This window comes from Staurois parvus, unplaced genomic scaffold, assembly GCF_062004578.1.
Source record: "Staurois parvus isolate SC_StPar_1 unplaced genomic scaffold, SC_StPar_1.0 ptg000174l, whole genome shotgun sequence".
NCBI classification, from domain to species: Eukaryota; Metazoa; Chordata; class Amphibia; order Anura; family Ranidae; genus Staurois; species Staurois parvus.
Window position 1 is genome coordinate 2064599 of NW_028317970.1, and position 122046 is coordinate 2186644.

Genomic DNA, 122046 nt, shown 5'->3' on the forward strand with positions numbered 1-122046 from the left:
TTTCCCTGTTTTCTCCTGGTGATCTGGCCAGTAACACACCTTCTGTATTAGAGCGCCCCCGCTGTGGAGGCAGCAGCATGGTCAGTCTGGGGGGAGGGGAGTGTTAGATGTATTAGCAGATTTAAAACAGTAACTAATTGAAGCCAAACTCCAGCTCACACTTCATAATCAGTTTCATCAAACAGTTTTTTTCTTTTGGGATAAAAGTTTTACATGAATAAATAAAAGCTGATCATTGTAAGCCCCCTGTCAGTGGTAAATGGTCTGCCTCATCCCTGGAACTGATACATTCTGCTGCAGAGTTTTATAAAACAGATTTACTGGCTAGATCACCAGATGAATATAGAAGAAAACGAATACTGTTTAGTCCTAACTTTTGTATCCCATATGATAAGTTGTACATTACATACAGTGAAGGGAAATGTGTATTTGCTCCCCGGCTGATGGTGAATGTTCGCCCCTCACACAGAAATGATCGGTCTAACAATGGAATGTTCGCCCCGCACACAGAAATGATCGGTCTAACAATGGAATGTTCGCCCCTCACACAGAAATTATCGGTCTAACAATGGAATGTTCGCCCCTCACACAGAAATGATCGGTCTAACAATGGAATGTTTGCCCCTCACACAGAAATGATCGGTCTAACAATGGAATGTTCGGTGTAACACTGAGAGACAGAATACAACAACAAATTCAGCAGAAATGCGTCTAACAAATGATGACTGATCTGCATGTTCATGAGGGAAAGAAGGATTTGATCCCCTATCATTCAGCAGGATTTCTGGCTCCCAGGTGTCTTTCATACAGCTAATAAGCTGAGATTAGAAGCAGTCTCTTAAAGGGAGTGCTGCTAATCTCATTGTGTTACCTGTATAAAGACACCTGTCCACAGGAGCAATCAAACCATCAGATTCCAAACTCTCCACCATGGCAAAGACCAAAGAGCTGTCCAAGGATGTCAGGGACAAGATGGTAGACCTACACAAGGCTGGACTGGGCTACCAAACTATGGCCAAGCAGCTTGGTGAGAAGGTGACAACAGTTGGTGCAATCATTCACAAATGGAAGAAACACAAAACAAGTGTCAGTCTCCCTAGGTCTGGTGCACCATGCAAGATCTCACCTCGTGGAGTGTCAATGATCATGAGAACAGTGAGGAATCATCCCAGAACTACACGTGAGGATCTTGTCAATGATCTCCAGGCAGCTGGGACCACAGTCACCAAGAAAACAATTGGTAACACACTACGCCGACAAGGACTGAAATCCTGCAGTGCCCGCAAGGTCCCTCTGCTCAAGAAAGCCCATGTCCAGGCCCGTCTGAAGTCTGCCACTGAACATCTGAATGATGCAGAGGAGGACTGGTGGGAAGTGTTGTGGTCAGAGGAGACCAAAATCCAGCTCTTTGGCATCAACTCAACTCATTGTTTGGAGGAGGAGGAATGCTGCCTATGACCCCAAGAACACCATCCCAACTGTGAAACATGGTGGTGGAAACATTCTGCTTTGGGACAGGACAACTGCACCGCATCAAAGGGACGATGGATGGGGCAATGTACAGTCTAATCTTGGGTGAGAACCTTCTTCCCTCAGCCAGGGCATTGAAAATGGGTGGTGGATGGGTGTTCCAGCATGACAATGACCCAAAAAACATGGCCAAGGCAACAAAGGAGGGGCTCAAGAAGAAGCACATTAAGGCCCTGGAGTGGCCTAGCCAGTCTCCAGACCTTCATCCGATTGAAAATCTGTGGAGGGAGCTGAAAGTTCGAGTTGTCAAACGTCATACACCAAACCTTAATGACTTGGAGAGGATCTGCCAAGAGGAGTGGGCCAAAATCCCTCCTGAGATGTGTGCGAACCTGGGGGCCAACTCCAGGAAACGTCTGACCTCTGTGATTGCCAACAAGGGATTTGCCACCAAGTACTAAGTCATGTTTTGTGAAGGGGATCCAATCCTTCTTTCCCTCATGAACATGCAGATCAGTCATCATTTGTTAGACGCATTTCTGCTGAATTTGTTGTATTCTGTCTCTCAGTGTTACACCGAACATTCCATTGTTAGACCGATCATTTCTGTGTGAGGGGCGACCATTCAACATCAGCAGGGGAGCAAATACACATTTCCTTCACTTTAGGCCTTAATTATTTTCCACCCATTTCCTCCCAGCTGGACATTTTATATCGGATGATGTGATTGGAGCACAGACTTTTACATGGTGATAATAATGTGATAACATCCTCCAACTTTGGACCCTTAAACAGAAAGTGATAATGAGGGAGGAGTCAATACCCCAATGATGGTGGTCTTCAGGATCAGTCCAGTCTTCATCTTGGTTGTTCTCCCCCCATCCTCACTCTCTGACCTCTGGTGGGGCTCAGCCCCGCTGTTCTTCATGACTAAATCATGGACTAAATAAGGAAGTGCAGTACTTCTTGTGTTGGGAAGATGGCGATGAGTGATAGAGGGGGTGGGGACCCTCGTCCTATAATCCCCTCATCACTGTCCCTCCTATAAAAGACAGTTCTGGTTGTTTCCTCACTCTCTGACTAAGGTCCATGAATAAAGAAATGACCTGGTAGGAGATCAGAGGAGCCATTTCCTAGTTCCCTTGAGGGTGGAATTGTAAACTCCTCAGAGACCAAGCTGCCTGATGTGGGCGGAGTCCTGGTTTGGGGGAACCAATCAGCTCCTGTCTAGTAATCCTCTTTGTCTTTGTATTTTAGTCCATGGCCGGGAGATGAGGAAAACCTCCGAGGATTGTCTCACTTTGTCTCCAGACTGTGAAGTAGAAGATGAGGATATCACACAGTATAGTCCAGGAGAAAACCCGGCTCCCTCCAATGTCCATCCGGCACCACCCAGTGTAGATGGACCATCGGATTCCTTGTATCCTGAGGAACCTCAGACTGTGCGGGACCAGGCCGGCCTTCCAATAGGGAAGAGCTTCTCCTGTACTGAGTGCGGGAAATGTTTCTGTTATAAATCCCATCTTAATGTGCATAAAAGAACTCACAGGGGGGAGAAGCCGTATTCCTGTCCTGAGTGCGGGAAATGTTTCCGTTTTAAATGTCGTCTTAATGAGCATAAAACATCTCACACAGGAGAGAAGCCACATTCCTGTCCTGAGTGCGGGAAATGTTTTTCACAGAAGTGCAATCTTTCCAGACATCAGAGATCTCACAAGGGGGAGAAGCCATTTTCTTGTCCTGAGTGTGGGAAAAGTTTTGTAGCAAAATCAGATCTTGTTAAGCATCAAAGATCTCACACAGGGAAAAGACCTTATATCTGTCCTAAGTGTAGAAAATGTTTCTCAGAGAAGTCTGATCTTTACAGACATCAGAGATCTCACACAGGGGAAAAGCCATATTCCTGTGCAGAGTGTGGGAAATGTTTTTCAGACAAGTCCAGTCTTTACAGACATCATAGATCTCACACGGGGGAGAAGCCATATGCCTGTCCTGAGTGCGGGAAATGTTTTTCAATGAGGTTCCATGTTTACAGTCATCAGAGAACTCACACAGGGGAGAAGCCACTTTCCTGTTCTGAGTGCGGGAAATGTTTTTCTGATAAGTCCAGTCTTCGTATTCATCAGAGATTGCACACGGGGAGAAACCATTTTCCTGTCCTGAATGTGGGAAATGTTTTTCAGAGAAGTCTAATCTTCACGCACATCAAAGATCTCACACGGGGGAGAAGCCATATGCTTGTCCTGAGTGTGGGAAATGTTTTTCACAGAAATCCAATCTTTACACACATCAGAGATCTCACACGGGGGAGAAGCCGTATGCCTGTTGTGAGTGTGGGAAATGTTTTTCAGTGAAGTCCAATCTTTACAAACATCAGAGATGTCACACGGGGGAGAAGCCACTTTCCTGTCCTGAGTGAGGGAAATGTTCCTCACTGAAGTCCTGTCTTCCTGCACATCAGGGGTCCCACACAACCCTGGAGGTGTATTAGTGCCTTGAGTGCGGGAAATGTCTTCTAGATGAATGTTGCTGGACATCCCAGCTCTCATGTGGGGAAGAAGCACACCCTGATATACACCTCAGATATACTCCATGGCTGATCTTCATCATGGAAGAAACAGTTCATAAGGAGATCAGAGGTCCCCAAAGACATGGATGAAGTGTGGGACCGGGTTGGCTATTGATAGCAGCTCAGTGGTTAGCCCTTCTGCCTGGCAGTACTCGGGTCATTAGTTTGAATCCCAACCATGGCACCACCTGCCTGGAGTTTGCATGTTCTCCCTGTGCCTGCATGGGTCTCCTCCAGGTACTCTGGTTTCTTCCCACATGCCAAAGACATGCTGGTAGGTATATTGTCCCCTAGTATGTGTATGTATGAATGTGAGTTAGGGACCTTAGATTGTACGCTCCTCGGGGGCGGGGACTGATGGGAATGAACAATTTATGTATAAATGGACAGTGCTATAGAAGTACCTGTAATAAATATGGAGTCATCGCCTCTCATTGGCTGAGTATATTTATGGTGGAAGCTTTCACAAACACTTAGAGGTTTAGTAAAAAAAAAAAAAGTTAGAAGGAATGTGAGTGACATTCGCCCGGCCATGACGAATATTAGGCATACTTTATTTCACACTCTGATTCCTTTGGCTCCATCTAGTGGCCATAATGTGGTATTGTGCCATTAGTGATTGCTGTATTTCAGGAAAAATCCACTATTATGTCCAATATTTAGAGGGCAATGTTATTACCAGGCTGCAGCTAGGGGGAGCTCTAATGTCACCCCAGCAGAGGGATCCCATCTAGCCCACATTAACCCTCTCACTGCCAGAGCTGTTTCTGCATGATTTTGCACACATGGGAAAATGCAGATTTTGGTCCTGAAGATGAGAGAAACCCCCAAACATCTATTCTGTGACATCAGAGGCCCTGGAGAATAAAATGGTGGTGATTGTTAAGGTGTTCCCCGTACACAGATTCCCCTTCATATCCGCCTTTATTTCCTCCTTTCCCCCATTTTCTATGTTGAGATCTTTTCTACAATACTTTGTTATAATAATGGAACACGTTGTGTATTGTATTGTACACCAATAATAATGACTCCGCCCCCACATTCCAGACAAGAGATCTTCCTGACCAATCGGATTTCTGCCTTTACTATTTCCTGGTTATTTTTGTAATCTTGTTAAAAGTGAAATTGTAATAAAAATGTATTGAATGAAAACAAAATGGTGTGTGTGTGCAATGATGACAGAGCTGTGTATCCAGAAACGGCTGGTCGGTGACACTTCCATATACAGCCCAATGAAGTGACAAGGAAGCCCTAGAACCCTTTGGAGGAACCCTGGCTGAGAAAGGCTGGACTAGGCAGTCACATATCTCTGCCCCCCTTGCAGGGTTCCCAACCCTCCGTGACTTTTATTACTGACACAACATGAACATTTACTGACGGAGGACATGTTTTTACTGACATCCTGAAAAATGACAGAACTCCTGTTAGGATTATTATTATTATTATACAGTATTTATATAGCGCCAAAGGGTTTGCTCAGCGCTGTACAGTAGCGGGGGGGGGGGGGACAGAACATGAGACAGGACAGTGACAATACAGTACACGAGGGGATCGAGGGCCCTGCTCTTTGGAGCTTACAATCTAGGAGGGAGGGGAAGGTGGCACAGGAGGAGATGGCTGTGGGGGATGGAGTGGTGGGAGGAGGGGAGGAGGTTAGTTGTTAGGTGAGGTCGGGTGTTAGGTGAGGTTGGGGTAGGCTTCCCTGAAGAGGAGGGTTTTCAGGGTGCGCCTGAAGGTGAGGAGGGTAGGCGACAGTCTGATGGATTGGGGTGGAGAGTTCCAGAGGATGGGGGAAGGCCTGGAGAAGTCCTGCAATCGGGCGTGGGAGGAGGAGACCAGGGAGCTAGAGAGTAGGAGGAGCGGAGGGCACGGGTAGGGTAGTATTTGGGTATCAGGTCAGTTATGTAGTTTGGGGCGGCATTGTGAATGGCTTTGTAGGTCAGAGTTAACAGTTTGAATTTGATGCGTTGTGCAACTGGGACCAATGAAGGGATTGGCAGAGGGGGGAGGCAGATGTGGAGCGGTTGGTGAGGTGGATGAGTCTGGCCGCTGAGTTTAGGATAGACTGGAGTGGGGATAGCGTTTGTTTGGGTAGGCCGGTGAGGAGGGAGTTGCAGTAGTCCAGGCGTGAGATGATGAGGGAGTTGCAGTAGTCCAGGCGTGAGATGATGAGGGAGTGTACGAGTTGTTTGGTGGTGTCTGGGGTGAGGAATGTGCGTATCTTGGAGATGTTGCGAAGGTGGAGCCTGCATGATCTAGATAGCAGTTGGATGTGGGGTAGGAAGGAGAGGTGGGAGTCCAGGGTGACACCCAGGACTTTGGCATGTGGGGTGGGAGTGATGGTGGCGTTGTTAGTAGTGATGGAGAAGATGGGGGGGGCACGGGGTGGGGGGGAAGACCAGGAGCTCGGTTTTGGATAGGTTAAGTTTGAGGAAATGGAGCGACATCCAGTCTGATATGTCGTTTAGGAGGTGGGCGATGCGGGCAGAGAGTGATGGGGTGAGGTGGGGGGTGGAGAGGTAAATGTGGGTGTCCTCGGCATAGAGGTGGTAATTGAAGCCGTGGGAGTGAATAAGTTTGCCAAGGGAGGAGGTATAGATGGAGAAGAGGAGGGGCCCAAGCACAGAGCCTTGGGGGAGGGAGGGGGAGGTGGCAGTGTTGTAGGTGACGCTGAAGGAGCGTTGGGAAAGGCAGGAGGAGAACCAGGAGAGAGAAGCGTCCTTGATGCCAAGGGAGTGCAGTTTGGCAAGGAGGAGGGGGTGGTCAACGGTGTCGAAGGCCACGGAGAGGTTGAGGAGCAGAAGGATAGAATAGTGGCCATTGGCTTTGGCGGTTAGCAGGTCATTGGTGATTTTAAGTAGGGCGGTTTCGGTGGCAGTGCAGGGGACGGAAGCTGGACTGTAGGGGGTCAAGGAGGTTGTTATCAGTGAGGTGGGCGCTTAGGCGATTGTAGGCCAGTCGCTCAAGGAGCTTGGAAGTGAAGGGCAACAAGGAGATGGGTCTAAGGTTGTTAAGGTTGGTGGGGTCAAGGGAGGGTTTTTTGAGTATGGGGGTGATGTGTGCGTGCTTTAGAAGGGAGGGGAAGGTGCCAGTGGAGAGGGAGAGATTGAAGATGTGGGTGAGGGAGCGAATGATGGAGGGGGGGTGACTGGAGGAGCTGTGAGGGGATAGGGTCCAGGGGGCAGGTGGTAGGGAGGGCTTCAGTGAAGACCTTAGAGACCTCCTCAGAGGTAGTTGGGCTGAGGGAGCGGAGTGTTGGGGAGGTGATGATGTGCGGGGCATTAGGTATAGTGGGGGGTAGTGCGGCTATGAGGTCGGGAGGGGACGGTTGAGGGGTTGAAGGAGGGCGGGAGGCTGGGTGGAGAGGTGGATTGCAAGTTGACAATGTCCTTACGGATTGCGTCAATCTTGTTTTGGAAGTGATTGGCAATCTCGTGGGCGGTGAGGTGCTGGGTGGGGGGGGAGAGAGCAGGGATTTGAAAGTGGAGAAGAGCCGGTGAGGACAGGTGGAGAGGGTGTTGATAAGGGTTATGAAATAGGCTTGCTTGGCGGCGTGAAGGGAGGTGGTGTAGGCGAGGTAGGCGGCGTAGGCGGCTTTATAGAGGAAGAACGCGCGAGGGGATCTGGTTTTGCGCCATAAGCGCTCCAGCGCGCAACTGCATCGTCTGAGGCATTTGTGTGGTCATTTTGCCAGGGTTGAAGCGGTCGGGGTCTAATGTTACGCGTGGTTAGGGGTGCCAGGGAGTCGAGGGCAGCTGACAGTGAGTCGTTGTATGCAGTAGTGGCCAGGTCAGGGCATGACAGAGGGAGGATACTGTCATACAGACGGTCAGCTGCTGGGTGGAGATGGGTCGGGTCCAGATTGAGGTGGTTGCGGGTGATGGTTAGACGCTTCGGGGGGGAGTTGAGGGAGGGTGAGATGGAGAATGTGAGGAGGTGGTGGTCAGAGAGGGGGAAGGGGGAATTAGTGAAGTCGTGGGGGGTGCAGAGGTGGGAGAAAATGAGGTCCAGGGTGTTTCCGTTGGAGTGGGTGGAGGACTGAGTGTGCTGTGTGAGCGCGAAGGAGGAGGTTAGAAGGAGGAGTTGGGAAGTCGCTGGGCTGTTGGCGTTGATCGGGATATTGAAGTCGCCTAGGATGATGGCCGGTAGCTCAGAGAGGAAGAAGGGAAGCCAGGCGGCAGTCATCTAGGAAGGGGGATGCGGAACCAGGAGGCTGATAGATTACCGCAATCCTTAGGGGGGTGGGAGAGAAGAGCCGGATGCAGTGGGCCTCAAAGGAGGAGAAGGATAGGGAGGGGGGGTTAGGGAGGACCTGGAAGGTGCTCAGCGGTGGTAGGAGCATACCGACCCTTCTGCCTCCGCTCAGTCTAGGTGTATGGGTCCAGACGAGGCCTCCATAGGAGAGGTCAGCAGGGGAGGTGGAGTCGGTGGCTTGGATCCAGGTTTTGGTGACCGCTAGGAGGGTGAGGGAGTGGGAGATAAAGAGGTCGTGGATGGAGGAGAGCTTGTTGCAAACCGAACGGGCGTTCAGGAGTGCAACCGAGAAGGGAGGGGTGGATGTGGGGAGCAGATATGAGATTGAGGGGGTTGCGGTGGTTGGTGTGAGTAGGGGGGTGCCGGGAAGGGGAGTGGGGAGATGGAGGGCCAGGGTTCGGGGAGATGTCACCAGCAGTTAGGAGAAGGAGGAGGGTGAGGAAGGTGGCATGGGAACGGGAGGACGTGAGGATGGGGAGAGTCTGTTATGCCATGACGGAGTTCATCAGTGTCCAATCGTAGGAGGGGAGAGGGAGTGGTGGGCGGCTGGGGCCGCAGCTGGCTGGTTGCAGTCTGTGGGTGCTGTAGGCCGGGCGTTCATGGGTGTTGTGGCACGGCGTCGGTGGGCACTGTGGTGCGGCGGCTGGACGAGCCGTAGGACGCGGTGATTGGAGGTGTTGTAGGCCCGGCGTCAGGGGTGCTGGAGTCCTGGCGTTGAGTGCACAGCTTCAGGAGGTGATGAGGGCCCAGCATCAGGAGGTGTTGGGTCGCCGGAGTTTCACCAGAGGGACAGCGCGCCGGAGGGCGGGGTGGTGGGCTGGTGGTCCCTGGTGGGGTGGTGGGCTTGCGATCCCAGGTGGGATAGTAGCCTGAGGTCCTTGGTGGTTTGCAGTCCCTGGTGGGTAGTGGGTGCCCCTGTTTGAGTGATGGATATTGAATCCATATAACAGGACATGTGATCACTGACAATCCCCAGAACAAGCCATCTGCCTGGTTTACACCTAATAATTCAATCCATGGGGAACACAAATCAGCCCAATGCCCATCACATGAAAACCAAGTTCTGCTCGGCATGTCATGGAGAGTAATGGGCATGGTCAGATGGGAGGGGCTTAGAAGAGGATGATGTCACAGACCCACCCCCTGATCACCTACCTCTAAATGAAGAAAGCAGCTGATTGGGTGAGTACACATTGCTGTGACCTCCATGCTTAGCTTCACAGTGCGGCAATTTTACCTTCACATGCCGAGTCTCACAGGTGGCACCGAGTGTCATACCATTGTGCTGAAATGTCATTGCAGCAACTCAGAATGTCCTCAGTAGTTTGTGTGACCCCCATGTGCTTGTATTCATGCCTGACAACATCGGGGGAGGTTCCTAATGAGACCACGGATGGTGTCCTAGGGGATTTCCTCCCAGATCTAGATCAGAGCATCACTGAGCTCCTGGACAGTCTGAGGTGCAACCTGGAGGCGTCGGATGGACCGAAACATGACATCCCTGAGGTGTTCTATTGGATTTAGGTCAGGTGAGCGTGTGGGCCAATCAATGGTATCAATTCCCTCATCCTCCAGGAACTGCCTGAATACTCTCCCCACATGATGCTGGGTATTGTAGTGCAGCAGGAGGAACCCAGGACCCACTGCACCAGGAGGAACCCAGGACCCCCTGCACCAGGAGGAACCCAGGATCCATTGCACCAGGAGGAACCCAGGATCCACTGCACCAGGAGGAACCCAGGACTCACTGCACCAGTGTAGGGTCTGGCAACGGGTCCAAGGATTTCATCCCGATACCTAATGACAGTCAGGGTGCCATTGTCTAGCCTGTAGAGGTCTGTGTGTCCCTCCATGGATATGCCTCCCCAGACCATCACTGACCCACCAACAAAACTGTCATGCTGAACCATGTTACAGGCAGCAGAACGTTCTCCACGACTTCTCCAGACCCTTTCATGTCTGTCACATGTGCTCAGGGGGAACCTGCTCTCATCTGTGAAAAGCACAGGGTGCCAGTGGTGGACCTGCCAATTCTGGGGTTCAATGGCAAATGCCAATCCAGCTCTATGGTGTCGGGCAGTGAGCACAGGGCCCACTAGAGGATGTCGGGCCCTCAGGCCACCCTCATGAAGTCTGTTTCTGATTGTTTGGTCAGAGACATTCACACCAGTAACCTGCTGGAGATCATTTTGTAGGGCTCTGGCAGGTCTCATCCTGTTCCTCCTTGCACAAAGGAGCAGATACCGGTCCTGTTGATGGGTTAAGGACCTTCTATGGTCCTGTCCAGCTCTCCTAGAGGAACTGCCTGTCTCCTGGAATCTCCTCCATGCTCTTGTCTCCTGGAATCTCCTCTGTGCTCTTGTCTCCTGGAATCTCCTCCATGCTCTGTGCTGGGAGACACAGCAAACCTTCTGGCAATGCCATGTATTGATGTGCCATCCTGGAGCAGTTGGACTGCCTGTGCAACCTCTGTAGGGTCCAGGTATGGCCTCATGCTACCAGTAGTGACACTGATCCGAGCCAAATGCCAAACTAGTGAAAAACAGTCAGAAAAGATGAGAAGGGAAAAAATGTCAGTGGCCTCTACCTGTAAAATCATTCCTGTTTTGGGGGTTGTCTCACTGTTGCCCATCTAAAGCACCTGTTGGTAATTTCATTAACACCAATTGAGTACTGACGTGATACTTTTTTTATTTGCACTAACATACAATTTTGAGGACAAGCGTTTGGGGTATGTCCCCTTATTCAGGGTCCAAGCAGTACTATTACAAAGTTTTAGCAGAATGTTAGAAGAGATGTGGGGATGAGAAAAAAAACAAATAAAAAAACAGAAAGACTAGAGATAAGACACAGTAAAGCAAAAGCAAAGACTGGGGGGGGGGGGGAATAACACTCACAGAGGGAGTCATAAAACTGTTGGATAATGATTGAGGAATCCCAGGTCCAAGTTAAGGCCGTTATCTCTTGTGTCAAATATAATTATCATTCTTAGTTCAAAACCTGGAATCCAATCATGATGAACACCAAAGCAGCTGAAACTGATGAACAACCCCCTCTGCTACTTACCTGACCAGATCAATATCCCAGGAGTTACATTGACTATGCTATACTCTGATTACAAAGTCTGCCTTTAATTGTTTTGAGCAGCGTATATCCGGGGGGTGGGGGGAACAGGGGATAAAAAGAGGGGTCTGTCTGTATATCTAGGGGGAGATCACAGCAGATAAAAAGAGGGGTCCAAATGTATTTCTGGGGGTGATCACAGGGATAGAGGGGTCTGTCTGTATATCTAGGGGGACATCACAGCGGATAAAAAGAGGGGTCCAAATGTATTTCTGTGGGTGATCACAGGGATAGAGGGGTCTGTCTGTATATCTAGGGGGACATCACAGCGGAGAAAAAGAGGGGTCCAAATGTATATCCAGAGGAAGAGATCAAAGAGGATAAAAGAGAAGTCCAAATGTCACAAACCCTAATAATGTGGTCAGAGTGTCAGTTGTAAATATGAAGAGTTGCCATCATTCAGATGGTTATCAGGACACAGCAGCTCCACATAAAATGAATGAACAATCATCACCAGGCAGAGTATCAGCTCAGTCTTCTGGTGCTAATAGCCGGTCCTTTATTGGGTATATATGGACAAATGAGAGGTTCCCCAGTATATAGGAAGGACAGACTACCTGTGGGAGTTCAGATCACATTTCTAGCTGGAGCTTACAGAGCTGATGGTCTCCCTGCAATACAAGGAGCCAATCAGGTCATATGCTGACAGAAGCATGCTGACAGGAGGAGAGAGCAGAGTGATGAGATGAGTTCATTACTCTGCTGCTTCTCCTTTCAGTGTCCATTCACAGGTTGTAGCAAGCCCAGGATGACCTGGGCTCAGATGAAGTGGGTTGAATGATGCTGGCTATCAGACGAAGGACATGTAGTGGCAGTAAAAAATAAATCTTGCTGGGGAAATGCCATGAAATAGAAAATAACGGGAAATGTAAAATGTGACTGTTGTCCCCAGAACAAGAATAGAGGGCAGATGGGAACACTTGTTCTGGGGCAACTATCTTAGAGTGCCCATACACAGTGAGATCAAACTGAACGATCAATGTCTGATTCAACAAAGCCATCCAGCCAAACAAAGATGGCGGAGCGATGAGCGAAAGGTTTCCATCGACCCAAGATGATTGGTTGTGTGGGAAGGAAAATAATCAATCGTACCGCATGAATCAATGACATTATTGTACCTGTAGATCAACAAGGGTGTGCAGAGATGCCAGGAACCTCCCTCAGTGATCATTGTTTGATGAATGAAGAAGAATATAAATCAGATGTGATTTTCCATCACAATGAGACGACCCGTCACTGTCTGTCACTCGTTATTCAGCCGTGCCGGCTTTGTCTCTGTTCATACATTTCCCATTCAATCCTTTAGTCAGATCAGTCATTGACCAATCAGTTGTATGGAGCCACGTACGGCCACCATAGGAGGGATGTTCTGCTGATTGGGTCAGTTTGTTCATTCTCCTCTGACGTCTGTCCTGATGAGCCAATCACAGCAGAGTGCACTACATGGCCTGCAATGCACCTAAAGGTAGAATAAAACACATCTGCCTTCCCCACACACTCATATGTTCCCAGTTATCACATACACACTGCAAGCAAACTGATTGGCTCTTTACGCTGCCTCTCCCTTTCCCAATCTGAGCTCTGCTGTAAAGGAACTGCACATGCGTTGGGTGCACGATCACGCGTGTTCCAGGTAAAATCTGCCGCTCTCTGGTAGATGCATAGGACTGCATTTCATTCCTAATGGTAATGGCCCCCCCACGCATCAATAAATGTGATGGTTTCATGTGTAAAACCCCGTGGTTCCGTGTGACGTGTTATAAAACAAGGTTTGAGGACTTCTTCACTGCATTTCTCATGAGGACAGCAGCCCCATCAAATGAATGGACTGCTGTATCCAGGACGTGCGCACGCATCAAACGCAAACATGTGACCTGGATTTACACTGATTGCATTTATAAGAAATACAAACACATAATGATGTACTAAAACCCCACTCCGGGGACACAAAACCTGCCGTGGGGCCCCCTGCACTACATGGGTTACTCTGGGGGTGCCAGAATACAGGGAATCAGTGACCTCATTCTGTGTGACAGCAGCCTCGCTCTAGTGGTCGGACCGGGTCACTGCAGCCCTCTCCTCCAAGCTGCTCATGTATGCTCGCCCCATTCACATCCAATGTATGGTTTATAGCCCCGCACTGTACTGATGATGCCTACTGAGGGACCGCCCACAGGGTGGAGCTACAGGGGTAAGAGGACAGTGCCGGAGAGGGGCTTATGGTAAGTAACCCCATTGGTTGCCCCTTGGTCTCACCCCTAGACATATTGAGTACTAACCCTTGTATTATGTGTATGGGGGGCACTGCAAGGATAGATTGGGGGCTTTAATGAATACACAGCTGCTGTAGAATGTCTGTAGTGGGTGAGAGGCTTCGTATTCGTCTTTCTCAGCCTATCCAGCTACAAGCATCTCAAGGCTTTGAAATCCACCATTCGTGAACTTCCTGGCAGCCATATATTCAGTGGTGGTTTCTACCGAGTCATCACCGAGGATCTGGTGAAATGAGAAGGGTTGTGGAGAGGACATGTGCTGACATTTAATATGAGTGATACCTTTCCTGGCAAGGCTCAGGCTACCAGCCGGTCAACACTGGTACATGTCCGGGAAATCATACCGGTGACCACAAAAGGACTCGGAACGAGGTGACCGCAGGTGAAGGGGCTGCCTATACCTAGAATTTGCAGAGATCTATAGTGACGTAGTGAGACCCAGTTATGTGGTCAAGGACTTGTGAGGTCAGAAGACAATGCCGGCCATAATCCTGAGAGCAAAATGACACCAATTATCATCATCACCCCCAGGTCCAACCTTATGGCTTCCAACACCCCCAGGAGTCCGATGTACACATGAACTCCGAGATCCCCGTATACCCGGCCCTGACGCTCACTCAAGCCTGCATTCACTCTTCAGCTGGGAGTCTTTGGTCGTTTTGCAGGCTCTGTTTTTGAACTTGTTTTAGCCAGTGGAAAGCAAGTTATTTGAGGGAAAAAAAAAAAAAGCAATATGTGCTTTCCATGTTTTTTTCAGGTGCTCCCATTGAAGTCTTTTGTGGCCAAAAAAACAACTGAAGCTTGTAGCTACAAGAAGCTCATGTATTTTTTCAAACAATGCTACACTCAGGTGTGAACAGGCACATCTGAAAACCATGGAATTGTGGATGCTGAGGGTTTTGGAGCTTGGAGATACTCTGGAGATACACTCAGGTATGAACAGGCACATCTGAAAACCATGGAATTGTGGATGCTGAGGGTTTTGGAGTTTGGAGATACACTCAGGTGTGAACAGGCACATCTGAAAACCATGGAATTGTGGATGCTGAGGGTTTTGGAGCTTGGAGATACTCTGGAGATACACTCAGGTATGAACAGGCACATCTGAAAACCATGGAATTGTGGATGCTGAGGGTTTTGGAGCTTGGAGATACTCTGGAGATACACTCAGGTGTGAATGGGACCTGATCCTTCTCTAAAGCTAGAGCTTGCCAAACAAATAAATATATGACTTTACTACAGCTGGAAAACACAGCAGAGGACATTGGGGGATACTGGGATACACTGGGAGGCATCAGGGGACACTGGGATACACTGGGAGGCATCATTGGATACTGGGATACACTGGGAGACATCATGGGATACTGGGATACACTGGGAGGTATCAGGGGACACTGGGATACACTGGGAGGCATTAGGGGAGACTGGGAGACATTGGAAAACACTGTGGAGCACCAGGGATACTGGGATAGACTAGGGGATGCTGGGATACACTGGGAGGCATCAGGGGACACTGGGATACACTGGGAGGCATCAGGGGACACTGGGATACACTGGGAGGCATCAGGGGACACTGGGATACACTGGGAGGCATCAGGGGAGACATTGGGAAACACTGGGGAGCACCAGGGATACTGGGATACACTAGGGGATACTGGGATACACTGGGAGGCATCAGGGGATACTGGGATACATTGGGAAGCATTAGGGTACACTGGGAGACATTGGGAAACACTGGGAGGCATCAGGAGATACTGAAATACACTGGGAGGCATCAGGGGATACTGAGATACACTGGGAGGCATCAGGGGACACTGGGATACACTGGGAGGCATCAGGGGATACTGGGATACACTGGGAGGCATCAGGGGACACTGGGATACACTGGGAGGCATCAGGGGATACTGGGATACACTGGGAGGCATCAGGGGACACTGGGATACACTGGGAGGCATCATTGGATACTGGGATACACTGGGAGGCATCAGGGGACACTGGGATACACTGGGAGGCATCAGGGGATACTGGGATACACTGGGAGGCATCATTGGATACTGGGATACACTGGGAGGCATCAGGGGAAACTGGGATACACTGGGAGACATCAGGGGAGACTGGGATACACTGGGAGACATCATGGGATACTGGGATACACTGGGAGGTATCATGGGATACACTGGGAGGCATCAGGGGACACTGGGATACACTGGGAGGCATCAGGGAATACTGGGATACACTGGGAGGCATCAGGGGAGACTGGGATACACTGGGAGACATCATGGGATACTGGGATACACTGGGAGGTATCATGGGATACACTGGGAGGCATCAGGGGACACTGGGATACACTGGGAGGCATCAGGGAATACTGGGATACACTGGGAGGCATCATTGGATACTGGGATACACTGGGAGCCATCAGGGGACACTGGGATACACTGGGATCCATCATGGGATACTGGGATACACTGGGAGGTATCATGGGATACACTGGGAGGCATCAGGGGACACTGGGATACACTGGGAGGCATCGGGGGATACTGGGAGGCATCAGGGGACACTGGGATACACTGGGAGGCATTAGGGGAGACTGGGAGACATTGGGAAACACTGTGGAGCACCAGGGATACTGGGATAGACTAGGGGATGCTGGTATACACTGGGAGGCATCAGGGGACACTGGGATACACTGGGAGGCATCATGGGACACTGGGAGGCATCAGGGGAGACATTGGGAAACACTGGGGAGCACCAGGGATACTGGGATACACTAGGGGATACTGGGATACACTGGGAGGCATCAGGGGATACTGGGATACATTGAGAGGCATCAGGGGATACTGGGATACATTGAGAGGCATCAGGGGACACTGGGATACACTGGGAGGCATCAGGGGACACTGGGATACACTGGGAGGCATCAGGGGATACTGAGATACACTGGGAAGCATCAGGGGACACTGGGATACACTGGGAGGCATCAGGGGATACTGGGATACACTGGGAGGCATCAGGGGATACTGAGATACACTGGGAGGCATCAGGGGACACTGGGATACACTGGGAGGCATCAGGGGATACTGGGATACACTGGGAAGCATCAGGGGATACTGGGAGACATTGGGAAACACTGGGAGGCATCAGGAGATACTGAAATACACTGGGAGGCATCAGGGGACACTGAGATACACTGGGAGGCATCAGGGGACACTGGGATACACTGGGAGGCATCAGGGGACACTGAGATACACTGGGAGGCATCAGGGGACACTGGGATACACTGGGAGGCATCAGGGGACACTGAGATACACTGGGAGGCATCAGGGGATACTGGGAGACATTGGGAAGCATTAGGGTACACTGGGAAACACAGGGAGCACCAGGGACACTGGGTCTCTGATCTCCTAGAAGACAGGAGGTCCCCATAGTGTACTATGGATGAAAAGGTGTGTTTATGAAGGAACAAATCCACTCACATTTACATGAAGAATACCGGCATGTAGTACACACAGCGGGGCCACGGCTCCCATGTCACTTCCGGTCTCAGCACTGACACCCGGCTCCGCCCACACACATCATCAAACCACGTGACTGCCTTAGTGGGATGTGGCCGGGGGCTGTCTGCCTCTGTATACAGTGGTGTCTAATTGTGAATTCCATACACACCGCAAATCATATTTACAGATTTTATTTAGTTTGATTATTATATAACTTATCACATTGTATGGTGTATGTCTGCACTATTCATTCATTACAGGCGCAGGATAATACACTCCTAACATTGTCACCCTTATACTATATAATTTATATTGTACATTACATACTTCTGACCCCTGCGCTATATACTCTATGTTGTACATTACATACTCCTGACCCCTGCACTATATACTCTATGTTGTACATTACATACTCCTGACCCCTGCACTATATACTCTATGTTGTACATTACATACTCCTGACCCCTGCACTATATACTCTGTGTTGTACATTACATACTCCTGACCCCTGCACTATATACTCTATGTTGTACATTACATACTCCTGACCCCTGCACTATATACTCCATGTTGTACATTACATACTCCTGACCCCTGCACTATATACTCTATGTTGTACATTACATACTCCTGACCCCTGCACTATATACTCCATGTTGTACATTACATACTCCTGACCCCTGCACTATATACTCTATGTTGTACATTACATACTCCTGACCCCTGCACTATATACTCTGTTGTACATGACATACTCCTGACTCCTGCACTATATACTCTATGTTGTACATTACATACTTCTGACCCCTGCACTATATACTCTATGTTGTACATTACATACTTCTGACCCCTGCGCTATATACTCTATGTTGTACATTACATCCTCCTGACCCCTGCACTATATACTCTATGTTGTACATTACATACTCCTGACCCCTGCACTATATACTCTGTTGTACATGACATACTCCTGACTCCTACACTATATACTGTATGTTGTACATTACATACTCCTGACCCCTGCACTATATACTGTATGTTGTACATTACATACTCCTGACCCCTGCACTATATACTCTATGTTGTACATTACATACTCCTGACCCCTGCACTATATACTTTATGTTGTACATTACATCCTCCTGACCCCTGCACTATATACGCTATGTTGTACATTCCATAGTCCTGACCTCTGCACTATATACGCTATGTTGTACATTACATACTCCTGACCCCTGCACTATATACTCTGTTGTACATTACATACTCCTGACCCCTGCACTATATACTCCATGTTGTACATTACATACTCCTGACCCCTGCACTATATACTCTATGTTGTACATTACATACTCCTGACCCCTGCACTATATACTCTATGTTGTACATTACATACTCCTGACCCCTGCACTATATACTCTATGTTGTACATTACATACTCCTGACCCCTGCACTATATACTCTATGTTGTACATTACATACTCCTGACCCCTGCACTATATACTCTATGTTGTACATTACATACTCCTGACCCCTGCACTATATACTCTATGTTGTACATTACATACTCCTGATACTATAAAGTTCAAAACTTTACAGCCTATATAAAAGGTTGTACATTACACAGGCCTTACTTATTTTGCTCCCATTTATAAAGAATACCCAACATTTGTCATTGCTCGGTGAATTCATGTCACATTCTTTTGGTTAACTTTTTAAAAACAGACCTCCGAGTGTTTGTGAAATCTCCCACCACAAAATGTACTCAGCCAATGACAGGTCAGGACTCCATTTTTATTCTTCTGCCATCAATGGCCAACCTGGTCCCACACTTGATCCATGTCTTTGGGGACCTCTGATCTCCTTATGAACTGTTTCTTCCATGATGAAGATCAGCCATGGAGTATATCTGAGGTGTATATCAGGGTGTGCTTCTTCCCCACATGAGAGCTGGGATGTCCAGCAACATTCATCTAGAAGACATTTCCCGCACTCAAGGCACTAATACACCTCCTGGGTTGTGTGGGACCCCTTATGTACAGGAAGACAGGACTTCAGTGAGGAACATTTCCCTCACTCAGGACAGGAAAGTGGCTTCTCCCCTGTGTGAGATCTCTGATGTCTGTAAAGATTAGACGTCTGTGAAAAATATTTCCCACATTCAGGACAGGAATATGGCTTCTCCCCCGTGTGACATCTCTGATGACTGGAAAGATGGGACCTCACTGAAAAACATTTCCCACACTCAGGACAGGAATATGGCTTCACCCCTGTGTGAGACCTCTTATGTGTGTAAAGATTGGACTTCACGGAAAAACATTTCCCGCACTCAGGACAGGAATATGGCTTCTCCCCCGTGTGTGATCTCTGATGTATGGAAAGATAGGACCTCAATAAAAAACATTTCCCGCACTCAGGACATGAATATGGCTTCTCTACCATGTGAGATTTCTGATGGTTGACAAGTACTGATTTTTTGGCAAAACATTTCCTGCACTCAGGACAGGAATATGGCTTTTCTCCTGTGTGAGATCTTTTATGCACATTAAGCTCTGATTTACACCGGAAACCCTTCCCGCACTCAGGACAGGAGAACCTCTTCCCGCACTCAGTACAGGAGAACCTCTTCCCGCACTCAGTACAGGAAAACCTCTTCTCTGTTGAAAGGCCGGCCCAGTCCCGCACAGTCTGAGGTTCCTCAGGATACAAGGAATCCGATGGTCCATCTACACTGGGTGGTGCCGGATGGACATTGGAAGGAGTCGGGTTTTCTCCTGGACTATACTGTGTGATGTCCTCATCTTCTACTTTCCAGTCTGGAGACAAAGTGAGACAATCCTCGGAGGTTTTCCTCATCTCCCGGCCATGGACTAAAATACAAAGACAAAGAGGATTACTAGACAGGAGCTGATTGGTTCCCCCAAACCAGGACTCTGCCCACATCAGGCAGCTTGGTCTCTGAGGAGCTTACAATTCCACCCTCAAGGGAACTAGGAAATGGCTCCTCTGATCTCCTACCAGGTCATTTCTTTATTCATGGACCTTAGTCAGAGAGTGAGGAAACAACCAGAACTGTCTTTTATAGGAGGGACAGTGATGAGGGGATTATAGGACGAGGGTCCCCACCCCCTCTATCACTCATCGCCATCTTCCCAACACAAGAAGTACTGCACTTCCTTATTTACTCCATGATTTAGTCATGAAGAACAGCGGGGCTGAGCCCCACCAGAGGTCAGAGAGTGAGGATGGGGGGAGAACAACCAAGATGAAGACTGGACTGATCCTGAAGACCACCATCATTGGGGTATTGACTCCTCCCTCATTATCACTTTCTGTTTAAGGGTCCAAAGTTGGAGGATGTTATCACATTATTATCAACATGTAAAAGTCTGTGCTCCAATCACATCATCCGATATAAAATGTCCAGCTGGGAGGAAATGGGTGTAACAAAAGAGAATCCATATTATCTGTATATATAGCAGTGGGGGGAGGGGGGAGAGCAGAAATCAGGAGTATGGAATGTACAACATAGAGTATATAGTGCAGGGGTCAGGAGGATGTAATGTTCAACATAGAGTATATAGTGCAGGGGTCAGGAGTATGTAATGTACAACATAGAGTATATAGTGCAGGGGTCAGGAGTATGTAATGTACAACATAGAGTATATAGTGCAGGGGTCAGGAGTATGTAATGTACAACATAGAGTATATAGTGCAGGGGTCAGGAGGATGTAATGTACAACATAGAGTATATAGTGCAGGGGTCAGGAGTATGTAATGTACAACATAGAGTATATAGCGCAGGGGTCAGTAGAATGGAATGTACAACATAGAGTATACAGTGTAGGGGTCAGGAGAATGGAATGTACATCATAGAATATATAGTGCAGGGGTCAGGAGGATGTAATGTACAACATATTGTATAAGATACAGCATAGAGGAGTATATAGTATCAGAATGATGTAATGTACAACATAGTGTATATAGTGCAAGGGTCAGGAGTATGTAATGTACAACATAGAGTATATAGTGCATGGGTTAGGAGTATGTAATGTACAACATACAGTATATAATGCAGGGGTCAGGAGTATGTAATGTACAATATCAATTATATAGTGTAATGGTAAGGGCTCATAATATTGGTATTCAGTAATTAAAGGTCCTTAAAGGGTTGTTTGCCTCCCATCTCCTGAGACTGCCCTCAGTGACTTGGGTCTGAGACACTACAGACATATCCCTCCACCCGGCACAGCCAGCAGATAACAGAGAAGGTCCCCTGGAAGAATCAGGCACAAGGCAGGAGACCCCAGTCACATGTCCTGGGTGCCTACATTATGCAATGCTTAGAGGAAAAATCAACATTTTTCTGCCGGCTGAACCCCAGAACCTCCATAAATCCAGTCTAGAGACATAAATTGTGTCTGCAGCACAGAGAAGGAAGATTATCCGAGAGAAATCCAGGAATACAGGACGGGGAACACAGCTCAGGAAAGTGACCAGGGGATTACAGGCTGATATCACCCAGTCCCCGCCCTACTCTGGACCAATCAGTGAGCAGTATGGGTGGAGGAATGGATTTAGTGTTCATGACCCACCTGTGCTGATCTCTGTAGGAGTGTCCTCCTCTATAAATGTCCCCGTTATTCCATCCTCCTCCATAGACTGCTGATCATCCCTCACATACGCCTCTTCTTCTTCTGATTTCACCTCAACTTTTATATCTATCAGATCTTCACCCTAAATCAAGCATATAATAGAAAAGTTCAGCTGTAAAATATAAGCTTTAATATTGTAACATCATACTTAAAAAAATCAAACCCTCACCTCAAGAAGTTCATGTTCTAAATGGTCAGTCCTACCATCCTTGTAACAGTGAGGGATGGTGTGACCTTCCTGTGTGGAATCCCGGGAATACAGAGGACGGGGACATCTCTCTGGTGGGTTCCCATGACTGGATCCATCTGTAGGAAACACACACACTGACTGAATCCATTGTTTCTATGTGTTTATCAGATGATGGGGGATCTAGGTGGATCCTCCGTACTGCTCTCTCCTTTACAATAAAGTCTCCTCTTACCCGGTGATGTGAGGGGCGGCTGATTGTCCATCATGACGTCCTTGTAGAGATCCTTGTGTCCTTCTAAATACTCCCACTCCTCCATGGAGAAATAGACAGTGACACCCTGACACCTTATAGGAACCTGACACACACAATGATACAGTCACCATCCAGACACATCCCTTGTCTGTTACTGGAGAATGTCCCAGAATTCCCGGCACCGCTCACCTCTCCTGTCAGCAGCTCCATCATCTTCTTGGTGACTTCTAGAATCTTCTGCATGTTGTGTCTCTCAGGGTTTAGGGAGTCACATGGAGGCACTGTGATGGTCATATGATCACCTGACTTCAGAAGAGGAAATCTCTGTATTGGGGAACCAATAGGAATATCATGTTAGACTCCCAGAATCCTCCTCACCTCTCCGGTCAGGTCTGTGTTTTATTAATAGAGATGAGAGTGATGTCATGTGACCTCCCAGAATCCTCCTCACCTCTCCGGTCAGGTCTGTGTTTTATTAATAGACATGAGAGTGATGTCATGTGACCTCCCAGAATCCCCCTCACCTCTCCAGTCAGGTCTGTGTTTTATTAATAGACATGAGAGTGATGTCATGTGACCTCCCAGAATCCTCCTCACCCCTCTGGTCAGTCTGTGTTTTATTAATAGAGATGGGAGTGATGTCATGTGACCTCCCAGAATGCTTCTCACCTCTCCGGTCAGGTCTGTGTTTTATTAATAGAGATGAGAGTGACGTCATGTGACCTCCCAGAATCCTCCTCACCTCTCCGGTCAGGTCTGTGTTTTATTAATAGAGATAAGAGTGACGTCATGTGACCTCCCAGAATCCTCCTCACCTCTCCGGTCAGGTCTGTGTTTTATTAATAGAGATGAGAGTGATGTCATGTGACCTCCCAGAATCCTCCTCACCTCTCCGGTCAGCAGGTAGATGATCTCCAGGGTGAGGTTTAGTATCTTCTCAGTCATGTGACTCCGGTCCTCCTCCATCCTCATTGGTGGGGTCATGTGATCTATACAGGTCTCCTTGTAGACGGATAACTTTGGGAAATGAAAGTAAGAATTACACTCACCGGCCACTTTATTAGGTCCACCTTGCTAGTTCCCAGAAAATCTCCCCCCCACCATGACATCACCAGCCTGAACCATTGATACAAGGCAGGATGGATCCATGCTTTCATGTTGTTTATGCCAAATTCTGACCCCACCATCTGAATGTCGCAGCAACCAATCTGCCCATTCTCCTCTGACATCAGCAAGGCATTTTCCTCCACACAACTGCAGCTCACTGGGATATTATCCCTTTTTCGGACCATTCACTGGAAACCCTAGAGATGATTGTGGGTGAAAATGCCAGGAGCTCAGCAGTTTTTGAAATACGCAGACCAGCCTGCCTGGCACCAACAACCACACCATATTCAAAGTCACTTAAGTCCCCTTTCTTCCCCATTCTGATACTCAGTTTGAACTTCAGCAAGTTGTCTTCACCACGTCTAGATGCCTAAATGCATTGAGTTACTGCCATGTGATTGGCTGATTAGCAGTTTGTGTTACCCAGCAATTGAACAGGTGGACCTGATAGGGTGGCCAGTGAGTGTATTTGGATGGTATTGGTCACACAATAATAGGATGTGGATGTGAGGGGGGAATAGGAGGGTTGCTGGACATCTAATCACCTCAATACCGGACACTTCCACCCCTTCCTGACCAGAACACTTTTCAGATGTCAGTGCTGTCGCAGTTTGGATGACAATTGTGCGGTCATATACAGTACTATTCTAGGCTCTGCCTAGTGTGGGCAAAAATTGTGTCCCATCCCAACGTGTCCAACTGCATGAAAATCCATCCAAATTCAATATAAATCCCTCATAAATACTGAATAGAAAAATAAAATCATCAATATTAATAGTTCTTTTATATCAGTTGATGTGCTTGTGCCTCTCCAATCACACTGCGCCAACCGACCGTGCGGAATAAAGTGCCTTGTGCTCCTCCAATCACACTGCGCCAACCAACCGTGCAGAATAAAGTGCCTTGTGCTCCTCCAATCACACTGCGCCAACCGACCGTGCGGAATAAAATGCCTTGTGCTTCTCCAATCACACTGCGCCAACCGACCGTGCGGAATAAAATGCCTTGTGCTTCTCCAATCACACTGCGCCAACCGACTGTGCGGAATAAAGTGCCTTGTGCCTCTCCAATCACACTGCGCCAACCGACCGTGCGGAATAATGTGCCTTGTGCCTCTCCAATCACACTGCGCCAACCGACCGTGCGGAATAAAGTGCCTTGTGCTTTCACCAAAGTGTGGATTTTGTGCTTCCCTCCAGTGCTCTCCCTCCAGTGTAACCCCTCCAGTACTCCCCCTCAGTGCTACCCCTCCAGTGCTCCCCTCCAGTGCTCCCCTCCAGTGCTACCCCTCCAGTGTACCCCCTCCAGTGTAACCCCTCCAGTGCTCCCCCTCCAGTGCTCACCCTCCAGTGCTCCCCCTCCAGTGCTCCCCTCCTCCACCACAGGATGTGGACTCTTACACTGGAATAGGAGTCCTATGTGCTGTGTCATGGTCCTGGTTAGTCTGGAGCTTGTAGTCCTCCTGGATGATTGTGTACAATTCCCCCCCCAATATATCATACAACTGATGGTTCATCTCATGATGTATGCAGGGAGGAGATAACAACAATCACCCACATGGTGTCATTCCATTTATTACAAACTTCCTTTACAGCAAACCATATACACTCACATTTGTATATAATATACAAGCAAAATGTCCGACCGAAAGTGTCCCATCCACATGAGTCCCACCATTCGGGAATTACATCACCGCAGCCGTCACTGACGCATTTCCCCTCCTCTAGGGGGCTGTAAGAGGATTGGCTGCTGGTGGTAGATGGTCTTATTTATACTGTGTGTCTCCATATCTCCGAGCCCACTTCCCCTTCCTGTCCTAACCCGGTGTCACCTCCGTTTCCTCCCGCAGCCTTGCGTGGTCATGCAACACTGAACCCAAATGACATTTGTATCATTTTTTAGACAGATAGAGCTTTCTTTTGGTGGTACAGTATTTATTCACCACTGGGGGGGGGGGGGGTCATTTATTGCTAAACAAACGAAAAAAGACTAAAAAGTTTGAGGGAAAAAAAAATTTTCTTTGTTATAAAATTTAGCAAAAAAGCTATTTTTCTCCTTCACTGATGGGCACTGAAAAATCTGCACTTATGAACAGGCACTGATGGACACTGATATGCTGCGCTGATGGGCACTGATATGCTGCGCTAATGGGGCTGCACTGATGGGGCTGCATTGGTAGGCACTGATATGCTGCACTGATGGGCACTGATATGCTGCACTGATGGGCACTGATGGGGCTGCACTGGTGGGCACTGATATGCTGCACTGATGGGCACTGATATGCTGCACTGATGGGGATGCACTAATGGGCACTGATATGCTGCACTGATGGGCACTGATGTGCTGCACTGATGGGGCTGCACTGGTGGGCACTAATAATCACAGTAAATGTCCCGTCACAGGAAAGCCGGTTATCGGTTTCCTTTCCTTTCCTCAGACAATGACAGCGCTGAGGACAGGAAATCCCAATAACCGGCTTTTGTTAACATGTGATCAGCTGTGATTGGATACAGCTGATCACATGGTAAACAGACAACATCATTGGATCTTTTCCCTGATCAGGGATGTGTTGAGCTCCCCACCAATCACCATGCTGCGTCCCCCTCCACCTGCACAGCAAGAGTGGGAGGACATCATACAACGTCCTTCCAGAAGGAGAGAGGTCCTGTCCGCCGTCATTGTACAATAGGCCGGGTGGGAACCAGTTCAGGACTTCTGTCCTCCTGGAAACACATTTAGTTTGGAGTGTTTAGTGTTTGATGCATATTTGAGGTCCCGGGACCCTCTTGTCCATCCAGATCAGAAATCCCCTTTTCTCTGTTGGGTTTGTTTGGTCTCTGAACTGGTTTTGATGAGTATTAGATCTGCAGACAAGGAATGATAAATATGATCCTTCCTATGACTTGTTTGCTCTGAGGCAGTGCTGTGAGGACAATGTCGGCTCATCATGAGGTCCAGGAAGAGAAACTTGATGACTTTTGGCTGGAGTTGCTGGATAATCAGGATAATTGGCAGAACTCCGGCTGCAAGGCTCCAATCTGTGGCAGCCTGCTGACTGACAGGAGTGATGTCACTGTCACTCTCTTCAGTAAGAGAAGAGATTGGATTGGATAGCAGGAGGATGCTGCTGGTGGAGTAGAGAGCTGGGGGGGAGGAGTCTGTTCTCTTCCCTCCAATGACAGCCCAGTGTGGGTAGGAGGACAGTAGGGGGTTCTCTTGGTTGGCAAGTATTTTCTGGTATCCAGGACATTGTACAGAGTGGTGGTGGGTTCCTGGGGCTCTGAATTCCAGCACCGGGCACTGCCAGAGCCTGTGTCATGGGAAGGTATTGGAGAGTCTCCTGAAGATGTTCAGCACTGACCCCTGACTACCTTTTAGGCAATGCTGCAGAAACAGACCTCCTCTAAGAAGAGTGCCCACCAAGGGCCCAGAGTCCTTCAACTACTCTTCCTCCTTAAGGCCCCGAGCTCCACTACCCTTCAGGTGCCCCAAAGTTCCTTATCTGTAGTACCCCCTAAGACCCCTCAGCTCCTCTACTTCCCTCAGTATTTCCCTCCCTCTGACACCAATGATGGAACATATTCTTCATGGCCGGCTGGGGAATGTTTCCTTCCTCCTGAGCAGCAATGTAAGGGGCTCTATGCTCCATACTCCTGACCCCGGCACTCCATCATTGTGTTGGCTGCATAGTGTAATGATTGCCCATTGGCTGCCTGTGTAGTGTCATCATTGCCCTTTGTAGGCCATGTATGGTCAGGATGGTCCTTGTCTTGTCTATTTATTGTCAGTGCTGTTTGTTTAGAGGACCATATTACTAGAATTTATCTCCACAATGAGGAGAATGTTCCGGCCCCGGAAGTGGGGGAATGTTCTGCCCCTGAAGGGGTTCATCTGGGTTCCCACACTATATATGTGTGTATCATCATCTGCTGGAGATAAAAGACGTCACAGTGACTATGGAGAAAGAGGACAGACATGACTATGGAGGAAGAGGATCTACGTGACTATGGAGGAAGAGGACGGACATGACTATGGAGGAAGAGGACAGACGTGACTATGGAGGAAGAGGACGGACGTGACTATGGAGGAAGAGGACGGACGTGACTATGGAGGAAGAGGACGGACGTGACTATGGAGGAAGAGGAAGGACATAACTATGGAGGAAGAGGACGGACGTGACTACGGAGGAAGGGGACGGACGTGACTACGGAGGAAGAGGACAGACGTGACTATGGAGGAAGAGGACGGACGTGACTATGGAGGAAGAGGAAGGACATAACTATGGAGGAAGAGGACGGACGTGACTATGGAGGAAGGGGACGGACGTGACTACGGAGGAAGAGGACAGACGTGACTATGGAGGAAGAGGAAGGACCTAACTATGGAGGAAGAGGACGGACGTGACTATGGAGGAAGGGGACGGACGTGACTACGGAGGAAGAGGACGGACGTGACTATGGAGGAAGGGGACGGACGTGACTATGGAGGAAGGGGACGGACGTGAATAGGGAGGAAGGGGACGGACGTGACTATGGAGGAAGAGGACTGACGTGACTATGGAGGAAGAGGACGGACGTGACTATGGAGGAAGAGGACGGATGTGACTATGGAGGAAGAGGACGGACGTGACTATGGAGGAAGAGGACGGACGTGACTATGGAGGAAGAGGACGGACGTGACTATGGAGGAAGAGGACGGACGTGACTATGGAGGAAGAGGACGGACGTGACTATGGAGGAAGAGGACGGACGTGACTGTGGAGGAAGAGGATGGACATGACTGTGGAGGAAGAGGATGGACATGACGGTGGGTTACTGAGTGTAAATAGAAAGTAACATCTTATTCCCTCCTAGATTGTAAGCTCCAAGGATCGGGGCCCTCAAATCCCTCTTGTATTGATCTGTATTGTCTCCCGTTATATTGTAAAGTGCTGAGCAAACTGTTGGTGCCATAAATCCTGTATAATAATAATAATAACATCTTATTACCTCCTCTGCTGCCATTTTCACCTTCTCCTCTCTACTTCCTGTCTGTACCTGACATCACTTCCTGTCTGTGCCTGACATCACTGCCTGTCTGTACCTGACATCACTTCCTGTCTTCCATAGAGACTTCCTGTCTGGGTAGAAGTGAGATCCCCACCTTGTGGAGCTCAGAGGAACTGCAGCCCCGAGAAGCGTCTGGTAGTGTGACCCCGGCCTTGTGCTGGGTGTGTATGGACTGTAGATCCTTATAGAGGGGTCACCTCCACTCCCACCAAGCAGGACAGAAATATATGACTGCTCGGGGGAGGGGTTTTGGCTCCTTTGATTTTGCAGTAACATTGATTGCAGATTTAGTCCTGTAGAACATCTGGTATATGGATACAAAGCCCCCCAGCTGGGAGTAAAGGGTGGAAATGGCTGGTGACCCCCAGATTTGGGCAATGATGTCATCACTATAAATGGATAAAACCCGCGCTATGTGTAACAACTCCAAACCTACAAAAACCTTCTAGCGGACTGCTGCTGTAACAAAGGGAAGGATTCCCTGTCATCTAGAAGAGCATTATGTGTCACAGCGCTGTCCTATTGTGTGTGCACAGAAATCATCACAAATACACTACAAATATGTGGAGACATTCAGAGATAAAGAGCTCGGGGCTCCAAATCCTATTCTCTGCACATCCACTGCTTCCACTTTACACCCACTTCATTGGTCTTATGGGGTTTATCAATAAATGAAGGAAACTGAACCGTGTGCAAATCCATCCACAACATAAAGTGCTTTGTGCTCAAGATGCTGCTCCCTGCAGATCCACTGCTTCCACTTTACACCCACTTCATTCATCTCATCAGATTTGCTGCTATAGGAAATCATCTCAAATCCTGTGCAAATCCATGGAGACAGACAATATTGTGTGCTCAGTATAGTGTTCTCTGCAAGTCCACCGCTTCCACTTTGCATCTACTTCAATCCACTTATTTTACTCTGAAAATCCACCAATCAGTGAAAAGTTGATAAGGTGTGAAAGTGCTCCGCCCTCCATACTGTGTCAGCTGTAGTGTAGCCCCGCCTTCTTCCACCTCTTGTACACGGGATGGTGAGGGCGCCCCCTAGTAGTGCTTCCCCCTCACCACACCAATAGGACTCCCAGCTTTTCAGCTCCCAGAGTCACAAACATCCTTCACACTCTCCTCATCTCCGATGGTAAAGGAACCGGATCCTCCTCGCTCACTCCTGCAAGTCTGCTGCGGGTTCTGTCAGTCTCCCTCCTAGACTCCGCCTCTAACCGCCATTCCAGCAGGAGCTCCGCCTCTAAATACACACTCAGGGAGGAGAGAAAGGGGAACCCGACATCATGTGACACCTTTTATTACATGGAAATACGAAAATCAACGGGACTAATGCAATCACATTTACTGCAAAATCAGAGGAGCCAAAATGTGTCCCCCGAGCAGTCAGGCTGCAGGAGATCTGCTGAGACATAGAGAGGGAAATGGGTGCTAATAGGCTGCAGGAGATCCGCTGAGACATAGAAAGGGAAATTGGAGCTAATAGGCTGCAGGAGATCTGCTGAGACATAGAAAGGGAAATTGGAGCTAATAGGCTGCAGGAGATCCGCTGAGACATAGAGAGGGAAATGGGAGCTAATAGGCTGCGGGAGATCTGCTGAGACATAGAGAGGGAAATGGGCGCTAATAGGCTACGGGAGATCTGCTGAGACATAGGGAAATGGGAGCTAATAGGCTGCAGGAGATCTGCTGAGACATAGAGAGGGAAATGGGCACTAATAGGCTGCAGGAGATCCGCTGAGACATAGAGAGGGAAATGGGAGCTAATAGGCTGCAGGAGATCTGCTGAGACATAGAGATGGAAATGGGTGCTAATAGGCTGCAGGAGATCCGCTGAGACATTGAGAGGGAAATGGGTGCTAATAGGCTGCAGGAGATCTGCTGAGACAATGAAATGTGTATGAAATGGATGGATGTGCAGACACTCCCAGAAGATGATGTCATTATGATTGGATTGATATATATTTTTGCATTGTCCCCCCAGAAGGATCAGGTTTGGCGGGATCGCTCTCATTAGCTATACATTTGTATTTTGTGTTCTGTGTTTGTAAGACTTTTCTATATGTAATAAGAGATGTTTGTTGAACAGTTGGTTACATAAGAGTTACATTTATTTCTTCTTCCTTTATTCAGTAATGTTTCATCTCCCGTAGTATCCCTGTAAGGTACATATTATACAGGAAGGGGGATTATGGGATGGATCTCGGGGCTGCAGTTCCTCTGAACTCCACAAGGTGGGGATCTCACCTATACTGACACAGGAAGTCTCTATGGAATGCAGACAGGAAGTGATGTCAGGGACAGACAGGAAGTGATGTCAGGAACAGACAGGAAGCAGAGAGGAGACATTGGTGGACATGGCAGCAGAGGAGGTAATAAGATGTTATGTTTTATTTACACCCAGTAATCCCCCATCATGTCAGTCCTCTTCCTCCATAGTCACGTCAGTCCTCTTCCTCCATAGTCACGTCGGTCCTCTTCCTCCATAGTCACGTCGGTCCTCTTCCTCCATAGTCACGTCGTTCCTCCATAGTCACGTCGGTCCTCTTCCTCCATAGTCACGTCGGTCCTCTTGCTCCATAGTCACGTCGGTCCTCTTGCTCCATAGTCACGTCGGTCCTCTTCCTCCATAGTCACGTCCGTCCTCTTCCTCCATAGTCACGTCCGTCCTCTTCCTCTATAGTCACGTCGGTCCTCTTCCTCCATAGTCACGTCCGTCCTCTTCCTCCATAGTCACGTCCGTCCTCTTCCTCCATAGTCACGTCCGTCCTCTTCCTCCATAGTCACGTCCGTCCTCTTCCTCCATAGTCACGTCCGTCCTCTTCCTCCATAGTCACGTCCGTCCTGTTACTCCATAGTCACGTCCGTCCTGTTACTCCACAGTCACGTCCGTCCTGTTACTCCACAGTCACGTCCATCCTCTTCCTCCACAGTCACGTCCGTCCTCTTCCTCCACAGTCACGTCCGTCCTCTTCCTCCATAGTCACATCCGTCCTCTTCCTCCATAGTCACGTCTGTCCTCTTCCTCCATAGTCACGTCCGTCCTCTTGCTCCATAGTCACGTCCGTCGTCTTCCTCCATAGTCACGTCCGTCGTCTTCCTCCATAGTCACGTCCGTCCTCTTCCTCCACAGTCAGGTCCGTCCTCTTCCTCCACAGTCACATCCGTCCTCTTCCTCCACAGTCACGTCCGTCCTCTTCCTCCATAGTCACGTCCGTCCTCTTCCTCCATAGTCACGTCGGTCCTCTTCCTTCATAGTCACGTCGGTCCTCTTCCTCCATAGTCACGTCGGTCCTCTTCCTCCATAGTCACGTCCGTCCTCTTCCTCCACAGTCACGTCCGTCCTCTTCCTCCACAGTCACGTCCGTCCTCTTCCTCCACAGTCACATCCGTCCTCTTCCTCCATAGTCACATCTGTCCTCTTCCTCCATAGTCACGTCCGTCCTCTTCCTCCATAGTCACGTCCGTCCTCTTCCTCCATAGTCACGTCCGTCCTCTTCCTCCATAGTCACGTCCGTCCTCTTCCTCCATAATCTCTGTGACGTCTTTTATCTCCAGCAGATGATGATACACACATATATAGTGTGGGAACCCAGATGAACCCCTTCAGGGGCAGAACATTCCCCCACTTCCGGGGCCGGAACATTCTCCTCATTGTGGAGATAAATTCTAGTAATATGGTCCTCTAAACAAACAGCACTGACAATAAATAGACAAGACAAGGACCATCCTGACCATACATGGCCTACAAAGGGCAATGATGACACTACACAGGCAGCCAATGGGCAATCATTACACTATGCAGCCAACACAATGATGGAGTGCCGGGGTCAGGAGTATGGAGCATAGAGCCCCTTACATTGCTGGGAAGGAGGAAGGAAACATTCCTTTGTAACAGAAAATGTATATAAATCTGAGGCTCTTTTAGGAATGTCTGGGGGTTTCAAAAATGAAAGGGGCTTTATAGCGACTAAAACATTTAATATGTGTAACATTGCGCTGTTTATCTCTTCCTCCCCTCCCCCGCCTGTCTCCAGCACCGCACCCGGGGACTAGCAGGGAGGGGAGAGACCTTGCAGTGTAATGAGAACCCATTGGCTGCTCCTCAGGAAAGGGGAGTGTCCAGCTTATCCTTTCTGGTCTCTCACTCCCAGAGACGTTTTTGCACATTTAAAAAATAATTTTAGCCCTAAAGATGACACAAAACCCCCAAAATATCGATTTTCTGAAAGTAGAGACTTTAGAGAATAAAATAGCGGCAGTTCTAATTTTTTATATCACAAAATATTATCACAAAGTCTAGGAAATGCCAAATTTCATTAAAAAATACACTTAAGCTGATTTCAGGGCACAAAAAGCAATAAATGACCCATTTATGTGTAACAATATAAAAGCCGAGGTTGCAGCGAGTAAATAGATATCCAACATGTCAAACCTTAAGTTGTGTGTGCTGAAATGGTGACAACCTTTAGTCCCCGGTATTATCTATAGGTGACACATTTATAGCCCCTTCTAGGTCATCAGTATAGAGTACGGAGGAGGTCTGCTCCTAGAATTATCCTCTCATTCTGGTGTGACCGGCGATATGTAACGTGTATCACAATCAATGTTATCACGTGTAGGCCCTCCAGCGTGTGCTCTTACCTTTGGGTGTGCATATATGTGGGGGTGGGGGGGAGGAGTTATATACTTGGGTGTAACTTTCATTTTTTACAATTAAAAAACATTTTTACTTAAGGGGACAAAGTCCTCTATGAGATAATTTTTGATGACAGGTTCTCTTTATTGAGACATCCAGGGTCTAAAAGACCCCCAATGTCTCCCATGTACAACATTGGATGTAATGTAGTGCACATCTCACCGCATTACATTCTTTGCCGGCCTCGATGGATGGGAAATCTGTCATAACATCACTTCTGGGTCAGGACAAGAAGGGAGTGAACGTGTCCACTCTCCTCCGTTGTTATTTACCTGGTGTGAGAGGCCAATGGAGAGAGGGCTTCCCTTGCAGCTAAGTTCCAGACTCCCCTGAGAGTGGGACAGCAGGAATCAGGCGCAAAGTGGCACAGGTCGCCTGTAGGAGTGCTTGTTGGTGGTCCACCCTGGAGCACAACTGATGCACTGAGATGAGGTCTGCAGACAGGAGGTGCCTGTGCGAGGTATGAAAGCCCTTCCGGGGAACAGAGGATTACTGGATAGCCAGTTCAAAGCCAAGGTCCGGTACTGGGTGGAGATCAGAACAGACGTAGTCAGATGGGATAACCAAAGTCATACATAGAGGGGCAAGAGAGAATATCCATTAGCCAAGCCGAAGTCATGCACAGAGGAACAAGAGAGAATATCCGTTAGCCAAGCCGAGGTCAGGTCAGGGTTTAAGCAGAGAAGACAGGTCCAGGAGCAAGCCGAGTCGGTAACAGGAAATCACAGTTCACAGTAGCACAGGAACAGGAAATCACAGTTCACAGTAGCACAGGAACAAGGTACCGGGGAGCCAGAGATCAACAGCACCTGAGAGTAGTGCAGGGCTTCCTTATAAAGGCCGTTTGCTGCCAATTTGAGCCAATGTGAACTGTAGCCATGCAAGGTACTGGCAGGGGTGTCAGGTCTCCTAACACCTCTGCCAAGGACAGAGCCCTGACAGTGCCCCCCCTAAAGGGCAGCCTCCAGATGCCTACTTGGGCCATCTTGTCTGGATATTTGGAGTAGAACTCCTGGAGAAGTCTTGGGGCATGTATGTTGTCTTTGGTTCCCAGGAGCCTTCTTCAGGAGTTACCCCTTCCATTTGATCAAGAACTGAATCTGCCTTCCTCGCTTCTTGCAGTGCAGGATTGATTCTATCTCGTATTCTGCATCCTCCCCAACTGTTATTGGCGGCGGCAGAGGTTCTACTCTTCCTGGAAATGGATCATGAACTGCTGTCTTGAGCAGAAAAACATGGAAGACTGGGTGAATCCCATATGATTCGGGAAGAGATAGCTCATATGCCACTGGATTGATTACTCATTGGATCTGAAAGGGCCCAATGTATCTTGGTCCCAACTTCCACGATAGGCAAGGAAGTTTTAGGTTGGCTGTTGATAACCAAGCCTGGTCTCCAACCTTCAGAGAAGGATTTCCCCTCCGTTTCTTGTCATAGTATCTTTTGTAGTCAGTTTGCAATCTTTGTACGGATTCCTGGAGAGCTCAATAGTTGTCCTGTATCCTGCGGATTCTGTCCTGAACTGCAGGTACCGAGGTTTCGAGTATGGTATCCGGCAGGCATGAAGGGTGAAATCCGTAATTAGCCCCAAATTGCGACAGATTCGTAGCGGAATGGACGGAATTGTTGTATGCAATTTCTGCTAATGGGAGTAGAGATGTCCAGTCATCCTGGGAAAAGGCGGAGAGACATCGTAGATATTGTTCCAACGTTTGGTTAGTTTGTTCAGTTTGGCCATTTCTTTGAGGGTGGTAGGCCGATGATAGGCAGAGTTCAACTTTCAGGGTTTTACATAAGGCTCTCCAGAACCTGGAGGTAAATTGAACCCCTCGGTCAGACACGATATTGCTGGACAGTTCGTGTAGCCTAATGATTTCCTTAATAAAAATATGTGCCGTCTCAGGCGCCAACGGAGTTCCTATCATTGGCAGAAAGTGGGCCATCTTGGATAGCCGATCTATGACTACTAGGATGGTAGCAAACCCCTCAGAGGGCGGCAAGTGTACAATAAAGTCCATTGTGATAATTTCCCAGGGATGATTAGGAATGGATAGGGGCCTCAGCAACCCCCATGCCTTGGCTTTGTCTCCCTTGCTACGTAGACATACTGTGCAGGATTTTACTTAAGTTCTGCAGTCCTGACTTAAGTTGGGCCACCAAAACGATCGCTGGATCAGGTCCATTGTTTTTCAGCCAGTTGATGGTCGTGGAATGTCTTGAAAACTTGGGATCTTACCTCCTGGGGTACAAAGATCTTATCCTTGTGCCACAGAAAGCCATCCTGCCTTCTTAATGAGTTTTGCTCAGGCACGGCACACAGATGCCTGTTCAATCAAAAGCTTCAGACTGGGCTGAATCAACAAAAACTTTTGGGCCGACAGGATGGTATTGGGGCAAAGTTTCAACTGAATCTGGGAACATACGTGATAGAGCATCTGATTTCCCATTCTTGGATCCTGAGCGGTAGGTCATGTGAAAATTGAAGATGGAGAAATATAGGACCCATCTAGCTTGCTGCGGTCTTAGGCGCTTGGCAGATCTTAAATATTCTAGATTCTTATGAACTGTGAAGATCATGATTGAGTGACTAGCTCCTTCCAAAAGGTACCTCCATTCTTTGAACGTCATTTTGATCTCCAAAAGTTCCCTGTTGCCTATATCGTAGTGCCTTTCAGCTTGGCTTAGTTTCTTAGAGCAAAAAGCTACCGTATGGAGGACAGCTTTTGGGCCTTGGCTCCTGTAGCCACCTCCGATGCTTCCACCTCCAGGATGAAGAAAGTGTTGGCTCTGTGGCTCTGGGTGTTGTAATACAGGAGCAGAAGTGAACTGCTTTTTTAACTGCTCAAAAGCTGTCTGTGCTTCTTGGCTCCAGAGAAAATGTGTATGCTGGCTAGTGAGTTGGGTAATGGTGGATATAATGGTTGAGAAGCCCTTGATGAACGTCCGATAAACGTTGGCAAATGTTGGCTGCCCCTGGAAGCTGCCCAATAGGGCAATCATATAATTGATGAGATGGTAAAGTGTCAGCTTTCTTTTTATCAAATACATCAAGGAAATGGTGGTAGGCAGGGGGAACGGATTGACTGGCATCTGATGTAGGCTGAACTGAGAGGCACACAGGGAAATTGGTGGGTGTGGGAGTGCCACAGTGCTGAATACAGTAATTTGATGGGAAGGTGACTTCTTTCTTGAGCCAGTTGATTTTTGGATTGTGAGCTTGCAACCAAGGTATTCCTAGGATGGCTGGAAACATGAGAGATCTCAGGATGTCAAAGCAGATGAATTCCTGATGGACAGAGTCAGTTGTGGCTAGGATGGGAATGGTTTCTTGGGTAACGGGTCCTGAGCTAGGAGCGGAGCGGTGCCATCTGCTAGGAGTACATCAAGCCTTTGTCTTTTAGGACAAAGAGGAATACCTAGGTTCTGGGCAAGGTTGATGTCCAAGAAAAAACTGCAGGCTCCAGAATCAATGATTGCCCACAACTTGACTTCCTTTCCAGCCACCTGTAATGACATGGGTAGAATGACATGGGTGGTTAAGGTTCTGGATAACTGGAGATATGAAGGATGAGGCTGGCTGGACTTACTTGGTCACACTGGGCAGTTGCATAAGAAATGGCCCATGGCCCTGTTACATAAATGTAAGATTTGAGTAGTTGAGATGTGATCAGTAGAAATATGTCATTGTAAATTTAGTTTCAGTCCATGTTATTAAAGATAAGTGTTCCGAATTCAGTCAGAGACATATGTTCACCAATTGGCATCTGAAAGGACAGAGCATGTCAAAAAAACGTTGTCACCTATGTAGCCAGAGATTGCCACCTTCTTGAAATCTAAAAGAAGAGCTCCAACCATTTCGGCTTCGGGAAGCAGCAGGAGACCAGGAGAGGGCTCCGCTTTGTCTGCTAGCTGTGATTTATATCCACAGATCAGAGGAATATATTTCTTCTTTCATAAAAGATACAATATTAGTTGCAGAGAGATGAAAATACTTCCTTCTGATTGGACACACTGTAAGCTACATCTGCATGTAAAACTGTATTTATAGCCTCTGTAGAATCCCAGAGAAATGCAGAAAACAGGTATATGGCACCTGATTGCAACAGCTGAACAGTGATTGGTACTGTCGCGATCAGATTGATGCGCCGGTGTCAGAAATTCTATCCCTGACTTGGTGATTCAAACCGTTCCTGGTCCAATCGACTTTGGGTACTTCAGTACCCAGAACGTCCTGTGGGCTGGTATAGGGTTGATTGGCCAAGGGCTAATGTCCAGTCTATGTCCATATTTCAATAAATTGAGGGCCATTTCTATTTTACTGGCGAATCACGGACATTCTCTAACTTGCTCCAGTCACAGGATAACTCTTAGTAAAAGTTTTATTTCTGCTTTTATTCCCTTTTATTTTATAGTCAATAGCCAATTGTGTGTCTTTTTGTATTTTCTGTATTATTTGTAACTTTTTATACTTTGTACATATTCTATGCACAGCTCACTTTCGGGATATTAAATCATAAAGTTAATAAGTGACTTCTGGATACTTAAGCTCGGGCTCATATCTCCGGAGAGATTATTGTATTACAGTGTCTATATATGCTCGATCTAACTTCATTGCCAATCTGTATTCAATTGCACTGTGTGTTGGCAAATTGCATGCAGATTGTAAAGTAGCAGATCTGCCAGACGGAGATCTGTGTGTGTGGTGGCCCAGCAGACCAGTCTGCCAACAAACTGTTGGATGGTGGCAAGCTACCGTTTGTTGTGTGACTGGTGTGGGGGGGTGTGGACAGTGGAATCGTCATTCACACCGGGGTTCTAGCTTGTAGGATAGCTGGAGGAATGCTAGAAGTGTGTGCCAATTGCTAGACTGCTCCCCAACCCTTAGATTGCACCAGATTGTATATAAGATTTGTATCTGCCTGTGTGTGGTCAGCCATCTGGATTGGAGTGGAGTCTCCCTCTAGTAGTGGCCAGATGCAGTGCGGGCTGTGAATGCGTATCATGGCCAGTCTTATATGCTCAAAGTAAGACCCCCTCATCCCTCTTTACCCAAGTCACGGCCGGACGTGCATGCCTCAGTTAGCTAGGCGCCGTGGGCATGTGTGTGCGGTGTGGATCCATGACAGCCCCGCAGTAAAGGCATAGGTTGCCTTGCCGTCTGCGTAATCTTTCCTCTGGAGATAAGGCAGGTCAGAGAAGGCCAATTTGCATGGGTTTTACTTCAGGAGTGCTGATAGGCGGAGAAATAGGGACAGAATCCACTGGTCTTGGAACCCTTGGCAAAACCCTTGGCAAAGGGTCTGGGTATGTTCAGAATGTCTCTCCTGTAGCCGTCGATCCAATTAGGTAGTGAGTTGAATTAGATTCTCCAAGGAGGAGGGAGCCTCCACCCTAGCTAATTCGTCCTTGAGGGACTCAGACAGACCTAGATGGAACTGGTATTTTAGGGCTGCGTCATTCAACCCGGTATTGGCGGACCATTTGCGGAATTCCACAATGTAGTCCTCCACATGCCGTCGGCCTTGTTGTAGAGCATGAAGGGTGGATTCAGCAGTAGAGGTCCTCTGGGGGTCATCATAAAGAGCTGCCATGGCTTCAACGAATGTGATCACTGAGTTTAGCGCTGGTTCTTTTTGTTCCAGTAAGCTGTGTGCCCATGATTGAGGTTCGTCAGATATGAGAGAAATGATGAACCCCACTTTAACTGCCTCAAGTGAGAAGGTCCTGGGTTGCAGTGCAAAATACAACTCACAAGCATTCTTGAAGGCTCGGAATTTACGTCGGTCCCCAGGAAGCGTTCCGGAATGGTAACCCTGAGTAGTACCACAGCGGGTGTAACAGTGGAAAGCGAACTGGCTGGTGCCACTATAGGGATAGGACTAGGCAATGGATTCTGGTCTGCAGAAGTCGTAGCAGTAGTGAGCGAATGAAGATGTCCCTCCAGCTGAAAATATTCCTCCTGCAGATCCTTGACCACTTGCGTAAGTGCCGTCATCTGTTGGCACAGGGCTTCTAATGCGGAAGCACCTCTCTCGGCCTCAGACATAATGGCTGATTGATACTGTCACGTACCTGGTGAGAGATGCCAATGGAGAGAGGGCTTCCCTTGCGGCTAAGTTCCAGACTCCCCTGAGATTGGGACAGCAGGAGTCAGGACCAAAGTGGCACAGGTCACCTGTAGGAGTGCTTGTTGGTGGTCCACCCAGGAGCACAGCTGATGCACTGAGATGAGGTCTGCAGACAGGTGGTGCCTGTGTGAGGTATGAAAGCCCTTCCGGGGAACAGGATTACTGGATAGCCGGTTGAAAGCCAAGGTCTGCGACTGGGTGGAGATCAGAACAGACATAGTCAGATGGGATAGCCGAGATCATACACAGAGGAGCAAGAGAGAATATCTGTTAGCCAGCCGAGGTCAGGTCAGGGTTTAAGCAGAGAAGACAGGTCCAGGAGCAAGCCGAGTCAGTAACAGGAAATCAAAGATCACAGTAGCACAGGAACAGGAAATAACAGTAGAACAGGAACAAGGTACTGGGGAGCCAAAGATCAACCAGCACTTGAGAGTAGTGCAGGGCTTCCTTATAAAGGCCGTTTGCCACCAAATTTGAGCCAATGTGAACTTCTGCAGCCATGCAAGGTATTGGCAGGGGTGCCAGGTCTCCTAACACCTCTGCCAAGGACAGAGCCCTGACATCTGTCCCCTCTACCCTCCGGCACCAGATGAACTGTGCCCACAGATGGGCAAGCAGAGCCAGAGAAGCATAGTAGGTACAGGAGAGGTTCACACACACGGGGTGGCAGAGGCTGGCACCTGAAAGGAGAGCCCTGCGGCTTGCCCTCAGCAGGGATAAAGATTAAAAACAATACTTGCCCGGCCCCCAGAACTACATATCCCGGGCGTCGGGTGATGTAAAGTGACCATCCCTGCATGATGAGCCGACATTGACCTCACAGCACTGCCTCAGAGCAAACTAGTCATAGGAAGGATCAGATTTATCATTCATTGTCTGCAGATCTAATACTCATCAAAACCAGTTCAGAGACCAAACAAACCCAACAGAGAAAAGGGGCCCCGGACCCCAAAATTGTAGTAAACACTAAACAGCCCAAACAAAATGTCTTCCCATGGGGGGAGTAGTTCTTCAATGTCCAGCAACCCTCCTATTCCCCCCTCACATCCACATCCTATTATTGTGTGACCAATACCATCCAAATCATTCTTACTTTCATTTCCCAAAGTTATCCGTCTACAAGGAGACCTGTATAGATCACATGATGGCACCAATGAGGATGGAGGAGGACCGGAGTCACATGACTGAGAAGATATTAAACCTCACCCTGGAGATCATCTACCTGCTGACTGGAGAGGTGAGGAGCATTCTGGGAGGTCACATGACATCACTCTCATCTCTATTATTAAAACACAGACCTGACCGGAGAGGTGAGGAGGATTCTGGGAGGTCACATGACATCACTCTCATCTCTATTAATAAAACACAGACCTGACCGGAGAGGTGAGGAGGATTCTGGGAGGTCACATGACATCACTTGCATCTCTATTAATAAACACAGACCTGACCGGAGAGGTGAGGAGGATTCTGGGATTCTAACATGATATTCCTATTGGTTCCTCAATGCAGAGATTTCCTCCTCTGAAGTCAGGTGATCATATGACCATCACAGTGCCTCCATGTGACTCCCTAAACCCTGAGAGACACAACATGCAGAAGATTCTAGAAGTCACCAAGAAGATGATGGAGCTGCTGACAGGAGAGGTGAGCGGTGCCGGGAATTCTGGGACATTCTCCAATCACTGATCATTATCAGTATCATTAGGATCTGTACATTCTCTGCATTGTTACCATTGATGTCATTTTTATTATATATTCAGAGTGGAAACCTGAGAGATCCTAAAGTTGAGGTTAAAGGAGAGATGAAAGAGGAGGAGGATGAGGATGGGGGGATGGAGGAGTCAGATCTTCTAAAAGAACACAAAGATCTGTACCAGGACACCATGGTGGAGTCATCCAGCTACAGGAACCCACCAGAGAGATGTTCCCGTCCTCTGTATTCCCGGGATTCCACACAGGAAGGTCACACCATCCCTCACCATCATCAGGTAGATGATGACAATTATTGGTAGTTGTGATTTATACACAGCATGTTTGTTACAATGAATGTTTTATTATATCTTTCAGAGTGGAATCCTCGGGGATGATAATATTGATGTTAAAGAAGAGTATAAAGAGGAGGATGAGGAGTATGGAGTGATGGAGGAGTTTTCAGAAGGACACAAGGATATGATGGAGCCACCTAATACCAGGAACCCACCAGAGAGATGTCCCCGTCCTCTGTATTCCCGGGATTCCACACAGGAAGATCACACCATCCCTCACTATTACAAGGTTGGTGGGATGGAGCATCTAGAACATGGACTTGTGGAGATAATATTTGTATTTTTCATGTGAGCTTATATTTATATATTATGTGAAATTTCTAATTTTCTTGGTTTAGGGTGAAGATCTGATAAATATAAAAGTTGAGATAAAAGCAGAAGAAGAAGAGGCGTATGTGAGGGATGATCAGCAGTCTATGGAGGAGGATGGAATAACGGGGACATTTATAGAGGAGGACACTCCTACAGAGATCAGCACAGGTGGGTCATGAACACTAAATACACGATATACTCTCTGTTGTACATTACATACTCCTGACCCCTGCACTATATACTCTGTTGTACATTACATACACCTGACCCCTGCACTATATACTCTATGTTGTACATTACATACTCCTGACCCCTGCACCATATACTCTATGTTGTACATTACATACTCCTGACCCCTGCACTATATACTCTGTTGTACATTACATACTCCTGACCCCTGCACTATATACTCTGTTGTACATTACATACTCCTGACCCCTGCACTATATACTCTATGTTGTACATTACATACTCCTGACCCCTGCACTATATACTCTATGTTGTACATTACATACTCCTGACCCCTGCACTATATACTCTATGTTGTACATTACATAGTCCTGACCCCTGCACTATATACTCTATGTTGTACATTTCATACTCCAGACTCCTGCTTTCCCCCCACTGCTATATATACACATAATATGGATTCTCTCATGTTACACCCATTTCCTCCCAGCTGGACATTTTATATCGGATGATGTGATTGGAGCACAGACTTTTACATGGTGATAATAATGTGATAACATCCTCCAACTTTGGACCCTTAAACAGAAAGTGATAATGAGGGAGGAGTCAATACCCCAATGATGGTGGTCTTCAGGGTCAGTCCAGTCTTCATCTTGGTTGTTCTCCCCCCATCCTCACTCTCTGACCTCTGGTGGGGCTCAGCCCCGCTGTTCTTCATGACTAAATCATGGACTAAATAAGGAAGTGCAGTACTTCTTGTGTTGAAGATGGCGATGAGTGATAGAGGGGGTGGGGACCCTCGTCCTATAATCCCCTCATCACTGTCCCTCCTATAAAAGACAGTTCTGGTTGTTTCCTCACTCTCTGACTAAGGTCCATGAATAAAGAAATGACCTGGTAGGAGGTCAGGGGAGCCATTTCCTAGTTCCCTTGAGGGTGGAATTGTAAGCTCCTCAGAGACCAAGCTGCCTGATGTGGGCGGAGTCCTGGTTTGGGGAAAACAATCAGCTCCTGTCTAGTAATCCTCTTTGTCTTTGTATTTTAGTCCATGGCCGGGAGATGAGGAAAACCCCCGAGGATTGTCTCACTTTGTCTCCAGACTGGAAAGTAGAAGATGAGGACATCACACAGTATAGTCCAGGAGAAAACCCGGCTCCCTCCAATGTCCATCCGGCACCACCCAGTGTAGATGGACCATCGGATTCCTCGTATCCTGAGGAACCTCAGACTGTGCGGGACCGGGCCGGCCTTCCAACAGGGAAGAGGTTCTCCTGTACTGAGTGTGGGAAGATTTTCTTTTCTAAATTCCATCTTAATGTACATAAAAGATCTCACACAGGAGAAAAGCCATATTCCTGTCCTGAATGCGGGAAGGGTTTCCATTTTAAATCCCATCTTAATGTGCATAAAATAACTCACACAGGAGAGAAGCCATATTCCTGTCTTGAGTGCGGGAAATGCTTTTCACGAAAGTCCGATCTTTACAAACATCAGAGATATCACACGGGGGAGAAGCCATATTCCTGTCCAGAGTGTGGGAAATGTTTTTCACAGAAGTCTCATCTTTCCAGTCATCAGAGATCTCACACGGGGGAAAAGCCGTATTCCTGTCATGAGTGCGGGAAATGTTTTTCACAGAAGTCCAATCTTAACAGACATCAGAGATCTCACATGGAAGAGATCCGTGTTCCTGTCTTGAGTGCGGGAAATGTTTTTCAGTGAAGTCAAATCTTTGCATTCATCAGAGATGTCACACAGGAAGAAGCCACTTTCCTGCCCTGAGAGGGAAATGTTCCTCACTGAAGTCCTGTCTTCCTGTACATCAGGGGTCCCACACAACCCTGGAGGTGTATTAGTGCCTTGAGTGCGGGAAATGTCTTCTAGATGAATGTTGCTGGACATCCCAGCTCTCATGTGGGGAAGAAGCACACCCTGATATACACCTCAGATATACTCCATGGCTGACCTTCATCATGGAAGAAACAGTTCATAAAGAGATCAGAGGCCCCCAAAGACATGGATGAAGTGTGGGACCGGGTCGGCCATTGATGGCAGGAGAAGAAGTTTTCAATGTATTTTCCATCAATGGAAGACATTCCAGCAGCTCAGATGTGATCCTAATAACATTGGTTCCCCCATTCACACAGGAGGAATGGACATGAACTCTCACTGAGGGAATTGCTATACAAACATTCTATGAATAGACCCCCAAATGTCAGGAGATGTTTCTATAAAGACGGGAAGTATGGAGCAGAGAAATGAATAGACCTCCCAGCAATGTTATTACCAGGCTGCAGCTAGGGGGAGCTCTAATGTCACCCCAGCAGAGTGATCCCATCTAGCCCACATTAACCCTCTCACTGCCAGAGCTGTTTCTGCACAAATGTTAAAATGCTAATTTTGGACCTGAAGATTAGTTTGTTAGTTTGTACACCAATAATAATGACTCCGCCCCCACATTCCAGACAAGGGATCTTCCTGACCAATCGGATTCCTTCCTTTACTATTTCCTGATTTTTATGCTTCAATCTTATTAAATGTAAAATTATAATAAAACATTTATTGAACAAAAACTATTGTGTGTGTCGGTGCAATGAGGGCAAACTTCAATATAGAACATTGCTCCTCGGTGACACCTCACACCCTTCAATAACGGCGCAGAGTGCGGGGGTCAGCAGTATATCATATACAGCCCACCATACAGAGTGCAGAGGGGGGCTGTAGTGTGCCCCCCCTCCTGATCCATACCAGGCCACATGTCCACAACATGGGGGTCACCTTACCAGGGGGGATTAAATCAACCAGAAAATGTCTGTGTTTATATGGCAAGGAGAGTGATGAATGTTCCCAATTTCCATCTGTCAGAGATGCTGCCGATCATTTAACTACATGTTTGATGGCCATTCCCACCCCAACCTCGGTTTTGTTGGACATTTTCAGAGTAATGACTAATGATACTGATGTAAGAATGGATGATGGACCATCTATGTCATTGTATGAGGACTGTCAGAACTGTCCAGGTCCATATAAAGGCTGGGAATATATGACTGGTATGAAAACGTTGAATGTTCCCCCAGGAGATGTGTTACAATATGACGTGTGATTCTGAAGAGATTCCCCGGTGTTGGGATCTCAGATTTCCATATGGCCCACATCACACAACCCGATCTCCTCAGGACAGGATTTTCTGTACGTCTAATAGAACATGTAGTTCAGTACATAACCCAATGAGCTGTCATCATGTTCTATCACAGCCCAGCCACAGTCAGCAGGTCACACTACCTTTAGGATGGTTGTTTTCTTGTGGAAATCCCACATATTCATATATTCCAGGAATATTACTGGAGGGCCTTGTACTTGGAGCCGTCTGAGTATGATATTGCCTGAGCATCCTAAAGCGATGGAGAAGGATCTAAGATCAAGAAGGAGGACCGAGATTGTATCAGAAGATTGTATATCAGACATCACACTGCTTTCCAAATCTGAGTACACTAGTTTAGTTGGATCTATTGTAGGAGGACCAGCATTACCATTATATAACACAAGAACATAGTTACATAGTTAGTCTGGCTGAAAAAAGACAAAAGTCCATCCAGTTCAACCATTAACAAAAAAAAGTTATAATCCGACATCCACAGTTGATACAAAGGAAGCTAAAAACCCAGCAAAGCACAATCCAATCTGCTCCTGCAGGGGAAACAATTCCTTCCTGACCCCCCGAGAGGCAATCGGATATTCCTGGATCAACGTTCCCTATAAATGTTAGTAGAACTGTTAATCCTTTAGCATGTAGTATGGCAAAAAGTCTGAATCGTACTTCTATGGCTTTGCAGGAACTGTTGCCCGACCTCCAAGGAACCCGTAAAGCTGTTCTTCAGAATCCAGTGACTATAGATTGACACAGTGCACCACCCGCTCCTCCTCAGTACACTCCACTCCATTGGCCTCCATGACTCTGCTCTCTCCTGGTTCTCCTCTTACCTTTCTCAGCGCACTTTCAGTGTCACATACAACTCCTCCTCCTCCGCTCCGCTTCCTCTTTCTGTTGGGGTACCCCAAGGTTCTGTCCTTGGACCCCTCCTTTTCTCTCTCTATACCTCCTCCCTGGGCCAACTGATAACCTCCCATGGCTTCCAATACCACCTCTATGCTGATGACACCCAGATCTATGTCTCCACTCCCCAGCTCACCCCCTCAATCTCCTCACGTATCACAAATCTACTGAGCGACATATCAGCATGGATGTCACATCACTACCTTAGACTCAATCTTTCCAAAACCGAGCTGTAATATTACCTCCCTCCAATCCCCAGCTCGCGACTTTACCATCAAGATCAACAACCCAACCATTGGTCCTTCCCCTTATGCCAGGGTGCTAGGTGTAATCCTAGACTATGACCTCTCCTTTGGACCCCACATCCACTCACTGGCTAAATCCTGCCACCTCAACCTCCGGAACATTTCCTGAATCCGCCCCTTCCTGACCAATGACACCACAAAACAACTTATCCACGCCTTGGTTATATCCCACCTCCATTACTGCAACTCCCTCCTCACTGGTCTACTGTTACACAGGCTATCCCCCCTTCAGTCTATTATGAATGCTGCCGCTAGACTCATACACCTTACCAACCGATCAGCTACTGCTGCTAGACTCATACACCTTACCAACCGATCAGCGACTGCTGCTAGACTCATCCACCTTACCAACCGATCAGTGACTGCTGCTAGACTCATACACCTTACCAACCGATCAGTGACTGCCGCTAGACTCATATACCTTACCAACCGATCAGCGACTGCTGCTAGACTCATACACCTTACCAACCGATCAGTGACTGCTGCTAGACTCATACACCTTACCAACCGATCAGCGACCACTGCTAGACTCCTACACCTTACCAACCGATCAGTGACTGCTGCTAGACTCATACACCTTACCAACCGATCAGAGACTGCTGCTAGACTCATACACCTTACCAACCGATCAGAGACTGCTGCTAGACTCACACACCTTACCAACCGATCAGAGACTGCTGCTAGACTCACACACCTTACCAACCGATCAGAGACTGCTGCTAGACTCATACACCTTACCAACCGATCAGAGACTGCTGCTAGACTCATACACCTTACCAACCGATCAGTGACTGCTGCTAGACACATACGCCTTACCAACCGATCAGCGACTGCTGCTAGACTCATACACCTTACCAACTGATCAGCGACTGCTGCTAGACTTATACACCTTACCAACCGATCAGCGACTGCCGCTAGACTCATACACCTTACCAACCGATCAGTGACTGCTGCTAGACTCATACACCTTACCAACCGATCAGTGACTGCCGCTAGACTCATACACCTTACTAACCGATCAGCGACTGCCGCTAGACTCATACACCTTACCAACCGATCAGTGACTGCTGCCAGACTCACCCACCTTACCAACCAATCAGCGACTGCTGCTAGACTCATACACCTTACTAACCGATCAGTGACTTCTGCTAGATTCATACACCTTACCAACCGATCAGCGACTGCTGCTAGACTCATACACCTTACCAACCGATCAGCGACTGCTGCTAGACTCATCCACCTTACCAACCGATCAGTGACTGCTGCTAGACTCATACACCTTACCAACCGATCAGTGACTGCCGCTAGACTCATATACCTTACCAACCGATCAGCGACTGCTGCTAGACTCATACACCTTACCAACCGATCAGTGACTGCTGCTAGACTCATACACCTTACCAACCGATCAGCGACCACTGCTAGACTCCTACACCTTACCAACCGATCAGTGACTGCTGCTAGACTCATACACCTTACCAACCGATCAGAGACTGCTGCTAGACTCATACACCTTACCAACCGATCAGAGACTGCTGCTAGACTCACACACCTTACCAACCGATCAGAGACTGCTGCTAGACTCACACACCTTACCAACCGATCAGAGACTGCTGCTAGACTCATACACCTTACCAACCGATCAGAGACTGCTGCTAGACTCATACACCTTACCAACCGATCAGTGACTGCTGCTAGACACATACGCCTTACCAACCGATCAGCGACTGCTGCTAGACTCATACACCTTACCAACTGATCAGCGACTGCTGCTAGACTTATACACCTTACCAACCGATCAGCGACTGCCGCTAGACTCATACACCTTACCAACCGATCAGTGACTGCTGCTAGACTCATACACCTTACCAACCGATCAGTGACTGCCGCTAGACTCATACACCTTACTAACCGATCAGCGACTGCCGCTAGACTCATACACCTTACCAACCGATCAGTGACTGCTGCCAGACTCACCCACCTTACCAACCAATCAGCGACTGCTGCTAGACTCATACACCTTACTAACCGATCAGTGACTTCTGCTAGATTCATACACCTTACCAACCGATCAGCGACTGCTGCTAGACTCATACACCTTACCAACCGATCAGCGACTGCCGCTAGACTCATACACCTTACCGACCGATCAGCGACTGCTTCTAGACTCATACACCTTACCAACCGATCAGTGACTGCTGCTAGACTCATACACCTTACCAACCGATCAGCGACTGCCGCTAGACTCATACATCTTACCAACCGATCAGTGACTTCTGCTAGACTCACACACCTTACCAACCGATCAGCGACTGCCGCTAGACTCATACACCTTACCAACCGATCAGCGACTGCCGCTAGACTCATACACCTTACCAACCGATCAGCGACTGCCGCTAGACTCATACGCCTTACCAACCGATCAGCGACTGCCGCTAGACTCATACACCTTACCAACCGATCAGTGACTGCTCCTAGACTCATACGCCTTACCAACCGATCAGCGACTGCTGCTAGACTCATACACCTTACCAACCGATCAGTGACTGCTGCCAGACTCACCCACCTTACCAACCGATCAGTGACTGCTGCCAGACTCACCCACCTTACCAACCGATCAGCGACTGCTGCCAGACTCACCCACCTTACCAACCGATCAGTGACTTCTGCTAGACTCATACACCTTACCAACCGATCAGCGACTGCCGCTAGACTCATACACCTTACCAACCAATCAGTGACTGCTGCCCCTCTCTGCCAGTCCCTTCACTGGCCTCTGCTCAGTGTTCTCCATCCCTCTCTGCCAATCCCTTCATTGTCTTCCACTAACCCAGGGGTAGGCAACCTGCGGCACTCCAGCTGTTGAAGGACTACAAGTTCCATCATGCCTCTGCAAGTCATAGCTATAACTGTCAGTTTTGTAATGTTACAATGCCTCATGGGAAATGTAGTTCCACAACAGCTAGAGAGCCGCAGGTTGCCTGCCCCTGCACTAACCCAACATATAAAATTCAAATTACTAACCACAGCTTACAAAACCATCCACAACACTGCCCCGGCTACATCACCAACCTCATCCACAGATATCGCTGGCTCCTCTCCTCCCAAGACATCTTGCTCTCTAGCTCCCTCGTCACCTCCTCCTTCTACACTCTGTTGTGGGCTTTTGAATCATGTCTCAAGAATATGACTTTTATCAAGACATAATATTATATGGCAAACAGCTCAGCAATAGCCGGATGCTAAGAGTTAATTTTGTCTTGGTTGAACCATCTAGCTAGAGAAATGTAATGGGTAAAGGGATTGTTTTTCTTTCCTCCTAGAGACAATACTATTTTAAAGTTCTCAGGTGATCAAACACCATTATTCAGACTTCAATAAGCAGGTAAACATATACAAGGTCTGGACATGACAATAGAGGAACCAAACTGATTGTCTGAGAGCTTACCCAAACCTTGTAGAGTGTGATGAACCAACAGACCTCTGAAACTATTACTATCTACTATTGTTCACCAAGGGTGAAAGCATTAACAATTGTTTACTATGAGTCCGATACAAGGGCTAGGCAAACAGAGATTTTTTCCCTACAACAGAGGAAATGTTGATGCTGAAACCAAGGGGTGAAATTCAGGACATTTAAGTTTAAAAGTTCACTGTATATCATTACAAAAATGTACTACAAAAACAGATTATGAATAAGATGTCATAGACTTTAAACACCACTAAATACTCAGCAATGGGAACTATATATCACTAACTTGAGTATTGAGATGATGGGAAGTAAGATGTATTATAAACTAGCATTAGTTACATGTCTTATCAAGAAACAAACAGGATGATACTTCAAGGAGGAATAACCGAATATACACCTATATTCCATGGTCCCTATTTAGAATAATATAGGTATCACTGCTATATCTGGAAAGAGCCGTATATTTTATTCCTGAAATTACCTGAAGATTTCACCCAAGGTATGAGTCATCTCAAGTGCTCACATTGTTCTGTGATACATGACCGCCACCTGGCGGGCAGGTGAGAAATAGCTTATGTACACACATTTCTCAACTAGCCAATCAGGAAGCCTGGTGGGAAGGTATCTTAGAACAATGGACTAGTGGATATAAAAAGCCCATGTGCTGTAACAGAAAGAAAAACCTCATGAAAAAGAAGAACCCTCATAAGACCTCATGGAAAGACCTGACATCTGAAGAAGATCTCTGCTGAAATAACTACTCTTCCATCTTTTCAAACTTCCTAAAACTTTAAACCTCTAAACTTATAACTTCCTACATTCTCCCCTATTGAATCTCTCACTTGCCTATATATCAGTCTAAAGGCGTTCCACTGCCAGCTAAATCCACGGGAGAGTTGCCTAGTCTGACGTCCGGGTGTGGTGAGATGTTTATTTGATTTTGTATTAATTATTTCCTCTGTTGTGTAGAATCATAAAATTACCATAGTGTATTACAACAATATTGGATAGTTAGATATATGTAGTCAGATACTGTGTTACTGTTAAAAAAAATTGTTGATTGCCATATTATAAATTTTTCCATATTTCATAATTTATTGAATATTAATAACCAGAGTATCACATATCAAGGGCTTACTTCTTGCAAGCCTATGGCCACGGCATGTAAGAATATAACCTTTGAGATATTCGAAATTATTAATTATTAATAAATTTAATAAAAATCATATCATTTAAATTTGTGATTGATGTAATTAGTTAGAGACATTATTAGTGTGTCTTACATTGGTAGGATATATTTTTGATTGTGTGTACCAATATTCATTTATCACCAGTCTTTTGTGTTTTGTGTTAATATATATATAATTTTTGTACATAAATAAATTTTTATATTTATCTATTATAAGGCAAATTTTGTGTGTATGGTACGAAATCATATTGGCTAAAAGAATTCAAGGTATAATAATAAGTGGTGATCGAATTATCAAGGTGTCCAAATTATTGGTTTACTAAATATTTGCCGTATTTTAACGGCTGGAGGCACTGTAATATTTCATCTAAGGGAAAGGGACACGCCCTTTATAAATAATATATCCTTACATAAACCACCACAACATAAATTTGGAGGCGCTGCTGAGAGCCATAGAAATCGTACCATAACACAAAACGCACTGGTGATTGTATATTTGTACACGTTATCAAACATATATTTTGTATCAAAATGGCATCCAGTAATCACGGATCCACCTCTTCCAAGCATAACGAGGAAAATATGGCGGCTCAAGGCATTGAGCAGGAAGTTATGAAGCCAGCCCGGAAAGCTGCCGGTGCTTGGCAGAATTATGTTGAATGTGGAGTAATAGATTATCTCCGCAAGAGATTGAATTTGGGGGATAGCAATAATGAATTTGTGGATGAAGAGAAGGAGCAGGCCATGAATACCTTTGAGGACCTGTTCAACCAAAAGGGCCAGGTTGTTGGGTTTTTAATAGCATTTGCTGGAGCAGAAAGTGATAGAAGCCGTGACAGACTTCTCCTAGAAGCTTGGCCCATGTTATGGTTCATGACCGCTGGAGCTGCCCAGCAGACCAGGACTCTAAGGGAAGAGTTGTCAGAGGCCCGCCTCTTGTTAGAAAGCAAAAATCAGGACATTGAGTCTTTGAAAGGGAAGCTTGGTCATGCCGGTGTTCGTTTAGACGAATCCGAGAAACATTATGATAGATTGGTCGGAGACTTTCGAAGTGCTCAGGACCTATATGAAAGAAACTTTCAGGAATTAAAACAACTTCAAAAGAAGTATCAGGACTTAAAAGATGAGGTGGAGTACTTCAGATCAGAGAGGTTATCTCCTGTCAAAATTAAAGTTCACCCAGGGGATAAGCATGACCAGTCAGAACTTACCTTGATAAAATCTGAGCAGAAAACTCTGGAGGAGCAGATTATAAGGTTGACGGCCCAAATAAATTCTGGGGTCCAAAGACGGACCAACCCAGTCAAGCCAGAGGCTGATGAGCGGAGATACCCGCATCACAGCGAAGTATCTGATAGTGAGTCAGGGTCAGAATATAGGTCACCTCCTAAGCTTTCAAGATACACTCCAGAGCGCTCTGAAGAAAGATATGAGGTTTCATATAGGCAGGAAGGGAAATCCCAGGGGTCATTCAGGAGATATGACACCCCAAAGGTCATTAAGTTCCTGAAGGACACTGTTCCTATGTTTTCTAAGAAAGGGTCCCTTGAAATCACCGAACACATGAAAACATATGAACAGACGTTAGAGATTCTGGGCATTAGAGATGACCACACCAAAATAGAATTGCTGCCATGGGTGTTTGAGGAGAAATACCGGCAATTCTTTGAGACCTTGAGGGCCTATTCCAATCAGTCCTGGAGAGAGGTTAAACATAAGTGCCACATGGAATTTGGGCCTTATAAAACTGTAACCTCTGCCAAGGCTGCGGCCTACAATTTAAAGTGTGGTCCTCACCAAAGCCCTGCAGAATTTCTGGCTGTCCTCAGAAATGCTTATTTCCTGGCTGAAAAGGATCCCAATCCTAACCAGCCAGAATTCAAGACACTATTCTATGAAGCATTACCTGCTTACATAAAATTGGGACTTGCAAAGGATTACAGAAAGGGATGCTCTCTTGATTGGTTGGTGAGAGAGAGTGACTATTTATTCTCGATCCAACAGTCCAGTGAGGGCGGGATAAAAAGAGAACCTAAAAATAGCCCCAAGATAGTAGCAGCCACTACCGTTTCCCCTCCAAATCCAAATGTGCAGGCAGAGAAGAAATCATATGCGGAAGTAGTCCGTGGGGGTAAAACCAATGGTTCCCCTAGATTTGCACCTCAAACCCAGCAAGTGAAGGAGGTCCATAACTTTGCACCCCAAAACCAGTGGGTGAGAAAGGATAGGCAAAAGCCAGGGAACTACGGTAGTGGAAGTGAGAAGAATAAAAAGTATGGTAAGGGCCAGTACAGTGATGAAAATCAAAGGAGGCAATGGTATCCTCAGAGGTTCTATTATCCTCGCCAAAACCAACATGGGAATTTTTATGGGAACCCCAATTTCAACAGGAACCATAATTACAATAAGAATCCCAATTTTAATAAAAACTCCGATTTCCAAAGATTTCCTCCACGCCAAGAACACCCTCAGGCTCAAAGGGGGGATACAGTACCCCAGGCTCCCTTTAATAACAGGGAGACCCCAAAACCTCAGAGAGAACAATGGCGTCGGGACCAGAGCAGTAGTTCTGACTCTGAGTCTCATTACCAGTCTCGTCCAAAATACAAGCGCAAGTATAAGAAGAGGGAGAATCAACAGAATGACTCCTCTGAGCGTATTGGACAAATAGAGGCACAGGTCAGCAAAATGGCTGAACAAATGAACAGGCTTGTCACTCAACTTCCATCCAATCCTTTTTTAGGAGCAGCTCCTGTGACCAACCAAGGGTCACAGAATTAACAGGCAACCAAGCCTTAAACCAACAGGGGAGGACACTGAGTCAAATGACAGGAGATGTGTGCCCCGTCCCTGACACGCCTACTAATAGAGAATCTAGTTCTCAGGCAAAGGGGGACCAGTTGTTGGTTATTAATGATTCTCCTGTTTTTCAGTGTCCATCTATTGCCCCTAATATAGTCGCGGCATCGGAAGTCATCAGGATTGACAAGCCAGACGGAGCACCAACTTCTAGTTGTGCTTCTGTCTTGAGACAGTCCAAGAATCCCACCAGGGAGGATAAGGGTAATGTGTCCACCACATGCGGTGAGATAAGAGCCAGTCATATGTTATTGAAGGGCCCACAGATCTTCAACCACACTAATTTCATGTGTGAGCTGACTGAATCTGATGGGAGATATTATGCCACGGTGCAGGTGCAGGATGCCAGTGATCTTTCGATTGTCGGCTTAATAGACACTGGATCCCAAGCAACCATCATGTCACAGGAGCATTTTGACAAAGTGGCGAATGTCATGCCCACCAAGCCAAGACTTAAAAGTTTTGACAGCTCATTGATTGGTGTAGGTGGAGACCCTTTACAAGTCATGGGTACCGCCTGGCTTAAACTGAAACTGGGTAATAAGGAACTGAGACACCCCATCATCATTGCTAGCATATCACAGCACCACATGATAATTGGGATGGACTTCCTAAAAAGGCTGAACACCATAGTTGACTGTGTGAACCAAGTCCTGTGGTCACAGGTAAATACCCCAATTAAATATGGGAAACTTAAAACTCCCCATTCCCGACAACACTGCCACCTGGTGGAAGAAAGGCCTGGATCATTAGAAATCCATTTCAGGAACAGCCAACTTCCTGATGTAACGGTTATCAAACCTGATGACTGTAACCCTATCAGAAGAGATGAGGAACACATTTTTAGAATTCCCCAAGATAAAATCAAAGATATTTCCCTCCAAGATGACATCCTTACGATATCTTTTCATCAGGAGGATAAACCAAGAAAAGGGGGAGATCACACCCAATTCTTGACAGGTATTGAAAGGGTTAACAGCGACTTGTTTATCCCCATCCGGATAAATGGTCTTAATAGGTCAAAATATGCCAAACTAGATTTGAGACAGGAACACAGCTTTGTAAGCCATGGGTTGATAAAACACCTGACCGAAATGGAAATGATCCGTTTCTCCACACCTCAGCGTCATTGGATTTCAGACTCCCTTGATGACTCTGATGATCACAATTCAATGGCTAGGTGTCTCTTAAACGTCACTGTAGGAAACAAAACAGCCGCCCATGTGTTCCTAGTCTTGGATAATTCCCAAACTAAAATTTATTTTGGCAACGATATATTACATCGCTTTGCAATGCAAGTCGACCTAATTAATGACTGTTTATGGAGTCGACTAAAGGGGGACCCCGAAAAATACCAAAATCTGGACTTAGCTTTAAAATCCCAGCAACAGATGCCTTATGCTGTTGAAGTCCAGGTAGCCCAAAAGATTACAATTCCTAAGGGCATAAATAATTTCATACTCCCCATCCAAGTTAAAAAGGGACATAGACTGAAGGGGTCAGATGCATTAGTATGCCTCTCCCATAAAATGCAGGGGGAGGGACTGAACATTACACACACGCCCCTAGTCAACACACATCAATCCCCGATGTACATTTACGTACATAATCTGTCCAATCAGGACATCGTCTTACCCAAAGAGACCCTTATTGGTCTAGCGGTAGAGACTGAATATTATACCTTTGGGGTTACTAACCAGGTGATTGGACTCATCCCCGATGAATATTTGTCGGAGGAACAATTAATTGAACAAACATTCCATTCATTACCAGAGGGTATTTTCACCATAGAGTCCATTTATCCATTCGATTCTAAAGATGGCACCTGTCGAATCGAAGAGACATCAATTGTCTTTGATCACCCAATCAAAGAACAAGAGTACCCCAAAGAACCTGGATGGCAGGAGAACACACACACACATCACATACCCAATGACCTCACCACGAAACTTGAAGAGGCATATGAGATAGGTCAGCCGGAAAGCTTTCCTGGATTCAAGGAGTTAGTGGAAGAGATGGTGGCCCTCGCCGACGCGTGTGCCAGTGATCTCGACCGACAATTGCTCCGAGAGCTTCTCCTTGAATTCCAAGAGATCTTTGCCAAGGATTCTTACGATTGTGGGACTACTGACCTACACATCGCTAGGATCCAAACAGATCCAGATGCCCCACCAGTATTCGTAAGACAGTATAGGTTACCATTAGCTTCCTATGAATCTCTAGCTGAGATTATCAGGAAGTTACATGAAAGGGGTATAATTAGGCCCATCCACAGCTCCTACAACCACCCGATCCTGGGTATCTTAAAACCCAATGGACAATGGCGTTTGTGCGCTGATCTCCGTCAGCTAAACAAACGTGTGTACATGTCAGGATGGCCTGTCCCATACATAGACCAATGTCTAGCCCAGCTCCAAGGATCCCAAGTTTTTACAGCCTTGGATTGTGCACAGGGGTATTGGACCATAAAGGTGAGCGAGGAAGACCAATACAAACTGGCCTTCAGTTTTGGGAATCGACAATATTGTTGGGTGAGAATGCCTTTCGGATTCATAAATTCCGGACATGAATTTGCTGTGTTCATGCACAAGGCCATGCCAGACGCCTTCGAAAGGGGGACGTTGGCATATGTGGACGATATCCTGATCAAAAGTACTGATATGGCCAAACACATTACAGAACTTCGGCACGTCCTGGGCCAATTAAAAGCAGCAGGAGTAAAACTGTCCTTACAAAAAGCCCAGTGGTGTCGCACGAAGGTAAACTTCCTAGGCCATGAAGTTACTGCTGAAGGTTTGAACCCACAAAAGAAGAAAGTTGAGGCGGTTCTGAACTGTAAAGTCCCTACTAACCTTAAAGAATTGAGATCCTTCCTAGGTATGGTAAACTACTCGCGTAAGTTTATTGACAATTACGCCGAGATAAGCAAGCCACTGCTTCACCTACTGAAGAAGGATGTCGAATGGTCGTGGGGTAAGAAACAGGAGGACGCCATGAAGGAATTAAAGGAACGTCTCACACAAGCGCCGTGTCTCGGATATCCCGAAGGGGGTAAAAATTTCTATCTAGAGACAGGGTTTACGCAGGTAAGTATGAGTTCTGTTCTTTACCAGAAACGTGATGATGTCAGTATGGTGATTGCCTATGCCAGTAAAACTTTGTCCCCGGTTGAAGTAAAGTTCAGTGACTGTGAAAAAGCTCTATTGTCCACCGTGTGGGCATTACAGAATTTTCGCAGTTACATTCAGGGAGAGAGAATCATTGTTGAAACGGCACACCAGCCTTTACAGTATTTAAAGAGTGAACGTATCAAGGGAGGAAATGTGTCTAATAGCCGCATCACTGCTTGGACTTTGTCTTTGCAAGGGTGGCCTCTTGAAATTCGGTACAAACAGAACAAGGAAAGTCCAGTAGCCCAGGGCCTAGCCGAGCTCCATGATTGTTCCGCAACTACGCCTGTTATGGAGGCCCCGGACACTGACTTTCTGGAAGAACAACTGTTCTCTCCCTACAAGGTTTATGATGAAGAATACTGTAAACAGCTGCCGTGTGTATATGTGGATGGTTGTGCTTTTCATCACAAGGATGGGGAACAGCTCCAACTAGTGGCAGGTATTGGAATCGTTTGGACCCAAGGTGTCACCCCAATTTCTGTGGGATACAAACTTGGACCAAAGAGCAGTCAGGTTGCTGAACTTACTGCAATTCTTAGAGCAGTTGAGATGGCTATAGAGTTCAACATCAGAGAGTGTGCCATCATAACCGATTCCAATTATGTCAGGAATAGTTTTGTGGAGTATTTCCCTAGGTGGAAGCGAAACAACATGAACAAGAGTAATCACAAACCCGTGAAACATGGTAAGCTCTTTTGTCACATCGATGAACTGGTAAGGTCCAATGATCTCACCCTGCACTTCAAGAAGACCAAAGGCCACTCCAAGGTTCTAGGTGCCGAGAAGGAAGGGAACGATCTGGCCGATTCTCTAGCCAAGGAAGGGGCAATCACCGGTGAACTGATAGACATTGACCAATTTTTAGGTACCGTACAGGTTGAAGCTGTCACCAGGCAACAGGCCAGAACAGCTGGTGATCCAAATGCAATCCAGTGGAGTCACGATTCTCCTAGTGAGGATTTAATTACTGCCCAAAAAGAAGACCCAATAATTGGCTTGTTTTATAGTCATATAGAAGATCCCAACCAAAATCCCATAAATAAGGAAGTATATAGTGGGAAGGAGGATTTACGTATCTTAATGAAATCCAAATCCCAATTCTCTTTATACCAGGGATTGTTGATACGAACCTCAAAGGGTGGCGTACAACAATGGGTCGTCCCACTTAAATTTAGAGGTTTGATGCTACAGCATGCCCATGATGCTCCCACTTCCGGTCATCGTGGAGAGAAGATCACGTATGAGATCCTGCGAGATTATGCCTACTGGCCTCATATGTTGCGTGATGTGAAGGAGTACTGCCAAGGTTGCCTAATATGTCCCCAATTTCAACCTACCAAGCCAACTCACAGAGCACCTCTCCAGAAGAGGGGGATATGTATGCCTTGGTCAGACCTTCAGATGGATTTTATTGGGCCAGTAACAAAATCTTCACGAGGAAATCGGTATATGTTAACAGTTACATGTTTATTCACCAAGTATGTCGAATGTATACCAGCACCAAATAACAGCTCCGAGACATGTGCTGCATTGCTAATAAATCATGTATTTTCTCGTTTTGGTTTACCTCAGAGGATAGAGTCTGATAGAGGATCGCACTTCACTAGCGAAGTGATGGCCAAATTGTGGAAAATTTTGGGGGTTAAAAGGAAATTGCATATCGCCTATCGGCCAGCCTCTAGTGGTGGTGTAGAACGATACAATCAGACCATCGTTAACGTCCTTAAGAAATTTGTTAAGGAAACAGGCAAAGATTGGGATGTCAAACTCCCGCTGGTCCTGATGGCGTTGAGGGCTACTCCGAATACAGTTACAAAAATGTCATCTTTTGAACTGATGACAGGTAGACGGATGGTACTGCCCCAGCACTTATTGTATCGCACTACAGATCAAAATTTGATCAATGCTACCACCACACACCAGTACATAGAGGATTTACGTAAACATCTGCAATATGCTTTTGCCTTTGCCCAGCGAAATTTGGAAAGAGCTGCAACTAGTGCTAAGACATACTATGATCTCAAAACCTCCAAGAAGGAATATGAGATTGGTGACAAGGTCTATCTATACAACTTTGCAAGAGACCAGATCAAGGAACGGAAATTCCTTCCATCTTGGAAAGGTCCGTTCTCTATCATTGATAAAATCTCTCCGGTCGCATATAAATTGCAGGTTACCCGGTATGGTGAAATCAGTGATAGATGGGTGCACATCAATCAATTACGTGCTTGCCATCCAAAGTCTCAATTGCAGTTGTTGGAAGACTAAACCCACCAATTCCTATCTGGAGATATTGAGATCATTCTTAAATTTCCTTTAAACATATTACTCATTTTTGCCTTACAGGATCCAGTAATATAATTTTATGTATATCCCATACTTAAACTGTTCATTTTAATAATTTAGAAAGGAAGGCCCAGACTATGACCAGACCGGCGATCGGAGGTGTCAATGACCGGACCCTAGAAGGAAGCTATAATGTCCTGTGGGAAAGACCAGATGCCAGAGATCGATCCGGAGACGATAACCTGATGTCCCAGGCCACCAAGGGCTAGTCCAGAGGAAAAGACCCGCCTAGGAGACCGTCTAAGAGACCTGTCGTGCGGAGGACCCATGGACCCCAAGGTGGATGTGTCAGGCCAGGCCGGCCTCATCACAAGACCAGGATCGTCATCGGAAGTGTCCATCTAAAGACGCCGAGTCAAGTTGAGGACCAACCAGCATCACCGCTGCCATTTTATTATAAAAAAAAAAAAAAAAAAAAAAATTTTATTTTTTTTTTATTTCATTCACTTCACCGGAGAAGACGAACAATCACTCTAGCCAAAAGCCCCACTCATGTTTTGCGACACAGACACCCCTATACACGTGCCTGTACCCCAAACAAAGGGGGATTTTGTTGTGGGCTTTTGAATCATGTCTCAAGAATATGACTTTTATCAAGACATAATATTATATGGCAAACAGCTCAGCAATAGCCGGATGCTAAGAGTTAATTTTGTCTTGGTTGAACCATCTAGCTAGAGAAATGTAATGGGTAAAGGGATTGTTTTTCTTTCCTCCTAGAGACAATACTATTTTAAAGTTCTCAGGTGATCAAACACCATTATTCAGACTTCAATAAGCAGGTAAACATATACAAGGTCTGGACATGACAATAGAGGAACCAAACTGATTGTCTGAGAGCTTACCCAAACCTTGTAGAGTGTGATGAACCAACAGACCTCTGAAACTATTACTATCTACTATTGTTCACCAAGGGTGAAAGCATTAACAATTGTTTACTATGAGTCCGATACAAGGGCTAGGCAAACAGAGATTTTTTCCCTACAACAGAGGAAATGTTGATGCTGAAACCAAGGGGTGAAATTCAGGACATTTAAGTTTAAAAGTTCACTGTATATCATTACAAAAATGTACTACAAAAACAGATTATGAATAAGATGTCATAGACTTTAAACACCACTAAATACTCAGCAATGGGAACTATATATCACTAACTTGAGTATTGAGATGATGGGAAGTAAGATGTATTATAAACTAGCATTAGTTACATGTCTTATCAAGAAACAAACAGGATGATACTTCAAGGAGGAATAACCGAATATACACCTATATTCCATGGTCCCTATTTAGAATAATATAGGTATCACTGCTATATCTGGAAAGAGCCGTATATTTTATTCCTGAAATTACCTGAAGATTCCACCCAAGGTATGAGTCATCTCAAGTGCTCACATTGTTCTGTGATACATGACCGCCACCTGGCGGGCAGGTGAGAAATAGCTTATGTACACACATTTCTCAACTAGCCAATCAGGAAGCCTGGTGGGAAGGTATCTTAGAACAATGGACTAGTGGATATAAAAAGCCCATGTGCTGTAACAGAAAGAAAAACCTCATGAAAAAGAAGAACCCTCATAAGACCTCATGGAAAGACCTGACATCTGAAGAAGATCTCTGCTGAAATAACTACTCTTCCATCTTTTCAAACTTCCTAAAACTTTAAACCTCTAAACTTATAACTTCCTACATTCTCCCCTATTGAATCTCTCACTTGCCTATATATCAGTCTAAAGGCGTTCCACTGCCAGCTAAATCCACGGGAGAGTTGCCTAGTCTGACGTCCGGGTGTGGTGAGATGTTTATTTGATTTTGTATTAATTATTTCCTCTGTTGTGTAGAATCATAAAATTACCTTAGTGTATTACAACAATATTGGATAGTTAGATATATGTAGTCAGATACTGTGTTACTGTTAAAAAAAATTGTTGATTGCCATATTATAAATTTTTCCATATTTCATAATTTATTGAATATTAATAACCAGAGTATCACATATCAAGGGCTTACTTCTTGCAAGCCTATGGCCACGGCATGTAAGAATATAACCTTTGAGATATTCGAAATTATTAATTATTAATAAATTTAATAAAAATCATATCATTTAAATTTGTGATTGATGTAATTAGTTAGAGACATTATTAGTGTGTCTTACATTGGTAGGATATATTTTTGATTGTGTGTACCAATATTCATTTATCACCAGTCTTTTGTGTTTTGTGTTAATATATATATAATTTTTGTACATAAATAAATTTTTATATTTATCTATTATAAGGCAAATTTTGTGTGTATGGTACGAAATCATATTGGCTAAAAGAATTCAAGGTATAATAATAAGTGGTGATCGAATTATCAAGGTGTCCAAATTATTGGTTTACTAAATATTTGCCGTATTTTAACGGCTGGAGGCACTGTAATATTTCATCTAAGGGAAAGGGACACGCCCTTTATAAATAATATATCCTTACATAAACCACCACAACAACTCACCTCCAGGACTTCTCCAGAGCCTCTCCCATCCTCTGGAACTCCCTACCACAGCATGTCCGGTCAGCCCCTCACCCTCTCTGCCTTTAGGCGATCTTTGAAAACTCACTTCTTCAGGGAAGCCTACCCCACCTCCACCTAAGAATTGTACTTGAATCACCTCCACCAGATCATCCCCCACAGCTATCACCTTTTATATCCCCTCCCCCTTCCTTCAGATTGTAAGCTCCACGAGTCGGGCCCTCCTATTCCTTCTGTACTGAAATGTATTGTAATTTTACCGCCCCCCTTATATTGTACAGCGCTGCGCAGACTGTTGGCACCATAAATCCTGTATAATAATAATAACCCCAGCTGGGAGTAAAGGGTGGAAATGGCTGGTGACCCCCAGATTTGGGCAATGATGTCATCACTATAAATGGATAAAACCCGCGCTATGTGTAACAACTCCAAACCTACAAAAACCTTCTAGCGGACTGCTGCTGTAACAAAGGGAAGGATTCCCTGTCATCTAGAAGAGCATTATGTGTCACAGCGCTGTCCTATTGTGTGTGCACAGAAATCATCACAAATACACTACAAATATGTGGAGACATTCAGAGATAAAGAGCTCGGGGCTCCAAATCCTATTCTCTGCACATCCACTGCTTCCACTTTACACCCACTTCATTGGTCTTATGGGGTTTATCAATAAATGAAGGAAACTGAACCATGTGCAAATCCATCCACAACATAAAGGGCTTTGTGCTCAAGATGCTGCTCCCTGCACATCCACTGCTTCCACTTTACACCCACTTCATTCATCTCATCAGATTTGCTGCTATAGGAAATCATCTCAAATCCTGTGCAAATCCATGGAGACAGACAATATTGTGTGCTCAGTATAGTGTTCTCTGCAAGTCCACCGCTTCCACTTTGCATCTACTTCAATCCACTTATTATACTCCAAAAATCCACCAATCAGTGAAAAGTTGATAAGGTGTGAAAGTGCTCCGCCCACCAAACTGTGTCAGCTGTAGTGTAGCCACGCCTTCTTCCACCTCTTGTACACGGGATGGTGAGGGCGCCCCCTAGTAGTGCTTCCCCCTCACCACACCAATAGGACTCCCAGCTTTTCAGCTCCCAGAGTCACAAACATCCTTCACACTCTCCTCATCTCCGATGGTAAAGGAACCGGATCCTCCTCGCTCACTCCTGCAAGTCTGCTGCGGGTTCTGTCAGTCTCCCTCCTAGACTCCGCCTCCGACCGCCATTCCAGCAGGAGCTCCGCCTCTAAATATACACTCAGGGAGGAGAGAAAGGGGAACCCGACATCATGTGACACCTTTTATTACATGGAAATACGAAAATCAACGGGACTAATGCAATCACATTTACTGCAAAATCAGAGGGGCCAAAATGTGTCCCCCGAGCAGTCAGGCTGCAGGAGATCTGCTGAGACATAGAAAGGGAAATGGGAGCTAATAGGCTGCAGGAGATCTGCTGAGACATAGAGAGGGAAATGGGTGCTAATAGGCTGCAGGAGATCTGCTGAGACATAGAAAGGGAAATGGGTGCTAATAGGCTGCAGGAGATCCGCTGAGACATAGAGAGGGAAATGGGTGCTAATAGGCTGCAGGAGATCCGCTGAGACATAGAAAGGGAAATGAGTGCTAATAGGCTGCAGGAGATCCGCTGAGACATAGAGAGGGAAATGGGAGCTAATAGGCTGCAGGAGATCCGCTGAGACATAGAAAGGGAAATGGGAGCTAATAGGCTGCAGGAGATCTGCTGAGACATTGAGAGGGAAATGGGAGCTAATAGGCTGCAGGAGATCCGCTGAGACATAGAAAGGGAAATGGGTGCTAATAGGCTGCAGGACATCCGCCGAGACATAGAAAGGGAAATGGGTGCTAATAGGCTGCAGGAGATCCGCTGACACATAGAGAGGGAAATGGGAGCTAATAGGCTGCAGGAGATCCGCTGAGACATAGAAAGGGAAATGGGAGCTAATAGGCTGCAGGAGATCTGCAGAGACATAGAGAGGGAAATGGGTGCTAATAGGCTGCGGGAGATCCGCCGAGACATAGAAAGGGAAATGGGAGCTAATAGGCTGCGGGAGATCTGCTGAGACGTAGAGAGGGAAATGGGAGCTAATAGGCTGTAGGAGATCCGCTGAGACGTAGAAAGGGAAATGGGAGCTAATAGGCTGCAGGAGATCCGCTGAGACGTAGAGAGGGAAATGGGTGCTAATAGGCTGCAGGAGATCTGCTGAGACATAGAGAGGGAAATGGGAGCTAATAGGCTGCAGGAGATCTGCTGAGACAATGAAATGTGTATGAAATGGATGGATGTGCAGACACTCCCAGAAGATGATGTCATTATGAGTGGATTGATGTATATTTTTGCATTGTCCCCCCCAGAAGGATCAGGTTTGGCGGGATCGCTCTCATTAGCTATACATTTGTATTTTGTGTTCTGTGTTTGTAAGACTTTTCTATATGTAATAAGAGATGTTTGTTGAACAGTTGGTTACATAAGAGTTACATTTATTTCTTCTTCCTTTATTCAGTAATGTTTCATCTCCCGTAGTATCCCTGTAAGGTACATATTATACAGGAAGGGGGATTATGGGATGGATCTCGGGGCTGCAGTTCCTCTGATCTCCACAAGGTGGGGATCTCACCTATACTCACACAGGAAGTCTCTATGGAATACAGACAGGAAGTGATGTCAGACACAGACAGGAAGTGATGTCAGACACAGACAGGAAGTGATGTCAGGTACAGACAGGAAGCAGAGAGGAGACATTGGTGGAAGTGGCAGCAGAGGAGGTAATAAGATGTTATGTTTTATTTACACCCAGTAACCCCCGTCATGTCTCTCCTCTTCCTCCATAGTCACGTCCGTCCTCTTCCTCCATAGTCACGTCCGTCCTCTTCCTCCTTAGTCACGTCCGTCCTCTTCCTCCATAGTCAGGTCCGTCCTCTTCCTCCATAGTCACGTCCGTCCTCTTCCTCCATAGTCACATCCGTCCTCTTCCTCCATAGTCACGTCTGTCCTCTTCCTCCATAGTCACGTCCGTCCTCTTCCTCCATAGTCACGTCCGTCCTCTTCCTCCTTAGTCACGTCCGTCCTCTTCCTCCATAGTCACGTCCGTCCTCTTCCTCCATAGTCACGTCCGTCCTCTTCCTCCATAGTCACGTCCGTCCTCTTCCTCCATAGTCACATCTGTCCTCTTCCTCCATAGTCACGTCTGTCCTCTTCCTCCTTAGTCACGTCCGTCCTCTTCCCCCATAGTCACGTCTGTCCTCTTCCTCCATAGTCACGTCCGTCCTCTTCATAGTCACGTCCGTCCTCTTCCTCCATAGTCACGTCTGTCCTCTTCCTCCATAGTCACGTCCGTCCTCTTCCTCCATAGTCACGTCCGTCCTCTTCCTCCATAGTCACGTCCGTCTTCTTCCTCCATTGTCACGTCCGTCCTCTTCCTCCATAGTCAGGTCCGTCCTCTTCCTCCATAGTCACGTCCGTCCTCTTCCTCCATAGTCACATCCGTCCTCTTCCTCCATAGTCACGTCTGTCCTCTTCCTCCATAGTCACGTCCGTCCTCTTCCTCCATAGTCACGTCCGTCCTCTTCCTCCTTAGTCACGTCCGTCCTCTTCCTCCATAGTCACGTCCGTCCTCTTCCTCCATAGTCACGTCCGTCCTCTTCCTCCATAGTCACGTCCGTCCTCTTCCTCCATAGTCACATCTGTCCTCTTCCTCCATAGTCACGTCTGTCCTCTTCCTCCTTAGTCACGTCCGTCCTCTTCCCCCATAGTCACGTCTGTCCTCTTCCTCCATAGTCACGTCCGTCCTCTTCATAGTCACGTCCGTCCTCTTCCTCCATAGTCACGTCTGTCCTCTTCCTCCATAGTCACGTCCGTCCTCTTCCTCCATAGTCACGTCCGTCCTCTTCCTCCATAGTCACGTCCGTCTTCTTCCTCCATTGTCACGTCCGTCCTCTTCCTCCATAGTCACGTCCGTCCTCTTCCTCCATAGTCACATCTGTCCTCTTCCTCCATAGTCACGTCCGTCCTCTTCCTCCATAGTCACGTCCGTCCTCTTCCTCCATAGTCACGTCCGTCCTCTTCCTCCATAGTCATGTCCGTCCTCTTCCTCCACAGTCACGTCCGGCCTCTTCCTCCATGGTCACGTCCGTCCTCTTACTCCATAGTCACGTCCGTCCTCTTCCTCCATAGTCACGTCTGCCCTCTTCCTCCACGGTCACGTCCGTTCTCTTCCTCCATAGTCACGTCCGTCCTCTTCCTCCATAGTCACGTCCGTCCTCTTCCTCCATAGTCACGTCCGTCCTCTTCCTCCATAGTCATGTCCGTCCTCTTCCTCCATAGTCACTGTGACGTCTTTTATCTCCAGCAGATGATGATACACACATATATAGTGTGGGAACCCAGATGAACCCCTTCAGGGGCAGAACATTCCCCCACTTCCGGGGCCGGAACATTCTCCTCATTGTGGAGATAAATTCTAGTAATATGGTCCTCTAAACAAACAGCACTGACAATAAATAGACAAGACAAGGACCATCCTGACCATACATGGCCTACAAAGGGCAATGATGACACTACACAGGCAGCCAATGGGCAATCATTACACTATGCAGCCAACACAATGATGGAGTGCCGGGGTCAGGAGTATGGAGCATAGAGCCCCTTACATTGCTGGGAAGGAGGAAGAAAACATTCCTTTTAAACAAAAAATGTATATAAATCTGAGGTGCTTTTAGGAATGTCCGGGGGTTTCAAAAATGAAAGAGGTTTTATAGCGACTAAAACATTTAATATGTGTAACATTGCGCTGTTTATCTCCTCCTCCCCTCCCCCGCCTGTCTCCAGCACTGCACCCGGGGACTAGCAGGGAGGGGAGACACCTTGCAGTGTAATGAGAACTGATTGGCTGCTCCTTGGGAAAGGGGAGTGTCCTGCTTATCCTTTCTCCCTTTCACTCCCAGAGCCATTTTTGCATTTTTTGCACATTTAAAAAATAATTTTAGCCCTAAAGATGACACAAAACCCCCAAAATATCGATTTTCTGAAAGTAGAGACTTTAGAGAATAAAATAGCGGCAGTTCTATTTTTTTATATCACAAAATATTATCACAAAGTCTAGGAAATGCCAAATTTCTGTAAAAAATACACTTAAGTTAATTTCAGGGCACAAAAAAAGCAATAAATGACCCATTTATGTGTAAAAATATAAAAGCCGAGGTTGCAGCGAGTAAATAGATATCCAACATGTCAAACCTTAAGTTGTGTGTGCTGAAATGGTGACAACCTTTAGTCCCCGGTATTATCTATAGGGGACACATTTATAGCCCCTTCTAGGTCATCAGTATAGAGTACGGAGGAGGTCTGCTCCTAGAATTATCCTCTCATTCTGGTGTGACCGGCGATATGTAACGTGTATCACAATCAATGTTATCACGTGTAGGCGCTCCAGCGTGTGCTCTTACGTTTGGGCGTACATATATGTGGGGGTGGGAGGCCTTAAAATTTTTTAAAGGGAAGAGTTATATACTTGGGTGTAACTTTAATTGTTTACAATTAAAAAAAAAAACATTTTTACTTAAGGGGACAAAGTCCTCTATGTGATGACTTTTCATGACAGGTTCTCTTTATTGAGACATCCAGGGTCTAAAAGACCCCCAATGTCTCCCCTGTACTGCATTGGATGTAATGTAGTGCACATCGCACCGCATTACATTCTTTGCCGGCCTCGATGGTCGGGAAATCTGTCATAACGTCACTTCTGGGTCAGGACAAGAAGGGAGTGAACATGTCCGCTCTCCTCCATCCCCTCTACCCTCCGACACCCGCTGACCCGGGCCCACAGATGGGCAAGCAGAGCCGGGGAAGCATAGTAGGTACAGGAGAGGTTCACACACATGGGGTGGCAGAGGCTGGCACCTGAAAGGAGAGCCCTGCGGCTTGCCCTCAGCAGGGATAAAGATTAAACACAATACTTGCCCGGCCCCCAGAACTACATGTCCCGGGCGTCGGGTGATGTAAAGTGACCATCCCTGCATGATGAGCCGACATTGACCTCACAGCACTGCCTCAGAGCAAACTAGTCATAGGAAGGATCAGATTTATCATTCCTTGTCTGCAGATCTAAAACTCATCAAAACCAGTTCAGAGACCAAAGAAACCCAACAGAGAAAAGGGGCCCCGGACCTCAAAATTGTAGTAAACACTAAACAGTCCAAACAAAATGTCTTCCCATGGGGGGAGTAGTTCTTCAATGTCCAGCAACCCTCCTATTCCCCCCTCACATCCACATCCTATTATTGTGTGACCAATACCATCCAAATCATTCTTACTTTCATTTCCCAAAGTTATCCGTCTACAAGGAGACCTGTATAGATCACATGATGGCACCAATGAGGATGGAGGGGGACCGGAGTCACATGACTGAGAAGATACTAAACCTCACCCTGGAGATCATCTACCTGCTGACCGGAGAGGTGAGGAGGATTCTGGGAGGTCACATGACATCACTCTTATCTCTATTAATAAAACACAGACCTGACCGGAGAGGTGAGGAGGATTCTGGGAGGTCACATGACATCACTCTTATCTCTATTAATAAAACACAGACCTGACCGGAGAGGTGAGGAGGATTCTGGGAGGTCACATGACATCACTCTTATCTCTATTAATAAAACACAGACCTGACCGGAGAGGTGAGGAGGATTCTGGGAGGTCACATGACATCACTCATATCTATTAATAAATCACAGACCTGACCGGAGAGGTGAGGAGGATTCTGGGAGGTCACATGACATCACTCTCATCTCTATTAATAAAACACAGACCTGACCGGAGAGGTGAGGAGGATTCTGGGAGGTCACATGACATCACTCATATCTATTAATAAATCACAGACCTGACCGGAGAGGTGAGGAGGATTCTGGGAGGTCACATGACATCACTCTCATCTCTATTAATAAAACACAGACCTGACCGGAGAGGTGAGGAGGATTCTGGGAGGTCACATGACATCACTCTTATCTCTATTAATAAAACACAGACCTGACCGGAGAGGTGAGGAGGATTCTGGGAGTCTAACATGATATTGCTATTGGTTTCTCAATAGAGATTTCGTCTTCTGAAGTCAGGTGATCATATGACCATCACAGTGCCTCCATGTGACTCCCTAAACCCTGAGAGACACAACATGGAGAAGATTCTAGAAGTCACCAAGAAGATGATGGAGCTGCTGACAGGAGAGGTGAGCGGTGCCGGGAATTCTGGGATATTATCCAATCACTGATAGTATCATTAGGATCTGTACATTATCTGCATTGTTACCATTGATGTCATTTTTATTCTATATTCAGAGTGGAAACCTGAGAGATCCTAAAGTTGAGGTTAAAGAAGAGATAAAAGAGGAGGAGGATGAGGATGGGGGGATGGAGGAGTCAGAGCTTCTAAAAGAACACAAAGATCTGTACCAGGACACCATGGTGGAGTCATCCAGCTACAGGAACCCACCAGAGAGATGTCCCCGTCCTCTGTATTCCCGGGATTCCACACAGCAAGGTCACACCATCCCTCACTATTACAAGGTTGGTGGGATGGAGCATCTAGAACATGGACTTGTGGAGACAATGTGTGGATTTTATATGTGATGTCACAATCATAAATCTTACATTTTACAGATGATATTTTCTCTCATTTCCTTGATTTAGAGTGGAGATCCAATCGATATAGAATTTGAGGTGAAAGCAGAAGAAGAAGAGGCGTATGTGAGGGATGATCAGCAGTCTATGGAGGAGGATGGAATAACGGGGACATTTATAGAGGAGGACACTCCTACAGAGATCAGCACAGGTGGGTCATGAACACTAAATCCATTCCTCCACCCATACTGCTCACTGATTGGTCCAGAGTAGGGCGGGGACTGGGTGATATCAGCCTGTAAGACACAATTTATGTAACTAGACTGGATTTTTGGAGATTCTGGGGTTCAGCTGGCTGCAAAATGTTAAGTTTTCACCATTAGCATTAACCTAGGCACCTGGGACATGTACTTTGGGTCTCCGGCCCCATATCTGGTTCTAGCAAGATCTCTGACAGAACATTTCTCCCAGGGTTCCTTGCTCTGTTATCTGCTGGCTGTGCCGGGTGGAGGGATATGTCTGTAGTGTCTCAGACCCAAGTCACTGAGTGCAGTCTCAGGAGATGGGAGGCAGCGGTGTGGGATCTCTGCAACTTGTCTACAGTAAACATTTAATCTTCCAATGATTACTGAATACCAATATTATGAGTCCTGACCCTTACACTGTATAATTTATATTTTACATTACATACTCCTGACCCCTGCACTATATACTCTATGTTGTACATTACATACTCCTGACCCCTGCACTATATACTCTATGTTGTACATTACATACTCCTGACCCCTGCACTATATACTCTATGTTGTACATTACATACTCCTGACCTCTGCACTATATACTCTATCTTGTACATTACATACTCCTGACCCCTGCACTATATATACTATGTTGTACATTACATACTCCTGACCTCTGCACTATATACTCTATCTTGTACATTACATACTCCTGACCCCTGCACTATATACTCTATGTTGTACATTACATACTCCTGACCCCTGCACTATATACTCTGTTGTACATGACATACTCCTGACCCCTGCACTATGTACTCTATGTTGTACATTACATACTCCTGACCCCTGCACTATATACTCTATGTTGTACATTACATACTCCTGACCCCTGCACTATATACTCTATGTTGTACTTTACATACTCCTGACCCCTGCACTATATACTCTATGTTGTACATTACATACTCCTGACCCCTGCACTATATACTCTGTTGTACATTACATACTCCTGACCTCTGCACTATATACTCTATGTTGTACATTACATACTCCTGACCCCTGCACTATATACTCTATGTTGTACATTACATCCTCCTGACCCCTGCACTATATACTATATGTTGTACATTACATACTCCTGACCCCTGCACTATATACTCTATGTTGTACATTACATACTCCTGACCCCTGCACTATATACTCTGTTGTACATGACATACTCCTGACCCCTGCACTATGTACTCTATGTTGTGCATTACATACTCCTGACCCCTGCACTATATACTCTGTTGTACATTACATACTCCTGACCTCTGCACTATATACTCTGTTGTACATTACATACTCCTGACCCCTGCACTATATACTCTGTGTTGTACATTCCATAGTCCTGATTTCTGCTCCCCCCACTGCTATATACACACATAATATGGATTCTCATTGTTCCCCCCCATTTCCTACCAGCTGGACATTTTATATCGGATGATGTGATTGGAGCACAGACTTTTACATGGTGATAATAATGTGATAACATCCTCCAACTTTGGGCCCTTAAACAGAAAGTGATAATGAGGGAGGAGTCAATACCCCAATGATGGTGGTCTTCAGGATCAGTCCAGTCTTCATCTTGGTTGTTCTCCCCCCATCCTCACTCTCTGACCTCTGGTGGGGCTCAGCCCCGCTGTTCTTCATGACTAAATCATGGACTAAATAAGGAAGTGCAGTACTTCTTGTGTTGGGAAGATGGCGATGAGTGATAGAGGGGGTGGGGACCCTCGTCCTATAATCCCCTCATCACTGTCCCTCCTATAAAAGACAGTTCTGGTTGTTTCCTCACTCTCTGACTAAGGTCTATGAATAAAGAAATGACCTGGTAGGAGATCAGAGGAGCCATTTCCTAGTTCCCTTGAGGGTGGAATTGTAAGCTCCTCAGAGACCAAGCTGCCTGATGTGGGCGGAGTCCTGGTTTGGGGGATCCAATCAGCTCCTGTCTAGTAATCCTCTTTGTCTTTGTATTTTAGTCCATGGCCGGGAGATGAGGAAAACCTCCGAGGATTGTCTCACTTTGTCTCCAGCCTGGAAAGTAGAAGATGAGGACATCACACAGTATAGTCCAGGAGAAAACCCGGCTCCCTCCAATGTCCATCCGGCACCACCCAGTGTAGATGGACCATCGGATTCCTCATATCCTGCGGAACCTCAGACTGTGCGGGACCGGGCCGGCCTTCCAACAGGGAATAGCTTCTCCTGCATTGAGTGTGGGAAGAGATTGCAATCTAAATCTGGTCTTAATGTGCATGAAAGATCTCACACGGGGGAGAAGCCTTATTCCTGTCCTGAGTGCGGGAAATGTTTTTCAGACAAGTCCAATCTTTACAAACATCAGAGATCTCATACGGGGGAAAAGCCATATTCCTGTTCTGAGTGTGGGAAATGTTTTTCAGTGAAGTCCAGTCTTTTCACACATCAGAGATCTCACACGGGGAACAAGCCGTATTCCTGTACTAAGTGTGGGAAATGTTTTTCAGTGAAGTCCAGTCTTTTCACACATCACAGATCTCACACAGGGGACAAGCCATATTCCTGTCTCGAGTGTGGGAAATGTTTTTCCCAGACGTCCCATCTTTACAGACATCAGAGATCTCACACGGGGGAGAAGCCGTATTCCTGTCCTGAGTGCGGGAAATGTTTTTCAGATAAGTATCATCTTTCCAGACATCAGAGGTCTCACACGGGGGAGATTCCATATCCCTGTCCTGGGTGCGGGAAATGTTTTTCACAGAAGTCTGAACTGTACATACATCAGAGATCTCACACGGGGGAGAAGTTGTATTCCTGTTCTGAGTGTGGGGAATTTTTTTCCACAGAAGTCACATCTTTACATACATCAGAGATCTCACACAGGGGAGAAGCCGTATTCCTGTCCTGAGTGCGGGAAATGTTTTTCAGTTAAGTCCCATCTTAACACACATCAGAGATCTCACACAGGGGACAAGCCACTTTCCTGTTCTGAGTGCGGGAAATGTTTTTCAGATAAGTCCAATCTTTACATACATCAGAGGTCTCACACGGGGAGAAGCCATATTCCTGCCCTGAATGTGGGAAATGTTTTTCGCAGAAGTCCCATCTTTCCAGACATCAGAGATTTTACACAGGGAGAAGCCACTTTCCTGTCCTGAGTGAGGGAAATGTACCTCACTGAAGTCCTATCTTCCTGTACATCAGAGGTCCCACACAACCCTGGAGGTGTATTAGTGCCTTGAGTGTGGGAAATGTTGCTGGACATCCCAGTTTTCATGTGGGGAAGAAGCACACCCTGATATACACCTCAGATATACTCCATGGCTGATCTTCATCATGGAAGGTACATTAGACCAGGAGATCAGAGGCCCCTAGAGATGTAGAAGAAGCAGGAGATCATAGGTCCCCAGAGAAATGGATGAAGTGGTGGAAGAAGCAGTAGACCAGAAGATCAGAGGCCCCCAGAGACATGGATAAAGTGGTGGAAGAAGCAGTAGACCAGGAGATCAAAGGTCCCCAGAGACATAGATGAAGTGGTGGAAGAAGCAGGAGATCATAGGTCTCCAGAGACATGGATGAAGTTGTGGAAGAAGCAGTAGACCAGGAGATCAGAGGCCCCCAGAGACATGGATGAAGTGGTGGAAGAAGCAGTAGACCAGGAGATCAGAGACATGGATGAAGTGGTGAAAGAAGCAGGAGATCAGAGGTCTCCAGAGACATGGATGAAGTGGTGAAAGAAGCAGGAGATCAGAGGCCTCCAGAGACATGGATGAAGTGGTGGAAGAAGCAGGAGATTAGAGGCCCCCAGAGACATGGATGAAGTGGTGGAAGAAGCAGTAGACCAGGAGATCAGAGGCCCCCAGAGACATGGATGAAGTGGTGGAAGAAGCAGTAGACCAGGAGATCAGAGGTCCCCAGAGACATGGATGAAGTGGTGAAAGAAGCAGGAGATCAGAGGCCTCCAGAGACATGGATGAAGTGGTGGAAGAAGCAGGAGATTAGAGGCCCCCAGAGACATGGATGAAGTGGTGGAAGAAGCAGTAGACCAGGAGATCAGAGGCCCCCAGAGACATGGATGAAGTGGTGGAAGAAGCAGTAGACCAGGAGATCAGAGGCCCCCAGAGACATGGATGAAGTGGTCACAATACAATAGTACGATGGAAATCTATCAATCTCTTATGTTTCACCACAAATTGAAAAAATAAAGCAAGTGTGAAGCCAAAAACAATGAATTGTGTGGTTCTCTGATGAGGGAAATGACAGATGTGGATGCCACGACACTTCTTCATGATGAAGCACACAGCACATCAGGGTACAACACTGGGGGGCTTCCCAGAATCCTATGACCCCCAATTCAGAGGGATCACCCAGCACTTGTCTATCAATCCAAGATCTCCAGCTTTCCTCCAACCCCCATCTCAGACGATGGCAGTGCTTCGTCCCATCAGATCGCTGTGCAGATAGACTGTGATATAGTAGAAAAGACACTCTCCATGGTGTCATCAAACACCAATTAATACATTTTGACTGAAATTTATGATGAAATTTGTTTTTTTATTGTTTAATAGTAAAAAGTCCAAAATATTTTTTTTTCTCAATTGTCTCGTGACACTCAGGATCATTAATCAGGAATTAATAATTGGCCGGGGCCCCTATACCGTGATGGGGTAAATCCTCAGAAGGTGGAGGGGTTAATGTGGTAAATGGCTTGGTCAGGAAGGGGGGTACATCCTCAGAAGGGGGAGGGGTTAATATGGTAAATGACCTCGTCAGAAAAAAGGGGTACATCCTCAGAAGGGGGAGGGGTTAATATGGTAAATGGCCTGGTCAGGAAAGGGGGGTACATCCTCAGAAGGGGTTAATATGGTAAATGGCCTGGTCAGGAAAGGGGGGTACATCCTCAGAAGGGGGAGGGGTTAATATGGTAAATGGCATGGTCAGGAAGGGGGGTAAATCATCTGGAAGGGGAGGGGTTGATGTGGTAAATGACCTGGTCAGGAAGGGGGGGGGTTAATCCTCTGGAGGGGTTAATGTGGTAAATGGCCTGGTCAGGAAGGGGGGGGGGGTTAATCCTCTGGAGGGGTTAATGTGGTAAATGGCCTGGTCAGGAAGGGGGGGGGGTAAATCCTCTGGAGGGGGAGGGGTTAATGTGGTAAATGGACTTAAAATGAAAAGATGACAATCAAGCTATCATATAAACAACTCGCTTTCCAGAATCCAAGATGGCGGCAGTGGGATCACGTATGTGTAGGGTCATGTGTTCCATGTTTGCCCCGGAGAGGAAGAGTCGTAGTCTGTACACGGAGTCCTAGCGTGGTTTATTTCCTTCTCATGGATGAAGTGTGGGACCGGGTCGGAGTATATTTTGTGGTGGGAGATTTCACAAACACTTAGAGTTCTGTTCATAAAACAATGAGTTGAAGGAATGTGAGCCGTGTTCACCCAGCTGGGACGGGTTTTGGCCATGTTTTATTTCACATCATCATTGGCTCCATCTAGTGGCCATATTATTGTATTGCACTATTTTTACATCAGGAGGTATTTCAGGGAAGATACAGCATTATGGCCACTAGATGGAGCTGACGATTATAGGAAATCACTTTAACCTCTTAAGGTGGAACTTCACTCTCCCAATCAGCATTGACTATTTCTAGTCCTTACACTGCTAGCATCGGTATATAGATAGGAAAGTAGATTGTATTTACTTGTTTTGAATGTTTTTTTTTTACATATTGTTACTCACTTCCTGGTTTCCTGCCTAGGAAAATGATGTCATACACCCCAACAGTCTTCGGAAGGGGAGGGAGGGTTCTCCGCTCAGCCAATGCCTAAGCTAAGGGCTGATGGATTCCAGGAAGTAAATGCTACAGGAATCATCTGCCCTTACTCAAGATGGCTACTGACAGAAATGCTGGGGGGATGTTTTTCAAAATGATTTCTCAGCAAAATAAATCCTGAAGACACGGATGGATGGATGGATGGATGGATGGGGGAGTTTGCTTTGAATATTACCAATGAATTAAATAGTATTTTTGGTTTGTGGTGTTCAGATGAAGTGCAGATCCACTTTAACCGCTTGTCAACTGCGTATAACTGAATGACGGCTACAGCATGGTTGTCCAGTCCTGGGAGGGCAACATATGATGTCCTCACAGAGACGCACCCTTGGGGCGTGCACCCGGTGATCTCTGCGTCCTACGGACACAGCTGATCATGTGATGTGGTAAAAAGCCAATCACAGCGGCCTTTTAGCACGTGATCAGCTGTGTCCAATGACAGCAGATCACCGGGAAATGCAGTTGCCGGTTATTGGCTGCACTTTCCTCACACTGTCACAGCATGAGGAAAGTACTGGCAATAACTGGCAACTGTCAGAGGATGGATCGGCACCGATCATCAGTAGTGCCTACCAGCTGTGCCCAGCAGTGCCACCCACCTGTGCCTAGTAGTGCCACCCACCTGTGCCCAGCAGAGCCACCCATCAGTGCTGCCCAGTAGTACCACCCATCAGTACCCATCAGTCAGTGCCGCCTATCAGTGCCCATCGTTGTTGCATATCAGTGCCGCCTATCAGTGCAGCCTCATCAACGCACATCAGTGGAGGAGAAAACTTACCTGTTTATAAAATTTTATAATAGAAACAAAGAAAACTTTTTTCAAATGTTTTGCTCTTTTTTTGTTTATATCGCAAAAAATAAAACACCCAGCAGTAATTAAATACCACCAAAAGAAATCTCTATCTGTCTCAAAAAATGATAACAATGTCATATGGGTACAGTGTTGCATGACAGCGCAATTGTCATTCAAAGTGCAACAGCGCTGAAAGCTGAAAATTGGCCTGGGCAGGAAGGGGGTATAAGTGCCCAGTAGGGAGGCGTTATTTTTTGCTATTTGGCACTACGCTACTTGGTAATTGCTCAGTCATGCAACAATGTGTGCAAATTAAATATATATATAGAATTTGTTTCACATAAATAGAGCTTTGTTTTGGTGTTATTTGATGCCCACTGAGGTTTTTATTTTTTATTATATAAATGAAAAAAATGAACATTTAAGAAAAAAACCCCAATATTTTCTGTTATAAAACATCCAAAAGGAAAAAAAATGTTTCCTTATAAATTTCAGCCAAAATGTATTCTGCTATGTCTTCGGTAAAAATAAATCCTAGTTTTTTTGAAGTTGGCAGTTTTGGTCCCAATTTTTGGGAAAATAAAGAAATTAAATAAATATTTTTTCACGTTTTTTTCTACAAACTCACCAGCGCAGTACAGCGTCATCACATGACTGGTGTGGTGGTGATCAGGGACCTGACTGGTGTCAGTACGATAAAAAACAGAACCAAAAAAAACCAATAAAAACATTTAAAATTTTTTTTACTTTTTTTCCCTCAGAGTAGTGTCCATAGCAGCACTGTACTACTCTAGGGGTGATCAGGGATTCTCTTTACAATGATGATCACCGTGTCAGCAATGCTTTATACAGAGTGTCATTCATGACAGCTATGAATACTAGTGATCTGTGATTGGCTACCACTACATGACATAGTAGAGGGTGCTGTGATGGGCCCAGGTACCATGTGATAGCTGTGGGCCAATCACAGCTCACTAGTATCAGAATGAGATTCATTCATACCATGTTTGGTGACATTGTGATCCTGATATTAGCACAATGCTGTATCCAGGGTACACTTCAGTACAGAATCATTATCATCGGATTATTATACAGGATTTATAGAGTGACAACAATCTGCGCAGCGCTTTACAACATGATGGGAGACAGTACAGCTACAATACAATTTGGTACAGGAGGAATCAGGGGGCCGGCTCGTGGGAGCTTACAATCTAAGAGGGAGGGTGAAGTGATACAAAGGTCATAACTGGGCAATGGGCCGATGGAGGAACTAAAACACAGTGTATTCATTGGAAGCAGGAGAGGCTTCTTTACAGAGAAGGATTTCAGGGATCCTCTAAAGGTGGATAAAGTAGGAGATAGTCAGACAGATTGGGGTAGGGAGTACCATAGGATGGAAGAGGCTCAGGAGAAGTCCTGGAGGTGAGCATGGAAGGCAGTGAAAAGGGAGCCAGAGAGCAGAAGGTCTTGAGAGGACCGAAGAGATCGATTTGGTTGGTATTTTGAGACCAGGTTGGTGATGGAGCTGGGGGCAGAGTTGTGGATGGTTTCGTAAGTTGTTAGTATTTTGAATTTGATTCATTGGGTGAGCGGAAGCCAGTGGAGAGGACAATTCAGCAGAAGAGGCCATAGAGGAAGAGGAAGGGGAGGGGGTGGAGCAGACAGATGTGGCAGAATCACCACCAGGTTTTTGGAGGCATGGTGGTGGAACAAGCTCCAGAACTGAACCCTGTCCTGCATCCTTCCCAGCTGCTAGCAGAGTCACCCAGTGTGCCGTGACAGATATGTAACATCCCTGACCACGCCTGCTGGACCACGTGTCAGTAATGTGGACCTTGCTGCTGACCTCCTTGTCCAACAAGGCCAAACCATGACCTTCCACATGATGGCACAGAGCTGGAATGGCCTTGCATGAAACAAATTGTCTTTTCGGAACCTGTCACTGTGATACAGAACATTCTGCAAATTCCCGGAAGGGGGAAGAGTCCACCAGATGGAAAGGCAGCAGTTGTAAGGCAGCAATTTGGCCAGGATAGAATGTGGATGGGTGGGACAGTCTTTTTTTCACAGTTCAGCAAATGGGGTAGTGAAATGTTCCTGCTGAAATGAACAGGTGGTGTCCTGCTGTCAGATGGGCCACCCACTGCTGTACCATCACTCCTCTCAGTGGAGGCTGTTGAGAAGACCTGACGTTTTACAGTAGAGATCCCAGATGAGGAGCAAGGAGAAGTCTGCACTTTTTCTGGGTCTTTCAGGTGCTGTTACCAGCGGGCTACATGGCAGCTCATCATACGTCTTGTCAATCATGTGGTGCCCAAGTGGCTGGCGTTTTGGCCACGCTTGGTCTGCTTCAGTCAAAGACTGCAAACAGCAATGCTGCACATGTGTTGAAGAAAGCCCACACCAGAGAACTTGTGGAAGTCTGCATGGAGTCAGCAGCGCCCCCCACCTGTGGAGCTCTGTCGTGTGATGCCATTGGTTGGCTGCCCTTATGCCTGTCCCTGGAGGACCTCCTGCCTTGTTGGAGTTCTGCCTCCTCCTCACTGTCCTCCTCTGTTCTCTCAGGCACCCAAGTATGGTCAGTGACCTCATCATCCCCATCCTCCTCATCAATGGAGCCAACTTGGCAGTGTGCTGCGGCTGGGGGAACAGGACTGACAATTTCTTTTCCCTCACTGGCGCCCCCTCTCTCTAGGCTCACGTCACTCCTTTCCTCATCCTGGGAACCAACATCACAGCATTCAGATTGCTGCACATCCTCCAGCAGCATGGGACTGACACTATGATCCAATCATTCTGGTGACTCCTCCATGCATGATGGTGGGGCTACGGAAAGAGCAGCTGTGGTGGACAAGGAGCCGGAGGAACAGGACACTTTGGCAGCTGTGGTGGAAGGCAAAATAGTATGAGCCTGGATGACAGAGGATGAGGATGACTGACATCCACTCCACCACCTCTTCTGCATGTTGTGGTTCAATAATACGGCCAGCACTTGGGCCAATCATGGCTCTTCCTGAGAACTCAGCTGTTATTGGCCAAAGCATTGCACCTAACCTGTGGTCAGGTGCAATGCTTTGGCCAATCACAAAGCATGTTTTACATTGGGCACAAGGGCAAACTTCCTGCATAATGGTGAACACTCAAACGGCTAATGTTCGATTCGAACTTATGTTTGACTTGAACCGTCACCCCATCCCTACTCAAAATATTATTCTCTGCGGATCTACTGCTTCCACTTTACACCTACTTCATTGATCTTGTGGTGTTTGCCAGTAAATTAAGAATACTGAACCATGTGCAAATCCATATACAACAAAGTGCTTTGTGCTCAGGATGCAGTTCCCTGCAGATCTACTGCTTCCACTTTACACCAACTTCATGTAGCACTACCTCAGAAGGAGCTGAATGTTGCCCCTGGTTTCCCTTTGCTTTGCCCCACAGCAAGGCAAACACACACACTTCTGCTCGTTGTCTCCAATGACCAGTCTAGGGGATGTTTTGTGTTTGGAGTTTATTGTAGAACTGGGGATAGGGATGGGGAATGTAGTCGGATCCTCCAGAATCAGAACTCTTCACACTGAGGACATCTAGCTGATCTCTTAGTAGAACACTTGTGAAGTCTCGGCTGACAGTAGATAGCAGACTTCTCAGTAACAAATAGCAGCAAGTAGTTGTAGGAGAGCGAAGTCCCATTAGCAGTAGCAATACTTGGACAAGCTCTGCAGAACACTAGGCAGGGCTCCCTTTCTCAGACCCAGGCTGACTATCAAGCACCAGAGGGGTAACAAGCACACAGAGTCCCCCAGATCTCTCAGAGTTTGCACTCACAGGTCCAAGGACAGAATGGTTGCCTCCTTCCAATCTTCCAAGCCACTCTCTCCAGTGATACCAGACAGAGCTTTGGCAGACAGCTCCCCTCAGTCAGCTTACTGTAGAATCAGGGTCACTCTCTCTAACTTCAGGCCCTCAGGTCACCCACCCGAGGCCACATAACAGCAAGTGCCAGGCGAGGCAGCCTGCCTCCAGCCTGACTGGTGCAATCCTCTCCGAGGAAAGACACTGAACCCATGTGATCTCAGAGTATAAATACCACTCCCAGCATGCAATGGGGCCACCCTCCCCTGCAATTGGCCAGGACTGTATCCATATTCATGCTGGTCATTTGTCTAGCCAATTCCCATGTTCTGGAAGACTCTCATAGCTTCCTGAAGGCAGGCAGAACTCAGACCAACTCCAACAGAACCAGAGCAGCATGAACAGACCTGACTAATCAATCACAGCTCTCTGTAATGCCGAATACCGACTGAATTTACCTGACAGCCTCTCTGGTGAGCAGAGAAACACAGCTATGCTTTACCTGACTACACATCCTAGACCTGACCAGGAGGGGGCGCTACATTCATTCATCTCATCAGATTTGCTGCTATAGGAAATCATCTCAAATCCTGTGCAAATCCATGGAGACGGACAATATTGTGTGCTCAGTATAGTGTTCTCTGCAAGTCCACCGCTTCCACTTTGCATCTACTTCAATCCACTTATTTTACTCCAAAAATCCACCAATCAGTGAAAAGTTCATAAGGTGTGAAAGTGCTCCGCCCTCCAAACTGTGTTGGCTGTAGTGTAGCCCCGCCTTCTTCCACCTCTTGTACACGGGATGGTGAGGGCGCCCCCCAGTAGTGCTTCCCCCTCACCACACCAATAGGACTCCCAGCTTTTCAGCTCCCAGAGTCAGAAACATCCTTCACACTCTCCTCATCTCCGATGGTAAAGGAACCGGATCCTCCTCGCTCACTCCTGCAAGTCTGCTGCGGGTTCTGTCAGTCTCCCTCCTAGACTCCGCCTCCGACCGCAATTCCAGCAGGAGCTCCGCCTCTAAATACACACTCAGGGAGGAGAGAAAGGGGAACCCGACATCATGTGACACCTTTTATTACATGGAAATACGAAAATCAACGGGACTAATGCAATCACATTTACTGCAAAATCAAAGGGGCCAAAATGTGTCCCCCGAGCAGTCATATATTTCTGTCCCCCTTGGTGGGAGTGGAGGTGACCCCTCTATAAGGATCTACAGTCCATACACACCCAGCACAAGGCCGGGGTCACACTACCAGACGCTTCTTGGGGCTGCAGTTCCTCTGAGCTCCACAAGGTGGGGATCTCACTTCTACCCAGACAGGAAGTCTCTATGGAAGACAGGCAGGAAGTGATGTCAGGTACAGACAGGAAGTGATGTCAGGTACAGACAGGAAGCATATCGGAGACGTTGCTGGAAGATGCAGCAGAGGAGATAAGAAGATGTTATTTCCTATTTATACCCAGTAACCCCCCTGTCATGTATGTCCTCTTCCTCCATAGTCATGTCCGTCCTCTTCCTCCATAGTCACGTCCGTTCTCTTCCTCCATAGTCATGTATGTCCTCTTCCTCCATAGTCACGTCCGTTCTCTTCCTCCATAGTCATGTATGTCCTCTTCCTCCATAGTCATGTCCGTCCTCTTCCTCCATAGTCACGTCCGTCCTCTTCCTCCATAGTCATGTATGTCCTCTTCCTCCATAGTCATGTCCGTCCTCTTCCTCCATAGTCACGTCCGTTCTCTTCCTCCATAGTCATGTATGTCCTCTTCCTCCATAGTCATGTCCGTCCTCTTCCTCCATACTCACGTCCGTTCTCTTCCTCCATAGTCACTGTGACGTCTTTTATCTCCAGCAGATGATGATACACACATATATAGTGTGGGAACCCAGATTAACCCCTTCAGGGGCAGAACATTCCCCCACTTCCGGGGCCGGAACATTCTCCTCATTGTGGTGATGTGTCACCTTCTCACCTCATCAGTCTATACTCCCAATATCCCTCCATCCAGAGTCAGAGAATCCTATGACATCACACTGACCTCACAGCTCCTCCTCCCAATGTCCCTCCATCCGGAGTCAGAGAATCCTATGACATCACACTGACCTCACAGCTCCTCCTAATGTCCCTCCATCCAGAGTCAGAGAATCCTATGACATCACACTGACCTCACAGCTCCTCCTCCCAATGTCCCTCCATCCGGAGTCAGAGAATCCTATGACATCACACTGACCTCACAGCTCCTCCCCCAATGTCCCTCCATCCGGAGTCAGAGAATCCTATGACATCACACTGACCTCACAGCTCCTCCCCCCAATGTCCCTCCATCTGGCTTTTTTCTGATGCTCTTAGGATGTGGGGTCCCTTGGTATCCTCACATGTAAAGTGGGACTGTTGATCCTGCGTTGTATGTAATGACATCAGAATGCTGCAACAAGCCTATACCCTGCGTAGTGTGGGGGTCCTGTGGGGGGGGGAAATTATACCTCAGCCTGAAGTGGGGCTTTAATAAAATGGAGACCTGAATGGAGAGGTGAGGAGGATTCTGGGAATATCATTTGATGTGACTATTTGTGTTCAGATGTAGAGTTTTCCTCCTGTGAAGTCTGGAGATCATATGACATCACATTGCCTCCACCTCCCTCCCTGATAGAAGAGAGAAAGAAGAAGAAGATTCTAGAAGTCACCAGAGAGATCACTGAGCTGCTGACAGGAGAGGTGAGCGGTGCCGGGAATTCTGGGACATTCTCCAGTAACAGACAAGGGATGTGTCTGGATGGTGACTGTATCATTGTGTGTGTCAGGTTCCTATAAGGTGTCAGGGTGTCACTGTCTATTTCTCCATGGAGGAGTGGGAGTATTTAGAAGGACACAAGGATCTCTACAAGGACGTCATGATGGACAATCAGCCGCCCCTCACATCACCGGGTAAGAGGAGACTTTATTGTAAAGGAGAGAGCAGTACGGAGGATCCACCTAGATCCCCCATCATCTGATAAACACATAGAAACAATGGATTCAGTCAGTGTGTGTGTTTCCTACAGATGGATCCAGTCATGGGAACCCACCAGAGAGATGTCCCCGTCCTCTGTATTCCCGGGATTCCACACAGGAAGGTCACACCATCCCTCACCATCATCAGGTAGATGATGACAATTATTGGTAGTTGTGATTTATACACAGCATGTTTGTTACAATGAATGTTTTATTATATCTTTCAGAGTGGAATCCTCGGGGATGAGAATATTGATGTTAAAGAAGAGTATAAAGAGGAGGATGAGGAGTATGGAGTGATGGAGGAGTTTTCAGAAGGACACAAGGATATGATGGAGCCACCTAATACCAGGAACCCACCAGAGAGATGTCCCCGTCCTCTGTATTCCCGGGATTCCACACAGGAAGGTCACACCATCCCTCACCATTACAAGGTTGGTGGGGCGGAGAGCATGGACGTGGGACAATATATGGATTTTTTATGTGACCTTATATTTTACAGATGACCTCTTCTATCATTTTCTTGGTTTAGGGTGAAGATCTGATAGATATAAAAGTTGAGGGTAAAGCAGAAGAAGAAGAGGCGTATGTGAGGGATGATCAGCAGTCTATGGAGGAGGATGGAATAACGGGGACATTTATAGAGGAGGACACTCCTACAGAGATCAGCACAGGTGGGTCATGAACACTAAATCCATTCCTCCACCCATACTTGTCATGCTTCCCTTCACATTGATCCAGCACCAGGTTTTGCCTCCTGTCCGTGTTGCTCGGGTTCCTGCCTATCCCCCCTGAACCTAGGTATTATCAAGTCTTTGCACCTGTGTATTAGTGTTCCAGCAACGTGTCTTCATGTGGAAGCCGCACCCCTCTGGTTCCTGTGGTGGTCACTGGTACTTGAGTATTCCCATATTCTGTGTGCTGTTTGATCCTGTCTTTGTTCTCAGTGTTTTCCCTCTGGCTGTGCAGTTATATTCTCTTTGGTTTCTGTCCGTGGATCCCCTCATTTCCTGTTGCTGTGTGTGTCCTTCTCAGCATTGTTTCCTGTTGTTTGCCTGCAGCCCTTTCCATCTTGCTGAGTCTCTCTCTCTGCACCATTGCTCAGCATCCCTCCCTCTCCTGCACTTTACACGTGTTCCCTGCATCCTCTCCCCCGGAGCCCCTTCCTAGGTTGCTGCAGTAGGTGACCTTGGTTCCTGGTATCCTGTGTGTACCGCGTGTCCTTCCAGCATGCTATTTGGTTGCACTGTGCCTGCACGGGTGTGTTAGAGAGCTGCAACCTGGGGGCTGCCATGCAGCACAACATCCACCCCTCCAGTGGCTCTGGTGAAGACCGGATGGCCCCTTAGATCCTACAACTCTTGTGTGCGGTCACACTGCTCCTGTATATGTGAGGACCGGTACCCAGCTACACCTGTTTAGTTGTTTCCACTGGCCCACTATAGATCCTGAGGTTACAGTCCCAGGTGGTCTTCTCCTCTGATCATGACAATACTGCTCTCTGATTGGTCCAGAGTAGAGTAACCACTGTAATATCAGCACATGGGACACTATTTATGTATCTAGACTGGATTTATATCGATTCTGGGGTTCAGCTGGCAGCAAAGTGTTCATCTTCTCTCATAGGTGTTGTTCTACCTAGGCACTTGGGGCATGTGTCTTGGGGTTCTTACCAATGGCCGGATCTAGCAAGATCTGTGGTCTGCTGGCTGTGCCGGGTGGAGGGATATGTCTGTATAGTCTCAGACCCAAGTCACTGAGTGCAGTCTCAGGAGATGGGAGGCAGCGGTGTGGGATCTCTGCAACTTGTCTATAGTAAACATTTAAACTTCCTCTAAATACCCATAATTTGAGTCCTGACCCTTATATTGTATATTATATAGTATATTGCATGTTACATATACCTGACCCCTGCACTATCTACTCCATGTTGTACATTACATACTCCTGACCCCTGCACTATATACTCTGTTGTACATTCCATACTCCTGACCCCTGCACTATATACTCTGTTGTACATTACATACTCCTGACCCCTCCACTATATACTCTATGTTGTACATTACATACTCCTGACCCCTGCACTATATACTCTATGTTGTACATTACATACTCCTGACCCCTGCACTATATACTCTATGTTGTACATTACATACTCCTGACCCCTGCACTATATACTCTATGTTGTACATTACATACTCCTGACCCCTGCACTATATACTCTATGTTGTACATTACATACTCCTGACCCCTGCACTATATACTCTATGTTGTACATTACATATTCCTGACCCCTGCACTATATACGCTATGTTGTACATTCCATAGTCCTGACTTCTGCTCTCCCCCTCCCCCCACTGCTATATATACACATAATATGGATTCTCTTTTGTTCCCCCCATTTCCTCCCAGCTGGACATTTTATATCGTATGATGTGATTGGAGCACAGACTTACATGGTGATAATAATGTGATAACATCCTCCAACTTTGGACCCTTAAACAGAAAGTGATAATGAGGGAGGAGTCAATACCCCAATGATGGTGGTCTTCAGGATCAGTCCAGTCTTCATCTTGGTTGTTCTCCCCCCATCCTCACTCTCTGACCTCTGGTGGGGCTCAGCCCCGCTGTTCTTCATGACTAAATAAGGAAGTGCAGTACTTCTTGTGTTGGGAAGATGGCGATGAGTGATAGAGGGGGTGGGGACCCTCGTCCTATAATCCCCTCATCACTGTCCCTCCTATAAAAGACAGTTCTGGTTGTTTCCTCACTCTCTGACTGAGGTCCATGAATAAAGAAATTACCTGGTAGGAGATCAGAGGAGCCATTTCCTAGTTCCCTTGAGGGTGGAATTGTAAGCTCCTCAGAGACCAAGCTGCCTGATGTGGGCGGAGTCCTGGTTTGGGGGAACCAATCAGCTCCTGCCTAGTAATCCTCTTTGTCTTTGTATTTTAGTCCATGGCCGGGAGATGAGGAAAACCTCCGAGGATTGTCTCACTTTGTCTCCAGACTGGAAAGTAGAAGATGAGGACATCACACAGTATTGTCCAGCAGGAAACCCGGCTCCCTCCAATGTCCATCCGGCACCACCCAGTGTAGATGGACCATCGGATTCCTCGTATCCTGAGAAACCTCAGACTGTGCGGGACAGAGCCGCCACAGGGAAGAGCTTCTCCTGTACTGAGTGCGGGAAATGTTTTTCAGATAAGTCTAATCTTTACAGACATAAGAAATTGCACACTGGGGACAAGCCACATTCCTGTCCTCTGTGTGGGAAATGTTTTTCACAGAAGCCCCATCTTTACATACATCAGAGATCTCACACGGGGGAGAAGCCTTATTCCTGTTCTGAGTGCGGGAAATGTTTTTCACAGATGTCCCATCTTTACACACATCAAAGATTGCACACTGGACAGAAGCCATATTCCTGTCCTGAGTGCGGGAAATGTTTTTCAGGGAGATCCGGCCTTAACACACATCAGAGATTTCATACAGGAGAAAAGCCATATTCTTGTTCTGAGTGCGGGAAATGTTTTTTTGCAGAAGTCCGATCTTTACAGACATCAGAGAACTCACATGGGGGAGAAGCTACTTTCCTGTCCTGAGTGAAGGAAATGTTTTTCACAGAAGCCCCATCTATATAAACATCAGATGTCAAACAGGGCTGCAGTCACTTTCCTTTCCTGATTGAGGGAAATGTTCCTCACTGAAGTCTTGTCTTCCTGTACATCAGGGGTCCCACACAACCCTGGAGGTGTATTAATGCTTTGAGTGCGGCAAATGTTTTCTAGATGAATGTTGCTGGACATCCCAGCTCTCATGTGGGGAAGAAGCACACCCTGATATACACCTCAGATATACTCCATGGCTGATCTTCATCATGGAAGAAACAGTTGATAAGGAGATCAGAGGTCCCCAAAGACATGGATGAAGTGTGGGACCAGGTTGGCCATTGATAGCAGGAGAAGAATAAAAATGGAGTCCTGACCTTTCATTGGCTGAGTACATTTTTTTCAAACATTCTATATTGAGTTTTCTAAAGAGATATACAAAGAAGCAATATGTCTGGGGTGAAAGAGGAGACGAGCACCTCATACTTCTTGCCATGACTTCTGAATAAAAGATAAATCACAGTAACCAATGAAATAATTATAATCTCTCCAATAAAGAAAGAGGAAGGAATCTTCTGGCAGGAACTGACCTGGAGGTGTGACCGGGTGTGATACCTGATCAGAAAACATGGATGGACTCTCCTGAGACTTTGTTCCCAACTCCAATAAGTGAGAGGAGCAGAATGTCATAATGTTCCTAGATGTCATGATAAAGCCAAGGAAGTAAGGTTCGGCCATGAGTGCGCACAGACACATCAGGAGAGCAAAAGAATGACAACGTCATGAACCAGAAAACCAAGGTATACACGGCCAGATGGGGAGCAAGTAACACCTGTTATGTATGCGTGTCCTCAATGCGTGTTCTATACACGGCTGTCTAATCTCTACAATGTAACCACCTTCACCAACCCATCCATAGAAGTAAAAGAAGACAACATAGAGGATTGCTCCAAGGATGTAAGTGTTGCTGCAATAAAAGTGTCCCATCTATTATGGAAATGTTTGACTGAGGCTTGGTTGTTGAGCTCCATGTCTAACTTCTCTCTGTAAATCAGAAGACGTAGATCTTTTTCAGTGTCTGTGATGGTGGGGGACAAGGCGATAGTCCATTTCTTAGGAATAGCCCTGTGGGCCACCAGTAAACATAATAATATCCACCGCAAGTTCCTGCGGGATTTGTGGATGTGGGTTTTCTCAGCTGAATGGAGAGTTGTAGAAGAACTGGGTCCATGGGGAGTGAGCAGCCACAAACTCCTGAGATGTAGGCTAACACTTGTTCCCAAAAGGTTGAGATGCGGGGCCATTCCTGAAATCGGTGGAAGAGAGAGGGCGGTGCTCACTACATAGTGGATTTGTGGAGAGTTCTTGGTGGATAGAAATGGGATGATGGTCCCATGGAAGAGATTAAATTGAGACTCTCTCCAGGATTCATTCACCACAAGCCTTTGCACTTTGTTCTATCCTTCCAGTATGTTGCCCCCCGGTTCTCCCCCGGTATGACCTTTCTCCAAGATTTCACAGATGTGGGATGTAGCAGTTTAGTAAAGAGAGAGTGTAAAGGTCGATAGATGTCAGATATGGAGTATTTCCATTCCTGTAGGAAGCGATCCGATATGGAAGTTTGCAAACACTGTTGCTTGGCTGGGCAGCACGAGTTTATACAACCTGAGAGGTGTAGGTAGTAGAGAGAGGGATGGCTTGGCAGGGCATAAGTTGATGCAAGGGTTGGGAAAGATTTCAAAGTTCCTGATGGTTCAAATATGCGTCATACAGGGAGGCAACGCAGGAGAGCCCCTTAGAACTCCAAATGTTGAAAGCCGCATATTGAACAGCTTGTGGAAACATTGGATTGCCTCTTATGGACAAATATGGGGAGACATGGGGTGACAGGCCCAGTTTGCTCTGTATGTCCCTCCATGTAAGAATCAGATCCCGTATCAGAAGGTTGTGTTGAATACTTGAGGGGAACAATTGTATTTTGCAATGCAGGAGAGCAGCTAAGTCATATGGTTGCCCCACTGCCAACTCCAAAACATAATTGGTGTATGAGGAAGCCTGAAGTATCCAATCTGTCCCTATACACAATAAACAGGCAAGGTCATACAATGGAATATTGGGAAAGTTTGCTCCACCCTCCTTTTTTTTTGCTCCCCCTGTTTAAGCAGTAACAGAATTGTTGAAGAGGGTACAATAGGCGAGCAAAGCTCACCATTTTGAACAGGTGGCATCCCCCAAAAAGCGATAGGAGAAGGTACATCCATGTTTCCATCTCATTTCCTATTTTAGATATCAGTGGAGGGTAGTAATGATAGACCGAGGATGGCTCCTTCCCTATCGTAATGCCTGAATATGTGATCTGAACATTTGCTACGTGAAGAGAGACTGCTGGGCCCAGGGAAGGGTGTTGGTTCGACATAAGGAAAGTATTCCACTCTTAGCAGAATTGATTGGAAGGCCAGAGCACTGTAGGAAGCTTGTGAAGACCTGATGGAGAATGTGAATATCTGCCACAGGATCCGCCATAAAATATAAGAATATCATCGGCAAATAGGACTACACAGAGTTCTTCTTGACCTGTCTGAATCCCATGTATTGGGGCTCTGGAGGAAAGGTAACGGGAGAAAGGTTCCAGGGCAAGGTTGAAAAGAAGAGGTGAAGGGGGGGCAACCCTGGTGAGTACCCTTCGTGCAGCAATATTTCACCTGATATGAGACCTGCAGCTACCACCCTGGGTGAAGGTGCAGAATCCATACTGCTGAAAAGCCATCAGAAGAACCAGAGCAAGCCAATGATAGCTGACATTATCCAAGACTTTTCCAGCATCCAATGTAATAATAGCTCGATCCTCAGATGGGTGTACCTTGCCTTGTTCCAGCTCTGCAATAACTTTCCGAATGTTGGAAGCCACTGGTCTACCATTAATATAGCCAGCCTGGGCAGTATGGGTAAGGGAGGGTAATATTGCAGCCAAGAGGGATGCTACTATTTCAGAGAGTATTTTAGTGTTCACATTTAGGAGGGATAGGAGTCGGTATGCCTCCGGTTCAAGTGGGTCCTTGCCCTTATTAGAAATCCGTTTTATATAGGCTTTGTGACCCATTGGAAGGTATGGGCCCCCCTCCCAAACCTCGTTATATACTGTCAGTAGTTGAGGGATGAAGAGAGTCCATCATCTTATACAATGCTGGTGTGTAGCCATCAGGACCAGGTGATTTCCCACTAGGTAAGCCTTTAATCACCTCAGACTCTTCCTTTAATGAAATAGGGGCATTTACAGATTGTAGGTGGGAGGGGCCAATAGTGAGTAAATGAAGTGAGTCTAAGACTTGTGTGGTCACCTCAAGGTCTTGGATCTAGATATAGAGCGGCACAAATATCTTCCAGTATTTTATTGGTTTCTTCTGAGGAGGAGACAAGGGTAGCAGAAGTATCCTTTAGGGAGGCTACATGAGTTGGTTGGAGAGACCCTTTGCTTACCCACCTTATCACCATATTTACACAATTGTGAATCAGCAGAGGAACAATTTACTGTATATGTTTACCCAGCCAAGTCCTTCCTGTGTTAGCGCCTCCACTCTGCTACCCAGCCGAGTCCTTCCTGTGTTGGCGCCTCCACTCTGCTACCCAGCCGAGTCCTTCCTGTGTTAGCGCCTCCACTCTGCTACCCAGCCGAGTCCTTCCTGTGTTAGCGCCTCCACTCTGCTACCCAGCCGAGTCCTTCCTGTGTCAGCGCCTCCACTCTGCTACCCAGCCGAGTCCTTCCTGTGTCAGCGCCTCCACTCTGCTACCCAGCCAAGTCCTTCCTGTGTTAGCGCCTCCACTCTGCTACCCAGCCGAGTCCTTCCTGTGTCAGCGCCTCCACTCTGCTACCCAGCCGAGTCCTTCCTGTGTTAGCGTCTCCACTCTGCTACCCAGCCGAGTCCTTCCTGTGTTAGCGCCTCCACTCTGCTACCCAACCGAGTCCTTCCTGTGTTAGCGCCTCCACTCTGCTACCCAGCCGAGTCCTTCCTGTGTTAGCGCCTCCACTCTGCTACCCAACCGAGTCCTTCCTGTGTTAGCGCCTCCACTCTGCTACCCAGCCAAGTCCTTCCTGTGTTAGCGCCTCCACTCTGCTACCCAGCCTAGTCCTTCCTGTGTTAGCGCCTCCACTCTGCAAACCCCAGGAGATGTTCACCTGTCCTTCACTCCAGGCCAGGACCCCCAGAAATCCCCCCTGTATCCATCTCAGGCTCTCTCCTTCCAGTCACAGGGCTTTTCAGAGGACATCTGACGGAATGAGGACATGTTATTACCACCCCCACCACCTGATTTCACCATACAATGACACACTACCACATTGTAATTGTGTGCATTGTACGTAGTGGTGGTGTGGCCCCATTGAGCCTAGTGGGGGAGCTTGATAAGAGGTGCTGCTTGTCAGACTCTGCACCCCGAGGTAATAATGCTGCAGACACGGCCTGTTAATAGCCCCATCTGGCTGTTATTTTACAGTTTGAGAGCAGAAACACTGGCTCAGCTGTCCATTTTTACCACCCCCAAAACCCAACTGAAAGAGACCAATCTCATGAGCAGTGGTATCTAAAATAAATTGAATAACTAGCGCTAACTATGGTGAAATGAAAAAAAAATTACAATTAAATACTGTAGCTGCTAGTGCACACAACCCATGTCTCAGTGCAGCAAATTATACAATCATAATGTGAAGTGAAAAAATGCTGCGCTACATGAAACAATGGCACAATCCTTATATAACCAAAAAACAAAGTGAAAAAATAAAAAAAATATATATTATAAGATAAAATAGTAGAAAAAAATATTAATATTGAAATTAAAAAAAATAAAAAAATAAATATATATATATAAAAAACAAAAAACACAAAAAATAAAGAATAGTTTTAAGTATGAATAAAAAAAAAAGTCATTCAAAAAATCAAGTTCAATCAATAAAGTGTTCATTCAGTGAGCCCTCCTTTTGGATAATGAAAAATATGTGCATCTGTTATGAATTCCTGTGCAGAGACATCCTCCACCATGTATCTGCTCACCATCCTCCGCCATGTATCCGCTCACCATCCTCCGCCATGTATCCGCTCACCATCCTCCGCCATGTATCCGCTCACCATCCTCCGCCATGTATCCGCTCACCATCCTCCACCAGGTATCCGCTCACCATCCTCCACCGTGTATGTGCTCACCATCCTCCACCGTGTATCTGCTCACCATCCTCCACCGTGTATCTGCTCACCATCCTCCACCGTGTATCTGCTCACCATCCTCCACCGTGTATCTGCTCACCATCCTCCACCGTGTATCTGCTCACCATTCTCCACCGTGTATCTGCTCACCATCCTCCACCGTGTATCTGCTCACCATCCTCCACCGTGTATCTGCTCACCATCCTCCACCATGTATCTGCTCACCATCCTCCACCATGTATCTGCTCACCATCCTCCACCATGTATCTGCTCACCATCCTCCACCATGTATCTGCTCACCATCCTCCGCCATGTATCTGCTCACCATCCTCCATCATGTATCTGCTCACCATCCTCCACCATGAATCTGCTCACCATCCTCCACCATGTATCTGCTCACCATCCTCCACCATGTATCTGCTCACGTCACGCAGTGTGACCGCACATTGTACAATGTTACCGTCTAACTGCACTTTTGGTCCCATATGGACTCAGAAGATCAGCTTGCTGAATGAAGACTCCAAAGTAATCTCCCTCCTGATAAGCGTCTTTGTATCAGCCGTATTCCTCATTAAAAATAACTCAACATGGTGCTTTATCCTTTTATACTTTTATCAATTAGACATAAGAAATGCCCTCACGTTCCGGAGGTGTATATTGCACCATGTATGATGAAGATCCAGTGATGTACTGATCAGACACAAGGTGGCAGTATCATCTCAGCAGCAGAGTCCTGCACATGCTCAGAACAGACACCGTCCATCGGAGAGGAGTGTGCGGATGACGTCATGACGTTGCCATTCATCCGGACAGCGGTTGTAGTACTCTACAAACGGCTCTTGGAAGGACATTACAGCAGGCAATAGCATTCACTAAGGGGCCCCGTGCTTTGCCTTGCCTCATATGACGAATGGTGTCTGTTCTGAGCATGTGCAGGACTCTGCTGCTGAGATGATACTGCCACCTTGTGTCTGATCAGTACATCACTGGATCTTCATCATACATGGTGCAATATACACCTCCGGAACGTGAGAGCATTTCTTATGTGTAATTGATGAATAAAAGTATAAAAGGATAAAGCACCATGTGGAGTTCTTATTAATGAGGAATACGGCTGATACAAAGACGCTTATCAGGAGGGAGATTACTTTGGAGTCTTCATTCAGCAAGCTGATCCTCTGAGTCCATATGGGACCAAAAGTGCAGTTAGACGGTAACATTGTACAATGTGTGGTCACACTGCGTGAGGTGAGCAGATATATGGTGGAGGATGGTGAGCAGATACATGGTGGAGGATGGTGAGCAGATTCATGGTGGAGGATGGTGAGCAGATACATGGTGGAGGATGGTGAGCAGATATATGGTGGAGGATGGTGAGCAGATACATGGTGGAGGATGGTGAGCAGATACATGGTGGAGGATGGTGAGCAGATACATGGCGGAGGATGGTGAGCAGATACATGGCGGAAGATGGTGAGCAGATACCTGGCGGAGGATGGTGAGCAGATACATGGCGGAGGATGGTGAGCAGATACATGGCGGAGGATGGTGAGCAGATACATGGCAGAGGATGGTGAGCAGATACATGGCGGGGGATGGTGAGCAGATACATGGTGGAGGATGTCTCTGCACGGGAATTGATGACAGATGCATATATTTTTCATTATCCAAAGGAGGGTTCACTGAATGAACACTATTGATTGAACTTGATTTTTTTAATGACTTTTGTTTGATTCAAGCTTAAAAATATATTTAACTTTTTGTGTGATTTTTGTTTTATATATATTTATACTTACAGTGAGGAACAGAAGTATTTGAACCCCCTGCAATTTTGCAAGTTCTCCCACTTAGAAATCATGGAGGGGTCTGACATTCACATTGTACGTGCATTCCCACTCTGAGAGACAGAATTAAAAAATAATTCAGGAAATCCCATTGTATGATTTGTAAAGAATGTATTTGTCTCGCACTGCTGAACAGAAGCATTTGAACACCTAAGAAACAGCAAGAATTCTGGCTCTCAAAGACCTGTTACTGCGCCTTTAAAAAGTCCACCTCTACTCCACTCATTCATCTAACTTAGTAGCACCTGTCTGAGCTCTTTAAAGACACCTGTCCACCCCACAGTCAGTCAGACGCCAACTACTACCATGGGCAAGATCAAAGAGCTGTCAGAAGACACCAGAGACAAAACTGTGGACCTCCACAAGGCTGGAAAGGGCTATGGGGCAATTGCCAAGCAGCTTGGTGAAAATAGATCAACTGTTGGAGCAATTGTTAGAAAATGGAAGAGCCTTGAGCAGAGGAATGACGTTGCAAGCTGACTGAGGCTGGGTGCAACAAGTCTGACCATGTCTGCAGTATGGGTTGAACAAAGCTCAGCTTACACAAAGCCTGTCTGGTCAAAGACTGCACTGCGTTTATACAGTCTCTTAGTACCTGTTGTGAACATGCAGAATAACGCTCCAGAAAGTAATCCACATCATCCTCTAATAACCACACCAGGGACTCTACCTGGTCGGCACTAAATGGCGGCAAAAATTCATCCCTGCTTTCGGGGGTACCAGATGAAACCAACTCTGCACAAACCTCAATCAATGGTTGCACCTCAGAGAACTCTGTGCCCTGATCTACTAGGCAATGAGCGATCCTTATGCACTCTAGTAGTTGATCCCGGGGATACTCCTTCAGAGTCTGATAAGCATAATCTCTGTCATCAAAGACTAGCAGAGACAAATACACAACCTCATCAAGATCCATCCTTCCCAGCAACAAGCCAAGATGGCTTCCCTGTGCAGCCACTTCTGGTCAGGATTGGCCTTGGATTAATGTCAGGGCAGTTCAATCAGAGTCAGGGATCAAGCAGGATCAGACAGGAAGCAGACAGGATGCAGGTACAGGGGCTCTTGGGAAAACATACACCAAGTCGCTGATTGCAAGTCTGGCCATTCCTTATATGCACCTCCTGCAATCAGCCTCGGGTGTTTTGGCGGACTGCAGAAGTGAGCCTCTGGTTGCTGAGAGCACCCGCTGGCCAGTCCTGGTACTGCAAACCACAAGGCAGGTGAGTCCCACCACTATTGGTGAGTCCATTCCTGACAACTACATTCTGTACTCTGGGATGTAAATCACATACTCCTGACCACTACACTCTGTACTCTGGGATGGAAATCACATACTCCTGACCACTACACTCTGTGCTCTGGGATGTAAATCACATACTCCTGACCACTACACTCTGTACTCTGGGATGGAAATCACATACTCCTGACCACTACACTCTGTACTCTGGGATGGAAATCACATACTCCTGACCACTACACTCTGTACTCTGGGATGGAAATCACATACTCCTGACCACTACACTCTGTACTCTGGGATGGAAATCACATACTCCTGACCACTACACTCTGTACTCTGGGATGGAAATCACATACTCCTGACCACTACATTCTGTACTCTGGGATGTAAATCACATACTCCTGACCACTACACTCTGTACTCTGGGATGGAAATCACATACTCCTGACCACTACACTCTGTACTCTGGGATGGAAATCACATACTCCTGACCACTGCATGTTGTTTGCAGGGCTGTATGAAGTAGTCTCCTGACCCCTGCACTCTGGGCCATTATTCATGGTGAACCAGAAACTGGATGACCTGTAAAGGCTTGTAAAGTTGTCAGGGATCGCGGGACCTCTCCCGGCGCACGCGCACTTGCGACAGCTCACGCCTGGACACAGGCACTAGATCCCGGCGGGCCGCGGCTGACAGGACGCCGCGCATGCGCAATAGGAGCCGCGGGCACGCCTCGGGCGGCCAATGACAGCCCGGGGGCGCGTCCTGGCCGGCCAATGACAGTGCAGGGCGCACTATTTAAAGATGCCCTGCACTGTCACAGATTGCCGCAAGGTCTATCTGTGATCCTGAAGTTCCTGTACCTGATTAGTGACCCTGATTGCCCTGGCTACGCTGCCTTCTCCTCTGCTTTGACCCGGATTGCCCTGACTACGCTGCCTTCTCCTGTGCTTTGACCCGGATTGCCCTGACTACTCTGCCTTCTCCTTTCCTGACCCCTGGCTTGTTTGACCATTCTGCGGACTGACTTATCCTGCTGACCCTGCATGTGACCTGACTATTCTTCGCCTGCTGATTCGGTACCTCGCTTACCCCACGGGACCACGGCTCGTGACCATCCTGCTAGGTCCCGCCGTCCTTCTCACAGCTGGCTCTCCCGGTACCTGCATACATCCCCGGAGGCTCCCTCTGCCACTGGTGGCCCTGCTCGGAGGTCGTGACCTGGCCCTGGTCTGTTACAAGTCCATCCCCACCATCAGGGGCCCTGGTGAAAGCACAGACTGGGCTTAGACTCTACGCTCTGGGTAGGTCTGTCAAGTGGGCAGCCTGAGGCACCACCTGGCGGATCATAACAAAAGTGTTTCCTGTGAGAAATGTTTGGGCCCCAGAGATCCCCATCGTTGCCCCGACACACACAATTCTTTTCACTCAAATTCTTTATTATAGTTTTACTTCTAACAAGATTGTAATCATAGAATCAGGAAATAACAAAGGAAGGAATCTGATTGGTCAGGAAGATCCCTTGTCTGGAATGTGAGGGCGGGGTCATTATTATTGGTGTACAATACAATACACAACGTGTTCCATTATTATAACAAAGTATTGTAGAAAAGATCCCAACATGTGACATGGCTGAATGAATGCTGGTCATATTAGTTCATCTATTCTCTAAGTGGGGCGGTATCTATTGGGCCAATCCCTTTTACAAACCACACATAATATCGCCCTTCAAAGTGAAAACAAACAATTTGCACAAAATCAAAGAGTAGAAATATTTTCCGGTGGATCCCCTCTACCCAGACCCCATATGTAGACATAGAACAACAAACTGTGTTCCCTCTTGTGCCGCACTCCTCCAACCACCCAAACCCACACAGAAGCCAAGGGAAATAATGAGAGGAAAGTTCCCCCTAGTTTGGGGCGGAATTCTCCTTCCCTCCTGTTGGGGGATGGGAGAAGGATGGACTGAAGACAGAGAGACGCTTCGGGGTCACCACTGTTCTGTAGAGCCTTGAAATGAAGGACATCAACTTCAGAAGTTCTTGTTGTCTGTGTAAAGTTCCCCGATAACGAGATCTGGGCTCTCCCGGCTTCTAGCTCTGTAACCCGCTATATCATTATCAGGAAACGCAACTCCGACACCCAAGAAGGGCTGAAGTTGTGTCCTTCATTTCCAGGATCTACTGACCACTCTGCACCCCGACATTTACTGCACTTCATCCATGTCTTTGGGGGCCTCTCATCTCCTTATCAACTGTTTCTTCCATGATGAAGATCAGCCATGGAGTATATCTGAGGTGTATATCAGGGTGTGCTTCTTCCCCACATGAGAGCTGGGATGTCCAGCAACATTCATCTAGAAGACATTTCCCGCACTCAAGGCACTAATACACCTCCGGGGTTCTGTGGGACCCCTGATGTACAGGAAGACAGGACTTCAGTGAGGAACAATCACCTCACTCAGGACAGGAATATGGCTTCTCCGCCATGTGAGATCTCTGATGTTTCGAAAGACCGTACTTCTGTGAAAAACATTGGCCGCACTCAGGACAGGAATATGGCTTCTCCCCCGTATGAAATCTCTGATGTCTGAAAAGACTGCACTTCCGTGAAAAACATTTCCCGCAATCAGGACAGGAATACGGCTTCTTCCCCGTATGAGATCTCTGATGTTTGTAAAGACTGGATTTCACTGAAAAACATTTCCCGCACTCAGGACAGGAATACGGCTTCTCCCCTGTGTGAGATCTCTGATGTGTGTAAAGATGGGACTTGTCTAAAAAACTTTTCCCACACTCAGGACAGGAATACTTCTTCTCCCCTGTGTGAAATTTCAGATGTCTGTAAAGACTGGAATTCTGTGAAAAACATTTTCCACACTCAGGACAAGAATACTTCTTCTCCCCCGTGTGAAATCTCAGATGTCTGTAAAGATTGGACGTCTGTGAAAAACATTTCCCGCACTCAGGACAGGAATACGGCTTCTCTCCTATGTGAGATCTTTTATGCACATTAAGTTTGGATTTAGAACAGAAACCCTTCCCGCACTCAGGACAGGAATACGGCTTCTCCCCTGTGTGAGATCTCTGATGTGTGTTAAGATTTGACTTATGTGAAAAACATTTCCCGCACTCAGAACAAGAATGTGATTTCTCCCCCGTGTGAGATCTTTTATGCCTATTAAGGTGGGATTTAAAATGGAATCCCTTCCCGCACTCAGTACAGGGAAACCTCTTCCCTGTTGGAAGGCTGGCCCGGTCCCGCACAGTCTGAGGTTCCACAGGATACGAGGAATCCGATGGTCCATCTACACTGGGTGGTGCCGGATGGACATTGGAGGGAGCCGGGTTTTCTCCTGGACTATACTGTGTGATGTCCTCATATTCTACTTTCCAGTCTGGAGACAAAGTGAGACAATCCTCGGAGGTTTTCCTCATCTCCCGGCCATGGACTAAAATACAAAGACAAAGAGGATTACTAGACAGGAGATGATTGGTTCCCCCAAACCAGGACTCCGCCCACATCAGGCAGCTTGGTCTCTGAGGAGCTTACAATTCCACCCTCAAGGGAACTAGGAAATGGCTCCTTTGATCTCCTAACAGGTCATTTCTTTATTCATGGACCTTAGTCAGAGAGTGAGGAAACAACCAGAACTGTCTTTTATAGGAGGGACAGTGATGAGGGGATTATAGGACGAGGGTCCCCACCCCCTCTATCACTCATCGCCATCTTCCCAACACAAGAAGTACTGCACTTCCTTATTTACTCCATGATTTAGTCATGAAGAACAGCGGGGCTGAGCCCCACCAGAGGTCAGAGAGTGAGGATGGGGGGAGAACAACCAAGATGAAGACTAGACTGATCCTGAAGACCACCATCATTGGGGTATTGACTCCTCCCTCATTATCACTTTCTGTTTAAGGGTCAAAGCTGGAGGATGTTGTCACATTATTATCACCATGTAAAAGTCTGTGCTCCAATCACATCACCTGATATAAAATGTCCAGCTGGGAGGAAATGGGGGGAACAAAAGAGAATCCATATTATGTGTTTATATAGCAGTGGGGGGAGGGGGAGAGCAGAAGTCAGGACTATGTAATGTACAACATAGAGTATATAGTGCAGGGGTCAGGAGTATGTAATGTACAACATAGAGTATATAGTATAAAATGTCCAGCTGGAAGGAATTGTGTGTATCCAAAGAGAATCCATATTATGTGTATATATAGCTGTCAGGGATCTCCACGATCCCCGTAGCGATGGTCCCGGCGCAGGCGCAGTGCGCCGCCCTGTGCAGGGACACGGGCACTAGGTCCAGGCCGGCCGCGGAGTTCGAGTTCGCGCATGCGCAGTAGAAGCCGCGGCCGCCCGCTGGGCACCAATGGCAGCGCAGGGCGGGATATTTAAATGGGCCTGAGCTGTCATTCAGTGCCTTCTGGTCTCCTTGTATCCTGTGAACCTGTGCCCTGTAAGTTTTTGACCCAGATTATACCTGACCTTGCTATATCCTCCTGTCCTGACCCTTGCTTTGCCTGATCTCTCTCCTGGATGCCCCCTATTGGATCTGACCTGCTGTTGCTGACCTGGCGTGTGACCCGACTATTCTCTGCCCGCTGCCTTGTACCGTACTGTCCTCTCTGTTACCGACCCGGCCTGTCTGACCTTGCTCATCCATCCATCCCTTGCAGTGGGGTCTTCAGACCTCCTCATATCAGACTCTTTCCCGTGGGAGCCCTCGGCGCATACCACTACCACTGACGAACATACCCAGTAGCCACGACCTGGTCTCGGGGTGCTCCAAGTCCATCCCCACCATCAGGGGCCCTGGTGAACAAGCTCCCTGGGACTTAGATTCTGTGCGCCGGGGGGCGCCTATTCAGTGGAGTGCTAGTGGTACCGTCGGGCGGTCCCTTACAATAGCAGTAGGGGGAGGGTGGAGAGCAGAAGTCAGGACTATGGAATGTACAACATAGAGTATATAGTGCAGGGGTCAGGAGTAAGTAATGTACAACATAAAGTATATAGTGCAGGGGTCAGGAGTATGTAATGTACTACATAGAGTATATAGTGCAGGGGTCAGGAGGATGTAATGTACAACATAGAGTATATAGTGCAGGGGTCAGGAGTATGTAATGTACAACAGAGTATAAAGTGCAGGGGTCAGGAGTATGTAATGTACAACAGAGTATAAAGTGCAGGGGTCAGGAGTATGTAATGTACAACATAGAGTATAGAGTGCAGGGGTCAGGAGTATGTAATGTACAACATATAGTATATAGTGCAGGGGTCAGGAGTATGTAATGTACAACATAGAGTATATTGTGAAGGGGTCAGGAGTATGTGATGTACAACAGAGTATATAGTGAAGGGGTCAGGAGTATGTAATGTACAACAGAGTATATAGTGCAGGGGTCAGGAGTAAATAATGTACAACAGAGTATATAGTGCAGGGGTCAGGAGTATGTAATGTACAACATAGAGTATATAGTGCAGGGTTCAGGAGGATGTAATGTACAACACAGAGTATATAGTGCAGGGGTCAGGAGTATGTAATGTACAACATAGAGTATATAGTGCAGGGGTCAGGAGTATGTAATGTACAACATAGAGTATATAGTGCAGGGGTCAGGAGGATGTAATGTACAAGTTATATAGTATAAGGGTCAGGACTCTCAGTATTAGTATTCTGTAATCAGTGGAAGCTTAAATGTTTACTGTAGACAACATGTAGAGGTGAGTTGGGATTAAACCATCAAGAAACAGGTTAGATTGGATGTGACGGTGTACGTGGTATACTTGGACAGAGGGGTGGCTGTGGAATTGGTATACTTGGACAGAGGGGTGTTGTTGGACGTGTTATACTTGGACAGAGGGGTGGCAGTGGACATGATCAACTTGGACAGAGGGGTGGCGTTGGACGTGGTATACTTGGACAGAGGGGTGGCTGTGGACGTGGTATACTTGGACAGAGGGGTGGCGGTGGACGTGGTATACTTGGACAGAGGGGTGGCGGTGGACGTGGTATACTTGGACAGAGGGGTGGCGGTGGACGTGGTATACTTGGACAGAGGGGTGGCGGTGGACGTGGTATACTTGGACAGAGGGGTGGCGGTGGACGTGGTATACTTGGACAGAGGGGTGGCGGTGGACGTGGTATACTTGGACAGAGGGGTGGCGGTGGACGTGGTATACTTGGACAGAGGGGTGGCGGTGGACGTGGTATACTTGGACAGAGGGGTGGCGGTGGACGTGGTATACTTGGACAGAGGGGTGGCGGTGGACGTGGTATACTTGGACAGAGGGGTGGCGGTGGACGTGGTATACTTGGACAGAGGGGTGGCGGTGGACGTGGTATACTTGGACAGAGGGGTGGCGGTGGACGTGTTATACTTGGACAGAGGGGTGGCGGTGGACGTGGTATACTTAGACAGAGGGGTGGCTGTGGACGTGGTATACTTGGACAGAGGGGTGGCGGTGGACGTGGTATACTTGGACAGAGGGGTGGCGGTGGACGTGGTATACTTGGACAGAGGGGTGGCGGTGGACGTGGTATACTTGGATAGAGGGGTGGCTGTGGACGTGGTATACTTGGACAGAGGGGTGGCGGTGGACGTGGTATACTTGGACAGAGGGGTGGCGGTGGACGTGGTATACTTGGATAGAGGGGTGGCTGTGGACGTGGTATACTTGGACAGAGGGGTGGCGGTGGACGTGGTATACTTGGACAGAGGGGTGGCGGTGGACGTGGTATACTTGGACAGAGGGGTGGCGGTGGACGTGGTATACTTGGACAGAGGGGTGGCGGTGGACGTGGTATACTTGGACAGAGGGGTGGCGGTGGACGTGGTATACTTGGACAGAGGGGTGGCGGTGGACGTGGTATACTTGGACAGAGGGGTGGCGGTGGACGTGGTATACTTGGTACGGCTAATGTGTAAGGTAAAGTCTATGGGCTGGAAAAATATGAATGTAAACGGTTAGAAAACTGGCTAAAAGATCGTATTCAGAGAGTAGTGGTTAATGATTCATACTCTGAATGGTCTAGGGGTGTCAGTGGTGTACCCCAAGGTTCAGTGTGATTAGTGGGGTACCCCAAGGCTCAGTGTTATTAGTGGGGTACCCCAAGGTTCAGTGTTATTAGTGGTGTACCCCAAGGTTCAGTGTGATTAGTGGGGTACCCCAAGGTTCAGTGTTATTAGTGGGGTACCCCAAGGTTCAGTGTGATTAGTGGGGTACCAAAAGGTTCAGTGATATTAGTGGGGGACCCAAGGTTCAGTGATATTAGTGGGGTACCCCAAGGTTCAGTGTTATTGGTGTAGTATAGAGGTTCAGTGTTATTAGTGGGGTACCCCAGGGTTCAGTGTTAGTGGGGTACCCCAAGGTTCAGTGTTATTAGTGGGGTACCCCAAGGTTCAGTGTTATTAGTGAGGTACCCCAAGGTTCAGTGTTATTAGTGGGGTACCCCAAGGTTCAGTGTTATTAGTGGTGTACCTCAAGGCTCAGTGTTATTATCCGGTTCCTGCCCGGCCTATGGCAAGATGGTGGCCGGGTGAGCACCTCCTCCCTCCGGGTGAACGCCATATGGCGTCCATCCAGGTATGCGCAGTTTGCATGCCTGCAAAGCCGTGCAGCGGCACGATCTGTCACCGGCCATTTACCTCGGACACGGCCAATGACAGATCTGTGTACCGGCCCCATTGTCAGTACCATGTGACCTGCTGTGACCAATCACTGTAGGTCACATGACAGTTGTATACAATGGATGGCTTCATTTTCTTCCCAAAAAAAGAACACACATTTTTAAATAAAGATATGTTTTTCTTTGTTTCTGTTATTAAAGTTTGCAAATGAATAATTGTTCTTCATAAATTTAGGCCGAGATGTATTCTGCTACATGTCTTTGGTGAAAATAACCCAAATTAGGATTTATGATTTAGTCTGAAGGGAAGTTATAGAGTTCACAAACTATGGTATATATCGAATATTGATCAATCCTGAAGTACTGACAGCCAATCTAATTTATTGAGGTCCAAGAATGTCAGAACAGTACAGATATCCCCCAAATGTCAGGACAGTACAGATATCCCCCAAATGTCAGTACAGGACAGATATCCCCCAAATGTCAGTACAGGACAGATATCCCCCAAATGTCAGGACGGTACAGATATCCCCCAAATGTCAGGACGGTACAGATATCCCCCAAATGTCAGGACGGTACAGATATCCCCCCAAATGTCAGGACAGTACAGATATCCCCCAAATGTCAGGACGGTACAGATATCCCCCAAATGTCAGGACGGTACAGATATCCCCCAAATGTCAGGACGGTACAGATATCCCCCAAATGTCAGGACAGTAGAGATATCCCCCAAATGTCAGGACAGTAGAGATATCCCCCAAATGTCAGGACGGTACAGATATCCCCCAAATGTCAGGACGGTACAGATATCCCCAAATGTCAGGACAGTACAGATATCCCCCCAAATGTCAGGACAGTACAGATATCCCCCAAATGTCAGGACAGTACAGATATCCCCCAAATGTCAGGAAAGTACAGATATCCCCCAAATGTCAGAACGGTACAGATATCCCCAAATGTCAGAACAGTACAGATATCCCCAAATGTCAGGACAGTACAGATATCCCCCAAATGTCAGAACAGTACAGATATCCCCAAATGTCAGAACAGTACAGATATCCCCCAAATGTCAGGAAAGTACAGATACCCCTAAATTTTAGTTTGGGTACAATGTTGCATTACCGTGCAATTGTCATTCAAAGTGTGAGAGCGCTGAAACCTGAAAATTGGCCTGGGCAGGAAGGGGGTAGAAGTGCCTGGTATGGAAGGGGTTAGTGGGGTACCCCAAGGTTCAGTGTTCTTAGTGAGGTACCCCAAAGTTCAGTGTTATTAGTGGGGTACCCCAAGATTCAGTGTTGGGACCCCAACTTATTAATATATTTATAAACAATATCGGGTCTGATATTAAAGATCCCAAGGGAGGATATGATCTCCATGTATAATACATAAGGGGGGATATGATCACCATGTATAATACATAAGGGGGGATATGATCTCCATGTATAATACATAAGGGGGGATATGATATCCATGTATAATACATAAGGGGGGGATATGATCTCCATGTATAATACATAAGGGGGGATATGATCTCCATGTATAATACATAAGGGGGGATATGATCTCCATGTATAATACATAAGGGGGGATATGATCTCCATGTATAATACATAAGGGGGGGATATGATCTCCATGTATAATACATAAGGGGGGGATATGATCTCCATGTATAATACATAAGGGGGGGATATGATCTCCATGTATAATACATAAGGGGGGATATGATCTCCATGTATAATACATAAGGGGGGATATGATCTCCATGTATAATACATAAGGGGGATATGATCTCCATGTATAATACATAAGGGGGATATGATCTCCATGTATAATACATAAGGGGGGGGGGGGATATGATCTCCATGTATAATACATAAGGGGGGGGGGATAAGATCTCCATGTATAAAACATAAGGGGGGGGGGATATGATCTCCATGTATAATACATAAGGGGGGGGGGGGATAAGATCTCCATGTATAATACATAAGGGGGGGATAAGATCTCCATGTATAATACATAAGGGGGATATGATCTCCATGTATAATACATAAGGGGGATAAGATCTCCATGTATAATACATAAGGGGGGATATGATCTCCATGTAAAATACATAAGGGGGGATATGATCTCCATGTATAATACATAAGGGGGGGATATGATCTCCATGTATAATACATAAGGGGGGATATGATCTCCATGTATAATACATAAGGGGGGATATGATCTCCATGTATAATACGTAAGGGAGGATATGATCACCATGTATAATACCTAAGGGGGGGTATGATCTCCATGTATAATACATAAGGGGGATATGATCTCCATGTATCATATATAAGGGGGGGATATGATCACAATGTATAATACATAAGGGGGGATATGATCTCCATGTATAATACATAAGGGGGGATATGATCTCCATGTATAATACATAAGAGGGGATATGATCTCCATGTATAATATATAAAGGGGGGATATGATCACCATGTATAATACATAAGAGGGATATGATCTCCATGTTTAATACATAAGGGGGTATATGATCTCCATGTATAATACATAAGGGGGATATGATCTCCATGTATAATACATAAGGGGGGATATGATCTCCATGTATAATACATAAGGGGGATATGATCTCCATGTATAATACATAAGGGGGGATATGATCTCCATGTATAATACATAAGGGGGGGATATGATCTCCATGTATAATACATAAGGGGGGATATGATCTCCATGTATAATACATAAGGGGGGATATGATCTCCATGTATAATACATAAGGGGGGATATGATCTCCATGTATAATACATAAGGGGGATATGATCTCCATGTATAATACATAAGGGGGGATATGATCTCCATGTTTAATACATAAGGGGGTATATGATCACCATGTATAATACATAAGGGGGATATGATCACCATGTATAATACATAAGGGGAGATATGATCACCATGTATAATACATAAGGGGGGATAAGATCTCCATGTATAATACATAAGGGGGGGGATATGATCTCCGTGTATAATACATAAGGGGGACGATATGATCTCCATGTATAATACATAAGGGGGGATATGATCTCCATGTATAATACATAAGGGGGGATATGATCTCCATGTATAATACATAAGGGGGATAAGATCTCCATGTATAATACATAAGGGGGATATGATCTCCATGTATAATACATAAGGGGGATAAGATCTCCATGTATAATACATAAGGGGGGAAAAGATCTCCATGTATAATACATAAGGGGGGGGGATATGATCTCCGTGTATAATACATAAGGGGGGGGATATGATCTCCATGTATAATACATAAGGGGGGATATGATCTCCATGTATAATACATAAGGGGGATAAGATCTCCATGTATAATACATAAGGGGGGATATGATCTCCATGTATAATACATAAGGGGGGATATGATCTCCATGTATAATACATAAGGGGGGATATGATCTCCATGTATAATACATAAGGGGGGATATGATCTCCATGTATAATACATAAGGGGGATAAGATCTCCATGTATAATACATAAGGGGGATAAGATCTCCATGTATAATACATACGGGGGATAAGATCTCCATGTATAATACACAAGGGGGGGGGGGGATATGATCTCCATGTATAATACATAAGGGGGGGGGGGATAAGATCTCCATGTATAAAACATAAGGGGGGGGGGATATGATCTCCATGTATAATACATAAGGGGGGGGGGGATAAGATCTCCATGTATAATACATAAGGGGGGGATAAGATCTCCATGTATAATACATAAGGGGGATATGATCTCCATGTATAATACATAAGGGGGATAAGATCTCCATGTATAATACATAAGGGGGGATATGATCTCCATGTATAATACATAATGGGGATATGATCTCCATGTAAAATACATAAGGGGGGATATGATCTCCATGTATAATACATAAGGGGGGGATATGATCTCCATGTATTATACATAAGGGGGGATATGATCTCCATGTATAATACATAAGGGGGGATATGATCTCCATGTATAATACGTAAGGGAGGATATGATCACCATGTATAATACCTAAGGGGGGGTATGATCTCCATGTATAATACATAAGGGGGATATGATCTCCATGTATAATACGTAAGGGAGGATATGATCACCATGTATAATACCTAAGGGGGGGTATGATCTCCATGTATAATACATAAGGGGGATATGATCTCCATGTATCATATATAAGGGGGGGATATGATCACAATGTATAATACATAAGGGGGGATATGATCTCCATGTATAATACATAAGGGGGGATATGATCTCCATGTATAATACATAAGAGGGGATATGATCTCCATGTATAATATATAAAGGGGGGATATGATCACCATGTATAATACATAAGAGGGATATGATCTCCATGTTTAATACATAAGGGGGTATATGATCTCCATGTATAATACATAAGGGGGATATGATCTCCATGTATAATACATAAGGGGGGATATGATCTCCATGTATAATACATAAGGGGGGGATATGATCTCCATGTATAATACATAAGGGGGGATATGATCTCCATGTATAATACATAAGGGGGGATATGATCTCCATGTATAATACATAAGGGGGGATATGATCTCCATGTATAATACATAAGGGGGATATGATCTCCATGTATAATACATAAGGGGGGATATGATCTCCATGTATAATACATAAGGGGGGGATATGATCTCCATGTATAATACATAAGGGGGGATATGATCTCCATGTATAATACATAAGGGGGGATATGATCTCCATGTATAATACATAAGGGGGGATATGATCTCCATGTATAATACATAAGGGGGATATGATCTCCATGTATAATACATAAGGGGGGATATGATCTCCATGTTTAATACATAAGGGGGTATATGATCACCATGTATAATACATAAGGGGGATATGATCTCCATGTATAATACATAAGGGGGGATATGATCTCCATGTATAATACATAAGGGGGATATGATCTCCATGTATAATACATAAGGGGGGATATGATCTCCATGTATAATACATAAGGGGGATATGATCTCCATGTATAATACATAAGGGGGGGGATATGATCTCCATGTATAATACATGAGGGGGATATGATCTCCATGTATAATACATAAGGGGGGATATGATCACCATGTATAATACATAAGGGGGGATATGATCACCATGTATAATACATAAGGGGGGGATATGATCTCCATGTATAATACATAAGGGGGGGGATATGATCTCCATGTATAATACATAAGGGGGGGATATGATCTCCATGTATAATACATAAGGGGGGGATATGATCTCCATGTATAATACATAAGGGGGGGTTGCTGTAGGAAAGTCCTGGATTCTTTCTTGGATACACAGAATATAACTGGATATAACATTTATAGGGAAAGTTGATCCAGGGAATATCCGATTGCCTCTCGGGGGGTCAGGAAGGAATTTTTTCCCCTGCAGGAGCAGATTGGATCGCTCTTTGCTGGGTTTTTTCCTTCTGGTGGATCAGCTGTGGGTGTCGGATTGTAACTTTTATTATTTAATGGTACAACTAGATGGACTGTCTGTTTTCAGCCAGACTAACTATGTAACTATGTAGGTCCCACACCGCTGCCTCCCATCTCCTGAGACTGCACTCAGTGACTTGGGTCTGAGACACTACAGACATATCCCTCCACCCGGCACAGCCAGCAGATAACAGAGAAGGTCCCCTGGAGGAGTCAGGCACAAGGCAGGAGACCCCAGTCACATGTCCTGGGTGCCTACATTATGCAATGCTTATAGGAAAAATCAACATTTTGCTGCCAGCTGAACCCCAGAACCTCCATAAATCCAGTCTAGAGACATAAATTGTGTCTGCAGCACAGAGAAGGAAGATTATCCGAGAGAAATCCAGGAATACAGGACGGGGAACACAGCTCAGGAAAGTGACCAGGGGATTACAGGCTGATATCACCCAGTCCCCGCCCTACTCTGGACCAATCAGTGAGCAGTATGGGTGGAGGAATGGATTTAGTGTTCATGACCCACCTGTGCTGATCTCTGTAGGAGTGTCCTCCTCTATAAATGTCCCCGTTATTCCATCCTCCTCCATAGACTGCTGATCATCCCTCACATACGCCTCTTCTTCTTCTGCTTTCACCTCAAATTCTATATCGATTGGATCTCCACTCTAAATCAAGGAAATGAGAGAAAATATCATCTGTAAAATGTAAGATTTATGATTGTGACATCACACACAAAATCCACACATTGTCTCCCTTCACAGAAGCAGATCACATGTGATATGTGGGTACATTTCCCCTAAATACCGCATGCCATCCTGAAACTGTCCATTTCCTATCCCGTGTTGCGGTATTGACCACAAACACTGAACACGCTCAGTAAATACCGCATGAACAGGCGTTACATTCACAGAAGGAAATAAAGAATGAAATGCATGCGGTCATTAATTAGTGGTGGAGACATGCGGCATTCAGGAAATGTGTACTGCTTGGTAAAGAGTGGGCGGCCGCTGGCATCCTTAACAACCAGTAAATACCATGGTTGTTAGGGAGCGAGCGGGCGCCGCGTCCTAACAAACCAATAAATATAAAAAAAAGAATTACCGGCAATGAAATATGAAGAAAATAGCATAGGATTCCCCCTTTGGGGGGGGTCTAGTATGGATTTTGAGGGGGACCCCTTGCCAAAATGAAAGAAATACATATCATACCCCTATCTGAGCATGCAGCCCAGCAGGTCAGGAATGGGGGTGATGAGCAAGTGACCCCCCCATCCTGAAACATACCAGACCATGTGCCCTTAACATGGAGTGGATGTTCTGGGGCAGGGGGGGCTTTACTCCCCCAGAGCACCTTGTCCATGTTGATGGGGACAAGGGACTCTTCCCCACAACCCAGGCTAGTGGCTGTGGGGGTTTGCAGGCAGAGGACTTACAAAATTTAACAAGGGGGCCCTCAGATCCCTCACCCCATGTGAATGAGTATGGGGTACATGGTACCCCTAATTATTCACCCCAAAAAAGTATTCTGTTATATAGACAGCAGGCAGTTTTTGACAAGTCCTTTATTAAAAAAGCAAAACTAAAGCAAAATGTCCCCCCGGTGTAGATCCATCATCAATCACGATGCTCGCTGTCACCGCTGACTCGGAAAGAAAAGCTCCGCTCCCAATGAAGACTCCCCTCTGTCTGACAGCTCTGCTGCCTCCTGCCACTAAATATACTAGGGGGCGGGGCCACTCGGTGATGTCACTGACCGGGGCATGTTGTATTGGTGACGTCACTGACCAGCGCATGTTGTATTGGTGATGTCACTGACCGGGGCATGTTGTATTGGTGATGTTACTGACCGGGGCATGTTGTATTGGTGATGTCACTGACCGGGGCATGTTGTATTGGTGATGTCACTGACCGGGGCATGTTGTATTGGTGATGTCGCAAGAGGGCAAGACCACCCAGTGATGTCACAGGGTGGTAGCACGCCTTAGTTTTTTTGGAAGTGGGAGGCTGCGGAGCTGTCAGACGTCAGGAGTGGAGCTTTGTTTTTTTCAGCGATGACAGAGAGTATTGTGATTGGATCATCGATGGATCTACATCAGGGGGATATTTCTCTTTATTTTTGTTAAAAATTTCTTCCAGTGTTTTTTTACACTACACTTTTTTTGGTGAATGAATAGGGGTACTATGTACTCTATACTAATTCACATTGTGGGGGGGCTGGCATCTGGGTGCCTCCATGTTAAAGGTAGAATCCAGATTCCGCCACCCACAGCCTAGGGTTGTGAAGAAGGGACCCTTCTCCCCATCAACATTGGGACAAGGTGCTTTTGGGGGCGCAGAGTGCCCCTGACCTGAAGCACCCACCCCATGTTGAGGATATGTGGCCTGGTATGGTTCAGGAGGAAGGTGGGCACTCACTAAGCATTGATTTTGGAGGGGAACCCACACCTTTAATTTTATTATTTTGGCATCGGGGTTCCCCTCAACATCCATACCAGACCTATCACAGCTGTCAGCGGGGAACTTGGCGGCTGTCCGCTCCTTGTTTACTGGTTGTTGGGGACACTGGCGGCTGCCCTCTCCTTAACAACAAGCTATTTACAAGTGTTGCTATGGACACCAGTGGTAAATTACCCGCAGGCTTCACTACTAAAAAAAAGCATGCAGCATCTTACTACATACTGGGATACGGGAAGATACCGCTTTGTGATTGGAGCCCATAGTCTCTACAAGTCCATGTTCTAGATTCTCCATCCACCAACCTTGTAATAGTGAGGGATGGTGTGACCTTCCTGTGTGGAATCCCGGGAATACAGAGGACGGGGACATCTCTCTGGGGGGTTCCTGGTATTAGGTGGCTCCATCATATCCTTGTGTCCTTCTGAAAACTCCTCCATCACTCCATACTCATCATCCTCCTCTTTATACTCTTCTTTAACATCAATATTCTCATCCCCGAGGATTCCACTCTGAAAGATATAATAAAACATTCATTGTAACAAACATGCTGTGTATAAATCACAACTACCAATAATTGTCATCATCTACCTGATGATGGTGAGGGATGGTGTGACCTTCCTGTGTGGAATCCCGGGAATACAGAGGACGGGGACATGTCTCTGGTGGGTTCCCATGACTGGATCCATCTACCTGATGATGGTGAAGGATGGTGTGACCTTCCTGTGTGGAATTCCGGGAATACAGAGGACGGGGACATCTCTCTGGTGGGTTCCCATGACTGGATCCATCTGTAGGAAACACACACACTGACTGAATCCATTGTTTCTATGTGTTTATCAGATGATGGGGGATCTAGGTGGATCCTCCGTACTGCTCTCTCCTTTACAATAAAGTCTCCTCTTACCCGGTGATGTGAGGGGCGGCTGATTGTCCATCATGACGTCCTTGTAGAGGTCCTTGTGTCCTTCTAAATACTCCCACTCCTCCATGGAGAAATAGACAGTGACACCCTGACACCTTATAGGAACCTGACACACACAATGATACAGTCACCATCCAGACACATCCCTTGTCTGTTACTGGAGAATGTCCCAGAATTCCCGGCACCGCTCACCTCTCCTGTCAGCAGCTCAGTGATCTCTCTGGTGACTTCTAGAATCTTCTTCTTCTTTCTCTCTTCTATCAGGGAGGGAGGTGGAGGCAATGTGATGTCATATGATCTCCAGACTTCACAGGAGGAAAACTCTACATCTGAACACAAATAGTCACATCAAATGATATTCCCAGAATCCTCCTCACCTCTCCATTCAGGTCTCCATTTTATTAAAGCCCCACTTCAGGCTGAGGTATAATTCCCCCCCACAGGACCCCCACACTATGCAGGGTAAAGCTTGGCATGAGCAACTCTGATGTCATTACATATAAGAGGACAAACCTGTGTTAGTTAGAATAACAAGTACCTGCTGACATCCTAAGAACAGCAGAAAAAAAGCCAGATAGAGGGACATTGGGAGGAGGAGCTGTGAGGTCAGTGTGATGTCATAGGATTCTCTGACTCTGGATGGATGGACATTGGGAGGAGGAGCCATGAGATCAGTGTGATGTCATAGGATTCTCTGACTCTGGATGGAGGGACATTGGGAGGAGGAGCTGTGAGGTCAGTGTGATGTCATAGGATTCTCTGACTCTGGATGGAGGGACATTTGGATGGGGAGATTTGAGGGGTCCTCTATATGAGACTCCTTTGCAAACCAAATCCTTGTTCCTGGGTGCGTCCTACCTCTCCTAAACTGAAGAGTGAACTTTGACCTTTACCATCCAGAAATCTGTCCGGAATCTGTGGAAGTAAGCTGTCATGTGATCAGGTGACGTGCGGAGGAACGGAGTGTAAATAGCAGACAATTGTCTCCAGAGCCCCTAATGGTGGGGATGGATTTGGCGGCGTGCTGGTGCCAAGTTTCCTCCCCCCAGGGTCACTGCAGGTGTGGAGAAAAGCTGTGTAAGAGGATATGGAGGAGAGATGAGGAGGAGGTCCAGGAATCAGGAGAAAGGTCAGGGCAAGCAACAGACGAGCACATCCAAGAGACCAAGCCGGGGTCACTACACAGAAAATCAATCCAAGGAAACAACAGGCAGGACGAGGAATAGCAAGAAGGAGCTGAGAGACAAATGAGAATATTGCTCAGCCAATGGGAGATGATCTCAGCATGACTTCCATCATGAAGGAGATGAGGGGGAGGGGAGGAAGTCACTGAAGGTGACCATAGATCCATGGAAATTCAGCTGGTTCAGCAGGGATCGCTCACATTTCCATCTATGTGTGGCCACTGCCGGATAAAAGCCACTCCCCCAGCGGCTGCAGCCAATATCTTCAGTGCTGATCTGTGTATTCTGAGAGCGGAGGAGTCCCCCCATTGTCAGAATACAAGAATGCAGCGGGGAGGATTCCCCCATCCACCTCCAATGTGTGGATGGGGGAATCTCTTCAGTTTTTATGGTCATCCCGCTGGCTGAACGGTAAAACTGAACCATGTAGGCCAGCTTTGGGAGCAAATATATTATCATCAACTCCTCCCCCTGAAGGGGCTCATCTACGTATTACCTCCTCTGCCGCCAGATCCAGGAATGTCTCCTCTCTACTTCCTGCTTACTCACATATCCCCTGGAACTTCCTGTATTTACCTGACATCACTTCCTGTCTGTACCTGATATCACTTCCTGTTTGTACCTGGCATCACTTCCTGTCTATACCTGACAGCACTTCCTGCCTGTACCTGACATCACTTCCTGTCTGTCTTCCATAGAGAATTCCTGTCTGGGTAGAAGTGAGATCCCCACCTTGTGGGCCAAAACCCCTCCCCTGAGCAGTCATATATTTCTGTCCCCCTTGGTGGGAGTGGAGGTGACCCCTCTATAAGGATCTACAGTCCATACACACCCAGCACAAGGCCGGGGTCACACTACCAGACGCTTCTCGGGGCTGCAGTTCCTCTGAGCTCCACCAGGTGGGGATCTCACTTCTACCCAGACAGGAAGTCTCTATGGAAGACAGGAAATGATGTCAGGTAAAGGCAGGAAGTGATATCAGGTACAGACAGGAAGTGATGTCAGGTATAGACAGGAAGTTCCATGAATGAGGAAGTAGAGAGGAGACGTTCCTGGATCTGGCAGCAGAGGAGGTAATACATAGATTACCCCCTTCAGGGGGAGGAGTTGATGATAATATATCTTGCTCCCAAAGCTGGCCTACATGGTTCATGTGATGGAAGCGTAGGCAGGACAGAACACACACGGAGCATGATAAACACAGAGTTTTATTGAAATCTGGGAGACAATCAGGGTAGGAAGGTAGCGTCCGGGTACCCAAAAAAGGGGAAGAGGATAGTCCAGGCAAGGAAGATAGGGAGATTCACGGATAGTCCAGGCAGGGAAAGGAGGGAGATTCACGGATAGTCCAGGCAGGGAAAGGAGGGAGATTCACGGATAGTCCAGGCAGGGAAAATAGGGAGATTCATGGATAGTCCAGGCAGGGAAAATAGGGAGATTCATGGATAGTCCAGGCAGAGAGAATAGGGGGATTCATGGACAGTCCAGGCAGAGAAAATAGGGGGATTCATGGACAGTCCAGGCAGAGAGAATAGGGGGATTCACAGATAGTCCAGGCAGGGAAAGTAGGGAGATTCACAGACAGTCCAGGCAGGGAAAATAGGGAGATTCACGGATAGTCCAGGCAGGGAAAATAGGGAGATTCATGGATAGTCCAGTCAGGGAAAGGAGGGAGATTCACGGACAGTCCAGGCAGAGAAAATAGGGAGATTCACAGATAGTCCAGGCAGGGAAAATAGGGAGATTCACGGATAGTCCAGGCAGGGAAAATAGGGAGATTCATGGATAGTCCAGTCAGGGAAAGGAGGGAGATTCACGGATAGTCCAGGCAGGGAAAGGAGGGAGATTCACGGATAGTCCAGTCAGGGAAAGGAGGGAGATTCACGGACAGTCCAGGCAGGGAAAGGAAGGAGATTCATGGATAGTCCAGGCAGGGAAAGGAGGGAGATTCATGGATAGTCCAGGCAGGGAAAGGAGGGAGATTCACGGACAGTCCAGGCAGGGAAAGGAGGGAGATTCACGGATAGTCCAGGCAGGGAAAGGAGGGAGATTCACGGATAGTCCAGGCAGGGAAAATAGGGAGATTCATGGATAGTCCAGGCAGGGAAAATAGGGAGATTCATGGATAGTCCAGGCAGAGAGAATAGGGGGATTCATGGACAGTCCAGGCAGAGAAAATAGGGGGATTCATGGACAGTCCAGGCAGAGAGAATAGGGGGATTCACAGATAGTCCAGGCAGGGAAAGTAGGGAGATTCACAGACAGTCCAGGCAGGGAAAATAGGGAGATTCACGGATAGTCCAGGCAGGGAAAATAGGGAGATTCATGGATAGTCCAGTCAGGGAAAGGAGGGAGATTCACGGACAGTCCAGGCAGAGAAAATAGGGAGATTCACAGATAGTCCAGGCAGGGAAAATAGGGAGATTCACGGATAGTCCAGGCAGGGAAAATAGGGAGATTCATGGATAGTCCAGTCAGGGAAAGGAGGGAGATTCACGGATAGTCCAGGCAGGGAAAGGAGGGAGATTCACGGATAGTCCAGTCAGGGAAAGGAGGGAGATTCACGGACAGTCCAGGCAGGGAAAGGAAGGAGATTCATGGATAGTCCAGGCAGGGAAAGGAGGGAGATTCATGGATAGTCCAGGCAGGGAAAGGAGGGAGATTCACGGACAGTCCAGGCAGGGAAAGGAGGGAGATTCACGGACAGTCCAGGCAGGGAAAGTAGGGAGATTCATGGATAGTCCAGGCAGGGAAAGGAGGGATATTTACGGATAGTCCAGGCAAGGAAAATAGGGAGATTCATGGATAGTCCAGGCAGAGAGAATAAACCCCTTAAGATGAACCCCTTCAGGGGGAGGAGTTGATGATAATATATTTGCTCCCAAAGCTGGTCTACATGGTTCAGTTTTATCATTCAGCCAGCGGGGTGACCATAAAAACTGAAGTGATTCCCCCATCCACACATTGGAGGTGGATGGGGGAATCCTCCCCGCTGCACTCTTGTATTCTGACAATGGGGGGACTCCTCCGCTCTCAGAATACACAGATCAGCACTGAAGATATTGGCTACAGCCGCTGGGGGAGTGGCTTTTATCCGGCAGTGGCCACACATGGATGGAAATGTGAGCGATCCCTGCTGAACCAGCTGAATTTCCATGGATCTATGGTCACCTTCAGTGACTTCCTCCCCTCCCCCTCATCTCCTTCATGATGGAAGTCATGCTGAGATCATCTCCCATTGGCTGAGCAATATTCTCATTTGTCTCTCAGCTCCTTCTTGCTATTCCTCGTCCTGCCTGTTGTTTCCTTGGATTGATTTTCTGTGTAGTGACCCCGGCTTGGTCTCTTGGATGCGCTCGTCTGTTGCTTGCCCTGACCTTTCTCCTGATTCCTGGATCTCCTCCTCATCTCTCCTCCATATCCTCTTACACAGCTTTTCTCCACACCTGCAGTGACCCTGGGGGGAGGAAACTTGGCACCAGCACGCCGCCAAATCCATCCCCACCATTAGGGGCTCTGGAGACAATTGTCTGCTATTTACACTCCGTTCCTCCGCACGTCACCTGATCACATGACAACTTACTTCCACAGATTCCGGACAGATTTCTGGATGGTAAAGGTCAAAGTTCACTCTTCAGTTTAGGAGAGGTAGGACGCACCCAGGAACAAGGATTTAGTTTGCATGGGAGCCTCATATAGAGGACCCCTCAAATCTCCCCATCCAAATGTCCCTCCATCCAGAGTCTATATGTCCTATGACATCACACTGACCTCACAGCTCCTCCTTCCAATGTCCCTCCATCCGGAGTCAGAGAATCCTATGACATCACACTGACCTCACAGCTCCTCCCCCCAATGTCCCTCCATCCGGAGTCAGAGAATCCTATGACATCACACTGACCTCACAGCTCCTCCTCCCAATGTCCCTCCATCCGGAGTCAGAGATTCCTATGACATCACACTGACCTCACAGCTCCTCCCCCCAATGTCCCTCCATCCGGAGTCAGAGAATCCTATGACATCACACTGACCTCACAGCTCCTCCTCCCAATGTCCCTCCATCCTGAGTCAGAGATTCCTATGACATCACACTGACCTCACAGCTCCCCCTCCCAATGTCCCTCCATCCGGAGTCAGAGAATCCTATGACATCACACTGACCTCACAGCTCCCCCTCCCAATGTCCCTCCATCCGGAGTCAGAGAATCCTATGACATCACACTGACCTCACAGCTCCTCCTCCCAATGTCCCTCCATCCGGAGTCAGAGATTCCTATGACATCACACTGACCTCACAGCTCCTCCCCCCAATGTCCCTCCATCCGGAGTCAGAGAATCCTATGACATCACACTGACCTCACAGCTCCTCCTCCCAATGTCCCTCCATCCTGAGTCAGAGATTCCTATGACATCACACTGACCTCACAGCTCCCCCTCCCAATGTCCCTCCATCCGGAGTCAGAGAATCCTATGACATCACACTGACCTCACAGCTCCCCCTCCCAATGTCCCTCCATCCGGAGTCAGAGAATCCTATGACATCACACTGACCTCACAGCTCCCCCTCCCAATGTCCCTCCATCCAAAGTCAGAGATTCCTATGACATCACACTGACCTCACAGCTCCCCCTCCCAATGTCCCTCCATCCGGAGTCAGAGAATCCTATGACATCACACTGACCTCACAGCTCCCCCTCCCAATGTCCCTCCATCCGGAGTCAGAGATTCCTATGACATCACACTGACCTCACAGCTCCCCCTCCCAATGTCCCTCCATCCGGAGTCAGAGATTCCTATGACATCACACTGACCTCACAGCTCCCCCTCCCAATGTCCCTCCATCCGGAGTCAGAGAATCCTATGACATCACACTGACCTCACAGCTCCCCCTCCCAATGTCCCTCCATCCGGAGTCAGAGAATCCTTTGACATCACACTGACCTCACAGCTCCTCCTCCCAATGTCCCTCCATCCGGAGTCAGAGAATCCTATGACATCACACTGACCTCACAGCTCCTCCTCCCAATGTCCATCCAGAGTCAGAGAATCATATGACATCACACTGACCTCACAGCTCCTCCTCCCAATGTCCCTCCATCCGGAGTCAGAGAATCCTATGACATCACACTGACCTCACAGCTCCTCCTCCCAATGTCCCTCCATCCAGAGTCAGAGAATCCTAGGACATCACACTGACCTCACAGCTCCCCCTCCCAATGTCCCTCCATCCGGAGTCAGAGAATCCTATGACATCACACTGACCTCACAGCTCCCCCTCCCAATGTCCCTCCATCCGGAGTCAGAGAATCCTTTGACATCACACTGACCTCACAGCTCCTCCTCCCAATGTCCCTCCATCCGGAGTCAGAGAATCCTATGACATCACACTGACCTCACAGCTCCTCCTCCCAATGTCCATCCAGAGTCAGAGAATCATATGACATCACACTGACCTCACAGCTCCTCCTCCCAATGTCCCTCCATCCGGAGTCAGAGAATCCTATGACATCACACTGACCTCACAGCTCCCCCTCCCAATGTCCCTTCATCCAGAGTCAGAGAATCCTATGACATCACACTGATCTCACAGCTCCTCCCCCCAATGTCCCTCCATCCAGAGGCAGAGAATCCTATGACATCACACTGACCTCACAGCTCCTCCCCCCAATGTCCCTCCATCCAGAGGCAGAGAATCCTATGACATCACACTGACCTCACAGCTCCTCCTCCCAATGTCCCTCCATCTGATTTTTTCTGATGCTCTTAGGATGTGGGGCCCCTTGGTATCCTCACATGTAAAGTGGGACTGTTGGTCCTGCGTTGTATGTAATGACATCAGAATGCTGCAACAAGCCTATACCCTGCGTAGTGTGGGGGTCCTGTGGGGGGGAATTATACCTCAGCCTGAAGTGGGGCTTTAATAAAATGGAGACCTGAATGGAGAGGTGAGGAGGATTCTGGGAATATCATTTGATGTGACTCTTTGTGTTCAGATGTAGAGTTTTCCTCCTGTGAAGTCTGGAGATCATATGACATCACATTGCCTCCACCTCCCTCCCTGATAGAAGAGAGAAAGAAGAAGAAGATTCTAGAAGTCACCAGAGAGATCACTGAGCTGCTGACAGGAGAGGTGAGCGGTGCCGGGAATTCTGGGACATTCTCCAGTAACAGACAAGGGATGTGTCTGGATGGTGACTGTATCATTGTGTGTGTCAGGTTCCTATAAGGTGTCAGGGTGTCACTGTCTATTTCTCCATGGAGGAGTGGGAGTATTTAGAAGGACACAAGGATCTCTACAAGGACGTCATGATGGACAATCAGCCGCCCCTCACATCACCGGGTAAGAGGAGACTTTATTGTAAAGGAGAGAGCAGTACGGAGGATCCACCTAGATCCCCCATCATCTGATAAACACATAGAAACAATGGATTCAGTCAGTGTGTGTGTTTCCTACAGATGGATCCAGTCATGGGAACCCACCAGAGAGATGTCCCCGTCCTCTGTATTCCCGGGATTCCACACAGGAAGGTCACACCATCCCTCACCATCATCAGGTAGATGAGGAACAATCACTGATAGTATCATTAGGATCTGTACATTTTCTGCATTGTTACCATTGATGTCATTTTTATTATATATTCAGAGTGGAAACCTGAGAGATCCTAAAGTTGAGGTTAAAGAAGAGATAAAAGAGGAGGAGGATGAGGATGGGGGGATGGAGGAGTCAGAGCTTCTAGAAGAACACAAAGATCTGTACCAGGACACCATGGTGGAGTCATCTAGCTACAGGAAGCCACCAGAGAGATGTCCCCGTCCTCTGTATTCCCGGGATTCCACACAGGGAGGTCACACCATCCCTCACTATTACAAGGTTGGTGAGATGGAGAATCTAGAACATGGACTTGTAAAGATGATGTGTGGATTTTTTTATGTGACCTTATATTTTACAGATGATATTTTCTCTCATTTCCTTGATTTAGAGTGGAGATCCAATCGATATAGAATTTGAGGTGAAAGCAGAAGAAGAAGAGGCGTATGTGAGGGATGATCAGCAGTCTATGGAGGAAGATGGAATAACGGGGACATTTATAGAGGAGGACACTCCTACAGAGATCAGCACAGGTGGGTCATGAACACTAAATCCATTCCTCCACCCATACTGCTCACTGATTGGTCCAGAGTAGGGCGGGGACTGGGTGATAGCAGCCTGTAATCCCCTGGTCACTTTCCTGAGCTGTGCTCTCCATCTTGCCTGATGTGGGCGGAGTCCTGGTTTGGGGGAACCAATCAGCTCCTGTCTAGTAATCCTCTTTGTCTTTGTATTTTAGTCCATGGCCGGGAGATGAGGAAAACCTCCGAGGATTGTCTCACTTTGTCTCCAGACTGGAAAGTAGAAGATGAGGACATCACACAGTATAGTCCAGGAGAAAACCCGGCTCCCTCCAATGTCCATCCGGCACCACCCAGTGTAGATGGACCATCGGATTCCTCGTATCCTGAGGAGCCTCAGACTGTGCGGGACCGGGCCGGCCTTCCAACAGAGAAGAGGTTCTCCTGTACTGAGTGCGGGAAGGGTTTCTGTTTTAAATCCCATCTTAATGTGCATAAAAGATCTCACACAGGGGAGAAGCCGTATTCCTGTCCTGAGTGCGGGAAATGTTTTTCAGACAAGTCACATCTTTCCAGACATCAGAGATTGCATGTGGGTGAGAAGCCATATTCATGTCCTGAGTGCGGGAAATGTTTTGCACAAAAATCAGATCTTGTCAAACATGAAAGGTCTCACACAGGTGAGAAGCCATATTCCTGTTCTGAGTGTGGGAAATGTTTTGCACAAAAGTTCATTCTTTACAGTCATCAGAGATCTCACACGGGGGAGAAGCCGTATTCCTGTCCTGAGTGCGGGAAATGTTTTTCAGACAAGTCACATCTTTCCAGACATCAGAGATTGCATGTGGGTGAGAAGCCATATTCATGTCCTGAGTGCGGGAAATGTTTTGCACAAAAATCAGATCTTGTCAAACATGAAAGGTCTCACACAGGTGAGAAGCCATATTCCTGTTCTGAGTGTGGGAAATGTTTTGCACAAAAGTTCATTCTTTACAGTCATCAGAGATCTCACACGGGGGAGAAGCCGTATTCCTGTCCTGAGTGCGGGAAGTGTTTTTCATACAAGTCACATCTTTCCAGACATCTGAGATTGCATGTAGGCGAGAAGCCGTATTCATGTACTGAGTGTGGGAAATGTTTTGTACAAAAATCAGAACTTGCCGTACATCAGAGGTCTCACACTGGGGAGAAGCTATATTCCTGTCCACAGTGTGGGAAATGTTTTACAACGCATTCCAGTCTTTACAAACATAAGAGATCTCACACAGGGGAGAAGCCGTATTCCTGTTCTGAGTGCAGCAAATGTTTTATACGAAAATCAGAACTTGTCATACATTTGAGGTCTCACACGGGTGAAAAGCCATACTCCTGTTCTGAGTGCGGGAAATGTTTTTCACAGAAGTTCACTCTTTACAAACATCATCAGAGGTCTCACACAGGGGAGGAGGCTACTTACAAGTGAGTGTGGGAAATTGTAAAAAAATCAGAACTTGTCATACAATAAAGATCTCACAAGGTGGAGAAGCCGTATTCCTGTCCTGAGTGTGGGAAATGTTTTCAGTGAAGTCCAGTCTTTACAAACATCAGAGATCTCACACAGAGGAGAAGCCACTTTCCTGTCCTGAGTGAGGGAAATGTTCCTCACTGAAGTCCTGTCTTCCTGTACATCAGGGATCCCACACAACCCTGGAGGTGTATTAGTGCCTTGAGTGCGGGAAATGTCTTCTAGATGAATGTTGCTGGACATCCCAGCTCTCATGTGGGGAAGAAGCACACCCTGATATACACCTCAGATATACTCCATGGCTGATCTTCATCATGGAAGAAACAGTTCATAAGGAGATCAGAGGTCCCCAAAGACATGGATGAAGTGTGGGACCGGGTTAGCCATTGATGGCAGGAGAAGAATAAAAATAGAGTCCTGCCCTGTGATTGGCTGAGTACATTTTGTGGTGGGAGATTTCGTATTCTATTTTTTAAAAATCATTTAGTGGAACGAATGTGACCGGCATTCACCCAGCTGGGATGAATATTGGGTGTATTTTATCTCACACTGATTTCCTTGGCTCCATCTAGTGGCCATAATACAGTATTGTAATATTTGTATTCAGTGAGGTATTTTCAGGACTCATACCCCATTGTGGTCTCTAGATGGAGCTGATGATCAAAGGAAATTATTGTTTTACAGTA

The 122046-nt window shown here is 46.9% G+C and overlaps 2 protein-coding genes across 2 annotated transcripts; both read left to right on the top strand.

Moving 5' to 3' along the window:
• Positions 1-2741: 2741 nt before the first annotated feature.
• Positions 2742-5196, top strand: LOC149462506 (uncharacterized). Its single transcript, XM_089676839.1, has one exon. The coding sequence runs from the start codon at positions 2742-2744 to the stop codon at positions 3822-3824; it is 1083 nt and encodes a 360-aa protein (XP_089532965.1). The 3' UTR covers positions 3825-5196.
• Positions 5197-41074: 35878 nt separating this feature from the next.
• LOC149462507 (uncharacterized) lies at positions 41075-121386 on the top strand. Its single transcript, XM_089676840.1, is given in 7 exon segments — positions 41075-41260; positions 41340-41546; positions 41656-41748; positions 71630-72466; positions 72468-72664; positions 86422-86698; positions 120104-121386. Coding segments are annotated over 7 exon segments (3012 nt in total). The 3' UTR covers positions 121319-121386.
• The last annotated feature ends 660 nt before the right edge of the window (positions 121387-122046 follow it).

Bases quoted from the DNA above. Each gene is read 5' to 3' on its own strand.
- LOC149462506 (XM_089676839.1), top strand. From the start codon at position 2,742: ATGAGGAAAACCTCCGAGGATTGTCTCACTTTGTCTCCAGACTGTGAA.